The 136628-nt window shown below is 41.9% G+C and overlaps 4 protein-coding genes across 12 annotated transcripts; 2 read left to right on the top strand and 2 right to left on the bottom strand.

Moving 5' to 3' along the window:
• Positions 1–28394: 28394 nt before the first annotated feature.
• On the bottom strand, positions 28395–37000 carry ESM1 (endothelial cell specific molecule 1). The gene is made up of 3 exons (XM_006139542.4): positions 36373–37000; positions 33284–33439; positions 28395–31129 (listed from the first exon to the last, which is right to left on the bottom strand). Exons 1-3 carry the CDS (start codon positions 36671–36673, stop codon positions 31029–31031), a joined length of 558 nt encoding a protein of 185 aa, XP_006139604.1. The 5' UTR covers positions 36674–37000; the 3' UTR covers positions 28395–31028.
• Positions 37001–65986: 28986 nt separating this feature from the next.
• On the top strand, positions 65987–78881 carry LOC102462891 (granzyme A). Its single transcript, XM_006139572.4, has 5 exons — positions 65987–66057; positions 66886–67024; positions 69115–69253; positions 72962–73234; positions 78151–78881. The coding sequence occupies exons 1-5, from the start codon at positions 65997–65999 to the stop codon at positions 78328–78330; spliced, it is 792 nt and encodes a 263-aa protein (XP_006139634.1). The 5' UTR covers positions 65987–65996; the 3' UTR covers positions 78331–78881.
• Positions 78882–79097: 216 nt separating this feature from the next.
• CDC20B (cell division cycle 20B) lies at positions 79098–135647 on the bottom strand. 8 transcript variants are annotated; one of them, XM_075932466.1, is made up of 13 exons: positions 135303–135645; positions 134864–134935; positions 116516–116741; positions 114003–114133; positions 107852–107951; positions 103726–103755; positions 103072–103191; positions 101391–101587; positions 100671–100765; positions 97289–97517; positions 92088–92213; positions 91232–91349; positions 79098–80205 (listed from the first exon to the last, which is right to left on the bottom strand). In XM_075932466.1, exons 1-13 carry the CDS (start codon positions 135363–135365, stop codon positions 80126–80128), a joined length of 1587 nt encoding a protein of 528 aa, XP_075788581.1. In that variant the 5' UTR covers positions 135366–135645; the 3' UTR covers positions 79098–80125. The 8 variants fall into 8 exon arrangements, with proteins under 8 accessions (XP_075788581.1, XP_025035460.2, XP_075788580.1 ...); XM_025179675.2 differs by lacking the exon at positions 79098–80205 and adding an exon at positions 80218–80404; XM_075932464.1 differs by lacking the exon at positions 79098–80205 and adding an exon at positions 84193–85505 and having other exon boundaries at positions 135303–135647.
• Positions 120009–125639, top strand: GPX8 (glutathione peroxidase 8 (putative)). Of its 2 annotated transcripts, XM_006139544.4 has the most exons (3): positions 120012–120268; positions 120915–121176; positions 124880–125639. In XM_006139544.4, exons 1-3 carry the CDS (start codon positions 120059–120061, stop codon positions 125041–125043), a joined length of 636 nt encoding a protein of 211 aa, XP_006139606.2. In that variant the 5' UTR covers positions 120012–120058; the 3' UTR covers positions 125044–125639. The 2 variants fall into 2 exon arrangements, with proteins under 2 accessions (XP_014437247.2, XP_006139606.2); XM_014581761.3 differs by lacking the exon at positions 120915–121176 and having other exon boundaries at positions 120009–120268.
• Positions 135648–136628: the final 981 nt, after the last annotated feature.

Genomic DNA, 136628 nt, shown 5'->3' with positions numbered 1-136628 from the left:
TCTTATTAAAAGATCTGTTACAAATATCATACTGTAGGGAAGTACACACACACACACACACACACACACACACACAATTTCTCTCTTTACACTGAAGACAAATAGCAATATAGATAGGAAACTTAACAGGAACATAATAGAAAAACTGGAGTGATTTAAAATAAGGGAAGTCTTCAATATTTCTATGAGAAGTTTAACCTGAAAGAAATGGGTAAGTTACAACTAGTGAAGAGCTTGCTAGTTTAGGTTCACAGGGTTATTAGCAAACATGAAGGATACGTTTGGTTCATTAGGTTTCCCAGGACTTTTCACTTCAGACCTGTTTGGACCCAAACATAACAGAAGTGAACATCAATGTAACATTGGCATTTTCTGTTTAGGTTCTATGCACTGCATATGGATTCTCAAAGTTCAGCTTGCCTTCAAGCTTTCTGGAGCTTTGAAAAGGGAAAATAAATAATTGAAAGCAACCAAACTTGGATTCTGAGTTTGGCACATAACTTTCCATCCAGATGAAGTCCCTGTGAGTCATAGGGTACTAAGCATCTCACAGGATCATGTCTGGAGATAAATATTTTACTTTCAGTTTCAGGTCCCAATGAATTTTTGCATGGTGAGTGTCTGGTTTATTTCTGTATTTGAACCTAATTGGCTGAATTTCACATAGTTTTAGCTTTGGTTGTAAAAGGTTCATGCAGCTCTGTTATAATGGAAATGCTGGATGATCTTCAGTCATTGTGGTGTCACGCATGAACTGTTCTATTTAATAACGAGAAGTCACAGCCAACAGGAGACAGGGACTTAACTGACACTGCTCATGTGAAAACACATACTTTGCTTGTTCTGAGTTGTGTAATCGCTATTTATTTAAAGAGATTATAGTAATAACTTGCAGATTTGGGGTTCAATCCTCTGATCTGACCCAGTGAAGTACTTTATTCATGTGCTTAACTTGAAGATCGTGAGAAAACTGATTGACTTCAAGCACTACTCATGGGCTTAAAGTTAAGTACATGCTTAAGCACTTCACTAGATCAGGCCACAGTGCTCAGCTAGTGTAGGAGTGACCCCTTGTACTTTTCAGTGTCTCTCATAGATAGGACGTCACTTACAAGCAAAATCTCATTAGTGTTGCTCCTACAAATATTTATTCTTGCTCCTAATTTTTGTTCTGCAGCATTTTGCAGATGTTCATGCCAATGTTGTTTTACAATAATTTTGGCTTAGAGTATCATGTGTTAAACTTTTCCTCTCCTCACAAAGCAAACAAATGAAAAAGAGAAACAGAAAAGCCTTTATCTGTTGATCATTATTATTTTGTCAAAAGTAAATAGTTACCAATTGTTATAATAACCACAAATCACTTGTGAATATTACCAGCATAACATTTTGGAGAAACTGGGGAACCTACTACATGGGTTTAAGTTTTAAAATATTTTATGTGCTTATTTAAAAGTTAACAGAACTTGGTTTTAATGTGGAAAGTTACTAGTTAACCTACAATTAATCTACAACATATGAGTTATTCTTTAGATTCCATGTAAAGTGAATCCAGAATGCCATCTCCAGAAGGACGTAGTACTATACCAAGTCCAAACTGCCAGTGACCTAATGCTGTTTGGAAGCTATGTTTAAGAGAAAATAGCTACATGGCTGTTCAAAATGGGTATCCAGGTTACATTGTTTGTTGCTTACTCACACAATCCCTGCTGAGTTATTTGATTTTGCTTCCATGCTGGACTCCTGACGTTTCATCCAATAAAAGCCAATTAAGTGAATCCCAGATGGAGATTTTGAAATACATTCTGGCTGTGAAGGCACATCATCATTCTTGACATAGAAGTTTGTGACAGACAGAGACAAGTTTTGTCTCCATAAAGAACTATAACAACCAGAACTTAAAACAATAAGATAACAAAACTCATTATTGAAGTTCACGCGTATGTCCCTTGAACACTTAGTAAGGATGCTCAATGGCTCCACGCAGTTAGGAGAAGGTGGAGAACACTGGTTCTGAGCCACATTTCAGCTCCTCTGCACAGGTGCAGTGGTTTCATAGGGACCACCAAGCCAGCTGAGGATCAAATAGATGCACTCTTACCTCCAGCAAATTCTCCCTAGCTCCTAACATGCCCTCTATATGAGACAGTCAGGTGAGGGAGAACAGGTGACATAAAGCCAGGTCTGCACCAGGCTAAACCCTTTGCATCAGTAGGAATCTATGGCTAGCTCTTTAAGGAAAATATTTGGTTGCCTGATGCTGTGTCATTAGCCATCTGAGGATGTGACCTAGGGTTTCTCCACTGTCTGTGTTCCTTCTCCTATAGTTGAGACTAGAGTGGTAGCCTGGGCGTGTTCAGTATGACTGCCAAGATAAGAATATATATATATTTTAGCAGGAGGTGGGATTTTGCCTTTGGCTTATTTTCATCTATTTACATGGCTCCTTGTATTACATTCACCGAGAGCCCAATCTTGCAAGCTGCTGACCACCTCCTGGTAAGAGATCAGCACCAAACTTCACTATCTTCACTGGGAATTAATGGCACTGGGTACTTGGGAAGTGCTAAGCACCTTGATGTTTCAGGACTGAAAGCTCCACCAGGCAGGTATCAAATTGCCTTTATTGATTGATGCCTTGGGATTTGAGCACCCCAAAAATGTGCAAAGCACCTCACAAAACAAACTGAAGGAGAGGTCCAGATGAGTCTCTCACTTACACTAATGTAAAAATAGAGTAATCTCTGTACAATAGATGGCATCACTCTGGAGTAAAACTGGTATGTGAAATGAAAAGTCAGATCTGTAATGCTTGCCCTGCAGCATAAGACAAATTGAGGCTCATAAATAGAAGAGGGAGGGGGTCCCAGAAAAGAAGGAGGAAAGCTGAAGAACATAGGTAACAGTGACATGCAGGCATATGCTCAGATTGAGGATTCCTTTATTTCCTCCCCCCAGAGTTATATTGGGGAGGGAGTAATTTCTCCACACCCAGCCAATGCCATTCACAGCAGACAGCATAGCTCTTCATATTACGATTGCCCTCTCCTTTCTTGCCTGTTTTGATCAGCAGTACAAATATTAATGCAGTGGTAGATTACTGCATGGGCCCATGCTCTGTGTCCTGGGGATCCCAGCAAATCTGGGACCCCCAGAAATGTTTCCCCCTCATGCAGCTCCAGGGCTGGAGAAGTTCTCACTCCCTGCTTCACTGGGGGCACAGAGCTTCTCTGGTCTAAGGGCAACAGCAGGGGATGGGGAAAAGGGGCAGTATGGGCAGGGCTGGGTGCGGAATGGGGAAGGGGCCACAGAAGGAAGGGGCAAATTAGGGCAGGGCCATGGGCAGGATAAGGACAGAGCTACAGGTAGAAGGGATGGAGGAGGGCCAAAGTTCTGGAACTGGGCAACCTCCCAACCCCACTTGCTCCAGCCTAGGGCTCCAGGAGACCTTTATACACCACTGAGTTAATGTTGACATTTAAATTATGGTAATCCGATTTAGGAGTTAACACCACACTCTAAGGCTGTGCCCAGACTCAGGGTTTTTTTCGAAAAAAGTAGCCTTTTTTCGAAAAAACTTCACCTGCGTCTAGACTACAGCTGCGTTCTTTCGAAATTAAATCGAAAGAAGGTGGCTTTTCTTTCGATGGCGGTAAACCTCATTGCACGAGGAAGAACGCCTTTTTCGACGGCGATCCGTCGAAAATAAGTGAGTGTGGACGCGGGGAGGCCATTTTTTCGAAAATAATGGCCTCCAGGAAAAAGCCCTGGTGGACAATCTGGGGCATGCCTTGCATGTCTCTGGTTCCTGTCTGCAGCCATTTGTTAAAGGGACAGGCACCCTTACAGCCACTTGTGGCAGCAAAGCAGCCAGAGCACACGGCTAGTTAAGTGCAGCATGTCCCAGCCCCAAGACCCTCCTGGCCCTTCTAGAGACCCTTCTGGGGACCCAACCAGGGGCTCCAAACGCCGGGCACCATCATGGTCTGGGCCAGAGCTCAAGACCCTTCACGAGCTCTGGGGAGAGGCGGAGGCCTTACAAGCCCTAAAAAGCAGGCGGCAAAATGCGGACATTTATGGCCGCATAGCAGAGGCCCTGGCCCAGAAAGGACACTACCCCCGCACCCAGGACCAGGTGCGCTCCAAAGTTAAGGAGCTGCGCCAAGGATATGTGAAGGCCAGGGAGGATAGCTCCCGTTCTGGGGCAACCCTCCACTCCTGCCCTTATTATACTGAGCTGGATCAGATCCTGGGTGGTGGTAAAGCATGCACACCACGGCGTCTCGTGCATTCAGGCTTGGCAGACCCTGTGGTGGACGCGCCAGAGCAGGACCCAGAGCAGTCTGGAGATGGGGACATGGTGCCAGAGGAGGACAGTGAGGAGATGGTGACCCTCACCCTGGAGCCAGTCACACAGACCCCAGAGGCCTCCCAGGTGTCATCTGATGCCGGAGATGAAGCAGCAGGTGAGTGCAGTGAGGTTGTGTAACACCTGGGAGGGGGGGGGTGCACAGTGGGTGATGCACAAGGGAAACCTGTCATGCTCAGGCTGATGCCCAGGTCACACACGGTGTTACCTTCAGAATGTCTGATTCCCCTGTCTCAAGAAGAGGGCATACCATTTTGGACAGCTGTTGCACACATGACTGATGGTGATAGAAATGTAGCCATGTTACTCTGATCTGAGGAAGTGGGTCTGGGCCACGAAAGCTCATCCCCTAATAAACCATCCTGTTAGTATTTTAAGTGCCACATAGTCCAGTTTTTTATGACTGATTGTGTCTTCCTCTTTTCCTCCACAGCCGGACCAGCCATGCAAGAGGGCCGCAGCACCCCAGCCCCACCTCCATCTCGGGGACATGGGAGCCGCAGACACAAGCGTGTGTATGCGGACATCCTGAGGCAGCATGTGGAGGCTGTGCAGGAGCTCAACACCATCCTGAGAGAGAGGGTGAAGGCAGAGGATCGGTGGCATGACCGGCTGATGGTGGAGCTGGTTCAGCAGCGCATGTCCCTGTGTGCCAGTCTCAGGGAGGTCTGCAGCTTGCCTGCTCCTGTGCCTGGTCCTGCTCCTCCAGCACCCCATGACCCCGCCCCACCAAACCCACCTTCCACAGCAGCATCCCTTTCCCCCCTTGGACCTCCCTCTCCCCCAGCCCCCCCCCCAGTTCCCCAGCCCCTCTCTCCCCCTGGCCCTCCTCTCCCCCAGGCCTCCCAGTCCCAAGAGCACCTACCCGCTGTTATCCAGCCAACCGACAGGCGCACCACCCGATCCCGTCGCCATGGTGGACCCCGAACACGAGGGCCAAGCAGGAGACTAAGATCAGGCAAGCACCGTGCAACCTGATCCCCTTCCCCCCTCCAGGTTTCAAGTCCCCTTCCCCCCTCCAGGTTTCAAGCACCCCCATCACACCAGTTAAATGACAAGGAATGTGTTAAACAAAATGTTTATTGTACATAGTTTGGCATGAAAGTATATTTTCTACATCAAAAATGAACAAAAGCTTTTTTATGTTTGCAACAGTAATACTATTTTCCAGTGAGTGATATTTAAAAAAATAAAACAGAACTTATTCTTTTGAGACAAACCCTGGTGTTTATTATTTCTCCAAACAGTGTCAGGAGATGGGTTGTGGAGGGAAGCTTCTATTGGGCCAAGGCCCAGTCCACAGGCAGAAGCCCCTCAGTAGAGTCAGTGGCCTCCAATTGAGAATTGCTCCCGTAGGGCCTCCCGTATGCAAACAGCAGACCGGTGAGCCTGGCGGATAGCAGCTGTCCGGGGCTGGGCAAAGTGCCTCTCCTGACCATCAGCAACTGTACCCCACCCTGGTAGGAAGGCCTCCCCTTTCCTCTCCACCAGGTTATGGAGAACGCAACACGCAGCCACCACCTCAGGGATGTTGCACTCCCCCATGTCTAGCCATGTGAGCAAGCACCGGAATCTCCCTTTTAAACGTCCGAACGCACATTCCACCTGGTTGCGAGCCCAGTTAAGGTGAGCATTAAACTGCTCCTTGCTCGCATCCAGGTGGCCGGTGTAGGGCTTCCTGAGCCACGGCATCAGGGGGTAGGCGGCATCAGCCACTATGCACACCGGCACATGCACATCCCCAACCGCAAAGTTGTGACGCAGGAAAAATGTTCCTGCCTGAAGCCTCCGGTAGAGGTACGAGTTCCTGAAGATGAGGGCATCGTGTGCCCGCCCTGGCCAACACAAATGTCAGAAAACTGGCCACGATGGTCGACCAGGGTCTGGAGGACCATAAAAAAGTAGCCCTTTCTGTTAATGAATTGGGCTGCCCGATGGGGCGGTGCACAGATTGGAATGTGTGTCCCATTGAGCACTCCTCCACAATTCGGGAAGCCAAGGGCAGCAAAGCCGGCCATGACGCTGTCCAGATCTGCTAGACAGACGAGCCTGTTCAGCAGCTCCGAATTGATGGCCCTCACCACCTGCAGAAAGAGACAGACAACAAAATGTTAGAAGGGGTGCCTTATCTCTTAGGAGGATAACCCACCACCCACCTTCCCTCTCAAACACCCCGGGAATCCCCTCCTCAGAACTCCCCCCCCAACAATTCAGGGTGAGTGGAGGAGCTCCTTCCCACTCTTACTCCACTTTGCCCTTCCTGACAGTCTCCCTTCCCCCCACCCCAAACTGTGACTATCCCCAGACAATGACTTACCTCCATCAAGATGGATCCAACAGTAGACCTTCCCACTCCAAATTGGTGTCCCACGGAGCGGTATCTGTCGGGGGTTGCCAGCTTCCAGAGGGCAATGGCGACCCTCTTTTCCATGGGGATAGCGGGCCGCAGGTGGGTGTCTTGCCGTTGCAGAGCAGGGGCGAGCCAGGTACACAGCTCCTGGAAAGTGGTCTTTTGCATCCAGAAGTTGCGTAGCCACTCTTGGTCATCCCAGAGCTCCATCACGAGCCAGTCCCACCAGTCAGAGCTGGTGTCAAGCCTCCAAACACGCCTGTCCACAAAGAAGTTTGGCGGCAAGGGCAGTGTGGCTGCATGATGGACGATCCCTTCGTACCTCTGGTCTGGGTCCAGATGGGGAAGTAGCCTCATGACTGTGTCATGCAGATGCAGCAACACTTGCAGTATGATGGCGTGGGGCCATCACCTGCCCAGGGGCAGCTCTGGCTCCATGCCGAAAACAGAAAAACCTCCAAACAAAAAACCTGCTGGGGTGTCCCAGGAAGCTGGGCACTCCAAACCAGCACTGCAATGCCTTGCTTACCTCCTAGAGGGACAGCAAAGGCAGCTGCAGAAGCAGAGCAACGGGTGTTCAGGAGCGTCCCTTTAACCACATGTCTCTGAAAAGGGCAGGCAGCAGCACCCGGAAGGAAATGCTGCCCCCATGCCCTGGCAGAAGCGGTTCCGGGTGGCTTTTCATTTCGAAAGAGCGTCCAGCAGTCAGGACGCTCTTTTTCGAAAAAGCGGATCGATTTTCCGATCCGCGTATTGTAGTCTAGACGTGTTTTTTCAAAAGAGGCTTTTTCGAAAGATACTTTCGAAAAAGCCTCTTTCGAAAGAGGCTTGCAGTTTAGACATAGCCTAACTGGGAGAAGATCATACTACACTGATTCCTTGTTTCCGGCTGTTTGCAGTCAGATGTATTGATTTATTCACATCAGGAAAGTTATTTTCACAGCTGTAAAGGCTGAAGTCTTTTTGTTTAAATAGAAACTTGTCTTCTGGAGCAAAAGATGGCAGATTTAACAAATAATTGTGAGTTTCCAAGTTCCCAAAAACCTTTTTAATTTGAACTCTGTCTTTAAATGTACACGCCCCTTTCACAAGCTTGGCTTGCAGAAGTGAGTTTTCAGGAGAGATTTGGAAGCAATGAGAGAGCAAGGTTAGGGTACAATAGCTATATCTGCTACTGCCTGACTGTTGAGTCAGGAGTGGGAGAAAGAAACAAAGAGATATCCCAGCAGGCATAGTTTGTGGAATGTGGGTGGCAGGTAAGTACAAAGGTCAGAGAGAGGGCTGCACAAAGAGGAGGGTGGGGTGTAGGTCTAGAAAGGCAAAGATACAGAGTTTCACCTTGATGAGCAAGACAGGGACAGGAATGAAGTGGTTGCTGGGATTAGCTGGCCTACCATTTTTTCCCCTAAATCTTGTGTGGACATGAATATGAATTCTATGACTCAGACTCCTCTTCAGAATTTTTAAATTTAGGAATGGGCCCATTTTGTCTTGAGAAGAATAATCCTAAAATACTCTACAACTCTAACACGTTTATTTCTAATACTAAAACTTGTAAGACAGAAAAAAAAGGTTATTTTTTAAAAATTATGTATCATCTTAATAAATCCAACAGAAAAGGTTATAATGTAAGTGGGCATACTATGAGTTTTCTACTAGTTGATTTTGTTTTAAAGGGAGTTTTTAAATATACTTTATTATGAATAGACTATCTCTCAAATAGAATCTTAAACTGAGTAATTTATTTCAATCATGAGGACAGAATAGTGCGGCTGATTAAAACATTTCAAAGCACATACATAAATTAATAGAATATCTCCCAAATAGAAACTTAAACTGAGTAATTTATTTCAATAATGAGGACAAAATAGTGCCCCCAATGAAAACATTACAAAGCATGTACAGTAAGTAAATCAGAAAGAAAAATATTTACCTTTCATGAAGGCATAATGGTGGAGAAAAAAGAGGCCTTTTCAGCTACTCCTTGGAAATTTGGCACCAGCACCTTCCTGAGGGCCCAGTTTTTCATTCCTCACTCAGGCCGTGTCCAGACTCAGGGGTTTTTTCGGGAAAAGTAGCCTTTTCCCGAAAAAACTTCCCCTGCGTCCAGACTCAAGCCGCGTTCTTTCGAAATTATTTCGAAAGAACGCGGCTTTTCTTTCGATGGCGGTAAACCTCAATTTACGAGGAAGAACGCCTTCTTTCGAAAGTTCCTCTTTCGAAAGAAGGCGTTCTTCAATGTAAAGAGGCCGTCTTCGAAAGAGAGCATCCAGACTCGCTGGGTGCTCTTTTTCGAAAAAGCGGATTTCTCTTTCGAAAGATCCGCCTGCAGTCTAGACGCGATCTTTTGAAAGAGGCTCTTTCGAAAGATGCTTTCGAAAGAGCCTCTTTCGAAAGAAGCCTGCAGTCTAGACATAGCCTCAGAGACAATCTTCCATTGGCTTCCATGGAAATTTAATTGACTAAGCATTGTGGGAACGGCGCCATTTTGCATTGGGAAGAATAATCCTGAATATGTAAATATGTAGGTTTAAATTTTCAAGAATGACAAAGTTTGGGTGCCATTGAGAGATGCCACCCTAAGGGGTTCTTATTTTTTAGAATGCTGAGCCCTAGGAATATGAGGCCCTTTCCAGGAATCTCAAGTGTGGTGTCCAAAGTCACTTTTGAAAATATGGACTGTGTTATTCAACAAAGGTAAACAAATGAATGGGGAATGGCTGTAGGAAAGACTGAGCATGACAGTTAAAACCAGATTATAAATGAATGACCACACCAGGGTCATGTCTGAGTTCACATTCTTGGAAAGAGATATCTATTCTACGCCTCCGTCAATGAACAATTGTTCCCTGCATCATATTCTGCAATGCTTTGTCAGACATATTAAATTACCAAGCGGATCATGCCCCCATCTTCTCCCCATGGCAATGTGTGTGTCCGAGTTTCTGTCATTAATCAATAATGAATTATAATTAAGGGAGGCAGTGTTGCCTAATAGATAGAGTATCGGACCAAGATTTAGGAGTCCTGATTTTATTCCCTGTTATACCACTGCTCATCTGAGTGACCTTAAGCTAGGGCTGTTAAATATCAGTTAATTGAATGGACGATTAACCTCATGAATTCTTATTGGTTACTCGACTATTCTATAGTCCTCGGGGGCAGGGGCAGGAACTGTATCAGAGGCAGCAGTGTGAGGTGCCAGGCAGGAACTGGTCCACAAGGGGAGCCAGTTTAAAAACCAGCTCCCCCTCACGGAACAGCTGCTGCAGCCCTGTGCTGCTGCCTCTGATACAGAAGCAGCAGCGTGGGGTGGAAGCAGCCCCTGTCTAGGGGGGCAGTCTGAGCTCCCAGACTGGGTGTGAGCTGGAACTGAGCCGGGCTGTCTGCCCACCCATCTCCTAATACACTTTGAATGCAGAGCCACCACAGGAGTAGGTACTGGACCCGGTGCAAGCTGCTGACCAGCCTGCTAAAAAATGTTCTGTCAGGACGGGGGGAAATGCATGTAGTCTATAGCATTAACCGATAAACTTTTGCTTATTGATTGATCAGTTACTCGACTACACTATTACATCCCTACCATGAACTAGTCATGTCACCTTGTCATACCTCAATTTCACCATTTGAACTGGGGAAAATGTAACATGTCTTGTGATCTATGGATGAAAATCCTATATAAGAGCTAGGTGTTGTGATCTTGTACCAGTGATGGAGAGGATGCAGTCATTTCACCTCTAGTTAACTGTAGGTGAATCTCAAACACTACTTTAGAATCTGTAATTTCCTTTTCTGTATGAATTATTGTATATTTTGAATAATTGAAGGAAATGGACCCTTAACAGAAAATGTATGACTATAATATTAGTAAAAAAAATTAAATTTGATTAAGAAAATTAAACATTACTGGGAGGGTGACAGAGAGAGGGGATGCAAAATGCAAAAATGTAAGGAGCAAGATATAGATCTGGCTTACATAAACTCAGTCAAATGAGACATGCCTTTGGCTTCTTAAGTAATTTAAACTACATCTCGGAAAAACAGTTGAGAGAGGAAAGATGAGAAGATCTTTTTATAATAAAAATTAGAAAAAAATATAGGCAGGATGAATCAAATTAGTGGTAGAGAGACTGTATTTATTTTTAAACAAGAGAAAGGCAAGAAAAGGAAACTAAAGAAGTCCCTTTGGCTTTATAACAAGTTACAGGCCACCCATAAAGATATATTTTAAACTAATTTGATTCTTTTTGTGGGGAGCTCTTTCCTTTTGTTTTCTTGAGTTATACCATGCATAATTATATCAGTGTGCACTCATCTGAATCATGCAACACACAGTCACTCCATTTTTCTTAAAGAACTAGGGGCCTCATCCAGGACTCCAGTCCAGAATATGCTTATTGAAATCAATGAGATAATTCTTATACTTAAAATAAGCCACATGTCTAGGTTCCTGGTTGAATTGAGGCCTCCAATGTAGATGTCCTGCAGGACAGTCATAAGTCTATCTTCCAAAGTTTCCTTTTGAGCCCTGGTGTAAGTAATATCCCAGGGATAGGGCTGAAAGAGCATATGGGAGCAGGGAAGCCCTCAGCCAGGTCAGTAACCTGAGCAAGGTGTGTGTGTGGGGAAACCCCATGCTCCTGTAAGAAGCGGAGCCTGAAGAGGAAGGGTTGAAGCCAAGGGCAGCCAGCCCACAGCACTGCCCAGACTGCAGCCCCCCAGCATGCCCAGGCAGTCCTAAGAGCCACTCAGAGGATATTGTTTGGTGCTCTAGTAGTGATTTACAGGGCTCAGGGCTCTGCTGGAGCCCTGGGCCTCTTTGAATCACCAGGCCCCAGGGAAATTTCCCTCTTTGCTCCCCAAAGTTGGAAAGCTGGTGTGGAAGCAGGGGTCCAGCATACACCACTGCAGCAAATCCAGATAGAGAGAAATGGTGATCCAGTAGTTAGGATACTTATGTAGAACTTAAAATCCAGGTTCAAACCCTTGTTCTTTCACAGCTTTCCTGTGTGATGTTGGGCAAGTCACCTGGCCTTTCAAGTCACCTGGCCTGCTTCCCAGAGATGTTATGAGGATAAAGTTTGTGAATAGTTCACATAATGATGACTGGACCATATATACATGCCTTAGATAGATCTCCCTATAGTTTCTTTGAGATTCTAAGTGCAACGTAAGCATAAAACACTATTTTTTTTAAATGCTAGGATTGCAGGTAGCTATTTTTTGTGCCTAGTTGCAAGCATAACCTGTTGAACTCTAAATGCTTCTGACTCCTTCTTCATTAAGGATTCTATTTATAGAACTTTGGCTGCATTCCACTTGAAGGTCATATTGTTTATGCAGAATGAGCATTGTGCTCTTTCTAAAGAAAGAACACATTTTCAATCAATAAAAAAACAGTCTTTTCCCAGCACAAGGGTCCATAATTCTAAAGAAAGAGAATGGCTGAAAAACATTCATAATAATAATACCAAGATCTCTCTATATATACACATATATATTAGAGTGTGTTAATCTGTCTGTGCATCTGTTTGTCCATTTGTTCAAGAACTCCTCTTAATCGTAAGCGCTAGGACCACCAAATTTGGTATGCAGTTTCCTCATACCATAACTTAAACCAAGGTCAAGGTTTGGTTGTGCCTCAAAAATGGGACATGCCAGGAATGTGACAGTTTTCCATAACATGAAAGGGAAGAGGCAGAGAGGAGAGACATGATACTGAGAGTTGCCAGTAGGGACAGATGCAGCACCAAGAGAGCAGCCAGCAGGGTGAGAGCTCCGCTGTCTTGACTGCCTGCACATCCCTTGACCAAAACCTGGAGCCTGCCCCCTCCCCCATGGAAAGCCTGCAGACCATGGGAGAGGAGGCGCTGAAGGAGGAGCAACCCCCAGAGCCTGTCCTCTCCTCAGACAACCCGCAGGCCATGGGGTGGGGGAGTACTGGAGGGAGAGGCCAATGAAGGAGGGGGCTCTGGAGGGAAGGAAGCCCCTGGAGCCTGTTCTCCCCTACACAGCCTGCAGGCCACGGTGGGGAAGCTGCAGGGGGAAGCAGCCCTGGAACCTGGTCCCTCCCCAGGTAGCCTGCAGACCATAGGGGGCAGGGAACTGGAGGCCAAGGGCAGCCTATGGAGCCTTGACTCCCCAGATAGCCTGAAGGCTGCAAGGGAGCCATTGGGGAAGCAGATCTTGAACCCCCAGATAGCCATAGGGGGGAGGGGTTGCTGCAGTAAGGGGTAGCCCCCCAGAGCCACGCCCCTCCCCCCTGAATAGCCTTCAGACCGTGGGAAAGGGAAATAGAGGAACAGTTTGGAGTCTTTGGAGAACTGGGCCAAAGCCTCCAAGGTGACATGGAGGAGCAGACTGAGGAGCAGGTTGTATCTGTGTAAAAGTACATCCTGCACAAGCTCTTCCCTTTCTAGTACATAGTAGTCACCATGGCAAAGACCCCATGTATGCTGCCTCTGAGCTGATAAATGGTGCTGACAGCAGTAACTTCATCACTTGTCTTCCTAAGGGTAAGCAGCCAAAGCTGAGCAAGTTCTTTAAGGGGAGCTGATAGAGGAAACATGCTCCTTAACACTCTCTCTTTGCTGGTGTAGCCATATTAAGTTTTTTTATGTTGATCCTGGATATCATCAGAATTGCTAACTCCAAACATGCAGAATTCAGGAGTCAGGCCCCTAAACTCATGAGATTGGCTTTAAAATTATGAGATTTTTAATATGGTAAATTTTGCATTCTTGTTCTTTGCATTCTGGCTTTTGAGCCTTTTAATTCATTGCTTGCAAGCTTTTCTCTGCAATCAAGAGGGCTAGAAACTTAGGCTACATCTAAACTGCAGTGCTTTTCTGGGATGCCATGTCGAAGGAATGTGACCGCTTTTCTGATTTTTTTTTCAAAAATGCTAACGCGGTCTTTCGACATCCCCGTAAACCTTGTTCTACCAGGCATAACGGGTGTGTCAAAAGAGCAGGTTTTTCTAAAATTTGGCACTGTGTATACATGCCAAATTTCAGAAAATCTTTTGAAAGAAAATTGGAAAAAGAGACACAATTTGCATACCACAAATTGCACATCTTTTTCCAAATTAACTCTGCAGTCTAGACGTAGCCTTACTGAGAAAAGAAGAGTTGAAATTCTCTAGGAGTCACCTGAATCCATGAGCTGGAGCTGTAAGAAAAACACCCAATAATATAAGTTTTGTGACAAAATTGTAAGAGTTGGCATCACTACTTATTCTGTAAACATGGTACATAAATATACACAAAACCGTGAAAAGGCATATGACGTATGCCTGTTCATATCTTGAAATTAATAGAAGTTGGGAGCCTAAATAACTTACAAATTAGATAGCAGGAATGGAAACGCACATAACCCTGTAGGGGAACATTTTAACCTCTCCAGACATTAAGTAATGGATTTAAAAATAACCATTTTTCTACCAAGGAATTTTATCACTTGATTATAGAGGGAGACAGCTGAACTGAAGTTCATTTACAAGTTCAACACTACCAACTTAATATACTCCAAAGGCAATTCCCCTGCCTTTGATATTGACATCCTCACCCAAATGCTGTGAATGGAACACATCTACCCTTACTTAATTAGCTTCATTAACACTTGTCCTCCAATTGATAAGTAACTTCCTTTACTGCTATATATGCCACAGACTTTGTAATTTCCACTCCTACTCATCTGATGAAGTGTATTTAACCCATGAAAGTTCATGACCTAATACATGTGTTAGTCTCTAGGGCTGCATCTAGACTGGCATGATTTTGCGGCAATACTTTTAACAGAAAAGTTTTTCCATTAAAAGTATTTCCGCAAAAGAGCATCTAGATTGACACGGATACTTTTGCACAAAAAGTGCTATTTTAGCCATCGGGCTTTCTTGCGCAAAAAATTAAGGTGCCTGTCTACACTGGCCCTCTTGCGCAAGTATTCTTGCGCAAGAGGGCTTATCCCTGAGCGGGAGTGTCAAAGTATTTGCGCAAGAAACACTGAATTCTTACATTAGAATGTCAGTGCTCTTGCGCAAATTCAAGCAGTCAGTGTATACAGCTGGCAAGTTTTTGTGCAAAAGCAATCACTTTTGCACAAAATCTTGCCAGTCTAGATGCACCCTAAGGTACCACCAGACTGCTCATTGTTTTTACAAGTATTTAATGTATATTCACTATATGGGCCTTGGTGTTTTACTATCATTCTTATCTTGAAGTTTCTGTTTTGAAATAGTTTCATGAATATCCTGTTAAATGCTGACCATTTTGCATTGCACAGCTGCTGGAATGCAAACCAGAATTCCTCTGGTTTCTCCAACTGAGAAATTACTAGTCATGCCAAATTTTAGATATGTCTTCTCTTTGGATTCATTTCATGTATATGGAGCCTTATGATGTTAAAAAGTTAAAAGCTGTAAAGCTAAATTTACAAACACTATTAGAGAGACAAGGTGGGTGAGGTAATACCTTTTATTGGACCAACATCTGTTGGTGAAAGGGACAAACTTCCAAGCTAAGCAGAGCTCCAAAAGCACTGCAAAAGCCACAGGTGGAAAATTGTTTAGCATAGGTAGTTAGTGTATATTCTAAGGCAGTGTTTCTCAACCAGTGGTACAGAGAGAAGTCTGGGGGGGCGGGGTACACGAGAGAAGTCTGGGGGAGTATATGACAGAAGTCTGGGGGGGGTACGTCATCACAACTGAAATTTGGAGAAAACTGAATTTTTGTTTTAAGTTTTACAACACTTTATTATTTTTGTACTTTTTACACCCAAAAATTTTATTGCCCGCCTGACTACTTGCATGTTATCAATCAGCAAACCTCGGTCAAATCCGTGAACTCCTTCAGTCCCACAGCTGTATTACATTAGATGGAGATATGAAATTGACCGAGTGGTGATGAGTGGTCTGTTATTGGCAAACTTCATTAATCTTTGGCATGCCTTGCTACTCAGTAGCATCAGTAAGTGCCAGCATACATAGCAGACAGACATAAACCGTCCAATATTACAGTTGTTGCTATCTGAAGTAAGTGATAAAATTGCTATTAATACAATTTTAGTTTAGTTTTTTGTAATTACAACTGAAGGGTTTAAAATGGATCTATTTCTTGTGAAAACAAAGAATAAAACTGCAGATTTGGAAGAAGGTAGTACACAGGAAACTGTGTCAGAAACATTTGAGGCAGGAAAACCTGTAGTGAAAAAACCACTCACCAGTGGTGGAAGTGGAAATTTTTCTGAGATAAGAAAAACATACAGTTACAATTCTGAATATCTTAAATTTAGGTTTACTACAAATGGAAAGGTACCCCCTTTACCACTTTGTGTGATTTGCTGTGAAACTTTATCTATCCACTGTATGAAACAGTCTCTGTTGAAACGACATCTTAATACAAAGCATCCTACATTAAAAGATAAATCAATTGATTATTTTACAAGAAAATGTGAAGGTACCAATATATCTAGTGCTATATAAACAGTTTGCTTTACAACTTAACGCATCAACAGATATTTCCAATTGCGCACAATTAATGGTGTTTGTCAGATACATTGACGATGAAGCTGAAAAAGGAATAAGCGAGGAAATATACTGCTGTAAAGAATTTGACACTAAAACAACAGGGGAAGAAATATTTAACTTGTAAAATTAACAGATTTTGAAACATGGTTTATCATGGGAGTGCTGCATATCTGTGTGTGCGGACGGAGCAGCAGCAATGGTAGGTCGACAAAATGGTCTTATTGTTCGATTAAAAACTATAAACTCTTCAATAAAATGGACTCATTGTATCATTCACAGAGGAGCATTGGCTTCAAAACAGCTGAATGAGGATTTAAACTCTGTGCTAGAGATTGTAGTGAAGACAGTTAACCTCATAACATCGCTGGCTCTAACTGCACGTCTTTTTCGTTCGCTATGCTGTGATATGGGATCTGAACATATTACTGTATTACTTCATTCCAATATTTGATGGTTGTCACGTGGAAGATTGTACAACCATCTATTTGAGCTAAAGGCTGAAGTTGCAGTTTTTCTCACAGAAATCAAATCCGAGTTAGTACAATATTTTCAAGATGAATTATGGATTTGCAGATTAGCCTACCTTTGTCACATATTTGATAAAATCAATAACTTGAACCTACAGTTACAAGGTTTTAATACAAATATCTTAATCTTGCACAATAAAGTACAAGCATTCAAGAAAAATTTAGGATTCTGGAAAAATAATGCTTTATCTGGAAATTTTGTGTCATTTCAATATCTTCTAAAAATTTTGTGTGGAAAGTGAAATTATTTTGGATGAACATGTCAAAACATCAATAAAGGAACATTTGACAAATTTGGAATCAAGTTTTGAATGATATTTTCCGGGCTTTGATGAAGCTGAACACAGGCAGAAGCTTTGGATTTTGAATCCATTTGATGACAATGCTATTGAGAAAGCATGGATTTCAGAAGAAATGAAGGAGCAATTTTTTGAGCTTTCTACTGATAGTTTACTAAAGATGCAAGGCATGGGACTTGGTGACGTTCCTGTCTTCTGGCAGAAAATTAAAGGTGACTATAAACAATGGAGTAACATGGCTCTCACAGAACTCCTCCCAGTCATATCAACCTATTTATGTGAGGCAAGTTTTTTGGCTATGACTGAATTAAAAACTAAATTAAGAAATAGTATGTCTCCAGAAAATGATTGAATTTGTGGCCCTCAGCAGTTTGAAACCTAGGTCTGAACATTTGATTTCTTCCAAAAAAGCTCAAATTTCACATTAAATTAATTATATTTTTTTCTTTCAATTGTATTTATCACTGTTCATTAATGTTTGAATAAAAATGTATACATATGTGTGTATGTATATGTTGGAATTAAAAATTTGACTTATTTTATGTTCATCTAATTTTTTTTATTTATCCTTTTCGCATAGTCATAAGTCCGATGGCAAGTTTATTGCTTATAGGCAATTTCTTCCATCCAACCAGTTACAATTAAGTTGTTTAAACAAATGCGTTACAATGGTAGAAAAACAATGTGTCTGAAAATTGTAGGTACTGGAGGTACTTGTAATTTTTTTAAAGGGGTACTTTATCAAAAAAATAGAGAAACAGTGTTCTAAGGGACCATTCAAGGTGGAATGATCCATTAACACCTCAGGAGTCATAGAACAAAAAGAAAAGAGGGGGAAGGGTGTCAGTGGGTTCCAGGCTATAACTACTACTAAATAGTACTAGTGAACCAAGAACTCAAACAGTGCCAAGATCAACATCAGTTCCTAAAGCTAGAGAACATTGTTTGGGTTTCCTTTGGGAAAAAAGCTCCAAATTCTTGAAATATGTTATATAAGAAAGAGTAGTTATATAAAGGCGTTAAAGGGAAGTTGCACAGGAAGTGAATGGAAGCCCAAAATAAAAAGCAGGAATAGAAAACTAAAAATAAGAATCAGGAAAATGTGACTCAGCTGCAAATGCTCTCGAATTCTTCTTTGGTTTTGTATCTGTTTTTTGAGGGGAGGGAGGAAGTATTTTTGGTTTTTTGGTTTGTGTTTTTTTTTCAGGAACACACTAATATTGTGCTTGGATTTCAATGGCATTCCAGTTCATTATTTGTTCAAAAATAGATGTTTCTTTTATAGTAAGGTAGAATATTTTCAAATAATACTAATTTGATTTCATTCATCCCAGCTTATTACACACAAAAAAAAACATTTCCCATGGGCTTGCAGAAGGCAAATTTTTATGAATGACATGTTTCAAAACTAAACAAAAATCAAAGCTCTCTGGAATAATGCAGTTAGTGCTGAGCATTAATGAAATTGGGAATCTAAATAAAATTAAATGTTGCCATCTATTTAGGATTCATTTATATGTAATAACTGAATGGCAAAGAGCAAGCCAAAAATTAATCTGAGTTGTGGATATCATAGGATTCCAATGTATTTAATAAGCTCACTAAGGAAAGGGAGAATATGATACAAATAATTTTTTTTAAAAACCCTCTCTGTTTAGCTGTATACTGAAATTTGTATTTACTGTAGACCCTTCAATGTGCTCTGAAAATCCATATGCAATTGTATTACCATTACAGATAAAGGGTTATGAAATTATTTATATTCTAGACTTTATAGAGCCAAATTCCGGGTGATGTTCATGACCATGTGCACACAGGATAGGCCTTGTTCACAGAGTAAAAGTATTCCACCACAATCCTCCTTCCCTGGAAACCAGCTCAGAGGCTGTTCTGCAGGTCTTTTGCAGGTATTAAATAAGGGGAAATATGGAGGGATGTTCTAGTATTTAAACATGAGCTCTGGTTCTTTTAGTATTTAGTACCTGACCAGAGCCTCAGACAACTCCATTCTATGCCTGGCAAGAATAAATTATGCAGGTGAGTTGTGCAGTTTTGTGGTTGTCCAGAATACAGCAGCAGTTTTGCCTATTTCGAGAGGAAAACAAAGATAGACGTAATTTAGCCAACAATGCATATATATAATCTTTAAGATAATACTGTAGCTTTTATGCTATTTTAGTACTTTCTCCTTTTATTTCCAAAGGCTTCCCTCAGACACATTGATAGACAAAAATGCAAAGCAAACCACATTGGAAAATGTCAAACTGAAGACAATATTGCACTCTGTCAAGCGACGAGTTTCAACCTGTAAAATTCCTGTTTTCATCGGACACAACAACAAAAACAGGAAATATTTACCATTACTAACTTCACAGGTGTCAGGAAATACTTTCAAAGCACTGTGACAACCTAAATAGATCCATTTAAATAGCTATCAAGAAGGCACGCAGTTGCTCATAAATGTATTTTTGTTAAAAATGTGTTCTTTGGTATGTTTTCCTTAACATATGTTCCCCAAGAGCCTACAACAGTGTGTTTACACAATAATTCTGATTATGGAGATTAGAAAATAATATGTCTCACAAAACTTGTATTAATATATTTATGCATTTCCAAGATAATTTTTTTAAAAGTCTCCGTAAGTCTGTCTGTACTGTTAAAGCTGAGAAAATTATTTATCGGGCAAGTCTGTCTATACTGAAAGGATATCTACTGTACTCTATGTGGATAGTGGACACAATATGCCAATACATTTCAGGCTTTACTGTTCTTCTAGCTATGCATTTTATAGTCACATATAAGACAAGTAGCATATACTATCTCTGGATAAAGGATGCAGTATTATACAATCTATAATATCAGGTATATGTATATGACATATTTGAATGCAAAAATGTTTACAATAAATTGCATATTCTTAAAAACATCAATATCCATTTGAAGAAGATCCCAAGCAATCAAAAACTTTAGATTCTAATCTGGCTAAATTCTATTCAAGCAAGTGGTCCCTATATAATAGTGTATGGATAAACTGCTAGCAAGTGTCGGATATCATATTTTCTGTGACATTACACCTTAATATATTAAAACAATTGGACCACTCACATAAGTAAGATTTAATTTAATTAGGCCCCTTTGCTTTAAAGCAGTGGTATCCAAACTTTTTACACCCAAGATCACTTTTTAAATGTCAGAACAAGCCAAGAACTACCATCCCATCCTTCCCCTAAAGCCCCACCCCTTCCATGAAGCCCCTCCCTCTCTATTCTCCTCCTCTCCATCACTTGCTATCCCCAATCCTTATACTGCTGCTTTTTTTTCAAATTCTTCCCACAAAGGAGGGAAGCCCTGGCACGCCCCTCCTCCAAGGCCGACTCCTGCCTACCGCACAGCAGGGAAGCCCTGGTGCGTGCCTCCTCCAGGGATGACTCCCTCCTCCCACAGAGGAGGGAAGCCCTGGCGTGCACCTCCTCTGGGGACTCCTCCCCTCCGCCCCAAGTTTCCGGCATGCCACAGACCTAGGGGAGAGGAGCAGCCAGTGCACTACCGGACCCCCCGGAAGTGGTGTGCAGTTGCAGGACTTCTGTTCACCCCGTAGGAAGCCGGCACTACCTCCATTGTCACTGGAGTAGGTAGTGGGGATTCTTGGGAGTGAGGGAAAAAGGGGGGAACCGAATGCCTCGCAATCGACTGGTCGAGCCTATCAATGGGTTGGTGACCACGGCTTTAAAGTGCATATGAAGATATAAGTAGATAGATTCAATTATTTGTATCCATATAGTTTACATTTATAGAAGAATGTAAATGGTAAAGCTTTTTAAATATTAAAATATGGCATTAAGAATCCCTGTTTGCTGATGGATCAGCTACTTTGATGATAATGACACATCACCACGTAGGGCCGTGTCCAGACTCAGGGGTTTTTTCGGGAAAAGTAGCCTTTTCCCGAAAAAACTTCCCCTGCGTCCAGACTCAAGCCGCGTTCTTTCGAAATTATTTCGAAAGAATGCGGCTTTTCTTTCGATGGCGGTAAACCTCGTTTCACGAGGAAGAACGCCTTCCTTCGAAAGTTCCTCTTTCGAAGGAAGGCGTTCTTCAATGTAAAGAGGCCGTCTTCGAAAGAGAGCATCCAGACTCGCTGGGTGCTCTCTTTCAAAAAAGCGGATTTTTCTTTTGAAAGATCCGCCTGCAGTCTAGACGTGATCTTTCGAAAGATGCTCTTTCGAAAGATGCTTTCGAAAGAGCATCTTTCGAAAGAAGCCTGCAGTCTAGACATAGCCTAGGAGTCTGAATTTCCAATAACATTCTTAGCCACATTAATGCTGATATATGAATATTGACATCAGCAGGGCTCAACAAACAATGTAATCTACTCGCCCGTGGTGAGTAGATTACACCCCGGAAGAGCTGGCGCAGAACGATCTGTGCATGCGCAGAGCGCAGAACCGTGTGGCTGGCGAGCAGGGCTCGCTGCTGCTCGGCGAGCCCTGGACATCAGTAAAGAATTACAATTCTATACATTAAACAAGAAGAAAGATAATCATATAAAATAGCATGCCAACCTTTTATATTTTAGGAGAGAAAAGAATTCAGGACTGAAGTTCTGATCAAGTGAGAAGGAAAGAGAAGCTGACAAGAAGCAGAAGAAATCAATACCATAGGGCTTAATAGGAATTAAACTGATGTCAAATACTATCCCAGTCTGGATATGTCTACACAGCAACGTTTTTCTGGAATAAAGGCTGTTATTCCCGAAAAACAATTCTTGTGTCCATACTACTATCACAATCTTTCAATAAAAAGTTGAAAGAATGGAGGGGTTTTTCTGACGGCAGTAAACCTCTTTCTACAAGGAAGAACGCCTTTTCCAAAAAACCTTTTTCGGAAAAAGACGTGTGGATGTGGAAGAGGGAGTTCTTTCAAAAAAAGAGGCCTCCAGGAAATAACATAGGTGCCCTAGTGGCAAACTCCATCCAAACTAACCAGAACTCTATAGCTCCTGTCTCCTGCCAGCTCTTAAAGCTGCAGGCACTTCGTACAAGCCTTGTGTCAGGAAGCCGGCCCAGAGAGCTGCATCTCATTGCATGGCTCTAACTGCCACCCTACTTTGGACCCATAGCCCAGATACAAACCCCCTGAGACCTCCCCTGGCCCTCACAGGGAGCATGACCAAGGCTCCCAGAACCCAGCCAAGGGCCAGAAAAAATGTGTGTCATCATGGTCCAGGGTGGAGATTCTGTCCCTCCTGGAGATGTGGGATGAGGAAGACACCCTACAGGATCTCTGCTCCCGGCGACGCAACGTGGACATATAAGGCCAGATGGCCAAGGCTCTGGCTGCAAGAGATAATCAACCCCACACCCTGGAACAAGTCAGGAGCAAGGTGAGAGAGCTCCAGCAGGTCTATGCCAGGGCAAGGGAGCGCAGCTCTCGCTCCAGGGCAGACCCCACTCCTGCCCCTATTACAATGAGCTCCACCAAATCCTGGGGGGTGCTGCAGCCCTTGGGTCTAGAGACACCCATTGTCACCCACCCGGGCTCCCTGGCAAGGAGGCAAAGGAGGACAAGCTGTAGGAGGAGGAAGAGATGGCCAGCACATTCACCCTCACCCTTGAGCCAGTACCAAAGGGCCTGGATAGCTCCCAGACATCTTCTGACGGCAGGGAGAGATCTTCAGGTGAATGCTCTCAGTTTTTCACACACACAGGGTGGGCAGGCAGGCGCAGAGGGGATGGGGTGTGATCGTCGCTCAGCCTTCTTAGCCTGGACATCGTGTTGCACTCCGTGCACGTGGAAGCATGTGCAGCACCAGTCTTTGCCATGTGGCCTCAAGAGGCATTCCCAGAGCATCCCCGGCCTCCTGCTCACAGGCTCTGGGGAAGCCATACACATGTCTGATCCCTGTGTGGGATGCCCTCTCACCACAAGCCACCCCTGAAAGCAGGCTGAACACAAGAGCAAACACACAGCTGCACACAGACCAAGGTGTGCCGCACACGGCACATGGGCATGCCTGCATGCACAAGGCCCCACCCGCTCCCGCGGACAGCACTGCCAAGTGCAGGTGTGTGTGCAGCCCTCATGGAAGGCCAGGCTGCTCTAGGCCCTTCTCCTGCCTATGGGATCCCAGTGTGGATGGACACTTCCCTTGCCTGCTTGTCCATGGGATGGGGGGAAGCAGGAAGCATGGTCCCCTGGGCACCTCATGGCCCCTGGGTGGCAGGGTCTTCTGTGCAGGCCACACATGGCCCTGCTCCCGGGACATAACTGTCCTCTGGCCTGTGGACTGGTGCTCACTGCTCACAGAGGAGGGCAAAGACTCAGAGACAGTGTCTGCATGGATGACTGACCGCCTCTCCCTCCTTATTCCCCACAGCCAAACCAGCCATCACTGAGGGACAATCACCACCAGCCAAGGCAGCTGCCTGACCCCAGGGGAGCCACAAGAGCCAGAGAGTCCAGGAGAACCTGATGAGACAGCATGTGGCTGTCCTCTGGGACCTGCAACAGACCCTGGCCAGAAGGTCCAGGATGATGCTAAGTGGCAGAACCAAATGTGGGCTCAGCTAGTGCAGCAGGGCAGAAACATGTGTGCTACCGTCTGTGAAATGATGGCACACCCGGCTCCTGTCCCTGCTCCTTCCCTCCCTGCCATTCCTGACCCCACTCCAGCTCCCCCTGCTGCCCCTGTTGTCCCAGGCCCCACCCATCCCTGAGGTCACCAAGGTTCCCAGTCCCTGGGCAGCACTTCTAGCTGCACCATGCATCACTCCCAGCCCTGAGCCGCCTCCCACCTCTGACCCGATCCAGGTTCAGAATCCCCTTCATTACTTTTATTATGAAAAAAAATACAGTTCTTTGTTTTCAACACAAAACTGGTGTATTTATTGACTCTACAAGGAAGGGGGGAAAGGAGAGGTTGCTGTAGGAAAGGCATAGTAGGGGCAAGGCACAGGCCCCCTAGTGGGGAGGCCCTGAAGAGAGTTACTGGAGTCCAAAAACTCTCCCTCAGGCCCTCCTGGATGCACACCCCCACCTGATGTACCTGACAGTTTGCAGCTGTGTGCAGCTGCTCGAAGGCCTTCCCTTCCGGCCAGCTTCTGCCCCCTCCCCAGTAGGAAGACCTCTCCCTTGCTCTCCACAATGTTGTGGAGACTACAACATGAATACAACATTGAACTACCATTACTCTCGTGGAACGAGGTGTACCGGTAGTTTGAATTAGAGAGCCTAATTCGAACTACCTACTCCATGCCGCGTGTAGCCGCGGGCACGGAGTCCGCACTAAGGGGGATTTAAAAATGGCGGCGCCTGTCAAGATGCAAATGAAGCCCGGGATATTTAAATCCCAGGCTTCATTTGCAACTTCGAATGCCTACATTATCCACCCTAGTTCGAACTAGGGTGGCAGTGTAGACATACCCTTAGGGAAGTGAAAGGCAGGGTGGAAGACAGGTAGCAATGCTGGCAACATTAGCAGCCTCCAAAAAGGCATCTCTAACATGTAGGGCTCTGGCCTCACCCCATTTGCACATCTGGATAACTGCAGCAATGCGGAGTCCCATACTCACATTTATACCAGTAGAAGGGACAGTTGCTGCAGTGTTCCCTAGAGTCCAGGTGGTATTATACTTTTCAGTGGTCCAATGCCTAAATCCATTCTGCCAAGCAGAGTACTTTTTCCAACTACAGTAGACTTCCAATAATCCAGAACCTATGGGACCTAGGTGGTGCTGGATTATCAAATATGCCGGACTATCAGGAGGTACTATAAGCTGGTTATATATATACTGTATACATTATATACTGTATATAAAGTGTTCTTAACTCTTTTTATTGTACATACTATATACAGTATACTGTAATGTTTTCAGTTTTTTAAGCCTTTTTTACCCTTTTTGCTCAGTTCAGCTGCTGCCGCTGTTACCTTGTGACTCATTTTTTGCAAAAGCTCACTCACTAGGCTCTTGCCATTTTGATGCCGGACTATCAGGAGTGCCGGACTATTGGATGCCGGACTATTGGAGTTTTACTGTACCCGGCACACCACTGCTTCACAAGGACTATAACTTTGAGGGGTTCAACCTATTAGTCAGTTTCAGCAAAAACAAGGAGTCCTGTGGCACCTTAAAGACTAACCTAGGGTATGTCTACACTACCCCGCTAGTTCAAACTAGCGGGGTAATGTAGGCATACCGCACTTGCAAATGAAGCCCGGGATTTGAATTTCCCGGGCTTCATTTGCATAAGCGGGGAGCCGTCATTTTTAAAACCCCGCTGGTTCGAACCCCATGCAGCGTGGCTACACGGGGCACGAACTAGGTAGTTCGAACTAGGCTTCCTAGTTCGAACTACCATTACTCCTCGTGAAATGAGGAGTAACGGTAGTTCGAACTAGGAAGCCTAGTTCAAACTACCTAGTTCGTGCCCCGTGTAGCCGCGCTGCACGGGGTTCGAACCAGCGGGGTTTTAAAAATGGTGGCTCCCCGCTTATGCAAATGAAGCCCGGGAAATTCAAATCTCGGGCTTCATTTGCAAGTGCGGTATGCCTACATTACCCCGCTAGTTCAAACTAGGAGGGTAGTGTAGACATACCCCTATTTATTTGGGCATAAGCTTTTGTGGACTGGAATTCAATTTGTCAGATGCATGAAATGAAAACTTCAGTTTGGCAAGTATATACACACATGCAAAGACAGTTGTGTTACATTACTATGCAAAGGACCATACATGCTTCTTTTGTTTTAGTTCATTGGTAATTTGCTTGCTTAGTATTAATTGACATTACAAGTTTTCTTATTTAGCGCAATTTGAAAAAATTACTGATTTCCTGCTACTTGTAGTGATTACAGTCAAATTTGAAGAAATGACCTGTAATATTGATCTAATTCTTTGTTTAGTTTGGGTTTTAGTTTTATTCTTTAATTTATGTCCTCCAGGATTTTAGTTTTAGTAGTTCCATAATCCATTCTAGGAATAGACCCAAACATGTAGCAGTCAGAAGGATATGAAATTTTCTTTTATACAAAATAATAATCCCAAAATTGTTCATTTGCTTCATTTAATTAAATACTGGTAGTTTATGTAGCATCCAGCTTAATCCCCAAAAAGATAATACTGACTGCCAAAGAGAAGGAAACTCTTAAGACCCTATTGTCCCTTCTTTATGGATCCTGCATATAATTCAGGTTTGTCTGATACCACTTTTGTGTTTTTTACTATAACATAGGTATAAAAGGAACTCAGTATTTTTCTGTCAGTAGGTAACCAATGTGTTCTTTTAAGAGCACAACAGTTATTTACTGCTATGTTTTAAAATGTGTTAGTAAATCTGTAGCTCACATGGCATGAATTAGAAGTCAACATAACAGTATGCCAGATGGTAATATCTCCAATTTTGCAGTGAATTTTCTCAGGCAACAAAATTTGGGTCAAGCACATAATTCAAGGGAAAATCTAAACTGGGTGTGATCTAGCCTGCCAAAGGCTGTCTCTACATTCACCTTTTGGCTTTAAATTCTCCACTGTTACTACCACTGATGCAGCTTCATTGGTGGTAGTTTGTGATGTTGTGCTGATGTCTAACTCTCAAGGTTTAGGCAGCATGTTGGTAGAAGTGGTAGCCATTGCATGGGTCTGCACTAGCTTTTGGTACAGTTGCTTCCTCCTATATAGACCCATTGCCTTCAGTGAAAATATATTTGAAAATGGTGGCGGCAGTGTTTGTTCAATATCACAAAGTCACGTTGAAATCAATATTAGATGTTGACGATTAGGCCTTGTCTACACTTATCGGCAGATTGGCACTCTAGAGATTGATCTCCCAGGACTTGATCCCACTAACTCAACCACTGATCACACTCCATTGACTCTGGTACTCCAATGGAGTGAAAAGAGTAGGGGGAATCATGGTAAATCAAACTAAGGTACTGTTACCTATCAGCTTTGTGTTCTTGGGGAGCCAGAGTATAGTCACCAATCAGCTCTATGTTCTTGGGGTGCCAGAGCATAATACTCATGAACAGAGCTCGACAAAAAATGTTATCTACTCGCCCGTGGCAAGTAGATTACACCCCGGAAGAGCCAGCGCAGAGTGATCTGCGCATGCGCAGAGCGCAGAACCGTGCGGCTGACGAGCGAGGCTCACCACCGCTCAGCGAGCCCTCCTCATGAAAGACCCCCCCGTCCCCATGGCGTCTGCTTGAAGAAAAGACAAAGCAATGAAAAGGCAGAGGAAGACACACCTAAACCCCTCTGGGCAAGGGTGATAGAATTAAGGAAACACCTCTAGCCTCATCTGCATGGAAGATAGAACAAACTGATATCTACATTAGCATACAGAATGGAGAACATCATTTCCAAAGCAAGAACCGCACTGAACTATGAGATACAGAAAGTAGAAAAGTGAGAAATATCTGCTCCAGATACTAATGAACTCATGCCTACTCTTAGCCTGTACCTAAGTTCAAGATACCTATATTGCCCAAAATTCCTGTGGGGTTTGCTCATCAGGTAGGTTACTACCAGAATGGTTGTGGTGTGAAAGTGGAGCTAGGGAAGTGCTGAACCTGGGGGCACATGAGGGTGGCAGCTTAAAGTGCTGTTTAACCCATCCCACTGAGTCCAAGGGCACATGAGGGACACAGCTTGGCATTGCTGTGCAACCCAGCCTACTGAGCCCCGAGACATATAAAGGGTCAACTTGTGAGTGCTGATTAACTGGTCCTATCAGACATGCTGTTAGTGAATGTGAGTATCTGTGTGTTTGTCTGATTCTTGGGTGGAAGAACCCAGTTCTGGGGAACATAGTTCCTGCAGGAGAGCTCCATTAGAAAGGAATTAGCAGTAGAGAGAAGTAAAGCTGCATATGAGAGCACAAGTAATACAAGCAGCACACTGATAGCACCCGCTTAAGTATAACCCTTATACATGAGCATACCCCAGAGTAACAGACAAATCTAGTAACAGTACGTTGACTCCAGCTACACTATTCACATAGCTCGAGTTGCATACCTTAGTTCGACATTGCCCCCTAGTGTAGACCTGGCCTTAGTTTATGGGGTTTCTTGTAAGTAGAGCTGTGGGGAAATTGCAAGCAATTTCATATATTTGACAAAAAAATGAGAGAGAAACCTTTATATTTACAAACTCCTCTCTCTGCCTATTTTCTAACCAGACTTAGACCCTCTCAGAGTTGAGATAACCTGTGTAGATCAGGGAGCAGAATTTTGGACCTAATATGCAGTGTGTATTTGCTGCACCTGTACTAGCTGTGATCTCACTATTGTCAATTTTACAAACTGACTCATGGACAGAGAGAAAAGATGGTTTTCTAGAGGATTTATTGAACAATAATAAACATATACTTTTTTTAAAAAAAAACAGCTTCTTAGATTTACATTCAAGAACCCATAATGTCATTCCTGACACTGTAGGAAATAACAAAAAAAAGTATGTAAATATTTAAGACATTTAAATAACGTTCTCTGGACCAATAAAAAATATGGGTCTCTGGCCCTGTTCCCATTGAAGTCAATTGTCACTGACATCAGTAGCTGCAGGATCAACCCTTGTGCTTGTAAATGTTTCACACCAATAGAGCATTTTACAGAGGTGCTGTCTGTGCCACTGTCATCATGACAGTGACAGCACTTGTTAAAATCCCTACTTCAATCATAACAGCCTGTTGCATGCTAGCCGTGGTTTGTCGTTTCTTCTGATTGTTGTAACTGCAGAGTTAAATTAACCATTTTAAATTTGTAGACATTCCCTGTTGTGACATAATTTTTGTTCTTTTAGGTCCTAATCCAAAATCCATTGTAGTCAATGGAAAGATTTGGATAAACTTTAATTGATCAGTCTCTAATAACACTGAAATTATTTTGGTTTTCTTTTGTTGGGTTCTTTTACATTTGTTTTTAGACCCCGCACCAAATTGTTACCACTAAGGTCTGCATCCTCTCCTACTGAAGTTAATAACAAAACTACTAATGATTTCAATGGAAACCATATTGGGTTTCCAATGAGACCAATTTATTTTATGAGCCAGATCCTCATATATGTAAGTCAAGGTAGCTCCTTTAACTTAAATGGAACTACATTAGTTTACTCTATCTAAGGATCTGGCCTGAGCCCAAGTCCCAATGCCTCCCACTGGGGTGGAGCTCAGGGTTAGACTTCACCCTCAGGTCCCAGAAAATCTAATGCTGATCCTTGCAACCTAATACAATGGGGATACAATCCACTTCAAGGTCCTAATGCCAAATTTGAGAACTTCTGGCTTAAACTAATTAGTTTATTCTAACTAACAATCTGGCTTAGTTTTTTAATTAAAACTGCAAAGCAATTGATTTTTATAAATGGGCTTCTGCACATGAGCAGTATTAGCTATTATATAAGTAGGTTTTAATGTGTGCCTATGTAAACATTATGATGTTTTATGCCATATCAATACATAGCCAAATAAGGACCGAGTGAAGAATTAGCAACTCCTACCACTCCCTAAGGCAGTGGTGGACAACCTCAAGGACCATGTGTGGCCCATCAGGGTCATCTAAGTGCAGGCACAAGACATTTTGCTGATGTCAACCAGCAGGCACCGTCCCCTCCCAGCTCACAGTGGATGCAGTTTGCTGTTCCAGGCTAATGAGAACCATGGGGGAAGCACCTGCAGGCTAAGGGGCTGCAGGAATGTTCTGGCTGCTGTTTCCTGCTGCTTCCATTGGCCAGGAACAGTGAATCATGGCCACTGGGAAGTGCAGGGGGCAGTGCCAGTGGATGGTCAATGTCAGCCAAATGTTTTGAGGCCCACAATCAGATTACCTTGATTGTCAACATGCAGTCCCCCGGCCAAAGCAGCTTCCCACCACTGCTTTATAGAGATGAAGGAGATGAAGAATTGGGCACTGAGGTATCCTAGTGTGTCTACATTCTCTGATTCATTCCAGTTCATTGGGCAGAAACATGTGTTATCTATAATGCATATTTATGCTGATTCTGCAGTACTCCTTCAGGGCCTCTACAGGCTACTGAACACAAAAGCCACCTTTTGGAATATACTTTAACTCCATATGTGTTTTTACATAGTATCAGGTAAGTAATTCACATTGTATACGTTTAAGTGTTGAATTTAAAGCAGTGGCGTTCATATTTCATTGCACCATGACCCCACTTCTGACAACAAAATTACTGCATGACCTAGGAGGAGGCACCCGAACCCCACCTCCCTGTGTAGGAGGGGAGGGATCCAAGTCCAAGCCCCAATGCCCCAGACAGGGGTGGAGCTCAGGTTTAGACTAATGCTGGTCCTTACAACCTATTCAAATGAGGGTGCAATCCACTTTGATGTCCCAACCCCTAGTTTGAGAATCTTTGGCTTAAACTAATGTTTACATCTCGTTAGTTGTCACGAAACTAACAAAAGCCAGAATATTCAAAGTTAAGGTTGAGTTAGTGAATTTGCACCATGATGCCATTTACATTAGTATTATTCTTGTTGGTGTGAGTCAAGGACATCAGTTTGTAGCTTTGCATTTCCAAGCTTTTGTCAATATGTGTCACCCTGACACTGGCTTTGTATTAGCAGCTTTTACTTACAAAAAACATCCACTGAATTCAATGGGAGTTTCCTTGCATGGGGACTGCAGGAATGGGCCCTTAAACATTGTTCAAATGCTGGCAGGTGGGTAGGCACTGGTTTTCAATATTACTGTACATTCAGCAATCCACAATACATTTTAGTGTTCAAATATTTATCAAAACAAATATCAAAAATCATGTAAACTGTACAGTCTATTTTGTAAGTAAACATGTTTTCTGATGATGCACAGAATCACAATTGGTCTTTAGAGGTTACATTTTCATATGCTATAGTTATATTTCATTTTTAAAGTGTGTTGTTGCATATTCAATAATATGTGAGACATGTGGGCATTTGAAAGTCCTGCAAATGTAAGTATCAGCGAGGATTTAACCATTTCATTACTGGAGAGCTTTTTACTTTCTCTTTGACAAATTCTTCCTTTACAGAATTACCATCCCCAGATGCCATGTCAGTCTCTGAAAGTTAAAAAAAAAGTGAATCTCACATAAGTTGGATGAAATACAATGTTCTTACACATCTACATCTTTAGGCTGGAAAATATTTTTTTTAAATCTCTGACTGATAATCCATGTTATCAGTCTGTCTCTTTGCTGCCAGAGTCATCTAGTTACATCATTTCCCCAGAACTATAGCCTGTAAGTCACGGCTACTCAACACGTGACCCATGGGCCACATACAGCCCGTGGCCTGTTTGTTTGCAGACTGTGGTGAGGTTTGCATTTAAACAGGGCTCAACACCTGGCCCAGGGGTGGGATCCTTTGAACCTGGCCTCCACTGGGAACACATTCCACAACAGTGAGGCCTCTCCCAGATGGGGTGAGCATTGAAAGACGCAAGCGGACGGGCTGGCTAGAACAGACTGGTACAGGGTGTTGGTGTTTCTAGCCCCCAGGAAGGAGGTGCTGGGAGAGCCGGGGTATTGTGGGAAGTGCTGGCTGCTTAGCTTTGTGGGTAGAGCCTAAGAGGTGCTGACTGGCTCATGTTGGCCACGTTTGAGTCCAGCACCACAGCTTAAGACTTAATCTTTGTATTCATGCCCATCAGTGTGAAAGAAGCTATTTGCACATATTTGCATATATATTTGGATGTATATGCAACCACACTTAAGTTGCAGTCCTCTGCCTATGCTGTGAATATCATTGTGCCCCCTGGGGCTTCCAAAGTTGAGTAGCCCTGCTGTAAGTAGTGTGGTCTAAGAGTGTAAACTTAGGACAAAGAACTAGGGGTATGTCTACACTACAAGACAAATTAAAATACTCAACTTCAGCTACGTTCATTGCATAGCTGAAGTCAAAGTAGCTTAACTCGACTTTTGGTGATGTCTACACTGCAGAAAGTCAATGGGAGATCACTCTTCCTTCGACTTCCCTTACTCTTCATGAAAGCAGGGTTACTGGCATTGATAGGCATGCTCCTCTCACTTTGGATCAGCTGTCTTACCTAGATCACTAATTTGAACCCTGGACGATCGACAGTGGCAGCTTCAATCTTCCTCTGTAGTGTAAACATACCCTAGGAGAACTAGGTTCAATTCTCATCTCTGTCCTAGACTTCCTGTGTAAGCATGGGCAAGTTGCTTAATCACTCTGCACCTTGATAATAACAACTTGGACTAGATAATCAGCTGATGAAAATATGTGAATTTATACTGGTCACATTAGCTGGGGATTTGGCCCACAGTGAGTGTCTACCTGGATTGTGAAGACTCAAATTAATATTAAGCAAAGTTCTTTGACATCCTCATATGAACTACTATGAAATAGGTTACTGTCATTAATTGATCTGTCTCAAGTGATGAGTAAATCTAGAGTTTTGGAAATCTGGTTGAAAACCTGGACTCATTAAAGCCAATGATAAAACTCCCATTTACTTCAGACTTTGGATCTGTAAAATATTTTGATCAAAGATTGGTGGGAAACAGACCTGGAAAGTTCATGAGAACGGGATATCTGAAAGATACGACTCTCCTTCCTCCCTTAACTACACTCATATATATGCCTACTAAATCTTTAAAACTTTGGAAATATCTGATGTAAGTAGGTTTAATTAAATATATAATTTTTAAACATAGGTAGAATAAATGTCTATTACTATTTAAAAAGTCATTTTCAATTTTCAATCTTAGTTACTGTATTACGTCAAAGTACTGTGATCTGTAGTGATGAGCAACTAAGTTAATTTGATTCAAAAAAGCAATTTGCTGTAGAATTAAAGACCCTGAAGTTTACTAAAGCCTGGTCTTCACTGGAGAAAAAGGTGATTGTATTACCATGTGTTACCTACTGTAGTTTTCACATGTTAGCTGATGAGGTAAACCAGGTCTATACCTACCATCAGTAATTTTCCTTAAATTGATCATAGATGCTAAAACTAAAAGATGCCTTTTCCAAATTAGGATTTTAATACATTTTATCATATGTTATACCCTTTTACCTAATATGGATGCACCTATAGGTTATTCTTTATCTATAACAAGTTGAGAAAAACATTACTGTGAGCTCTCCACGGGGAAATTGTATTATTAGTTATTTGCACAGCAGCATCACTGTACACATACACAGTATAAAATGGTAGAACAATTAAACTGAAGTGCCCCATCAAGTGTTACCTGTGTGTAAAATTAATTTTCTTCTGTTTGGTGGCTTTGCAGCAGAAAGTTGGAAAAATGGGAACTTCAAACACTTTCCAGTTACTCTGTCACATATGCCAGACTGGCAATTGCAAGTTTTTCTGCATTCCATTCCATAGGTACCATAAGAACACTCTGAAAGAAGACAAATTCAAAAGTCTTATGTACCAAAGTAATTCCAAAAGGTGCAGTTCCTATTCTATACTGGTTCCTTCATTGCGCTCCTCACTGTAGTATTTGAACATCTTCTAGTAGTGGTCTGCTATTAGTTTTCTTAATATCTTGTCTGCATATGTTCTTAAAAGTAATTTCAGCATTTTGAAATGCCAACTTTTGTTTCAGACCATCTCCACTTATTATTGATTATGATTATTCTTTATTTTCTATTATACATCTTTCATCTTCAATAGAATGTGCAATAAATACAATTTTATCCTGATTAACTTTTCCCTGTAGCATGTGTAGCATTATATTGCAAATTAAAGGCAATGTAAATGTTGAGCATAAATATGCAATTAAACTAGATGTAGAGTTAAACATATATGCAGTATCTTATGTTTTCCTTATTCCAATTCATACAATTTCCATTATCAGTGGGAATGCTTCAGAATTTCTTAAACTTATAGTCCAGGCTCAATATTAATTTACATACATTCATAATTAATTTCCAGTCTCTGATGAGTCTGTATTCAGGACAACAGAACCTTCTTATCAGCCTCCACTGAAGCTGCCATATCCTGCCCTAAGGAGCTATCCAGCATGGTAAATGTATTCATCAATCTTGAGTGCCTATAACCCACAGGAAAACCCAGCATCAAGTGCAGTGAAGAATGTGAACATCCTATTTTGTTGAAAAGCTCACACTCAGGGTATGTCTACACTAGCTCGTTAGTTTGAGCTAGGTAGAGTAATGAGGGCAAGCGGAGTTGCAAATGAAGCCTGGGATTTAAATATCCTAGGCTTCATTTGCATGTTCCCAGGCACTGCCATTTTTAAATCCCCCTTATTCCAAACTCCATACCCGCGGCTACACGCGGCACGGAGTAGGTAGTTCGAATTAAAGATCCTAATGAGGATCCATGAGGAGTAACGGTAGTTCGAATTAGGATCTTTAATTCAAACTACCTACTCTGTGCCGCGTGTAGCCACGGGCACGGAGTTCGGACTAAAGGGGATTTTAAAATGGCGGTGCCCGGGAACATGCAAATGAAGCCCAGGATATTTAAATCCCGGGCTTCATTTGCAACTCCACTTGCCCTCATTACCCTACCTAGCTCGAACTAACGAGCTAGTGTAGACGTACCCTCATTTGGGAAGGCTTCTTTAACAGCATGTATCTGCTTCCCTTGTGCCAGCCAACAAAGAGCCACTTGCCTGAGAGCAGAACATTCACGTCTGAAGAAGTACTGGACATTTTAAAGGAATCTCAACCCAAAACTTTGAATCTGACTTGAGCCCTTCCTGCCTTGAGAAAAATAGCCATGAGTAACTGGTGCATTCAGACACAGAATCTTCCTTTTCTCTTTCAAACAGGCAGTAGTCTGAAATTCATCCTGAGTCCTCTCTTTGAGCTACTTTCATTAGTACGGTATTTGTCCCCAAGAAATATCAAAGTGAGTATTCATTGAGGGGAAAAGATGAGATTACTCAATCTAGACAGCTGCTCTAGGGTTCTGATTTGAAATTATACAAGAAATAAGTAGCAATGTAAAGATCCCAAATTATGAATATTTAAAGTCAAACATTTTATTGTGAAATTGAGAGATAGGCTAACTCTGTCTAGACCTTTAACTACATTTGAAGAATTCACCCAGGAACAAGCTGGAACAAAAGGCTTAACTTGTAAGATATATAAAATTTTTGTTGGAAAAGTTGTTAAGAAAATAATCCAGGTGAAAAGATAGGTGAGGGATTTGGACAAAGAAATTGATTTGGATGAGTGGGTCTTTATGTGGGACAAGGGATGTGTGTCTTCATTAGGAGTAGCTCAGAATTTTTTTATAAATTACCACATCAATGACATTTTACTACAATTAATATCCATCATATTTTTGCTACAACAGAGATGCTCTGTTTGATGGAAAAAAGGGTAAAGTGCATCTGGTGGTTACTGAACAGGAACACAGGTGTCTTGACCTGTGACACACATGTAGCAGTTAAAACAATTAAAACAACAATAAAACACCACCAAAAATGAACATTTCACAGCACACAATTCTCATCTACGGGAGAGGATGAAGGAAAGAATAAACACATGTGACAGATGTTAGGCATATTGCTTAATGCACTCCTAGAAGGTGCTGAGATACTGCAGTGATGGGGGAGGTATAGAAGTTTATATAGACTAGAAATAGAATATAATAATAAATGCACACAAATCCATATAGGAATACTGTATGACTTCATTGTTTTTTAAAGGACTGAGAAATGGGAGTAATTTCTTCTGTTAACAGTTAAAATTTTATGCATAATAAAAGCCTAATCCTGCTGCCCTATGTCAAACATCATAAAAATATTTAAAGGACAGTTTATAGCAATAGTGCAAAGCCTTAATCCTCTGGACTGCTTATTCTAATTTGGTATTAAATTAGTAAGTGTAACAGTAGCATATATTGATATAACATTTTTCACCTAAGGATCTAAGAACTTTACAAAACTTGATTAATACTTTGAAATCTCAGACTAGTGATTTAACCTCAGATTACCAGTTTGTAAAAAAGTGAGTAAATGATGCAGTTTAGGACTGAACCCAGGAATCCTGAATCCTGTGTTATATTATAAGCATAAAAAGTCTATCTGCTAGCAGTACTCATGTCAGCCAAGTTTCAATCCACCAAAATATTTCTTCACAATCCAATCTACAGAGATTGAATTTCACTTTTAATACTCTTAAACAGCGGAAATAAAAGCTCTTTTAATTTGAGAGGATATTTTTTCACTCTCCTCTTTCCAAAGGATAATATTATTGTTTGAAATGAAAAATCCCACTTTTAAATTGTAACTTTCTACAAGCAGGAGGCCAGCAGTAAATTTAGGCAGTAGACAAATGTAAGTGAATATTGTTTTACCTTTGCAGATACCAAATTCATCACCAAAGTCATCCTCTTCTGTGTAAAACTGGCACTTCAGCCCAGGCCCACATTTGACACCATCCATCCCTGAGACAGTGCGGTAGCAGGTCTCCCCCAGGGCTGCTGCACAGACTCTGCAACACCCACAGTCATCAAGCACGGTTCGCTTACAACGCAACGTACTTTTACACACATTACTGTCACAAGGTTCAGGGCAATCTACTGCATATTTTGCACTCCAAGCAGTTCCGATGTGCACCGGTACCAGGAGGATGGTGAAAAACAGGAAGCTCTTCATGTCTTACAGTGATAAACGCTCAGTTCCAAAGAGCAGGTTTAGTGTGCAGCCTGGTGGTTTTGTGCAGAGGAAAGCAGCAATACGGAATCCAAAGTAGTAGCTGCACATCAGCCTATACGTGTATGAGCTTTATACAGTGTGTTGCCCACATGCTTTGCCGTCGTCAATTTCCTCAGTCCGATAGTGCTGTCCTCCTGCCAGCCTCCCTTGTTTTAGTTTATAAAATCCAGGATGAAGGTTGGATTAGCACTCTGCTGCCATCCAGGAATTGAAAAGCCTGAGCTGATGTAATCTGTTATGTTTAGTTGGTTGTTTTGCATGAGGACTAAAAACGCTCTCACATCCGTCTCAAGTGCTCAAGGACGTCTGCCAAAAACAAAAACAAACAAAAAAATGAAGTAGGTTACATACCTTCTTTAGGACAGGAATTGTTCTGATGCTGGCCATATCACTTACAGAACAGCTTTGTCCTACAAATAGAGTTCATGAGGCCAGGTGAAAAATCATGTCCAACTGTATCAGTGCTAAAGGAAGCTTATTTTTAAAAGTAAGTCCTTGCTTTCTCCTCAGTGAGTTATTGGCTACTTCAAAGTAGACAATGTGATTACACCATGTAGCTAACATAAGAACAAAAATATGTGAGTTATTCTTTTGTTGTTTTGCACAGAACAGATACTCATAAAAACAAAAGATGAGTTTCATCAATATTTAGTTACATAGATTCATTCATTAAAAAACTAATGCTAAAACTACTAAATGAGGTAGACGGAAATCAGTAGGTCTCTCCCTAGAAACGTCAGAAAATCATAAATTTAATTTCCACTAACCAAAATGTCACACAGGAAAGCCAGTTCTTCACCATCATTGTGTACACAGGCTCAAATTGATTCTTTTCTCACATACTCTAATTTCACATTGATCTCATTTCATCGTCTTAAGCAGTGTTAATCCTTAGTTCCACCACGATAACTGATAGAAGAAGGCCCAAAGACCTTACGCCTCCCTCAGTTTCAGGTTCATTCCAACTGCCAAAGCCATGACAAGAAATGGCAAACAGGCCAGTGACTCAGTAAAACAGACGAGTCAGAAGAGGAAAACTTTCTGATGCAAAGGAAAAGGAAAAACCACCAAAAGAGTTAAAAATCGACATCATCACTAAACTAATCTCTAAGGCCCAAATCCTGCTGCCATCAAAGTTAATGGGAACAGGATCACAAACCTCAAATCTGTATGTGGTGATCTATCCTTCTAAGTCATTAATCTTGCCTTCTCTAAAATAAACATAGAGCAACATGTGGATATGGGTATATAACAAAGATTCCCAAACCAAGACACTCCACTACGAATACTTCTCCTCCCTGGAGAGATGTGAGAGAACAAACCCATGACAGCTGTTAGTCATATTGTAAAAGGTTCACAGATACTGCAGTGATGTGTACTATATGGAATAGAATAGAAAGCTTCAATGCCCACATTTCTGGATATTTTGTAACTTTGTGGTGGTTAAGAAAAAAACTTCAAATGGGGAATGCTTCAACTTATTAAGCAGAGGAGACTTAGGGTACGTCTAGACTACAGGGTTTTGTCGACAGATACTGTCAACAAAGCTTCTGTCGACAAAGAGCGTCTAGACTACATTCAGTTCTGTCAACAAAGCAAGCTGCTTTGTCGACAAAACCCCATAGTCTAGACACAACCCTACATGCAATAACACCTTCTGTCGACAGAACTCTGTCGACAGAAGGTGTTATGCCTCGTAAAATGAGGTTTACCAGCGTCGACAAAACTGCTGAGTTCTGTCGACGTTATGTCGACAGAACTCAGCGATAGTGTAGACGCAGGTATAGTTTTGTCGACAAAAGTCCACTTTTGATGACAAAACTCTGTAGTCTAGACACACCCTTATAAAATTGAAGGGAGATAGGTCTTGTTATGGAGAAGAATAGCTCTTACAGTGGAAGAATCTGAGTTCTAAACAAGGATATGCAAAGTGATTCAGATAAAATAAGGACATTCCCCTGTCACATAAACTTTCACTGAGATTTCACCCCCTTTCTTTTGAGGCTCAGAAAGATTTGAGAAAGAAAATAAAAGATTTGAGAAAAGAAAGAGATTACCTTCTCTTTTCATTACTATCCACTTTGTTCATCTTTGCTCTTCCAGCTTTCAAACAGGACTACAGCTGAATATGTCAAGAGGATACAATTTTTGCCTCAACCAGAAGCAAGGAGTACTAGGAATCTTCTAAGAAAGCTTGTTCTTGTAAAATTGTCTGTACATTTTTAGAAACCCCCCAAAGGCTAAGCTATGTTAAGATGGGAGGGGGGCATCCATATCCCCTTTCTGCATTTTAGGGAGCAAACCTACATTGGCAAGGACATGGGATAGAGAACGGAATATGTTTTTCCTGTCTCTGATGATGCGCTGAATCTTTTAACATTCTGCACCTGACTTTTTCATATTTGAATGTTGCTGTTCATTTTTAACATGCTAGGAAGTAGAAAGATAACATATTTTAAGAATGATATAGTGAGAATATGTATATCACATGCTCAAGAAGAGATTACACTTGTAGTGAGTGGCTTCAGACAGAACATAAAGGTTTTACACAAAGATAGCAAGATTTGAACTTGTGATGTGTCTGTCTTGCAGGTTTCACAATAACATAAAACAGAAGTGCCATTTACAAGTGCCAATTGATGTTTCTTTAAACACACTAGCTCAGGTCTGTGTCACCAGTAGATTTAGGACAGCAAATGTCTCATTTAAGAGCAAGTCCATAAGCATCAGGGCTAAAATCTTTGCTAATGTAATTTGGCAACTCCACTGATTGCAATGGAGCTGCACCAGTTTACAACAGCAAAGAATTTGGCCTTCTGAATCAACTCCAGGAAAGGAAGAGCTCAAGTAGGGAAATGAGTAGTGCAAGTTACAGCCACAGAGATATGGGATGGGGGAAGTGCAAGACAGAGTGAACAGAAAAACTGGAAATAAACACACTGTCCCTGATTCAAGAAAAGGAGAGATCGTGCCATATTGCAAATGTTTGTTTTGCCAAAGGAAAGCACCAGGATTTCTGTGAAGGTTCTCCTGCCTTCTAGGAACTCACAAAAATTTTCTAGAGACCTAAGAGTACATCACTAATAAACCTCCCTCCCCATTCCAAATGTGACACCCATAACTCTCTAATAAACAAGTTATCATTCCAGGAATAAAGCACAAGTTTAACCATATGCAGTCAGGAGTCTTGTGTTTATTTGTATACAATTAATTTTGTGTGGGCCTAATACTCTCCTTTTATCCATAAAATATTGTCACCCCAATTACTATAGCACCTTTCATCTGAGTATGTCACTGTAATTTTCCAACATCAATGTATTGAACTACAGGCAGTCCCTGGGTTACATGGATCCAACTTACATCGGATCCCTACTTACAAACGGGGTGAGGCAACCCTGCACTAGTTGCTTCCCCCCAGCAGACCAGGGAGACGTGAAGCTAGTGCCCCCCCCCCCCCCCCCCAGCAGACCAGGGAGACACAGAGCGGCTTTTCTCAGCAGACACCTCAGCTTGAGAATAAAGGACTGAGGGAAGTGAGGCGTGGGAGAATAAAACTGAGCTCCGGAGAAATGTTTGGCTAGAGTTTCCCCTACAATATGTACCAGTTCCGACTTACATACAAATTCAACTTAAGAACAAACCTACAGTTCCTATCTTGTACGTAACCCGGGGACTGCCTGTAAACAGTATCTCTCTGAGGTGAATACTGTAGGCATTGCTAACTCAATTATACAGATGGGTAAAGGAGATACGGAAGCATTGTATGAATTGTCCAAGTCACTGGTGGAGCCAAAATCAGCCCCCCAAAATCCTGAGTATTGTTTCCTAACTCTCTTCACAAGGCCATGTAACCTGGCAGAATACAGTAATAGAAGAGAAGGCAGAAAGATATAAATTGTGTGTGTTCATTCGCAGCTGTTACTACGACTACTACTACTAGATAGGACACAGTTAAAGTTCTTTTTTGTAAATAGCTATAGGAAGTACTCATGTAAAACACTGAACAATAAAAGGATGAAAGATTTCTTGCACTTTTGGGTTTCCTCAAGCAAAATGTCCCAGAGAGATGATAAATCAAAAATTACACACAGATGTGGAAGGAAAAAGAAATTGTAAAAGTGAGCTGCACTCTCCCATAGCAACAAGCCAATATTATTTGGAATAGAATGGAACTGGTATTCTGCACTTATAGTCAGGAGCCAAAATAAATTTATAACAATATATCAAGAATTACATATATGGAAGAAAATAGTATTAACAAATACAGAACTAATATATGTAAGAAACAATGGAGAAAATAATGAAAAAGATAGGAAAAATACACTGGTTGTGAGTTACTAAACTGTCCACTGATTAAGCAGTGAAATAAATAAGTCCCTGCAGTTTTAATAGTTGCTTCCTTGTTTTTATCCTATGAATCTACTAGGTATTTTATTTCTATTGATCTGTGCCCAGTTATTAGAGGCTAGATTTTGCAAACTCTGGGTCAAAATCTTTGTTGTAAACTGGTGCTATGGAAGTCAAAGAAGTTACCTAGTTTATAGCAGCTGAGAATCATAGAATCCCAGGGCTGGAAGAGACCTCAGGAGGTCGAGTCCAGCCCTCTGCCCAAAGCAGGCCCCACCCTAACTAAATCATTTAGCCAGGACTTTGTCAAGTCGGGACTTAAACACCTCTGGAGATGAAGATTCCACCACCTCCCTATGTAACCCATTCCAGTACTTCATCACCCTCCTAGTGAAATAGTTTTTCCTAATATCCACCTAGACCTCCTTCATTGTAATGTGAGACCATTGCTCCTTGTTCTGCCATCCATCACTACTGAGAACAGCCTCTCTCCATCCTCTTTGGAATCTCCCTTCAGGCAGTTGAAGGCTGCTATCAAATCCCCCCTCACTCTTCTCTTCTGTAGACTAAATAAGCCCAAATCCCTCAGCCTCTCCTCGTAGGTCATGTGCTCCATCCCCCTAATCATTTTGGTTGCCCTCCACTGGACCCTCTCCAATGCGTCCACATCCTTTCCAAAATTGGGGAGGGGGGCAGAACTGGATGCAATACTCCAGATGAGGCATCACCAGAGCCAAATAAAGGGGAATAATCATTTCTCTAGATCTGCTGGCAATGCTCCTCCTAATATACCCAAATATGCCATTAACCTTCTTGGCTACAAGGTTACACTGTTGACTCATATCCAGCTTCTCATCCACTGTAACCCCCAGGCTCTTTTCTGCTGAACTGCTACTTAACCAGTCAATCCCCAGCCAGTAACAATGCTTGGGATTCTTCTGTCCCAAGTGCAGGGCTCAGAACAGAGCTCTACACTTGTCCTTGTTGAACCTCATCAGATTTCTTTTGGCCCAGTCCTTCAATTAAGAATGCTATGTCTTAAATGGAATCACTCATATCATTTAAAGGAGGAAGGGTTTTTAGGATCAGACCCCAATGCATTATAATAGCTATAACTGTAAGTAGTTTATAGTACATTTTTTCCATACATGCCAGCTGGCAGACACCATAGCTATACCAGCAGATATAACTGTTATCTTCTTCTGGAAGAAAAAAAACACTATTACAAGACCCAGCATTCAAATCCTGCATTTGTATTTGTGTGTGCAAATGCAACTTTGGGACTTGCACATAGAGGTAAGTAGATAATACCTTTTCAGATGACCATGTTCTGAAGTAAATGCAGGATTTGGAGAGGGTGGAGCTTGCACAAGGTCATTTTTGTGAATACTTCAGGTATACTTCCCACTGATTGATCATTATGAAGCAGTGGAAATGGATTCTTCACTGTACAAAATAGTCACAGCTCTAGGGTATTCAATTAGGCCAGAGCTGAGGATCCTTACTTGGCCTTTTATTATGCTCTCACTTAGACATTATACTATTATACTCTTAATTTCAATAAGGAATTGAGTCAGATCATTAGCATTTTGTCTATTGTGTTTACTCAGTACTTTGGCTATGTTAAGTTTTATACAAGTATTAAGTATTATCATCAGTTCAGATATATGAAAATCACTATTGTTCATTTCCAATGAGTAGTCCGTAAGCTAAACATATTTTAATGTGCATTCCAGAACTAGCCAATCCTTCCTCAGGCTTCCTTTACAAAAAAAGCCTTAAGCACAATGCTATAAAACAAGCAAGATTCAAAGGAAACCCACAAAAGGAAGCCAAGCTGCAAAGTCCAAAATAAGAAGTCAGAAATAGGAAGCAAAAGATAAAAATCAGGAAAGTGTGGTAATTACAAGGACTCCCTTTTGTATTATTTCTTTTCTTGTATCTTTTCAGTGAATTACTTATTGCCCTTTGTTCCATATAATGCAGTGGCTCAATTTTTCTTTTCATAAAAATAGATGGTTTGGGACACTTCCTACTTGCTGCAAGCAGAGTAAATAATTGTAAATGCATATACTTCCTCTTTAGGCAGACTAAATAGCTTGATGTTAAGGAAATAGCTCTATAGTTCCTATATAAATCACTGCTGATGATAGTTTATTTGCAATTAATGACAGGGATTGGCAATTATAGTCATTTTAAGAAATGATAGTGTTCTAAGTCAGAAAAACATTAAAATTATACCTGCACATAATTCTTCATTGATTCATAGAATTTAAGGCCATAAGTGATTGTAGTGATGATCTAATCTGACCTGTATAATGCAAGTAACTGGACTTCCAAGAAATAATTCCTATTTCACATCCAATAGCCGTGATGGAAGTAATACATATATATTAGAAAAACATCCAATTTTGATTTTAAAACCTCCAGTGATGACAAATTCCCCACAAGATTTGGTAAGCTGTTTCAATAGTTAACTGTATTCACTACATATGATGGACAGGGAGTTAGTTACAGCTAGAAAATATTAGGTAAATCAGGGGCAGATTCTCAGTTATGTTAAGGCTTCTTTTCACCACTTGATGTCCATTTATGCTGCCAAAGCAATGCAAAGAGTCCTCAGCCCAACTCAAAATTAGTCCTAAAATGTTTAGTGACAGAGTTGTGAAAGACATATATTTTCCTTTTTGCTTCTAACAGCTATTTGAAACACTTATAACTTTTCTCTCTTCTTGAAGGAGATTTATTATTCAAGGAGATTTATTATTCAGAATAAGGATGTTAAGTATCAGTTAATTGCTTAGCCGAGTAGTCGATGGACTTTCCCTCTACTACTCAACTAATCGATAGGCACTTCCACATTCCCAGAGTCCTGCTGGGGCTCTTGTACATTTCAAAGGAAGAATGAGGAACTTTGTGTGCAGCCCGGGGCCAGCGGGAAGTCCTGCTGACTATTGGCTGCACACAGCGTGCCAGCTTTGAAATGCACAAGAGACCCCAGTGAGGGCTCTTGTGCATTTCAATGTAGCAGTGCAGCATGAAGCCTGGAGTCAGCGGGGGACTCAGAGTCCCCCACTGAACCTCTGGCTCTATGCCGTGCTGCCGATTGAAATGCCACATGGAGCATGGGATCAGCTGGGGACACCCCAGCTAATCCTGAGTTCCGCAGAAATGCCGCACTGGAGCCCAGCTGACCCTGTCAAGAGGCCTATAGAACCCTGTTCTACATTCTTTGTCCTCCACCTCACACATTACATGGACAGCCCAGATAGTTTTGCATCTTGGGTAATGTTTCTGCATACACTGTGAGTGAAATCTCACCCATTGGAGTCAATGGCCGTTTTCCCACTAACTTCGATGGGTCAGAATTTTATCCTATATCTTCAGCATGTTATGACACATGAGCGTGTTATGATGATAAATATATGAGACAATTATCTAGCCTTGAAAGATTTTTACTGAAAGTATTAGAAATAAAGGAATCAAAGCCAATTAAAGTCTTTTTTCAGTATTTATTCAAAGTAGGGAGGTCAAATTATTAAAAAATAATTAGGATTAATTGCAGTGTTACACAATAATAGAATACCATTTATTTAAATATTTTGGATGTTTTCTACATTTTCAAATATATTGATTTTAATTTCAGCACAGGATACAAAATGTGCAGTGCCTATTTAATATTTTACTATACAAAACAAAAGAAAGAATATTTTTCAATTCACCTAATACAAGTACTGTATAAATCCATATTACACTCACATCTTGAATACTGCATACAGACATGGTCACCTCATCTCAAAACAGATAGTTTAGCATTGGAAAAGTTCACTAAAGGGCAACAAACCAATTAGGGGTTTGGAACAGCTGCCATATGAAGAGAGATTAAAAAGACTGGGACTTTTCATCTTAGAAAAGAGGAGACTAAGGGTATGTCTACACTAGCTCGTTAATTCAAGCTAGGTAGGCAAATCAGGCAACTGGAGTTGCAAATGAAGCCCGGGATTTAAATATCCCGGGCTTTATTTGCATGTTTCTGTCCAGCCGCCATTTTTAAATCCCCCTTAGTTCGAACAAACTGCCCGTGGCTACACGCAGCAGTTTAAAGTTAATCCGAACTAAGTCCTTAGTTTGGATTAACTGTTACATCTCATTCCACGAGGAGTAACAGTTAATCTGAACTAAGGATTTAGTTCGGATTAACTTTAAACTGCCGCGTGTAGCCGCAGGCAGTTTGTTCGAACTAGGGGGGATTTAAAAAATGGCAGCCAGACAGGAACATGAAAATAAAGCCCAGGATATTTAAATCCCGGACTTCATTTGCAACTCTGGTTGCCTGCTTTGCCTACCTAGCTCGAATTAATGAGCTAGTGTAGACATACCCTAAGGGGGGAAATGATAGAAGTCTATAAAATCATGCCTGGTATGGAGAAAGGGAATAAGGAAAAGTTATTTACTTGTTCCCATAACATAAGAACTCACCAAATGGGTCACCAAATGAAATTAATAGGTAGCAGGTTTAAAACAAACAAAAAGAAGTACTTCTTCATGCAACACACAATCAACCTGTGAAACTCCTGGCCAGTGGATGATATAAAGGCCAGGACTTTAACAAGTTTCAAAAATCAGCTAGATAAATTCATGGAGGATAGGTCCATCTAGCTATTAACCAGAATGGGTAGGAATGGTGTCCCTAGACTCTGTTTGTCAGAGGCTACGAATGGGTGACAAGGAAGAGATCACTTGATGATTACCTGTTCTGTTCATTCCCTCTAGGGGCACTTAATATTGGCCACTTTTCAGAAGACGTTCTTATGTTCTTATGTACTATTATTGTTTACTTGCATTGTAGTATTGTGACCAGATGCCAGATCAGCATTAGCATTCCATTGTTCTAAGATCATAGTCAGATTTGTTTAACAAGGCCAATAGTACACTTAGCACTCCAGTATGGAGAGGATACATGCCCTTAAGATTTACAATAGAAAGTGAACCGCACAGCAGTACCATCGATGGCATCATAAATTCACATTCCAACTTTGTGGCTGCTGAAGGAGTAGAATATAAATATAATTCCTGTCTTAAAATTATTCTTTTTGTGTAACACATTTTGCATGTAACAGAACATCAGTGAAAGGTTTGGGACTGTCTGCACCACAGGCTGCTGACTTTTATTATAACCCCTCCCGCCTGCCTGCTCCTGAAGGAAGTGGAAGTTGCATTCTCCCGGCAAATGGGGGGTGCCAAACACATGGGCATTATGTGATTCCCTGCCCTGCACCCCACGCTCAGACCCTCCTCCTCTTCCCCGCCCCCCCCCCCCCCCCACCTGCTTCTAAGTGAAGGGAAAGTTGCTCTTTCCCAGTAAACCAGGGGTGCCGAACACACAGGCACCACATTAGCCCCTTCCCTGCCTCCACATCCAGATCCCCTTCTCCTATGTGCCTTCCCCCTCCCACCTGCTCACTCCTGGGGGAAGGAAGTTGCACTCTCCCAACTGACTGGTAGCTGTCTGGTGTTGCAGGTTTCCACAGGGGAATTGACACTCCTCCACTAGCAGAGCGGGTCTCATTCTGGTATTCCTATGCCTCAGATTGGGGAAAACAATTTGCAAACTTCCATGAAAGTTGCATATGGAAGTTTTGTAGCCACTGCTGATCATCCCATACGTGCATCACAATGCAGTCTGGTACTTGTCTAATGGAACCAGAACTTGCATTCCACAGTGTACCGGGGACTGAATGCCAGTGGCATTTGCCATTCTCTCAACTCAAGTGCTTTGCAGAAGAGCATGTTTGTGGACTCCTGAGATTCATCCTCCTTACTGCAGACCCTGGATATGCTCTAGACATACTCCAGCATTAGGCACACCAAGGGTAACATCATTATCATAATGCTTTGATGCTCAACAGGATCCATGATGGGTTCCATGCTTTCACTGCTATGGCATCTGCACAGACAAAAGGTTGCTCTCTAGCAGAGGGGGAGAGAGATGAGTGCTTTACGAGATGTGATGACATGTTTTCAGCATGCACTGGAAACATAACCCAGATTGCAAAGGGGTGCAGACTCTGTGGGGTAGCTACTCACAGTGCATCACTCTCTAAGTTGATGATAGCCACCCTACTGGGGACATGCTACTTTGAACTACATCAAATTATTGCACACAGTAGGGACATGAACTTTCAACTTTAAAAAAATCAGGTGCTAAAAAGTCTACCATAATAAATTTGACCTTATCTCAGAGTGTAGACATGGCCTTAGACACATTTACTACATCAAGAGTTCCAGCAAAGCTTTGAAGTGAACACTTCTCTGAAGCAAAATAGGATTCTGACTGGTACAACTGACACTAACTGAAGTGAACAGAATGAGGAGGAAAGAGTTCTAACATTTTTCTGTGGTGTCTGTCTTTAGCTATTCTTTTTGTAAGTACAGGGTGAATATTACCTTGCTACCAAAGCACCTTAGTATTATTGAAATGAGAGTTTTGTGAGGGCATGTTAGTAGAGCAAAAATGAATCAGTTTATATGGTGAAGATTCTCTCTTTACAAAGAAAAGAAAAAAGAAAGAATGCCAACCCCAGAAATAAATACTAAAAATTTGTTGTTACTTGTTTGTATATGTCAACCATACTGACAGCCTGTTACAGAACCAGTTAAAAGAATCTCACAGTTTCATTTTGAAGTAGCTGAAGATTAGTACTGTTTCTGGTTGACTTTCATTAAAATAGTTAAGAAATATTATTTTCATTCCTCTTTCCATTTCAAGTGTACAAGACTTGATACAGCTTTGAGATTTACAGGGTATGATGCATTAAGTGACAAACTGTTGATTGCACTTTAATGAGCAGTAGGTGATTTAATAAGATCTGCAACTACATATGCCAAAATATCTTGGATCATGAAGGAGCTATTAGTAACCAATTACAATTTATTAAAGAAAGAAAAAGAGGTTGTTAGCAAATATTACTAAGTCCAAGATTCTCTGCAACAGACGGTTGTGGTGTGTCATAAACATACTGAAATGGAAACATCTGAAGTGCCTGTAAACTGTACAAGGTGAAGATAAATGATAGAAACTGGTAAATCCTCAAGGAATCCATTCTGAAGCACTTGGAAGAGGGGAATGTGAACAGGAATAGTCAACATGGATTCACCAAGCGCAAGTCATGCCTGACCAATCTGATTAGCTTCTATGATGAGGTAACTGGCTCTGTGGACATGGGGAAGTTGGTGGATGTGATATACCTTGACTTTAGCAAAGCTTTTGATACAGTCTGCCACAATATTCTTGCCAGCAAGTTAAGGAAATATGGATTGGATAAATGGACTGTAAGGTGGATAGAAAGTTGGCTAGATTGTCGGGCCAAACAGGTAATGATCAATGGCTCAATGTCAAGTTGGCAGTTGGTTTCAAGCAGAATGCCCCATGGATCAGTTCTGGGCCAGTTTTGTTCAACATTGTTATTAATGACCTGGATGAGGGGAAGGATTGCACTCTCAGCAAATTTTCAGATGACACTAAGCTAGGGGGAGAAGTAGATACATTTGGAGAACAGATATAGAGTCCAGTGTGACCGAGGCAGATTAGAGAATTGGGCCAAAAGAAATCTGATTAGGTTCAACAAGGACAAGTGAAGAGTCCTGCACTTGGGATGGAAGAATCCCAAACATTGTTACAGGCTGGGGATTGGCTGGCTGTAGCAATTCAGCAGAAGAGGACCTGAGAACTACTGTGGATGAGAAGCTAGATATGAGTCAACAGTGTGCCCTTGTAAACAAGAAGGCTAATGTCATATTAGGGTACATTAGGAGAAGCATTTCCAGCAGATCTAGAGAAGTTATTATTCCCCTTTATTCTGTACTGGTGAGGTCACATCTGTAGTATTGCGTCCAGTTCTGGGCCCCCACTACAGAAAGGATGTAGACGCATTGGAGAGGGTCCAGTGGAGGGCAACCAAAATGATTAGGGGGCTGGAGCACATGACTTTCAAGGTGAGGCTGAGGGGATTTGGGCTTATTTAGTCTACAGAAGAGAAGAGTGAGGGGGGATTTTATAGCAGCCTTCAGCTTCCTGAAGGGAGGTTCCAAAGAGGATGGAGAGAGGCTGTTGTCAGTAGTGATGGTTGGCAAAACAAGGAGCAATGGTTGGATATTAGGAAAAACTATATTACCAGGAGGGTGGTGAAGCACTGGAATGAGTTACCTAGGGTGGTGGTGGAATCTCTGTCTTTAGAGGTTTTTAAGTCTCGGCTTGACAAAACCCTGGCTGGGATGATTTAGTTGGGATTGGTCCTGCTTTGGGCAGGGGGCTGGACTCAATGACCTCCTGAGGTCTCTGCCAGCCCTATGGTTCTATGATAAACCATGAATTAGAGATACAATGTCCATGATAAAATTACTTGATTTGATTTGTTTGTATGTGGTCAATTGTTTTGTGAACCGTTCAAAAATCAAAAGAGCATTTTCAGTTTCTTTTAGTCCTTCTGTTACATATCCAGAAACATTATCTTGTGTTTGCATTGAACTTGGTTCTGAAAACACCTCTTATTGATATCAAATTGCATTACCAAAAAGAAAGACTCCTTAGAGAGCTCTTTTACAGACTAGAGGATCTGTAGTTGTAAGATTAAACAAGGAATTTAACTAAAAATTACAGATAGGATCCATAATCAAAATATATCACTACACTTTTTGGAAACAACATTTGTCGACAATAAATGTAACAAGGTCTCTATTAAGTACTAAAAGTTTGTTTTTGAAGAGTACATATTATACATGCACTGAATTGGTTTTACAGAGGAATTAAATATAACACATTAATCTTTGGTGCCCAGAAAGTGAAATTTGGAAACTTGTATTGCAATACACACAAGTGAACTAACCTAAGTAGTTTAAGGAAATTAAGTAGTGATTAGTATTTGTATCTTATCACAATGTCTGAGTTACCCATGCCCTCTACTGGATGGAATGTCAGAGTGGCAGAGATCATAAATGTGTATAATCTCAGTATACTCCAAAATAGGAATATATGGCAAATTACAATTCAGACAATATTCTTGGAATGTATTTCCTAAGTACTTATCACTTTCAGACACTATCAAGGTCTTCAGTTAAATATTTATGGTGACTGACAAAGGCATAAACCAACAAGAGACTATCCTCCACTGTAAACTCTGGATCTGAATCTTCCTGAAGTTCAGAGGTATTCTAGTGTGGCTCTCGTCTCTAAAACCAACAGAGAAATTTCAGACATAGATGCAGTGAGTGGGTAAGAGACACGAGTATCACAAAAATTGACAAGTAACTTTACTCTTCCCTAAGGTGGAAGTTTTCAGAAGTTTTCCATTTTACTCCTTGTGTGTACACTCTTAATAGATCTCCACTCTGCATTCTTTTAGTTCTTTGTACATTATCAACACTACACACACAGCTGTATGAGCAGGGGAAAACTGTGTCGTTGAATACCCACTACCCATGTGGCTAGGGCATTCATCTTTGATGTGAAAGTCTCAGGTCTGAATCCCACATATGTCTGATTTGGACCATGGATGTGAAGCCAGATCTCCCCCATCCCAGGGTGCCCAAACAATTGAACAATTGGCTAAAATGGGGCAAGAAGAGGATGATCTATTTTAGGCAACTAACTCCAGGAGAGAACCTATGGATTAAAATCTTGACCACAGGGAAGCACCTCCCTCCAGCCTGGTAGTCAAGCCCCTTTGGCCCTGATCAGTGGGAGGTAGGCACTTTTGTACCTTTGAGGATCTGGGCCTAAGTCCTGTCCTTTCCTGTATTTCACTCCTGGCTAGCTTACGGGATCTTTGCTCAGCATGCTGACTTCTAAGAATTCCTTAGACACCTAATTCTCCACATGTGTTGTATGGCTGAGCTTTCATGAATAAAAGAAAATAGCCATTAAAAATATATCTACTCTGCCTTGTAAATTCACTTGATAAGCATTTCTCTTAGAAAATCTGGTTTCCCCTCTATCATACGACACGCTGCTATTTTTTTTATGGTTTCTGTTGTGGGTTTTCCTCTCAATTATTCTAACATTTGCTACCTAAGATGCCACGACGGCTTTTCTGATGAAGTGATTCCCCATCCTGTCACATGGCATTTTCTATAACTTTGATATCTTCTTTGGACTTGGGTACTGCTACAACAAACTGGTTTCGGTTTGCTTTGCCATTCAGCTGCGGGGGCTGGGAGAGAAAAAAAATGCAGAGTCATACAGAGAGGAAAGAAAATGTAGCCATTCCTTTTTAACTGGCATTTAGACTCTAAAAATATTTTCCCTTCTAATGATACTCTTCACGTATCTTAAAGAAAAATTCTGATTTTAATGACACCAGTGAAAATCCAGAGGAATTCCACTGCGGTCAAAAGGCTACTCCAGATCTACAGCAGGGAAAATGAGTTCAGGATCTGGTCTTTGGTCTAGAATTTGGTCTAGAAGGACATAAAGACAATGCAATGTGCCTCTTAGAAACTTGTGAAAAGAAAAAGCCCAGAATGATCATCAGATACTACGAAATAGATGTACATAGGGGAAAGTCAGGTCTAACTTGACACTCCAGAGGGACAAAATATTTCTTAGAGCTGTAGTAGAAGATGATCAGGGTTCTGAAATCTGAAAAGTGCAAAAAGATTTGAATGGTTCAAATTTCACAAGTTTTCTATCTTTATCTGACAAAACTTATTCTTCATCACAGGCCTGCATAAGCCTATCAGATTTTCAAATGGAAAAGTAACAAAAACACTGACATAACCTCACTCAGATTGTTAGTAGTGAAAACAAAGATTTGATGATGTTGCTGAAAGGAAATTCAGTGTTCCAAATACAATTACCATACCATGATCTCATTTGAATAGGGATTTATTATTTGTAGTAGATTGATGGAACGAATGCTCAGTTAAACTGCTCTGGCCAGGTAGCCTCACATGAACAATGCAATAAACCTAATGTATGTGCCATAAAGTGTGGCTTCATGTAGAAATTTCCAAACGCACAATGTATGTGTGTTGGAAATAATCTAATACAGCAATAAATGTGTTAGTCTTTAAAGTGCCACGTTACTGCTTCTTGTTTTAACTTCATCAGTGTATGCCTCTACAGTGAGCACACTAAATGTGAACATATTAAGGAGGCTTCTGCTATAGTGGTTTCCCTGGTTCTATGTAAAAGGAAGAGACAAGATGCCAAAAGTGCTCCACTAACTGCAGAACTGTCAATAACTTCCCACCCAAGAATTCTTTTCTTTTGATCCATTTTGTAATACTACTCCAGCTGTACAAATATCTATAGTTTATTCCTCCACTAGCTGGTAAGGGCCACACTCAAAGACAGTTAAACTGTTTCCCCGGAAAAAAAACAACTCAGGCTTGTTTAGAACATAATGTATCGCTAGTTGAGTTTGGCAGTTGGCAGCTTCAGGGCGTAAGCAGGGAGCAGTACTTTCCCAGCAGCAAGTACCTGATCTGTGGCTTTCTTTTCATGGTTTCTAATTTGCATGTGTTGCCATCTGTCAAACAGTCAGTGGAATCATTGTACAATTGTTTTCCTTTTGGGGTGATGACTAGTTCTGCTCAATCCTCAGAATGTCACTACCATATTACTATGTTAATAATATTTGAGGGTTAACAATTCTCAAATGCTATCTGGCTATTTTTTTCCATGTAACTCAACACAGTTTTTTCAAGGCCCTACATTTTCTTTCATGGGGTCTCACTCATTTTAAAACCTGCTTTTTAGTCATCCACAAAAACCATGTCCTGGTGAATCACAAGGGAGATATTAAACTTAGTCTAATTAGGAGGACATCTTTCCCAGGAACATTAGATTAGCCCTGGAACAACCAGACCAGTTCTGAACATCTTGGTCCCTCTTTTTCCTGCCTACAGATTCTTCTTCGCTCATCAAAAAAACCCCTGATTTTTGTTTAGTCCTATGTAATGGATGCCGTTCTCCTGTTACCCACTCTTGATGAACAGAACCAGGAATAGAGTGTTCCGTGACATGGCTAAGCTTTCAAAATAATGTTTTCTTTAAATCAGATGAACAGCCAAAATGATCATCTGCAAAATTCTCATTACTGGTATACTGTTACAATTAGCAGAATGCCTTAAGGAGCATTATGTCATTTTCCTTGGAAGAACAATTAAATTGGGGACTGGAAAAGTAGCACATTACCTTAAATATCGGCTCTTCTTTTTCAGCTGTGGATGATGCAAGAACAATTTTAACTTCTGCCTTTCTTAATCTGTATCTCAAACAAAATACAGTAAGAGAAACATCTCTCAAGAAACAGAGCCATGTCACATTTTCATTAACTCCGTTTTAGAAGGAATGATTTTTAAAAGTTAATATATATTTAAAATGTATCCCTTACATAATAAATATATCCATTTTATGCAAAATGATACTTGGATATACCGTAAGCTTTTCAGTAGATTTTTATCTGCCTTTCCATATAAAATGGACAAGTATAAATAATCCTTTATTTGAAAACATGAGAAGGGAGTTATTTCCATATTAGTTGGTATACTAGTATATATGGGAACATAGAAATTGCCATACTGAGTCTGACCAATACTCCATATAATCCAATATACTATCTCCAACAGTGGCCAGCAACCAATACCACAGAAAAAGCAGCAGCAAAAGAATATGCAGTAGAAGGTAATGGAATAAGCTTTCCATAGATAAAGTTTCTTACTAGCCCCAATTAGTAACAGTTTGGATTGCACCTGGAAGTATAGAAACTTATGTTCCTTGGATTTGATTGTTAGGTCTTTGCTCTCTGAGACTCTTTCTACTTTGCATGGGCTACTTTGCCACTTGGGCTGTGTCTAGACTACATGCCTCTGTCGGCAGAGGCATGTAGATTAGACACATAGGCAAAGTCAAATGAAGCCGCGATTTAAATGATCGTGGCTTCATTTAAATTTACATGGCTGCCACGCTGAGCCAACAAACAGCTGATCAGCTGTTTGTCGGCTCAGCGCGGCAGCCATGTAAATTTAAATGAAGCCGCGATCATTTAAATCGCGGCTTCATTTGACTTTGCCAAAACAACAAATCTACATGGCTCCATCGATGGAGCCATGTAGTTTAGATGTACCCTTGGAGTAAGGTCCATAGGTAAGCACAGTGGTATTATTAATTTTTACATTAAAACTTATATTCTTTCAATTGATTTTGTGTATTTCACCTCCAGACCCCTACCTCATTACATATTAGATAGTTTATTTATGGCATGGTGAAGACTCTGTAGAACCAAAAATAAAAGTACTCTTTGTTCCCACAGAAAGCCTTCACTAAGACAATTTATTTTCATTCATTTGTGGAAGTTGCCAGGTAGGGTGTCTACATAGCAGAGTTATTTTGGAATAACAACCCTTATTCTGAAATAATGTTATGTACGATGTACACAAGAAGCCTGTTATTTCAAAAAAATTCAAAATAATGGGTTTCTTACCCCAACTTCCTGTAAACCTTGTTGAACAAGGATTAAGGAAATCAGCAGAATAGTGATTTAGTTCAAAATAAGTGCTGTGTAGACAGCGCCAAATTTCAAAATAAACTACACAATCTGTGTAGGTCAAATTGTGTAGCTTATTTTGAGGTATGCGCTACTGTGTAGACATACCCTTAGACAGCACTAGAACCTGAAATCTTCTATTGATCTACAAAACACACACAGCAAAAGCAATAGTGATGAAGGTTCTCACACAATTTCATTGCTCGTTCTCTCTCCTCCCTTATCCCTGTGGTGTCTTAATTTCTTCTTTGTTCTCACCTTGTCAAAAATAATAAATAATACTACTGAACTCTGACTTCTGGATCTGCAAAATAGTTATATGTCCATTCATTCTCAGGCCTATCTGCTACATGTTATCTGTTACTGCCAATTTTGTGGTGGCTTTTGTAATAAGAAGCTCTTCTTTTCCAGTAAAAGTTAGATTGACTCCTACGGGGGGCTACTCAACACTTGGTACCTTTTCTTTCGGGCTCATCTAAGGATTATCTCACCTGTTACCTACACAGATTTCTCTGTCATTCACACACTCTAGGGATACACACCCTTACCCAATTCCTAGGGCTCAGGGCATAACTTCCTGCAGGGGTTTTTTTCCACTGAAAGAAACTTACACAGTAATATCCTTATTCTCTCTCTCTATTTATTAACAATTAACAAGCAAGAAGAATGCACATGCTAAGCATACAGTGTCTTGCTCACCAATCCTGATCAACGCAAGCAAACTTCCCCTGTCAGCCAAGCAAGGTCAGTCTCATGTGGTTGCTGCATATCATGGTCGTGCAAAGGAGTTCTGGCAGCTCTGGTCTTAGATTGGGTCTTGGAGGTGACCAAGGCTTTCCTGCTTCTTTCTGTTTCTTTCTTCCTTTTTCCCTTTCCTCCCCCTTTTCCTTTCCTGCTGGTCTCCTTCTCAGACCCTAGTTTATATAGTGAAACTCGAGTCCTGCTTAGCTATACCTTAACCAATTATTTTGGTTAGTGAAATTAAACTAATCATAAGATACTGTAACAGAATTACCTAACCAATCATACCCCACCCTTTATACCTAGCAAAATTATACAGCAGACAGACGCAATTAAAACCCAGACAGAGATCACACAAACAATAGGAAAATGAGGACCATAATAATAGAATGAGGATTCCACAACTTCAACTATTGATAAACAGTTTCTTGCTAAACAAAATGATGTTGAACTAAGTTAAACTAAGTTTTCTTTACCCATCTTGAGATCTATTTCTTTATCTGGTGACAGTGGGTGCCATTAGGACAGGGTCTCCTTAACAGCCTGCAATTTAGATGGAATGTGTGTATGTGACTCCCAGCTTTACAGCTAATGGCTGCTGCAATTCAATCTGGCTGCAGAGGAAGATTTTAGGCTTTCCAATATGACTATGGAAAAACCATATTGTTATACGCCATCTGCCTGATATCACCCCCTTAAGTTACTCATCCTGTTTTCTCTCTGGAGTCAGGTTACTCCCTCTTCATTGCCCACCCCCTTCATCAAGGGCACCATTTCAGATTCAGGGAGGGGTAACCTGTGTGCATGCCACTATAGTGCAGGGGAAGAGAGTGAGGACATGAGGGTGGCAGAGTGAGCACAGTGGCTTCAGGAGTGTTACTGAGCATGCTCAATACAAGCCAAGCAGTAAAATAGACACATTACTGTTGTATATTGGGTTGTAGATATAGATCTTGTTGTTATGGTAACTGAGTAGGTCACTGGGGTCAGCCCAGCTAGTCTGGGCTTGTTCTGGTGAGTTCTGTGTTATGCAATAAAATGGACACTTGCACCTACTCCAGCTCTCTGCCTTTCCACTGATTTCTTCCTATACTCTGAAACTCCCCATGACATAACAATTACCTCTTTCCAGGGACTATGAAGGCATTTGAAAACTTTAAGCAATTAGCTGGCAAGAGCACTGTACCTAATTCCTATATAAATGAAAGAAAATTAAATAAATATTAGATCCACTCACCTGTAATTCTAACATAACCTGACATATTGCAGCCAGTCACCTAACAGACACTGCTTAGGCTTAAAATTCTAATGTATATTCTTTCTTAGTTATTACTTCATACATGTTACTGAGGCAAAACTCCAGTTGGCTCCAGTAGAGGTGTTAACAGCGGAGCAAGTGAAGATGTCAGAAGTGGCCCCTTCTTATTCTACAATGTGCACAAAGTCTTCTGGAGGCAACACTCTGGCCACTATACATGTTTTTCTTTCAGACCTAAGATAGTCTTCCAGAAGTGAAAGAATTGTATGGCCGCCACCAACCCATTGCACCACTTAAGGAATTTAATTCTGCATTGGGATAGATTCTGCCATTACACTGTCCTTAGCAGGGAGCTGCTGCTGTGGCTGAGGAAGAAGTGTCCTTTCCCCAGCCTGGCAGCTCCGTGTGTGGAGCCCTGTGCCCCTGTCTGGGTGGGGCTGATTAAGCAGCTGTGGGGCCATGCTGCTTAATGTATGCAATGCAGTCTTGGAATTTAAAAAAAAATTAAACATAATGTAAAGGTTCTAGATTAGCTACTTATTGACAAAAATGCTGATTTTTTTTACTAAAAAAGAAGTATAGTGCTCAAGTCTTCTTTATCAGCATAACTGCATAGCATATATTATTAATTCTTCACTCACACACTGTAAAAGGCATCTTAAATTATACTTTGTCTAGGGTGCCACTCTCAAAACCCAGGATTTTTTAATTAGAGATCTTCTACATTAGTTAAGTTGCCTTTTTTGTATATCAGCTACGAAAGGCCAAGAATGTGGAAATACTATGTGTCTCCAATGATTTCAATATAGTCCTCTGAAATAAAACAGAAAAAGCATAACCATGTTACTTATGCACAATTCATGCTAAGAAGTTATGTGTATTTATCCTGGGAAGTCTGCTAACATCTCAGAGGTAGAGTAGCAACTGTTTCAGAGACCAGTAAAACCAACACCTATCTCACCATGACAGGTGCCATTTCCTGGTGTGTACAATGGCTGTAAGTTATGATATACGATCTTTGATACATAACTACCTGCTACAGGAAGGTGTGGTTTGGTTGCATTATTTTAAGAAGCTGATTGTTTCCGAGCATCTCCCTCTCTTGTAGTTTCTCATTAGAGTGCTCAAAGATGAGGTCAATGACTCTGCATTACCCTTACAGCTGTTTCATGGTATTATTTAAAATCAGCCCACTTCATGAAGCATAGAATCATAGAGCTGGAAGAGACCTCAGAAGGTCATCAAGTCCAGCCCCCTGTCCAAGGCAGGACCAATCCCTTGCATCTTTTACTGAGCTTAGTAACTTAATCTAATGCAGTGGCTTTCAACCTTTTTTCATTTGCCCACCCCTTTGGAAATCTTAGACATAGTTAGATTCCCAGGAGTCTGTAGGCCATAGGTTGAAAATCACTGTTCTATAGTAATGACAACTTTTGCAGACCGTTTAAGATATACTCTTAGGATCTGCAGGGGTCCACAGATCACAGGTTAAAAACCATTGATGTAATGAGAACTCCTGCAACTTCTAATTCACACATTACTTTAGATGGAATAGAAGAGGTGAGCCAATTCCCATACCTTGGCAGTAAGATGCAAGCAAATGGGGAAATCTGGACGGAAGTAATGTTACCGAATGGCAAGGTGATGGCAGCTGCATTAACCAAATATTAACCCGGTGATCAAAAATATACAATTTTAAGAACAAAGAATCTTCAACTCAACGGTTTTCCCCAGCTTAACACATGGATATGAAACCTTGGATATGCAAAGATTCTGACACAGACATATAACTACTGACAATAGCAAACATGTCAGAAAAAATACTAGATAATAAATGATTGTATAACAAATGTCAGAGGTAAATAACACTTTGTCTCTAAAGTTATCCAGAAAAGAAGGTGAAAATATTTGGGACTGACATAAATATTGCAATATCTTTCAGAGCCATTGTATTAAATTTATGGATGATTTCTGTAAGATTGTGTTACTGCAACTCCTCCAGAAAACAGTAGGGGTGATCCAGGTGAAGTTCCTCTTGGCTAGGTCTAGACTACGGGGCTTTATCGGAAAAAGTGACGCAAATTGCGCTCTGCAATTTGCATAGCTTTTTCTGATAGCTTTTCCAGAAGAGCCTTTCCGCCATTTGGCCCAGTCTAGATGGGGCCAAATGGCAGAAAAGCCTCCTCTTTCGGCGGAGCCCTTATGCCTCATGAAACAAGGTATACAGGGCTCCCCGAAAGAGCACGTTTGCTCTTCCATGAAAAAAAGGGGAAGAGCAAATGCATTCCTTGGATGCAGCAGGGGTTTTGATGTATACCAGAGGTATTCCACAAAAACCTCATAGTCTAGACATAGCTTTACCAGTACTGGAATCCATGACTACATGAATTGCCATAAATGCCAACAGGAGAAAAATAAAAGAAAAAGCATACCAAAACTGGTTCACAGAGGGTTGAGATTTTGGGGGACGGGGGAGGGAAAGAATAACAAAAAGAGAAAAGAGCAGGAATTAGGAATCAGCAGTTGTTGACCCTGTATGAGCTGGAACTTAATTTCTCTATTAGTGATCTGAAGCAATTAGAAGTGGTAAGTCATGCTGCTCTCAACTGATCTGAGGCAAGATGGGGTTCCTCGTATGGAGGTCATCATTCAGTCCTTTGTTCAGAGCTTTAGCTTGTAGAAATGTTACTCCAGAGGTAAGAAGTGGGATTAAAGATGCAGCTGCCCTTTCTATTCCTTTTTCCATGTGGCTGGTGGTACTTATGTTTCAAACACAAGCTTCACAGCACATGGGCACAGAAAAGCCTTAGAATGTTGTTCACAAGCACACTGCTACATGCCTTACTGAGTCATAAAGTGTAATCTCTGGCTTCTTTCAGGGGGTTTATTGTACAGTTGATGGCCATGATAGGCCATCAAACAGGGTAGGCAGTGCTGATGCCAATCTGTCTAGGGTGTCACCCAGAAATACAGCACAAGTTCGGAAATTCAGATATACTATTCATATCAACAAAGATTATACAAATACATCATCACGATTATCATACTTGGCAATTTATAACATTTACACAAATACCTCACATGGCATATCTGATCAGATTCCTTGCCATTTTATAATATTGGTATCAATGATATAATAAAGTGCCTTACATATTTCATACAGCATTACAACTCCTTCATACTGGGGTCTGGAAAGCTTCCTCCTCCTGCTGGGGACTGAGGAGATGGTATCGGAGTGTACAACTATTCCTTTGGGAAAGGCAGAAAATGTGAATCAAATTCCCCCAGTGGAGTCAGGGGACTTGAGACAAGCAGCTGGAGGTACCAGCCAGAATATTAATTGAGTAGCGAACAGTGAGAAATAGGATCACAAAGTAATGGATACCTTAGACAACAAGGAAAACAGGAAAATGTCTTCCTCCAATCTGGTGGTGCAATGATCTGTGAAAATGTAAAGGACAATGAAGGGGGGGGGAGAAATGTTGCTCACCTTGACTCAGTGTATAGAGAACAAAAGGCTTAGTCACATGGATCCCATGGCCCTGATCCCTAAGGAGGTGGGAAAAAGGAAGGAATTTACTATGTGAAATGTTGTAATCTAAAATAATAAAAGGTACTGGCTGTCATACCACCTTGTGGATTCCCTTTAGACTTCTACCCACTTCTTTATGAGTGATGGGCAGGTATTGCCACCATATGCAGTATCTGGAATCTCCATCATTGGAGATTTTTTAAGAGCTGGTTAGGCAAACATCTGTCAGTGGTGATCTAAATAATACTTAGTCCTGTCATGAGAGCAGGGGACTGACTGAACTAAATGATCTCTCAAGGTCTCTTCCAGTCCTACAGTTTTATTATTCTAAGGCAAGTATCGCATTGGGCAGCTGGAGAATATACAAAAAAAAATGTATTACTTAAGAATTCCTCAGTTAAACATTAGCCAGAAAGGGAAAATCTATGGAACTTAACACTGAGGCTGCATCTAGACTGGAAAGATTTTGCGCAAAAGCGGCCACTTTTGCGCAAAATCTTGCCGCCTGTACAAAATCAGTGGTTCTTGTGCAAATACTTTGATGCTCCCACTCAGGGGTAAGCCTTCTTGCGCAAGTATTCTTGCACAAGAGGGCCAGTGTAGACAGGCAAGTTATTTTCTTGCGCAAGAAAGCCCGATGGCTAAAATGGCCATCAGAGCTTTCTTGCGCAAGAGAGCGTCTACACTGGCATGGATGCTTTTGCACAAAAGACATCTTTTGTCTTTTGTGCAAAAGCATCCGTGCCAGTGTAGACGCTGTCTTGCGCAAATACTTAACGTAAAAACCTTTCCGTTAAAAGTATTTGCGCAAAATCATGCCAGTCTAGACGCAGCCTGAGTCTGTGCAAAGGGCAGCTCCAGATAGAAAGGGATGGCACAATTAAGTCCTAAGTAGTGTCTGATGCTGAAGGAAAGATTAAGATTCAGATAGAGAAACCCTATAGTACAAAGGCATCATATTCATACAAATAGCTAATGGAGGTCAGAATCAATAGTCACAGGTGTAACAAAACCACTGCACTGTTAAAGCAAGCCTACCAGTTAGAGGTATGAATCTATATTTCAGACTACCTCTGTTTCCACTGAACTTGGGTCTGTCATCTGCTAAACCACTACAAACGGTCTAACCTTAGTGTGAAGAATGTAGAAAACCTACAATGATGTTAAAACACCAACAAAGGGAAATTGAAATATAAGCCCTCCAACACTATGTACTACTCATTTTTAATAATGACTTAGGGAACCGCAATTCTGCTGAAAGAGGTTTCAGTACTAAAATGTTTTTCCTATTACAGCAAGAATAGACAATTATTACTAGCTATGGTCCATTTTTAAAATATACACATCTGTGCATTCAATATCAGCATGTCTTGAATGGGTAAGTGAGGATGCAAGTTCTGTGCATGAGAGAGTGGGGGGGGCACTTGTTTTTGCACTGCATTGTAGGCACAGTTTAATACAGCTTCCCTAACCTCCCATTCACCAGAAGGAAGCTTCCAGGAAGTGTGTCCTGGGGGAAGAACAATGACAGGACAAACAGATCCATTTTTGGTTCCACTTGTTCCCCACACACTGAAGGAAGGAAAAGGGCTGCACACATTCCTTACTTGTTCTCCACACATGGGATCTGGCAGGGAGGCTGCGGGCTTTCTCCCCACACAGGAAGCCAGGAATTCCAATATTACAGGGGGCCATATAGCTGTAGCACCAGCGCTGGCTTCCTGCTGCAGGGGGAGGGCTGAGTTGGGGCTCCAAAAGAGATATATCTGGTTTCTAGTGAGCCACATTTAGCTCTGTGGAAAGGTCCTGGCCCAGGTCCCTTGCCATGGGACTCCTTCTTGGGTCACAAATCAACCAGAGAGCCTTTCTAGTGCAGTCACCCCTGCCTTTTATTGTCAGTGCCAATTTCCCACCACCTTCTATTAATTGAGGGTATGTCTACACTACAGCACTAATTCGAACTAACTTAATTCGAACTAGAACTCCTTGCCACAGGAGGCTGTGAAGGGTAGAACTATAACAGAGTTTAAAGAGAAGTTAGATAACTTCATGGAGGTTGGGTCCATGGAGTGCTATTAGCCAGGGGGTAGGAGTGGTGTCCCTGGCCTCTGTTTATGGAAGGCTGGAGATGGATGGAACAAGACAAATGGCTTGGTCATTGTCTTCAGTCCATCCCCTTCGGGGTATCTGGTGTTGGCCGCTGTCAGCAGACAGGCTACTGGGCTAGATGGACCTTTGGTCTGACCCGGTATGGCCATTCTTATGTTCTTATGTTCTAAGCTCAGGGCTCAGGGTTGGGGAGTCTCACTGGACCAACTTGATTTTCATGTAAACCTGCTCCTGGGTTCGCATGTCGCCTTTGGTGGCCAGGCTGGCAGCTATCCACCTTAGACGGCCGCTTTCCTGTGGCTAGTGCGGAGATTGTGGACGTTGGAGGCCTCCCCCCAAACGTCGATGAGATCCATGATCTCCGCACTAGACCAAGCAGGCGCCCGCCTCTTGCGGCCCATGGCAGGCTCCTGGGAACCGCCAGCCTGGTCCTGGGAAGAGGTGGAGGGCTGGGTGGCAGTGGGTGGCTGGCTTGTGCTGTGCCAGGTGCAGGGTCTTCTGGCTGGGTGCTGGCAGGCTTGCAACTGGTACAAGCACTGTAGCCAGACCGTGCCCCTTTAAGCGCTCCGCGGCCGGGGGGGCAGAAGAGTTTCCCTGGTTTGGCCCAGAGTGGCTACCAGGGCAACCTGGTAAGGGCTAGCCTCCAACTAGTTCAAATTAAGTGGCTACACAGCCCTTAATTCGAACTACTTAGTTTGAACTAGGTGTTACTCCTCGTAGAAAGAGGTTTACCTAGTTTGAATTAAGCGCTCCGCTAGTTCGATTTAAATTCGAACTAGCAGTTGTATGTGTATCCCCTATTAAAGTTAATTCAAACTAATGGCTGTTAGTTCAAATTAACTTTGTAGTGTAGACATACCTAGAGCTTTTGTTCACAGCAAACTCAGCCAGCTGCTCCTTCTGGTTTAGGGACGCACACAGTTACATCCTGGCTCCTCACTCCTCCCCTTTCACTGCTGATTTGGCTGCCTTCTATAGCCCTCTGGCTAATAAGGCCCACAGCTGCTTCCATTAGCCCTTCAGGCATGGGCTTGCTCAGCTGGCTTCCATTTGGCCTTTTCAGCCAGGCTGTAGTGACAGAGCTCTGACTTAGCCAGCAGTCTGTGTCAGCTCACAAACTACAGGTTGCTGACCCTTGATCTAGAGCTATGAGAGCTGGAATTAGGAGTGCAAGGGGTGTAACATGCCCTAGCTTGAAGTGATTTCCACTATATACAGGACTTACAGTTTGGTTCAATGGTTCTCAGCACCTCCACTATACAAATTTGTTCCAGCACCTTTGTCTAGACCATCCCTGACAGGTATTGTCTAACCTACTCTTAAAAATCTCTGTGACGAGGCTGCGGAGACCGCTGGCACTGCCGCCGCCGCCGGCCCCACCGCAATCCCCAAGCCCCGCATTACCCCAAGCCCCACAGCAGCTTTAAGTGGGGGTGAGGAGGCTGCAGAGACCACTGCCACCACTGCCACCACCGCGACCCTCGAGCCCTGCACCACAATAAGCCCCGTGGTGGCTTTGGGCGGGGAGGCCATAGCTGCACGGCGGACGTGCGCCACCTGCTCCGGGGCTGCCCCACAGAGCCAGGCCGGGACGCCGGATAACGTCAGGGGAGGCTCTGGGAGCGACCGAGCATCAGAGGGAGGCGTGGGATATAAGGAAGGCCCAGAGAGGACAGAGGGGGAAGGAAGAGGAAGAGCGCATGGAGAGACGGAGAGGAGCGTGCAAGGAAGAGGAGGAGTGCAAGGAGGAGGCAGGGTGCCACAAACAGGAGCAAGGGTCACAGAAGGCAACGTGAAGGCGCTGGGGAGCCGGATCTGAAGGAAGGACCGGACGGAGGAGAGGAAGCAACCCAGGACTGAGCAGGGGAACCCAAAGGTCACTCAAGGGTTGGTGAGTTAAGGCTGCAGCCCCATCAACCGGGCGGGGAATCTTCTCCCTGCCTTTAGGGTCCTAGGTCGGGACCTGGAGAGGGGGAGGGCCCAGGTTTCCGCCCCTCCTTCCCCGTCAGATAACCCCACAGACACGACATGGGAATAGCAAACACCTGGTAAGCCTGGACGTTGGGAACACGATAGACCAAGGACAGAGGGGGAAAAAAGGGACCTTATAAACTGGGGCGGTGAAGGGAGGGACACGCAGTGGGTGAGGGGAGACCGGCATAGTCACCTTACCCTGATGATGATATGGCCGGAGGCCTGAGGGGAAGATTGATGAAGATTCCACCAAATCCCTAGGCAGTTTATTTCAGTGCTTAACTACCCTGAAAAGAATTTTTTCCCCCAATATCTAACCTAAACCACCCTAAGCCCTTTGCTTCTTGTCCAAATCTCAGAGGTTAAGGAGAGCCTAGATTATTTTCTTTGTTATCTTTCCAGGTACTGAAGTTAAGCTGACTGGTGTGTAATTCCCCCAGTTTTCCTTATTTCGCTTTTTATAAATTGGCATCTATTTGGCCTTTTCCAGTCCCATGGGATCTGTTTTCCATGACTTTTAAAAGAGAATTGCACAATAAAACATAAGATAGTGGTATCAAAGAAACTGAGCAAAACAAAAAGGATTCAAAAGATTTCTCAATTCCTTTTGGTAAAGGGACAGTGAAGAAGCTCAAATATCAGATTAAGAGCAACAAAAAAATGCCAGAAATCATAGTCTGAATGGGCTTTTACTGTTCCTATAATCTAAATTCTTAGGCATACTCTGTACATTCAGAACAGTTCAGAAAAATCAACATAAGAAAATTTTGCTCACACGTGCTAGTTAATATGAAGATGCAGTTGTTACTTACTACTCAACAGGTTTTTTTAAAACAGCCTCTGTTCTCAGTTAAGCATATTCCTTGTTAAATAAGATACAGATGAAATAAAATACTTTTTAGCAATTTCCTGGTATATTTAATCTTCATATCTTCTTACTTTCCTAACACATTTTAGTCTTTTTTTCTTTCTCCATCTCCACACCGATTCAAGACCAGCTGTACTCTGCCTTAGCAGGAGTGATTATACTGCATAAGCTCAAGCCTTAGAATAATTGTAGGGAGCAAATTATGTTTTCAAGAAATATTCAAGCCTAAACCAATGAGCATATTGCACTTTAGCGAGATATTTTAAATACGAAGAAACTGAGATTCAGTGGGCTTGCCAGGTTAAGTGACTTTTCCAAGGACGTACAGCTTGGTCTACACTAAGGAGTTACTTTGAAATAACTCTCCTTATTTTGAAATAAAAAGCAGAGCATCCACACTACCAACCCCGTTATTTCAAATACGGCTGTTTATTTTGAAATAATAATTCCCGTTTTCCACAAGGAATAATGCTTATTTCAAAATAGTTATTTCAGGAGTTATTATTGCAAAATAAATTATTTTGAAATAATTTCCTAGTGTAGACATGCCCACAATGAGCTAATATTAGGGCTGGGATTTAACCTCAGAGGTAGAGCTGTTCAGAATTGTTTTAAACAAACATTTTTTGTCAGCTAATGCCAATTTACAGAATTCTGAACTTGTTTTCTGGACAGTCCTATTCAAGGGCTTCTAGTCTGATGCCTCATCAACTACATGATACAGGCAATATTCCTAGAAATGACACCATCTTCATGACATCAATAAATTATTCTGTGAGTGTGGGAGGGGGGGCATTTATAGGATGTCAGATGACCTTAAACCCACATCCTTTTTTGTTTTCAGTATATATTGGACACTTATTATAGAAGATCACACTGCAGCAATAATGGGGCTTTTGTTCATTTTGTCTGCTTCTGCTACCATTTTCCTCTTGGTGATTCCTAGAGGTAAGTGCTGCTTTTATCCACTGTCATTGTAGTTCATGACGTGTAGAGCAGGATGTAACTAGATATATTCTAATAATGAAGTTATCAGTAAGTAAGAGAAAGAAAATATTTTTATTTTATTTCTATTGATAGTAAAAGTTAGGCCTTATGATACATCTAAAATACTATATGAAGGGAAAATCTCTACCTGGAGTCTAAAAGAGTTGTATTGACCTTGCCTGCATCCCCTTCTCATAAGATGGGTATTTATGCAGCAGTCAGAAAATTCTGAAAATGAAACTGCAGTTGGCATAAATCTCTTTATTTCCAACCTTTTTTGAAAAAAATGTTAATTTAATGTTTTATCTGATTTATCTGATGAATTATATATCTACTTTTGTCAGAATACACTTATAAATATACTTTTCACATTTTTACACAGTGGCAGATGCAGAATTCTTTGATATAATAAAAGCCATTGAAACTAGCAGTGGAAACAACTGCAGTTCAAGCAAGTAATGTTGCCTACAAGACCATTAGTATTTTAGGGTGGGATTTTCAAAGTCACTCAGCATTGTCCTAACTCTGTTCCCATTGAACTCAGTGGAAGCATATATGGTCTTGAATGTGGAAATACTTAATCCCCTCCATATATAGCCTATATATGCCATATGTGTGTAGGCTAACAGACCAGTTTTGAAAATTCCACCCCAAGTACAGCTACATCCAGCACTGTAAGTCTGTATATATTTATATGCTTTTTATTGTATTATTAGCCTAACCCATTCTCTATGAATGGATTTTTTTATATTATATATTATCCAAACTCTGGTTTATTTTCATTTTTAGATTCATGTGTGGATATCATTGGAGGGGTTGAAGTGATTCCACATTCAAGACCATATATGGCCTTAATCAAATGGAATGAATATTGTGGAGGAGCTTTGATCAAAGAAAATTGGGTATTAACTGCAGCCCATTGTAAAATGTAAGTTATTCTAAGGATTTATAGCTCATGGAATGTTCTGACTTATTCAATAGCACACTAAATAATACACAATGTGAACCAAAGCTAATGCTTGAAGATACTGTAGAAATGTAAATCTAGCATGCTTTAGAGATTGCAATAACAAATAAAAGGTTCCATCTAGTTGAGTATTCTATCATAATGAACAATTATGCAATAACATACCTTTGAGGGAAAGTTCTTTCATCTCCAGACAATTAGCTTCTCTCTTGAGGCATGAAAATTAATATCTCTTATATATTTTGTATACCTAGTGTAATTGGGATCGTAATCTTATTATTACATTTTAGCATTTACATTGGCAACCAAGTACAGTAACTGGGCTCTCTGTTTCAGTGTTTTGTGAATAATTATGGCCATAACAAGGTGCTCTAACCTTAAATCTATAGGCAAAGAGATTACATTTACCCCTGTTCGGACACAAGCATAGACTACTGGCAGTTAACTTATGAGAAATACTTAATGACCATTTTTTAATTCAATCATAATTCTGCTAAACAAAGTACAAAACAGTCCAAAATAGCTCCCATGAAAGTGGAAAGAAATTTGTGTCATTTTACTGTAGAAGATTAATGCAGTTCATTACCTGAAGATACACTAAATAAAATAGCTTTTTTATTTATGTGTTAATATATATATGTATTATTTTCTTTATTAAATAACTTTATGATATAGCAACAAAATAAACAAATGAAGATGAACCTTTCAGCAAAGGGTGGCCTTAATAACTTAGTTTGTGAGTCCACTTTTCTCCTGACTGACAGACCCCAAGGTGCAAATAGCTAACTATCCAAATAAATTACCTGACCCATCCAGGTCTGGTTATGAGATTTAAAATGTTATTCCACCTTTTATCCCCTCAAGAGAGTAAGAGTTGCCACTAAGCTAGACCACACACAATCTATGCTGGCAAGTTGTCCAATCCCAATGAAGTATTGGATCCCACAATTCAAAGAGAGAAATATTAATTAGTATGGTTGCAGCCCAAGCAGGTATTTAGCTTCTTGTAAAGACTACATGCAACCCAAAGACTACATTGTAACCCCACAGTTACAATATTAGCATATAGGAACCTATGGAAAACAAAAATCATTCTAGCTGTACCTGAACAAAGAGAACATGCAAAAGCTAGCTTACATAACGAAGTTCAGTCAGCAGTTAACCACCCACATAGAAAGGACCATTTCCCCATAGCCTTGCACCCAGTGCATGAATGGGTGGAATGGCAAATCTTGCTGAGGTTGGAATAAACTTTAAATGTCCTCCAGCTCTCCCAGCTCAAATTAAATGCATGTGCAACGTCCTTCTGTGTGATCACACTATACTTTAAAGCCACTAGAGCAATTAGTGGTATGATTTGATATAAACCTGATCTTTGATTAGCTGAGAAGAATATGGAACCCTGAGCATCCATTTCAGGAACCTCCAGCAAGCACAGATGAGTAATCCAGACCTCCATTGTCCAGTGAGTCTGTGAGAAGGCAGGACAGTCAAGAGGGGGAGGGGAAACTGAGCTGAATTAGATATGGACAGAGGAGACAGTACTGAGATCCTGATCAGAAATATTTCAGAAGTTTGGGAATCAGATTCAAGGCCAAAGCAATGATGCAGTTCAGATTTCAGATAAAATTGCATACAGATTTCATAAGCTTATCTGAAGTGGCAGAAATCACACACTGTCAGTTCCTGTAAGATTTCTGTCCTCAGAATACCTGTTCTCATCAAATTTCTGATGTGTACAAACTGGAAACTGAAAATAGATTTCGTCTTCTTTTGTGTCAATCCCAGATCCAAAATTGTAGGGACAGAGTTATATCCTGAAATCTGAAGCCCCTCCAAGATTCTGCAAAATCAGTATAGGTACTGACATATCTACATCAGTTTAGCTAATTGTACTGTTTATAATTATAAATTATTAATAAGAATATGCTGTTTATTATTATTTTATTAATTATCATTTGTACCTTTGGCATAAGAGATTGATCACTACTGAATATATGTATAATTTTGAATGAGGAACACAGTTAATTATGTTATTCTTCGTTTTTCAGTGATAAAGGCAAAGTTCTTCTTGGAGCTCATTCAATTTCAGAGAAAGAGGAAGAACAACAGACTTTTAAAATTTCAAGAGCAGTTCGCTACCCATGCTATAATGAACAAGAAAAAGAAAATGATATTATGCTTTTGAAGGTACAAAATTTTTTATTAAAAATAATTTTAAGAAAATGCAACTCTCTGTCCTGAGAGATTTGATGCCACTCTCCACCCTAGAAAGACTCAAGATAAAATATTTAGTTATACAATATTTCTGATTTATTGATCTGTTTTTCATTCACTCATTTGTCATTTTATACTTTCCCAAACTCCCTGTTCAGTCTTTTGAATTCTTATAAGGAGCATTGACTGTAGAAAAATATTTTTGTGCACATAACTGCCTATACATGACACCTGAATAGGTTAAATACATATTGTGCAAAGTATTGTATAATTTAATGTTATGAGGAGTGTTGTTAGTCAATTCTATTGTGCCATTTAATATTTTTTAATCTTTTTAAGCTATACATTAGTTTTTAAAATTTCCAATGACATTTACATTGCTTTGTCGAACACTTGAAAATTAGGAAAAGCTCAACTTACAGTTACCTGGCGGTATACCCTTGCACTGAATGAGGCAGGGATTAAGTGGAAAATTATAGTATATCATCCTACAATTTAAAAATGACATGATAATGAAATGCATGAGCAACTGTAAATCTGTCATTTCCTAAATTTCATAGAATCATAGAACACTAGAACTGGAATGGACCTCGAAAGGTCATCGAGTCCAGTCCCTTGTCCTCATGGTAGGACCCTATACCATGACCATCCCTGATAGATGTCTATCTAACCTGCTCTTAAATATTTCCAGAGATTGAGATCCCACAACCTTCCTAGGCAACTTATTCCAGTTAGGAAGTTTTTCCTAATGTCCAACCTAAACTTCCCTTGCGGCAGTTTAAGCCCATTGCTTCTTGTCCTATCCTCAGATGCTAAGAAGAACAATTTTTCTCCCTCCGTGTTGTGACACCCTTTTAGATACCTGAAAACTGTTATCATATCCCCCAAGAGCTTGACTTTGCAATCTAAATAACACTCTATTAATGTAGGTTTGTCTTTGGGGGGTGAGGAGTCTGCATAGTGTTCTAGGATTTTTTTAAAGAAAAAAAGCAAAAATACATTCTGTTATATTCAGCTACAAAAGGTCCTTTGTTGTGCATTCATAGAGTTAACCCCCTGAATCCTGAACATTGTAGTATAGTTTTCTGCTACGTTAGCTAGAGGACTAACTATTGGCTGGCTGAAGAAAAGGCTACTATTCCAGAGGACAGCAACGAACCACTAAGGACTTTTTCTAGGTCTACAGGGTAGTCACCAAGACTAGCCTAATTCTCTCTCTTCTGCCCCACTCTAGGGAGATACAGGAGTTCCAACCTTATGGACTCCTCTGGGAATAAGCCGCTGGGGCTATGTACTAGGTTCAGGGCCAGAGAATGCGAGTTGAACCCAGCCCTTTTCTTTTTCCTTTCCCCATCAGGTGCTCTGATATCACCTAAGGTACAACTGGTTGGAAAATAAAGTGGGTGGTTCCATGGAAAATTTCAACAAAACCTTTTTTTGTCTGTTTTACTCTGAATTCTCTATGACATTTTTTAATTTTGGGCAATTTTTTTCAGTCAAAAAACAAAGTATTTCAATTCAAATTGTATTCCCTCATGACAGTTCTAGTTCACTGGGTTTGCGTTCCCATTTGCCTCTATTAGGCTAGCTCTCTGGCCAGACTATATTTCTGACAGCTTCATAAAATTTAAGACTAGAAGGAACCATCATGATCATCTAGTCTTCCCTCCAGGACATTGCAAGCCACAGAATCTTACCTAGCCCTCCTGTAATGGACCCCTAACTTTAGACTGAGTTTCTGAAGTTCTCAAATAATGATTTAAAGATTTCAAGTTGTGGAGAATCCACATTTTACATCAGTTTAAACGCACAGGTGACCTAGGCCTCATGCTGAAGAATAAGGCAAAAGCAAAAAAAACCACACACCCACACAAAACTACTATGTTCTCTGCCAAATTTACTCAGCAGAAAGTTCCTCCCGAACACCAAATATGGTGATCAATTAGACTCTGAGCATGGGGGCATGACCTACCATCCAGACACCTGGAAAAAAATTCTCGGTAGTAACTCAAAGTCCTCCCCTTCCAGTGTCCCATCATTGGCCATTGGAAATATTTCCTATTAGCAGTTGTAGATCAACTTTATGCCATTGTGGGCATTTTCATATCACCGTCCCCTCCATAAATTTCTCAAGCTCAGTCTTGAAGCCGGTTAGGTTTTTTCCTCCTGGTACTCCTCTCTGAAGGCTGTTCCAGGACTTCATGCCTCTGATGGTTAGAAACTTTCATCTAATTTCAAGCCCAAACTTATCAATGCTATTTATATCCATTATATCCATTTGTTCTTGTGCCATGTCACTTAACTCTTCCCATCCAGCCCACCCCAGTATTTATTCCTCTGGTGCATTTATAGAAAGCAGTCCTGTCTCCCTTTAGCCTTCTTTTAGGTTAGCTGAGCAAGCCAAGCTCTTTGAGTCACATAAGATAGGTTTTCCATTCCTCTGATCATCCCTAGCAGCCCTTCTCTGCACCTGTTCCAATATGAATTAATCTTTCTTAAACATGGGTGACTAAAATTCTACAGTGTTCCAGATGAAGTCTGATCAGTGCCTGGTATAGTGTTACTAACAGTTAATAGTTTCTTGTCTCTCTTGGAAATACTTCACATGCTACATCCTAAGACTGCACTAGTCTTTCCAGGACTGCATCATATTGGCAGCTCATAGTCATCCTGTAATCAATCAGTACACTCTAGTCTTTTTTCTCCTCCATTATTTCCAACTCATAAAACCCCATCTTATAGCAAATAATTATGTTGTTAGACCCTAAGTGCATGACCATGGATTTTACACTATTAAAATTTCATCCCATTTCTATTACTCCAGTTTTCAAAGTGTCCATATCTTTTTGCATGATATTCCAGGACACTTCCATATTGGCAAAACCTCCCAATTTTCTGTCATTTGCAAATTTTGTTAGCACATTCCCACTCTTTGAACCAAGATCATTCATAAAAATGTAAAATAAGATTGGTTCCAAGACCAATCCCTGAAGATCTCCACTAGTAATTTCTCTCTAGCCTGTCCGTTCACCTTTCAGTATGACCCATTGTAGTCTCTCCTTTAACCAACTTTCTTTTCTTATATTAATCCCTATAGTCTACAGTTTAACTGATAATTTCCCTTGTAGAATTGTTTCTAAGGTCTTCCTGAAATCCAGGTACATTAGATTTACTACATTTCCTTTAAACAATTAGTTATAATCTCAAAGAAGGAGATCAAGCAGGTCTGGCCCAACCTACCTTTTGTAAAACTATCCTTCATTTTATCCCAATTACCACTTACCTCTAAGTTCTTAACTACTTTCTCTTTCAAAATGTGTTCTAAGACCTTGCAAATAGTTGTGATAAAACTAACTGGCCTGTAGTTTCCCAGATTATTTTTTCCTTTTTCTTAAAATATGTCTAGCAATATGTTTTTCTAGAGAACATAAAACAGAGAAGGGAAATTATGATTTTGCATAGCATCTCATCAAAAGCTGAAAGGCGTTTCATAGGGCAAATGAAAGGCACTTCTCTAGCTCCAGGGTATTTTGCTGTTGACTATCCAAGGTATGATAGCTTCTCAAAAAAAAAAGGTTGCAGAAATACTTCATAGTCATAATGGAGAATGCTGAGCAACTTAAAGATAGGGGTTACTACCAGTTCTCCCTGAAATAATCATATATTTTTATTTTCCAATAGCTGCAAAAGAGAGCTAAAATTAATAAAGCTGTGAAAACCATTAAGCTACCAAACACAGACACTGATCCCAAACCAGGAACAATGTGCCAAGTAGCAGGATGGGGAATAATTAAGAATGGACAACGTAAGCCTTCTAATATCCTAAGGGCAGTCAATATCACTATCATCGACAGAAGAATCTGCAATGATCAGAATCACTATAATTATAATCCTATTATAACAAAGAACATGGTGTGTGCTGGCGATAAGAATGGTGGAAGAGACTCATGTACTGTAAGTAGATATACTTTACACAAGTCAAGTGATAAAACAAATTTCAGACATAGCAAGTGGTAATACCGATCCATAAACAATCATATTTTTAAAATGTTTAAATATTTAAGTGTAGTGCTTGGGAGAAGCCGGTGGTTGTGGTAGGTACCAATGACATAGGAAAGGGTAGGCCAAATTTAGGCTGCTAGGAAAGAGACTGAAATCCAGGACCTCTATGGTGGCATTCTCAGAAATGCTTCCAGTTCCACGCTCAGGGCCAGGTAGGCAGGCGGAGCTTCAGAGTCTCAATGCGTGGATGAGACGATGGTGTAGGGCAGAGGGGTTTAGATTTATTAGGAACTGGGAACACTTTTGGGAGAGGGGGGGCCTATACAGGAAGGATGGGCTCCATCTAAACCAGGGTGGAACCAGACTGCTGGCACTAAACATTAAAAAGGCTGTAGAGCAGTTTTTAAACTAAGAGATGGGGGAAAGCCGATTGGTGCGGAGATGCACGTAAATCGGAGGGAGACTTCTCTTAGAGGACAATCCATTGATAGAGATTCTCTAAGCTGTAGTCAGAAAGAGAGGAGGGGAGAGGACAAACCATGGGCCAGAGCAGACAAACAACCGCATACAAAGGAATCCAATGCATCAGGGAAGGGCAGACAAATAAGCAGTGGCAAATTTTTAAAGTGCTTGTACACAAATGCTAGGAGTCTGACTAATAAGATGGGTGAACTAGAGTACCTCATATTAAATGAGGAGATTGACATAATAGGCATCACCGAAACCTGGTGGAATGAGGAAAATCTGTGGGACACAATCATACTGGGATATAAAATATATAGAAAGGATAGAGCAGGCCGGGTGGGTGGCGGAGTGGCACTGTATGTGAAAGATAATGTAGAATCAAATGATATAAAAATATTAAGTGAATCAACATGTTCAATAGACTCGCTATGGATAGTAATTCCATGCTCCAAAAATAAAAAATTAGCAGTAGGGATATATTACCGACCACCTGACCAGGACAGCGATACTGACATTGAAATGCTAAGGGAGATTAGAGAGGCTACCAAAATAAAGAACTCTGTAATAATGGGGGATTTTAATTACCCCCATATTGACTGGATCCATGTCACCTCAGGAGGAGAAGCGGAGATAAAATTTCTCAATGGCTTAAATGACTGCTTCTTAGAGCAGCTGGTTCAGGAACCCACAAGGGGAGAGGCAATTCTTGATTTAGTCCTGAGTGGAGTGCAGGATCAGGTCCAGGATACTGTTACAGGACCGCTTGGGAATAGTGACCATAATATAATAACATTCAACATTCCTGTGGTGGGAAGAACACCTCAGCAGTCCAGCACCCTGGCATTTAATTTCAAAAAGGGGAATTACACAAAAATGAGGAGGTTTGTTAAACAGAAATTAAAAGGCACAGTGACTAGAGCCAAATCCCTGAAAGCTGCATGGAAACTTCTTAAAGACACCATAATAGAGGCCCGACTTAAATGTATACCCCAAATTAAAAAGCATAGCAAGAGACCTAAAAAAGAGTCACCGTGGCTTAACCACCATGTAAAAGAAGCAGTGAGGGACAAAAAGGTATCTTTTAAGAAGTGGAAATCCAATCCTAGTGAGATAAATAGAAAAGAACATAAACACTGTCAAATCAAGTGTAAAAATGTAGTAAGAAAAGCAAAAAAAGATTTTGAGGAACAGCTAGCCAAAAACTCAAAAAGAAATAACAAAATGTTTTTTAAGTACATTAGAAGCAGGAAGCCTGCTAAAAAACCTGTGGGTCTCCTAGATGATCAAGCTATAAAAGGAGCAATCAAGAACGATAAAGCCATTGCAGAGAAACTAAATGATTTCTTTGCTTCAGTCTTCACGGATGAGGACGTTGGGGAGATTCCTGAATCTGCACCATCCTTTGTGGGTGATGAATCTGAGGAACTGTCCCGGATTGAAGTGTTATTAGAGGAGGTTTTGGAACAAATAGAAAAACTTAATGTTAACAAATCTCCGGGACCGGATGGCATTCATCCAAAGGTTCTAAAAGAACTAAAATGGGAAATTGCTGAGCTATTATTTGTGGTTTGTAACCTATCCTTTAAATCGGCTTCCGTACCTAATGACTGGAAGGTAGCCAACGTGACACCAATATTTAAAAAGGGCTGTAGAGGCGATCCTGGCAATTACAGACCGGTAAGTCTAACTTCAGTTCCGGGCAAATTAGTCGAAACAATAGTAAAGAATAAAATTGTGAAGCATGTAGAAGAACATAATTTGTTGGACAAAAGTCAACATGGTTTCTGAAAAGGGAAATCCTGTCTTACTAATCTGTCTTACTAATCTTTAAATGTCCGCTAGTGCGGACTCCGTGCCGCGCGGCTACACGCGGCACGGACTAGGTAGTTCGGACTAGGCTTCCTAGTCCGAACTACCGTTACTCCTCGTGAAACATTTCACGAGGAGTAACAGTAGTTACCGTGTCGCGCGGCTACGCACTAGCGGACATTTAAAAATGGCGGCGCCCGGCTTTATGCAAATGAAGCCCGGGAAATTCAAATCCCGGGCTTCATTTGCAACTCCGGTTGCCTACATTACCACCCTAGTTCGAACTAGGTAGTGGTAGTGTAGACATACCCTTAGAGTTCTTTGAAGGGGTTAACAAACATGCGGACAAAGGGGATCCAGTAGATATAGTATACTTAGATTTTCAGAAAGCCTTTGACAAGGTCCCTCACCAAAGGCTCTTGTGTAAATTACATGGCCATGGGATAAGAGGGAAGGTCCTTTCTTGGATTGAGAACTGGTTAAAAGACAGGAAACAAAGGGTAGGAATAAATGGTACATTTTCAGATTGGAGAGGGGTAACTAGTGGTGTACCCCAAGGGTCAGTCCTGGGACCAATCCTTTTCAACTTATTCATAAATGATCTGGAGAAAGGGGTAAGCAGTGAGGTAGTAAAGTTTGCAGATGATACCAAACTGTTTAGGATGGTCAAGACAGAAGCAGACTGTGAGGGACTCCAAGAAGATCACACCAAACTGAGTGATTGGGCAACAAAATGGCAAATGAAATTTAATGTGGATAAGTGTAAAGTAATGCACATCGGGAAAAATAACCCCAACTATGTGTACAGTATGATGGGGGCTAATTTGGCTACGACAAATCAGGAAAGAGATCTTGGAGTTATCGTGGACAGTTCTCTGAAAACTTCCATGCAGTGTGCAGCGGCGGTCAAAAAGGCAAATAGGATGCTAGGAATTATTCACCTTCCTTTCCTCCCCCATCCCTGCATCTCCCTTCTGTTCTGAAATGTGATTTGTCCTTTTCATATGTGTTCACTTTTTTTAATTGCATCCTTTGGTATATATGGCTGTGACTATTTTCTTCTACTATTTGATCTGAGGAAGTGGGTCTGGCCCACGAAAGCTCATCATCTAATAAACCATCTTGTTAGTCTTTAAAGTGCTAAATAGTCCTGTATTTTGTTTTAGGAATTATTAGGAAAGGGATAGAAAATAAGACACAGAATATCTTACTGCGCCTATATAAAACTATGGTACGCCCACATCTTGAATACTGTGTACAGATGTGGTCTCCTCACCTCAAAAAAGATATTTGGGCCTTGGAAAGGGTTCAGAAAAAGGCAACTAAAATGATTAGGGGTTTGGAACGGGTCCCATATGAGGAGAGGTTAAAGCGACTGGGACTTTTCAGTTTAGAAAAGAGGAGACTGAGGGGGACTATGATAGAGGTTTATAAAATCATGAGTGGTGTGGAGAGGGCTAAATAAAAGTTATTTATTAGTTCCCTAAATAGAAGAACTAGAGGACACCAAATGAAATTAATGGGGAGCAGGTTTAAAACTAATAAAAGAAAATTCTTCTTCACACAGCGTGTAGTCAACCTGTGGAACTCCTTGCCAGAGGAGGCTGTGAAGGCTAGGACTATAATAGAGTTTAAAAAGAAGCTAGATAATTTCATGGAGGTTAGGTCCACAAAAGGCTATTAGCCAGGGGATAAAATGGTGTCCTTGGCCTCTGTCTGTAAGAGGCTGGAGAGGGATGGCAGGAGACAAATCGCTTGATCATTGTCTTCGGTCCACCCTCTCTGGGGCACCTGGTGCTGGCCATTGTCAGTAGACAGGATACTGGGCTAGATGGACCTTTGGTCTGACCCAGTACGGCCATTCTTATGTTCTTATGTCAGGTTAAATATTTAATATTAAATATTATGTCTTTTTTGTTATAAGTGGACTCATCCATCAGCAAATGGAATTTTATAAAAATATTAGTACTCACATTTTCTCGCAGGTAATAAATGAGTTCTCACTGTAGACATCACTCCTATATCTTATGACTAGCCATATAGCTTCTATTAGTAAAAGAAATGGGTTATTGGAAAATCACACCTCTCAACAAATTTGTCTAGTAATATTTTGGTGTGATTTATTGGTGATTTCAAAAGATTTGTCCATTGTCAGAGAAGCTTTTCTGTCCAGCAATAAAGCGTTTAACACACTGTACTATCTGTGTGTTACACCCAAGCAAGTACATTACTAATTTTTTTATTCCACACAGAAGTTTTACTTTTGATTAGATTTAATTTTAATTTCCATACACTTTCTTCATTCAAAGGGTAAAGTTTCCAGTTTGTTTCAGATTACAAAACAATATGTTCATTACTATTAAATTAGATATGGTCTCTATTTAATTCACAAATGAATTGATTGTATTCAAACCTTTTCTTTATTAAAAAATTACAGAATATATATTCTTAGGAATAAACAACAGGAGAATTGATTTCTGAACATTTTCTCAGACCTTGTCTAAAGACACACACATGTACCAGTTTACAAGCTGTCAATTCTAATGTTTTCAAGCTGTCAATTCTAATGTCAAGTTTGTCTTTTTCTTCTTTAGGGGGATTCTGGTGGTCCTTTGATATGTAATGGTGAATTGACAGGCATCACCTCCTTTGGCAAGTTAAAGTGTGGTACTATCCAAGGCCCAGGTGTCTACGCTCGTCTTACAAAGACACATCTCCTCTGGATAAAGAAAACCATAGGGGGGGATTTAGAGACTGAATCAGTCACTGACTGATTTTCTGATGCTCAGTCAATATGATCAGAGTATTACTCAGTAGCTTCATGTACATACTGTGGTTGAAGTTGTAATTTCACTATCAGCCCCCTCAGTGGTTTATAACATTCCCATCAGAATTCAGTTTGGGACACAAATTTCCTATGTATGTTTTTAGCAAAGAAATTGTCTTAATCCTAGGACAAGGTGAGCATAGCATTCTCCTATAACAGTACAGGACCTGTAGTGTCAGACACAGAGGGATTCCATAGATGCTTCATGACTCTAGAACTGAATATTCTTCACCCTTACGAACCACATTTACTAGATCTTTGCACAAGTAATGGGCATTTCAGCTTCAAGGTCCAATCCAATTCCCATAGGACTTAATAGGATTTGGTCTTAACTGTATATTGAAAATAACTACACATAAGATTAGAGTCACTGAGATGCTAGGAATGATCCTAGAATCCTGGAAATATTGGTGATGCCTCTCCTGCCTGTGAAGATCACGATTTATTCCCCACCTTCTGAGGGCCCTTGGAAGGGGGCAATAAAGTCTGGTAGCCTGAGGACATACAGTTTCAAAGACTGCATACTTTACTGGGAAGTTTATTTGAGTATGAGATCTAATAATTTTTGTGTGTATTTCAAAACTTCAATCACTTCATTGCATTATCATATTTTGCATTTAATAAAGAAAAGGGCAATAAAGTTTTTGATCTGAAATATGCAATTCTCTGGAACAACCTGTCTATTGCAGTTATGGTACCATGTGCTGTTTTGAATATGTAACAAGTTTGCAAATGAAATCAGGGTAGATAGTTGATTATAATACACATTATGTTTTTAAAAAATCAGCTGAAAACCCATTGTGAAAAGGTCCACAGGGTGCAAACTGGACTGTGGGACTGCTGAGCCCTCCAAACCCACCAACCTCTCACATTGTGATGTCAAGCTACAAGCCACTGACAGGCACTGAACTAATACAGCCATCCACAAGCAGGGACACACCCAAATGAGTTACATGAATAATTTCCTAGCATCTCATGAACCATCAATAAAGAGAGGCTTCAGTCAGTTCACCCCAGCTCACCAGTCTTGCACCCCAGAACAGCACTGTATTGCACTGATCAGAAGCCAGGTCAGTGTAAACAGGACCGTCTCTAGATTCTGCCCCACCACCTTCTCCCAGCCCACTGTGTTCTGCTTGTCAGCAGCAATGAGAAGTGGAGTGCCCTGCAGCTGGGGCGCTCTGCCTCCTGCTGCCACAGTGAAGCCAAGCACAGTGGGCTGGGAGAGGGTGGTGACCCTGAGTAGGCTGCCTGGTCGCTCTAGCTCTTGCTGTTGTGGTGAATGCAGGAAGGAGCCTGACCCCTGTTGCCACCCCATGCCAGGCCCTCCAATAACACCCCAGGTTGTCCTGGGTCTGGTCCATAGGACAGTTGAGGGGGCCATTGCAGGATCCCCCAAATCACGGGGCATGGAGTGGCTGCCATGAACCATCCTATGAACAGCATGACTCTGAGGATAAACTCATTACCTAGTTTGCTGCTTCTTCATAGGAAAGTGGACATACAACAGCCTTTGTTAACATGAGCTAAGTTTGCCCCAAGCACTTCAACCCTTAACTACAGAAAGATAGATTGTAAGTGATTATAAGTAGCCAGCAAAGCGATCAAAGTTGCTTACCTAAAAAATAAAATAGAAACACAGTCTAACTCTAACAAACTAAGCAAGATTTTAATCAAGTTGGCCGCTGCTCCGCTGGCCAACTTCACTCTGAGCCACTGGCAAGCTCTGCTGCTGGGGTGCTCTAGTCCTGCAACACTGGACCACGGAGGTTGTCGAACCAGGGAGACCTGGACCATAGAGGTTCAATCTGTATAACAAATACTAGCTAATAAAATAGTAAAAAGTCTTATTTAATAAATACAGTATCAGTAGTTGGCTAGATTTCAGTGATGTCTTAGCCATGAACAGATCAGACTTTTCCAACATTTTCAGCAACAGGATTATGATCCAAAATGATGTATTGTCCCGTGCATACTGATATACTCAGCCAGTTCCATAAATATCTTCAGAGTTTTTTTCCCTGCAGTAGGAAACAGATTTATGAGAGAGAAAAGCCTAAATATATCTAGAATAGTGATAGAAATGTAGCCGTGTTAGTCTGTTGTAGCTGAAACAAAATACAGGACTATGTAGCACTTTAAAGACTAACAAGATGGTTTATTAGATGATGAGCTTTCGTGGGCCAGACCCACTTCCTCAGATCTAATAGTGGAAGAAAATTGTCACAACCATATATACCAAAGGATACAGTATATACCAGTATTTATATATAGTATACTCTCCAGCCCCTTAATCATTTTGGTCGCTTTCCAGTGGATCCTCTTCAATGCGTCCACATCCTTTCTGTAGTGGGGGGCCCAGAACTGGACACAATACTACAGATGTGGCCTTACCAGACCCAAATACAGGGGAATAATGACATCTCTGGATCTGCTGGCAATGCTCCTCTTAATGCAACCAACCTAATATGTCATTAGCGATCTTGGCTACAAGGGCACACTGTTGACTCATATCTAGCTTCTCATCCACTGAAATCCCCAGGTCCTTTTCTGCAGAACTGCTACTTAGCCATTCGGTCACTAGCCTGTAACAATACTTGGGATTCTTCCATCCCAAGTGCAGGACTCTACACTTGTCCTTGTTGAACTTCATCAGATTTCTTTTGGCCCAATCCCCTAATCTGTCCAGGTCACTCTGGACCTTATCCCTGCCTTCCAGCATATCTACCTCTCCCCCCAGCTTAGTGTCATCTGTAAACTTGCTGAGGATGCAATCCATCCCCTCATCCAGGTCATTAATAAAGATGTTGAACAAAACCGGTCCAAGAACAGATCCTTGGGGCACTCCACTAGAAACTGACCGCCAACCTGACATTGAGTCGTTGATTACTACTTGATGGGCCTGACAGTCTAGCCAGCATTCTATCCATCTTAGGGTATGTCTACACTACCCTCCTAGTTCGAACTAGGAGGGTAATGTAGGCATACCGCACTGAATGAGGAGTAACGGTAGTTTGGACTAGGACGCCTAGTCCGAACTACCTAGTCCGTGCCGCGTGTAGCCGCGTGGCACGGGGTTCGAACGTGCTAGGATTTAAAAATGGCGGCGCCCGGCTCATGCAAATGAAGCCCGGGAAATTCAAATCCCGGGCTTCATTTGCAAGTGCGGTATGCCTACATTACCCTCCTAGTTCGAATTAGGAGGGTAGTGTAGACAAACCCTTACAGTCCATTTATCCAATCTATATTCCCTTAACTTGCTGGCAAGAATATTGTGGGAGACAATATTAAAAGCTTTGCTAAAGTCAAGGTATATCACATCCACTGACTTTCCCACGTCCACAGAGCCAGTTACCTCATCATAGAAGCTAATCAAATTGGTCAGGCACAACTTGCCCTGGTGAATCCATGTTGACTATTCCTCATCACTTTCCCCTCTTCCAAGTGTTTCAGAATGGATTCCTTGAGGATCCCTTCCATGATTTTTCCGGGGACTGAAGTAAGGCTGACTGGCCTGTAGTTCCCTGGATTGTCCTTCCCTTTTTTAAAGATGGGCACTACATTTGCCTTTTTCCAGTCATCTGGGATCTCTACCGATCTCCACAAGTTTTCAAAGATAATGGCCAAAGGCTCTGCAATGACATTTGCCAACTCCCTCAGGGTATGTCTACACTACCCTCCTAATTCGAAATAGGAGGGTAATGTAGGCATACCACACTTGCAAATGAAGCCCGGGATTTAAATTTCCCGGGCTTCATTTGCATAAGCCGGGCGCCGCCATTTTTAAATCCCGGCTAGTTCGAACCCCGTGCCACGCCGCTACACGCGGCACGGAGTAGCTAGTTCGGATTAGGCTTCTAATCCGAACTAGCTGTACTCCTCGTGGAATGAGGAGTACAGCTAGTTCGGATTAGGAAACCTAATCCAACTAGCTACTCCGTGCCACGTGTAGCCGCGCAGCACGGGGTTTGAACTAGCCGGGATTTAAAAATGGCGGCGCCCGGCTTATGCAAATGAAGCCCGGGAAATTCAAATCCCGGGCTTCATTTGCAAGTGCGGTATGCCTACATTACCCCGCTAGTTCGAACTAGCAGGGTAGTGTAGACATACCCTCTGTATTCTTGGATGCATTAAATCTGGACCCATGGATTTGTGTATGTTTAGCTTTTCTAAATAATTCCTAACTTGTTCTTTCCCCACCAAGGGCTGTCCATCGCCTTCCCATGGGCTACGTCTACATTGGCAAGAGTTTGCGCAAATACTTTTAATGCAAGGCTATGTCTAGACTGGCATGATTTTCTGGAAATGCTTTTAACAGAAAAGTTTTCCATTAAAAGCATTTTCGGAAAAGAGCATCTAGATTGGCACAGACGGTTTCCCGCAAAAAGCGTCCGTGGCTAATCTAGATGCGCTTTTGCACAAAAAAGCCTCGATTGCCATTTTCACGATCGGGGCTTTTTTGTGGAAAACAAATCTCAGCTGTCTACACTGGGTCTTTTGTGCAAATGTTTTGCATAAAAGGGACTTTTGCCCAAACGGGAGCAGCATAGTATTTCCGCAAAAAGCACTGATTTCTTACAGTAGGAAGTCAATGTTTTTGCGGAAATTCAAGCGGCCAGTGTAGACAGCTGGCAAGTTTTTCCGGAAAAGTGACTGATTTTCTGGAAAAACTGGCCAGTCTACACACAGCCCAAGAGTTTTTGCGTTAAAGTATTTGCGCAAGAGAGCGTCTACAGTGGCACGGTTGCTTTTGCACAAGAGATGTGCTTTTGCACAAAAGCATCCATGCCAGTGTAGATGCTCTCTTGCACAAGAAAGCTCCGATGGCCATTTTAGCCATAGGGCTTTCTTGCACAAGAAATTCATGTTGCCTGTCTACACTGGCCTCTTGCGCAAGAACAGTTGCACAAGAGGGCTTTTTTCTGAGCAGGAGCATCATAGTTCTTGTGCAAGAAGCACTGATTTCACACATTAGAACATCAGTGTTTTTGCGCAAGAACTCCCCACCGGTGTGGACAGGCGGCATGTTTTTGTGCAAAAGCAAGTGCTTTTGCGCAAAATCATGCTAATGTAGACACAGCCATACTGCGTTGCCTAGTGCATTAGTCTGGGAGCTGACCTTGTCTGTGAAGACAGAGGCAAAGAAAGCACTGAGTACGTCATCTTTTCTCACATTATCTGTCACTAGGTTACCTCCCTCATCCAGTAAGGGCCCCACATCCTCTCTGATCACCCTCTTATTGCTAACATGCCTGTAGAAACCTTTCTTGTTACCCTTCACATTCCTTGCTAGCTACAATTCCAATTACGCTTTCACCTTCCTGATAACTCCCCTGCATTCTCGAGCAATATACTTATACTCCTCCCTAGTCATCTGTTTAAGTTTCCACTTCTTGTACGCTTCCTTTTTGTGTTTAAGCTCACCAAGGATTTCCCTGGTAAGACAATCTGGTTGCCTACCCTCTCCCCACCCTCAGAAACCTGTCCCCGCTGGCACCCTGTCCCCTGCCCTCCCGGCACCCTATTCCCTCTCCCCACTCTCCAGCCCCGTCTCCCCACTCCCCAGCCTCAGAAACCTGTCCCCACTGGCACCCTGTCTCCTACCCCAGCACCCACTAGCACTCTTCCCCAGTACTATGTCCCCTGCTCCCACCAACACAGTTGGGGCCACATTAGTGAAGCTTGGGGTGGCGGGGTTGGAGGAGGGTTTTTTTTGCATCTCACTTTTGTGGCCCCCCAGCTGACTTTTCTGTGGGTCAGTGACCCCTGACTCAAAACAAGTTCCCTGCTCTTCTCAGAAATAAAGGCAATGCAGAAACTTTTTGTGTTCGACATAGTATTTTATTTGAAAATGAAGCCTGGCCAACAAACCCCAAGTTGGGGCCAAGCCCCCATCTGGCCACAGCATCATAACACTCCTGCACTCCCTTTTCCCCTAGACCCTACATCTGAGCCTATCATACACTGGAACTCCCTGCCCTGAGCCGCTCACATACCCCAACCCAAATTCCTGAACCTTCTCATCCAGAAGTCTGTGGCTTGCTTAGTACCCTAACCCTACATCTGACTCCAATACTGCCTGGCCTGGAGCTGCCTCCCCGAGCCAGCGTTCCCTTATCCACCTCCTCCTGCATCCAGATTTCCTCCCAGAGCTTGCACCTCTCACCCTTTCTCACACTCAAATCCCTCATTCCCACCCCGGAGTCTACACATCCTGTCTCAACCCAGCAAGGGTACAGCTAGACTGCAGGAGTTTTTTGGGATTCCAGAGATATCCCAGAAAAACTCTTCTGTATCTAGGGATGCATTTGTTCTTCCACTTCTTTTAGTGGAAGAGCAAACATGATCTTTCGGTCACCCCTATAGTTCTCTTTCCACAAGGAATAAGGGGGTTTCCAAAAGAAAGGTTTATTCTGACATTTGGTCCAGTCTAGACAGGCCAAATGTTGGAAAAACTTCTTCCTACAGAAGAATTGGGAAAAAAGCAGCAGTATAAGGGTTGGGGATAGCAAGTGATGGAGAAGAGGAGAATAGAGAAGGTGGGGCTTCAAGGAAGGGGCGGGGCCGTAGATCTTGGCTTGTTCTGTCATTTAATAAGTGATCTTGGGTGTAAAAAGATTGGAGACCACTGCTCTAAACTTAACTCATAGACTCTCAAAAGGCTTTTCTCCCTCTATATACTGGAGTCTGAGCAATCATACTGCACTCTTACATAGAATGCAACTCCTCCTTTTCTCCCCTGCCTGTTCTCCCTGAACAGTTTATACCCTTCCATGACAGTGCTCCAGTCATGCAAGTCATCCCACCAAGTCTCCATTATTCCAATCAAATCATAATTCTTTGACTGGGTCAGGGCTTCTAATTCTTCCTGTTTGTTCCCCAGGCTTCTTGTATTTGTGTACAAACATCTTAGATAACCAGTTGATCACCTTACTCTCTCCATTCGAATCAGGAGTCCTCCTTTCTTGCTCGTTCCTCCTTGTGTTTCTTCCTGGTATCCAACTTCCTCACTTACTTCAGGGATTTGATCACCATCCCCCAACAAACCTAGTTTAAAGACCTCACTAGATTTGCAAGCTTGCCTGCAAAGATGCTCTTTCCTCTCTTGGTTAGGTGGGTCATCTGGCAAAGTAAAGGTTGAAGAGATATGCTGGGCTAGAAGAGACATGATAAGCATGCACATAATATGAAGCCTTTTTTCTCTAGGTCAGTGTTTTGAATCTAACCCAGTTTGATTCTAGTGGATAACACTTATTTTAGCTGAATGTTATTTGAAGGCTTCTGTAAGGTTATTGGGGTTTTTTTTTTTTTTGAGGTTTGTTGTTTTTTAAGTTTTTCCAGTTACAGTCTAACTTGGCTACCCCTCTGAAGCTTCTGTAAGGTTAGACTCAGCATCATTCCTAGTGGCTCAGGACTCAGGTAATAAAAAAAACGTAATATCTCTGTCACTGTCTAAAAGTGTTGGGGTTTACAGCAAAAACATTAGTGTGCCCGAATACTAAAATGCCCTCTCATTTTACTGGTAACTAGCACCCATTCCCATCAGATTTCTCCCTCTAGGGAATGGACCATGAAAGTTTATTGGATAGATAGGGAAGAGTGACCATAAGAAGCTAATGATATGTTCCCATCTAACAATGCATAGATTTCCACTTCCTACAGGCTGATGAGGTAGCCAGTAGGAAATGAACCGGCATAATCACATAATGATATAATCATTTAAACATCAAAGAAAACCATCTTGTAGCAGTGAAGGCCTAATGCCCATAAAATAAGGTGATGAAGTCAAGCAAGCAAGTCCCTGGCCTGTTCTTTAGTAGGCATTTCAGTAGATCATACTATAAACTAACTGAATTACTCCATGGGTTTAATTTTTCTAAACTCTTCAGTCAAGGAGCAATCTGAGCATAACCTTTTTATATTTGAGAGAGACCAGGAGAATGCATTCCTTGAGCAGATTATTCAAAAGTTCAAGAGATTGAAATTCATAGACATTTTTTGCACAGAAGTTCTTTATTTTGATCCTTGTTCTACAGTGTTCCATTTATGGCAGAAGCACTAAATCACACCACATCTATGTCACAAAAGGCAGTAAAAAAAACCTTACACTGCCTTTATTAATGTGTTTTAATATATGAACACTTAAGGCAGATGCATTTATTAGTGCATTAATTTAATGTAATCTAATTATTTATTTAAATATCTCTCTTGGTGCCCATGCAGTGATCCTGGAACCAATTCTAGAAATGAAAAATACAACATACATATAGAAAAAGGATTGCCCATCAATATATTCATTTCAGTCTATTTCCACGTCTCAATAGTATTAGCAAAGTGGGAAAATAGATGGGCTTTGCTGTGTGCTCAGAAGCTTAACAAATACTACATCTGATAGCCCAAGGAAAGGAACAAGTTCCCAAAATGTAACACCAATGAAGAAATTAGAATGATCTCTACACTGTACGAAGGAGAAAGGATCAGCCCCACAGCACTGTATTTTCTGAGAATCCTCTTCCCATTTATCAAGCCAAGTATGATCAGATTAAAAACAAATTGCTCTCCACATCCAGTTGGTGAGATTATAATGTTAACACTTCCCAACAAAAAAAGAACAAGGGGAAAATGCCAAAAATAATTAAGAGAAAACAAGCAAATTCACAATTTACTGTTCCTTCAGCTCCCTGCTGCAAATGAGAGTGAGGAAAAATCACTGTTGTGGGCATAAATTTTAAATGATTGATAAATTCAGCTGCAACAGCCATGTTCATACTTCAACAAACTCTGAAGTAATAATTTCCTGTTCTTAGACATCAGCTTTTTTGTAGTTATTTCTAAATGCACCACCAAAGTGTTCTTATTTTCCAACTTGCTTTGAAGTAAGACCACAATGGGTGGCCACTAAAACCAGAGGCTTTGGGGTATATCACACTTATTGCAAATGAGCAACTTTTGATGTACTTGCGACATCTGAGAAAATACAAGTGGTGTCTGCTCTCCAGCCCTAAAGTCAGTTCTTGCGTGATTCATTTCCAGATGCCTTTGCAGCCCCCTTAACGTTGTCTGTCCCGTGTCACCCATTTGGCCACAGCTGAATTTTCCTTTCTGAAAACTGTGGGCTGGCTTTATATTACTCATCTCATCTCCCATCTCCCCAGCTGAATTACGGGAATCATTCTAATATTTTTCAGACAGAAAGGGGTCATGAGTTTCTACACCCACAGAGCTCTCTAACACAAAAAATGTTTCAAGACTTTTTTGGGGAATAGAAGTAGGCCTTTCTTTCATTCTTTTCTCTCTTCAGCCCATTCTGAGTCCATTGCTTCTCCTGCTTTCAAATGAAGGAAGAAGAAGATCAAAAACATTTATGGAGTTGTAAGACTTTAAAATGCTTAGAATGAGAGCTTGTTAATCACTGGGCAAAATCCTGCAGTCTTTATTTAGTTTATGTTAATATTCAGTCCTTATTCAGCCGCGGCTCTCTCCCCCCGAGCACTGGAGAGAGATGAGGGGGAAAGGAAGACAGGCAGGATGAAGAGTGAGATGATGACATCACTCTGTTGTCCCACAGGAAAAATTATTTAAATGGAGAGAGAGATTTTTAAAAAGTGCATAATTGATTAATTATTTAGATATGTCAAAAACTTTTTCAAAATACAGTGCAGTGGGGTTCAATAAAAGACCCCCGAAGTTTTCAAAATCTGAGTTCCTATTTTAAAGTACTGTTTGCACAGCTATTTTTATTGTGCTAGTACAAATCCTACTAACCCAAGTCTGCCAACCAAAGTTTGGAGCAGGAATGGCCAACCCAAGGCTTGCGAGCCGCATGCGGCTCACAAAGAAAAAAATTGCAGCTCCTGACAGAACCAGGACGGAATCTGGATCTGCTCAGGTTAGCTACTCTCACTACCAGGCTGCTGTGAGCCACATGCGCGCTCATGGCCACGCCGTTCTTCTCATGGCCCCCAGTGCACTGCATCATATCCTGCACATGCAGGCTGGGTCACACACAGCGTCACAGCCTGCACGTGCTAGCAGCCAGCCGCTGAGCACAGGCAGTGGCTTCGGGACTCGGGCATAAGGTAGGCGGGGAGAGCTGCCTGGCTCTGGAGAAGGGGAATCGGATCAGGTGGGGGGGCCGTGGTGCGCATGGCGTCCCAGATGCGGCACAGTGGCTCTGACTCCGAGACCCGAGCATAAGGTTAGTGAGGGAGGGGGATTGGGTTACAGCAGGGAGGGAAGGTGTCTGACTTGGGGGAAGGGAAGGGAAGGGAAGGGAAGGGAAGGGAAGGGAAGGGAAGGGAAGGGAAGGGAAGGGAAGGGGGATTGGGTTGCACACGGCGTCCCAGCCTGCTCATGCTCAAAACCAGCCGCTCAGTGCACGTGCCCCAGCGCCTGGAGGATGATGCGCGGCTGTAGCAGTGGTGGTGGCTCCAGGACCCAAGAATTAGGTTAGAGCTGGGGGAGGGGGTTGGGTTGGGAGGGGGGTGTGACTTTTCTGTGGATCAGTGACCCTTGACTCAACAGGTTCCTCACCCCTCTCATAGATAAAGACAAAGCTGAAATATTCTGTGTTCGACATAGTATTTTATTTAAAAATGAAGCCTGGCCAACAAACCCCCAACTGGGGCCAAGCCCCCATCTGGCCGCAGCATCATAACACTCCTGCAGCCTCACCCCCCGGTCCCAAACCTGAGCCTATCATACACTGGAACCCCCTGTCCTGAGCCTCTCACATCCCCAAACTCCTGCACCCCCACATCCTGAGTCTTCTGCCACAACACTCCTACATCATCCACACACTGCAAATCTGTCCTGAGCCCATCATACTCCCAGCCTCCCTGCCCTGAGCCCCTCATACACCACAGCCCAAACTCCTGCACCTTCACAGCCACAAGCCTGCGGCTTGCTCAGCACCCCAACCCTCCACCTGACCCCAACACTCTCCAGCCTGGTGTCCCCTCCCTGAGCCAGCATCCCCTGCTCTACTTCCTCCTGCACCCAAATTCCCTCCCAGAGCTTGCACCTCTCACTCCTTCCCAGTGCTTTTTTTGTGAGCCACAATAGCAGTGGAGACAGCATAAAGAGCCAGGGCAAAGTTGTTGAGCCAAAAAAAAAAAAAAAAAAAAAAGCAGGGCCACGAAGACTGGGGGAAATGTTGTTAACAAAAAGGAAAAAACAAAAAGCAGCTGTGGGACAGTGTACCAGCATTTATTTTCCCGCAGCGTGGTGGGTTTTTTTTTTTTTCTCAACAACTTTTCCCCAACTCTTCACACTGTCTTCACTGCTATTGCCGCTCTTCATCTGGAACAGGTTGGCCACCCCTGGTTTGGAGGCTTGCCTATATGGGCTGTGTAGACATACTCTAAGGTACCACATACTCCTGAGAATTAGCCAATGTAGAATGTTTTCCTAGGCCTATGTCTCAAAACAAGCATTAAGTGAGACTTAATTTGGTACATAGTCCTCATGCTGGCTCTCTGTGCATGTGTGAATGGTACACATGATTACTGGCTTAATGAAAACAAAGTTGATAGACACTACACTTGATCTGAGCCTTCAAGAGACTGGGATTAATCAGAGTTAGAATGTTTTTCATCTATAGCATGGGCGGCATGCGCTTAAGCGCATTCCCTGTGATAATGAAGTAACTGGAATATTGCTTTCTCATTAACTAAAGATGTTATCTCTTTTCCATGTTCCATTTGGAAAGAATTAAGATTTGTTGTATGATTGTCATAGCCAACAACCTTTAATTACTCGCTTTGAAAAAATCAATGCCAAAAAAGTTGCCACATCTAACTAGAATAATTCTCCTAAATTATTTTTGCTTCTGTGCTTGCTTCTCTGTTTTCTTTCACCTGACTAGCCATATTTCCACACACAAGCCAGTCCATCAGCTGCAAGAGAAAAGATCCTGCAATGATCCGGGCTCAGTGCTATGTGTAAGACTCGTCCTTTATGTCCTACAAAACCAAACCACAATAACAAAGGTCAGAGAGATGTTATGATTTTAAAATGAGAACTCTTTGTCATTTTAAAAATTGCCCACTCATAATAAGGTCTGGTGTACTATCACTGCACAACAAGCTGCAGAGCATGGGCTATCTGTTTTGGGCAAGCCTAAGATTTACAGCAGTTTTACAGATTAAGAAAAAGATGAAAGCAATTTTTTTCTCTTATTAGGGACTACGTTTGAACCATCAGGATTTTATAAAGTTCTGCAAGACTTCCCTCTCAAAAAATAATATTTTGCCACTTTGTCCTAAACCTGAACTCTTGATTCACCACTGTAGTCAAAATGAGTGTCTTGATGAGTAGTAATATATCTCACTATTGAAAAACCCATGGCTGGCCTATGTCAGCTAACTCAGGCTCACGAGGCTGAAACTAAGGGATTATTTAATTACTTAGGTTCTGGGACCCCTCAAGAGAAAGGATTCCAGCGCTCAGTTCTACAGCACAAGCCCCAACCTACACACCACAATCAAAGCCCCAACCTACACACCACTACACAACTCCTAAGCTGGAACACGTGAGACCAAGTCAGCAGACACAGGACAGCCAAAAGCATGTAACTGCAGTGTTGACATATTTTTAAGCTGAATATTTCCCCAAAGTTTAATATTAAAGTGGCCCTGTTACTAATATATTTCTACTATTGATTAGTTTTCAGGCTTTACTTCCTTACTGGATTATTAAGCAAGAGTGCAACATGGGTAGTCCTATGCTGAGTGCATGTAAGTAGGAATGAGCTTGTTTTATTTAAGTGTGTCTGTATGTGTAAATACATAGATTATATATATAAAAAGAGAAAGTTCAACTAAGAAGAAAAAAACTGAAATACTTACCATGAAGCTCAGTTGAATTGGTAAGTGTGGGATATTTCCATATTTTCATCTGATTTTTAGGGATACCCTGTCCAGTCATCAATTCATTGGTTTTGGGTAACCACAACAGGGAGCAAATCTATTGTAGTTTAAAAAAATCATTTTAATTTTTAAAAGGATCTACATGAGCTAGTCAACGGTTTTTAGACTGACAATGTTCTTAGCAAATTCTCAAAATGTACAAGTTTTTGAGCAACATTGGAAAAATAGTTACATAGTCATGAGAGGACTATTTGATTTCCCTCAATATTGACTGTTGCCAAGTGCAGCTGCATTATCATCCTTTCTTAAAAGGATGGCATCCTGCCAGATTTAAAAACAGCATCCTCAGCCAAAGCCTCAGCTCATGGAAACTGAAATAGTTCCAGGGAAATCAATGGGGCCATGGCAGTTTATACCAGCTGAGAATCTGAATATTCAACCCACAGAGACTGATTGTTATTCTCTGACTACTCATGCCCACTCTAGTAGTTCTCTTATGCTTCCTGGGAAACCGGCTTCTCTCACATCTTCCTCTCCTCGTTAGGCATTTTGTCAATACCAAAGTTGATCGATAGCACATGGCTTTGGTATGAGACTACTTCACTGTTACCTCCTCTCTGACCAAATTAAAAGTTGTGAGGAAACAGAAGTGATGACTGGGACATGAATTAGCTAATTCTGAGTCCAATGATATAACACAGCTGAGAGTGTAGTTTAAATGAACATATAGGTACGCAGAATCCTGCAGCTACTCTGTACATAGTATTTTGCCAGGAGCTGTACAAGGTGAATGCAGCTCATAGAGCTTAAGTGTAAAGATATTTTACATGTTCACCTGAGATTTTGTGTCTGTGGTTCTGATGATCTTCCCTTTGCTTATGTCCCAGACACGTAAAAATCCATCCTTCATTCCACCTCCTGTGGCAAGGATTTCTGACTGCCATGGACACCAGTCCATAGCCTAAAGGAAAGGAAATAGATAAAGATGCTGTATTAGAAGGTGATTAATTGCAAGTGGGGAATATAATAGATTTTACTTGTAAAATGGATTGGAGAAATGAAGCACAGTCACCCATGACACCTATGGGTCAGAACTCAAGGCGCTTCTGTTCCCTACCCCTATGTGCACAGAGCTCACTCAGCCCACACTGCTTCCAGGGAAATAACAAACATAGACTCCTTCCGCTCCAGCCATGCAACAGGCCCCTTTTGCCAATGCTTCCCTGTGGCTTCACTACTTCCATGTAAGCCCATAAAATTCAGGTTCCCTTGGCTCCAGCTGTTGCTTCTACTTCATGTTTCATAAATTCATATATTTATGGCCAAACAGGTTTATAGCACTTCACTCTATATGACCTATATGCTTCCAGGCTTCTAGGACTTCTTCAGTCTGCTTCTGGTCTACTCCAGAGTTGCAGACTATACCTGGTGGCGTGCCAATAAAACCCAGTTTTCACCCATTTCAGATGCTTGCCATGACCTTTTGCTACTGCTTTTCATTGCAATTTCAGACTATTTTCAAGGATATACATCCCATAAAACCCGGGTCTCCCAACTCCTGTTGCTGCTTTCTGCTACCTCTCCTCTTCCACAGATTTAGGTATTTTTCAGGAAACAGACCATAAAATCTAAGTCCCCCACTTTCAGCCATCAGGTCCTTGATCTTATTACTTGTCCCATTGCAACCATTGTTACCAGATGTCACACCCAGGAAGGAAATCAAGGTTACGAGGGGGAAGAAAACACATTGTTTGTTTGTTTTTTAATTTCCAGGACTGAGAGTTACAATTTGATTCTAATACTTCTCTTCTAGAAGTGTCAGGTTTTGTATTAATTCTTTGATGCTGAACTATTTATTTTGTTACTGTACATTTTATTTTTATTTGGTATCATAGTTAAAATGGAGAAAAAGTATCCAAGAAACCAAAGCACCAGCAACAACTTACTTGTGGTCTAAAATGATTCTCGTTAGGGGAACTGGTGTTCAACATTAACTTTTAGTGCATTTTGGGTAGCAGAAATTAAGAAGGACCATTGGGACAACCCTAAAAGTTTAAAAGACCATGTCCAACAATGGAAGAAATACTGTTGTAGCCAATTATTTTAGTTTATTGTTCATTTCATAGAATCATAGAATCATAGAATTATAGGACTGGAAGGGACCTCGAGAGGTCATCGAGTCCAGCCCCCCGCCCTCAAAGTAGGACCAAGCTCCGTCTACATCATCCCTGACAGATGTCTATCTAACCTGTTCTTAAATATCTCCAGAGAGGGAGATTCCACCACCTCCCTTGGCAATTTATTCCAATATTTGACCACCCTGACAGTTAGGAATTTTTTCCTAATGTCCAATCTAAACCTCCCTTGCTGCACTTTAAGCCCATTACTCCTTGTCCTGTCCTCAGTAACCAAGAAGAACAAATTTTCTCCTTCCTTCTTGTGACACCCTTTTAGATATTTGAAAACCTCTATCATGTCCCCCCTTAATCTTCTTTTTTCCAAACTAAACAAGCCCAGTTCATGAAGCCTGGCTTCATAGGTCATGTTCTCTAAACCTTTAATCATTCTTGTCGCTCTTCTCTGTACCCTTTCCAATTTCTCCACATCTTTCTTGAAATGTGGCGCCCAGAACTGGACACAGTACTCCAGCTGAGGCCTAACTAGTGCAGACTAGAGCGGCAGAATGACTTCACGAGTTTTGCTTACAACACACCTGTTGATACAACCTAGAATCATATTTGCTTTTTTTGCAACAGCATCACACTGTTGACTCATATTCAACTTGTGGTCCACTATGACCTCTAGATCCCTTTCCGCCATGCTCCTTCCTAGACAGTCGCTTCCCATCTTGTATGTATGGAACTGATTGTTCCTTCCTAAGTGGAGCACTTTGCATTTCTCTTTATTAAACTTCATCCTGTTTACCTCTGACCATTTCTCTAACTTGCTAAGGTCATTTTGAATTATGTCCCTATCCTCCAAAGAAGTTGCAACCCCACCCAGTTTGGTATCATCTGCAAACTTAATAAGCGTACTCTCTATCCCAATATCTACATCATTGATGAAGATATTGAACAGTACGGGTCCCAAAACAGACCCTTGCAGAACTCCACTTGTTATCCCTTTCCAGCAGGATTTAGTTAACAACAACTCTCTGACTACGGTTATCCAGCCAATTATGCACCCACCTTATCGTGGCCCTATCTAAGTTATATTTGCCTAGTTTATCAATAAGAATATCATGCGAGACTGTATCAAATGCCTTACTAAAGTCTAGGTATATGACATCCACCGCTTCTCCCTTATCCACAAGGCTCGTTATCCTATCAAAGAAAGCTATCAGATTAGTTTGGCATGACTTGTTCTTCACAAACCCATGCTGGCTATTCCCTATCACTTTATTACCTTCCAAGTGTTTGCATATGATTTCCTTAATTACCTGCTCCATTATCTTCCCTGGGACAGACGTTAAACTGATTGGTCTGTAGTTTCCTGGGTTGTTCTTATTCCCCTTTTTATAGATGGGCACAATATTTGCCCTTTTCCAGTCTTCTGGAATCTCCCCTGTCTGCCATGATTTTTCAAAGATCATAGCTAAAGGCTCAGATACCTCCTCTATCAGCTCCTTGAGTATCCTGGGATGCATTTCATCAGGACCTGGTGACTTGCTGACATCTAACTTTCCTAAGTGATTTTTAACTTGTTCTTTGTGTATCCTATCTTCTAAACTTACCCTCTCTCTGCTTGTATTCACTACGTTAGGCACACCTCCAGACTTCTCGGTGAAGACCGAAACAAAGAAGTCATTAAGCATCTCCACCATTCCCAAGTTTCCTGTTACTGCTTCTCCCTCCTCACTAAGCAGTGGGCCTACCCTGTCCTTGGTCTTCCTCTTGCTTTTAATGTATTTATAAAAGGTCTTCTTGTTTCCCTTTATGCCTGTAGCTAGTTTGATCTCATTTTGTGCCTTTGCCTTTCTAATCTTGCCCTTGCATTCCCGTGTTGCTTGCCTATATTCATCCTTTGTTATTTGTCCTAGTTTCCATTTTTTATATGACTCCTTTTTTATTTTGAGATCATGCAAGATCTCCTTGTTAAGCCAAGCTGGTCTTTTGCCATATTTTCTATCTTTCCTACACAGTGGAATTGTTTGCTTTTGGGCCCTTAACAACGTCCCTTTGAAATACTTCCAACTCTCCTCAGTTGTTTTTCCCTTCAGTCTTGCTTCCCATGGGACCTTACCTACAAGTTCTCTGAGCTTATCAAAATCTGCCTTCCTGAAATCCATTACCTCAATTGTGCTGGTCTCCCTTCTACCTTTCCTTAAGATCATGAACTCTATTATTTCATGATCACTGTCCCCCATACTATCTTCCACTTTCAAGTTCTCAACTAGTTCCTCCCTATTTGTTAAAATCAAATCCAGAACAGCTTCTCCTCTGGTAGCTTTTTCAACCTTCTGAAACAGAAAGTTGTCTCCAATGCAGTTGTGGTTATGATTAACTAATATATAATATATAAAAATTGTATGTTAAGTAGAGTTAAACTGTAGGCTTATAGAAATATAAAATTGATCTATAGTTAAAAGAATAATCATGTATTAGGTATCTAAGTAATTATGGCTGAAACTCAAGGCCTACAGACTGAGGTCTGTAAGATTTTAGCTTAGCCATGCCCAGCCATAAAGATAAAAAATGCTTTGATGTAAACAACGAGAAGTCCTGTGGCATCTTATAGACTAACAGATTTATTGGAGCATAAGCTTTCAGATGAAGTGGGTCTTTGCCCACAAAATCTTATGCTCCAATAAATCTGTTAGTCTAAAGGTGCCACAGGACTTCTAGTTGTTTATGCGGATTCAGACTAACACGCTTTGACGTAAGTGACTGAAGAATAACCTGATGCCCTAGGATTATTGGAAAAGATGTATCAATGGGTAATACTAAGAGTAATTTTTCTTTACAAAATATCCAGTAATCAATTTTCTCATGCATGTCCTAAGCATAGAGTGCACGATGTGCATAAACGCTACGGAGGTATAGTCAGAATTCAGATAGACAAGACAGGACACGTGAAACCCATAACACTATTGTTAAGGATGAGAGTATGACTATATTTGTAACTTGTGCCTAGGTCTGTATAGAATTTCTATATGCTTCAGTAAGTAGCAGAGGTGACTTTCGCTCAGTTAAGCTTGAAACTGTAGCTGCCAGAGCCAAATCCATGCCAAAGCCAAACACATTACAAAACTCACTTTAAATAAAATAAAAGGGTACACTATTTTATCTTGCCGGCCTTTTATTCAGGTCATAGTTTTACTGCATCAGCAACAATACTGCATGTAAATCCATTTAGAAAAGTAGCTATTCTCTATGTTAAATGTGTTATATGTGAAATTACATAATAGAGCATTTTCCCTTTGTACCTTGTGATGGGGCGTCTGCCCCACACTGGCCTAAGAAGAGTTAAATCCAGCTCTGGGAAAGGGCTGAGATGGTGGAGCCCACTAATGAGGCAAATATAGCCAATTAGGACCCAGCTTGGGCTGTATAAATAAGGGCTCTTGGAGGGGCACAGTCTCACACACTCTTGCTCCAGCTGTGAAGCAGGAAGGACCTGGCTACCAATGAAGCTAGAGGCTTCCTGAGATAGAGTAGTGCTGAGGAAAGGCAGGTTGAGCTAGGGAGCTCAAACCAGACAAGCACCCAGGCTGAGGGCCTGAGATAAGGCCTGAGGGCACAAGGGCTGCAGGAAGACATCCAGGGAAGGAGAAGGCAGTAGGTCTATACCTCTTGCCAATGATGAGTGGCATTTCAGACTGCAGTTTGCTCCCAAGACAGGGGCTAGATGACAACTAGCAGTAGGGTCCCTGAGACAAGGTGGGTATAGAGGGCTGGATGTTCCCTGAGGGGGAGGACCCCACAATGTGGGGGCACTACAACAACACCAGCCAGGGGAGCTCCAGGGCTGAATTGAGCTAATTCCCAAGAGACCAGCAGGAGGTGCTGCAGTGGTAAATTGTGCCCTGTTACATACCTTTACTGCTGAAGCTTGGGGTATGGCTTTCAGTGGCTTGCAATGCACTGTCAAACCGGGGTCGTTAGGCCAGATATTCAATAGACCATCACTGGACCCACTTGCCAGCAGCTTACTGTCTGGGGACCATTTCAGGCTGCAAATGCTCTGCTTGCTATGACAAAGAGTCCCTACATGGTGCTGAGCAATCCGAACATCATGATGATGAATTAATCCTAGTCTAGAGCCACTGTGGATAGGAAGAGACATAATCATTTAGCAAGCTAGAGTTCATATGTTTCCACATTCACAAGGCTTCTGTGGTTTCAAAAACAAAACACAACAATGGGGATCATGTATATCCAAATAACAAGGTGATAAAGGGCAAAACAAGCCAGGGTCAAAAGCATATTCAGGTTTAGTGCAATGGATCAGGGATACGTGTATGCTCAACCCAGGTCAGGAAGATTAATTGTTCTTGCACTTACCTGAAGAGATAGTCTAGTGTAGTTACCAATTTCCCCCTATAAACAATTACATTCAATCAATTCCATTATCTCTACGAAAAACACTCCACCATTGTTTCTGTATTGTCAATTGTGGCTTTGCCATGGCTCCCAGCTAAGGGGCAGTAGATAGTTGCATACCTCTAGGAACAGATCAAGAACCCAATGTTGACTCAGAGAGTCACCATCAGGTCACTGGTTTCCCAAAGCTTGCTCCATTTACTTTCCCTGCCATGCTGGCTCTGCTGCACCGACTGGCATTTTGGTGAATAGATTCAAGGCTACACTCAATCTAGAATCCTGATCTAGAACTCTCCCATAAAGTATACTGTCATAGCCACTTCATGCAGAGTTTTTCTTTCAAGGCAGGCTTTTATTCTTAGGTTTTTCATATCCAAGTTAAGTTTCACTTTGGGTACGTCTACACTGCTCGCTTATTTTTGAAATAAGCTATTTCGGAATAGTTGTTCCAAAATAGTTTATTTAGAAATAGCATGTCTACACTGCAGGGAAGCCTCAAAATTACCGTAAATTAGCATATATAACCTGCAGGTTATACACGTTTTTACAACCCCCTTTTTCCCCCGCGGTGTATACATGTCCGTGGGGTATACACGTTTATTTTTACTCACAGAGTTGCGCCTGGCTGCGGCTGAGCAGAGCCTGGGGGCAAGTGCAGCTCTCCTCCCGCAGGCCAGCCAGTGCACCTGCACTGTGCTCTCCATTCCCCCACCCGGAGGAGGGTGAGTTGAGGCTACGCAGCGCCTGGGGGCGAGTGCGGCTCCCCTCCCACGCTCTCCGTTCCCCCTGCTGGCAGCTGGTATGTGCAGTTGTAACCCACACACCTAATGTGGTTACGGAGCAATGCAAGTGGTACCTAGACCACAGCAACAGTTAAGACCAAGAGACCTCTACAGCAGAGGCTAGGAGGCAGTTGGCTTTTAGCTCAGAGGGTAGAGGCTCCTATAGTCAGCTCCTGAAATCCCAGGTTCAGATCCGCCCAGTGGTGGTTACACAATCACTGTGAATTAGCATATAGAACCCATGGGTTATACTCGTCCACAGGTTATCTAGGTCTTTTTTTACACAATCAGGAAAAGCCGTGGGTTATACATGAGTGTGGGTTATACTCGTGTGCCAGTTATATACACTAATTCACAGTAGTCTGAGGCAGGCTTCCCTAATGAAGGCGTGCTATCTCAATTTAGAGCCCCAGGAAGCACCGGGAAGGAATAATTTAGAATGGCCCTGGTGAGGGGCTATTTTGAAATAGCAGCAGTGAAGCATCTATACACACCTTATTTCAAAATAGTTATTTCAGAATAGGCACTATTCCTTGTAGAATAAGGTTAACAGATTTCAGGATAAGCCGTCTGTTATTTCAAAATTATTTCGAAATAGCAGAATGGCTGTGTAGACTCTCACATTGTTATACTGAAATAATGCAACTTATCTCGAAATAATGGTGCAGTGCAGACACACCCTTTTGACTTGTAGCCTCTTATTAACATAAGCACAAAATGAAAGGATTCGTGTAAGATTGAGAATGGGTTTCATTATCCTGTGTTGTACTGACCTGCTAAATTCTTGAAAATAATGAAGCCAGCAAATACCTGAATAAATTCCAACAAGATAGGCCACCACTTTAGCTTAAATATATCATTAGAAAATGGCAGACTTCTGTGTAGTGTGGGTTTGAGGTGATACCTGTTTCAAGATACTTTAAGGGGAATTAGAAGACTCCCAATTTGTTAATATTCTATGGAATAATACTGGCTCAACAGGGCAAACAGTAGTAACACATGTCAGGTCTCATCAGATGGTTAGCAGGGTATATGTCATCAGGCAGAAAGATCTCCTTACACATGTGCAGTAGCATCATGGAGAATTTCCTAAGAAATGATAATCCACGTACTCCTAGATGAATTTCTGTGCTCCATTTTGCACAAAAATTGAGCAAATTGTTAGTGTTGGTTCATGAGGGCATTGTTGAATTTTACTGTCATTTTCTGTTCAGACAGATTTGTAACATATAAGTTTCTGTCTCCTCTGAACTCATATGCAAAGTCAAAGTACAAAGGCAAATTGAAACTAATAAATACTGTGTAAGTAGACTATCCTGGGGAAGGGGGGGATGACACAGGAGATATAGTACAATCAACTGTCACAAAGGTTTGTTGAGTAATGAAAATGAAACGACAAAACTCTCAAAAAATGTGTTCCTGTCCAGAGATAGTAAAAAGTTTAATTTTGAATGTTACTGTAAGATTCAAGGTTCTAAACCAAGTATGAAAGAAACACAGGTTTTATTTCTGTTTTTAATCAAAATTATCAGAATTTCACATGGCTTTGAAATGGAAGTTTTACATAGCATAGAATAGAACTCTAAATATAATTACAGTTTGGGGCAGGTTACTCCTCAGTCCCATTTGAGAAAATGAATTGGGAACATAAGATGAAGCAGACCATAAATCCAAAATGGCAGAGAAAAATAAGTTTGACTTAGCTCAACCACTGTTATGAAATAGTGCTTAGATACAAAGTATTAGGCACTTGGGGGTGAAATTTACCTCTATGCAGAGGGCCAGCAAAAAGCCTAACATTCAATTATGTTTCACTTGAGGCCTCAAAATGGGCCCTAGGTAGTGGATAGGCATTGTGCAGGTATTCTGCCTATGGGTGAATACAAGCTCATGAGACAATATATAGATCAATATCCTGGGTATTATAATAGTGCCTTTAACCATGGTATCTGAGATGACAGATAAGCAGATAACTGAACATTATAGAACATACATTTTTTATCAGGACCAAAGAAATCAACTGATGTCAGTGGGAGCTTTGCCTGAGTAAAAGCTGTGTGACAAAGCATCCTCTGAATATACTAAATTGCTCACCTGCTAAGTATATAATGATTCCAGCTCATGGCTCCCACCACAGAAAGGTGACCAAACATATTTCTCAACCTCTTTTTGGTTTCAATGTCCCATAACTGACAAAACAAAACAATTCTAAAATCAGGTAAAAATTGTTGGGTTTTTTTACTGCCATGTGACTTCAACCATTCAGTTTTGATTTTACATGATACTGGCAATCAAGAGCCCAGTCACACAAAGACTTTAGTTTTGGGCTCTGTGGACAACAGTTTCAGACTTGGATTCCTAAATCACTACTCCCAAAGTCAGTAGGAGCAGCAGCTACTCACTACTTCTGAAAACACAGCCAGTCATTTAGGTGTCTAGATCTAGAAATCCACACTCGGAATATTTTCTTACTTACTCTTTTGATTACTGACTTCCAAGCCTGTAGGGCTGGCTCCCCTGGCTTATCCTCTTTATTTGACAATTTCTGGAGAATTGGGCCATACTAGGAGTTCTATACATATAGGGACAGCAGAATATTGAGGACAAGATCTGCTCAGGAGACATGACAGGAGAATTTTGCCCTGAATCCTAATCGCAAAGTTTCTCCAAATATCTTTCTCCAATAGATATTTTCTGAATTATATATATAATTTACTATTCATAACTGTTTTTATTAATAAAAAGAATCTATGTGGTGTGAATTGTCTTAACTAACAGGGGGAAAAAAGGCTCTGAAAGTAAAGTATCCAGTACTTGCACTTCTCCGTCACTGGTGCCAACTGCAAGGCAAGTTCCCTCTTTTATCCAGGCCACAGAAGAAATATATTTTGAACTGGAATTTAAATTAACTCTTTGAACGCTTTGGTGCAATTCCCCATTCCAAATGTGTGCAGCAGATCCTAGAGCAATGGCAATGAGATTTCCCTGGTTCCAGTCCAGTAAATTTAGATCTACAAGAAAATTACTTAAAATTACTAAAGAATCTCAGCTATGTTAATCTGTAACTTTAAAAACAAGTAGTCCTGTGGCACCTTGGAGACTATCCAAAAAATATAGAATCATGAGCTTTTGTGGGTAAAACCCACTTCATCAGGTGAACTGGAGTAGAAAGAACAGAAACCAAGATAAACAGTAATAGAGATAGAGATAAACAGCAGAAGAAGTACTTGTCAATTTAGGACTGGTGTTAATGGGGCTAATTAAGTGGGTTTGATCCTACCTCCCCTTCTCCCCTCCCGTGTATAGCTTTTGATGTGGAAATGCAGATGTTAAAGGCAGGAGAAATTGGCTTTGTAATGAGCCAACCAGTTAATGTCTGTGTTCAAGCCCAGGGTAAGGGGTATCAAATCTGTAGAAGAATTCCTGTTCTGCAGACTCTCTCCTTTATAGAAGAATGGCTATTTTTAAATCTGTGATTCAGTGACCGGGCAAGTTAAAATGTTCCCCTACAAGTTTATGTGTGTTACCATTTCTGATGTCTGATTTGTGTTCATTTATCCTTTGTCATGGAGACTGTCTGGTTTAGCCAATATACATGGCAGAAGGGCATTGCTGGTACTTGATGTAATAAGGAATCATTTACAGGAATAGGTCTGTACTTAAGCTGTCACCCTCAGAGAGAGTGCAGCTTGAGTGAAATAGGTTTTAATCACCAGGGTAGAATTCCAAAAATCAATTTATGCATCAGCAAAAATTATGCATATTCACAGATATAAGTGAACTAGTTAATGTACATATGAAAAAGTGTTTATGTTTATCCACAAAAAATTACAGTAATAAGTTAGTATTGAAAGTACAAGTTCTAACACTTGCATGTTCATGATTGTTATCATTTTTAAGTGATTGTCCAAGTATTTGTAGTTGCAGAGTACAAGCATATGTGAACACGTGTAATTTTGCATGTGCACTACAGAAAAACAACTAAAGGCCTGGAAGAAAATTTGCCCAAAATGTATATATCAGATGAATAGCAAACTACCTCTCAGAATACAATCAGATTTCAAGTTTTGTCCAAGGGACTGCCCTATAGATAAATTGCTATAAGCCCAAGAATAACCTATTCTACACTTGACTTTATTAAGTGAGGATGGTGGTATTTATCCCCTTTGTAAATGCTTTCAGATTTGCAGATGAAAAGCAGTATATCAGAACTAGGTATTATTATAATTACTACAACTACAGATGTTGACTATAATTTCCAGTATGCAGTCTGCTCCACTTTTGTCCAAACTGCCTGGAATTTCACATTAGGACCTACAATTTCACAGGCTGCTTTCCTGTAAGAAAAATTAGATTAGCCATAGGCTTCACCATAGAACTCCATGGGCCATATTTGGTATAAAGACCACAATTCAGCTAACCATCTTAAGACAAAAGTTCCCACTCTCTGTTAGAAATACAAACTTCCAAGCAATGAAAGAGAATAAAAACTTACAGTAATCATTGCGTAAGCCGGTAATATGAAGCCTAACCTCTGGCTCCAATGGCATGAGAGATTTGATATTAGTGGAAATTCTGTGAGCGGTAAATTCATTATGTATTCCATTCTGGCAGCCTGCAGGTAAAGATTCAAAGTATGTGATTCGTTTATAAAAAATGCCACCAATTCTCATCAAACAATAGCTGTTTTATTTGTGACTCCTACAAAGCTGAGGGTTACCCAGGCATAAATTACCACAGCCCTAAGGGTGCTCTATTTTACTCTGGTTGAGTGGTGGAATTGGCACACACTCAGGCAGGACCAAAATATTAGATACAAATATGAATAAATTCGAGCCTTCACTCTGTTCATCCCCACATAGGGTGTATTTGAGCCATAATAAAGCATTAGTACCATTAAATTCCTTTTCATTTATATTAAAGGCAAGTGTGGAATAATTTTAGCTTTGCCTTTTTCTCCTGCTTTAGTTCTCTGTTAAAAGACCTTTAATATTTGAAGGCTTGTTAGATGCTTCATCAACTCAAAACCCCTAAAGGAAGCAGTAAAGTCATTCTCTAAATAAATGCTGCTATTTGGTTTTAATTTCCCATCAACAGAGCCCTCTTCCCCCCCGCCCAAAACAAAACCACAACAAAAAGTTTTTCATACCATGCCTGCCTTTGATGTATTTGTGCACTCCTTCGGTATACGATGAGGAAGAAGTGAGAACAGAAAAGAAATAGCTGTAAAATGCAAGTATACGCAAGCTTTGTGGTCACTGTTCTTTCTCATGCAAAGACCCCCAGTCTTGCAGAAAAGAGCTATGTAATTAGCAACAAGATTTTATTTTCTTGTTACACTTCAGAAATTATCTTGTAGCAGCATGACAAGCATTCACATCTGTGCACCTTCCTGGAGACATTTTGAAGTCCCCTCTTTGAAAAGCATTTTTGTCAAATCCTTTAAATAAAGAATGACTAAGGAATGTTCCAGGCATTCTATAGAAACTGATTCTCAAGGATAATTAATGCTCAGCTTTCAAATCAGTAATTGTTGACTTTTTCAGGAACAAATCTGTACTATCACATGGCTCTGCATTTTATCCCATAGCTATAAGCTATGTGCTTTTCCACTAGAATCTGTAAGGTATGTCTACACTACAGAGCTTTTTGGAAAAATGGCCATTTTCTGGAAAAAAATTAAATTATGTCCACACTGCAATCGCGTTCTTTCAAAAGAAAATCGAAAGAACAGATGGGTTTTTCCGGCATTGGTATTCCTCTTTCTACAAGAAAGAAGCCTTTTTCTGAAAGAGCTCTTTCAGAAAAAGTTGTATGCGGATGGGGAAGAGAGAGTTCTTTCTGAAGAAGAGGAAAGAGGAAAAAGCAGAGGTGCCCCGGTGGCCACTCCGCCCATAGTAATCACAGTTTAAATGCGAGATAGCATCCATTCAGTGTGGATGCTATCTTTTGAAAAAGCAGAATGCTTTTTCAATGCGCTTTGGCTGTGTGGATGCACTCTTTCAGAAGAAGTTTTTTCAGAAGATCTCTTCTGGAAAAGCTTCTTCCGAAAGAATCTAGATATATAAGTAAAGTGTGATTATGAGAAATGCAAGGTTTGGAGCTATAACTGAGGATTCATCTTTAAGATGCTTTTTTGTTTTCTTAAACTAAGACTAAGCCAATTGCTTCTGCAAGAAGCACAGTACAGAACACCTGGGCAGAGCTCATTTTATGATTAGGTTGTAAATTTCCCCTGTTTAGATGCTGCTTCTAGCGTTTTCGAGAATTAATGGCCCTAGATTTTTAACAGAGAATTTCCTAATCAAAGTGCAATGAGAGGTTGATGTTGTTTAGGATGAGTCTGCTGTTTCTTAAACAACTTTGTTGATGATGCCCTGCTCTGACTCATATTCCTCTCTTCAGGATTTATTGAGCATTCCAACATAACTAAGCAGGTTCAAACAGATGCCATTAAAAGGAAAAATCAAACTGCCCGAGACACTTTTTCTCTCCTCTCAGCATGGAATTTGCTCCCAGAAAGTGACACTTGCATTAGACAGAAGATGAGCAAGAGTCAGCCCTGGGCCAGTGACAACTTGGTCTATGCATAAACATGGTAGGACTTTGAAGTCTGATATCCTGAAGTCCTGCAGAAATCACTTCATAAGGGACATTCCCACATGCTTCAGGAAGCACACAGCACTGAGTTCTAAACCTGGATGGGCCCAGAAAAATTATTTTATGTTATTTTTAGGGATCTGTATGACTCTCTCTCAGGCCAGTATATTTGAACTAATGGCAATTAAAACACCTGGTTTTACTATTTAATAAAATAGTCTTGAAAAGCTCTCTAAATCATTCCTAAAACAGTTTTTCTGGAGTGTATACAGATTATAGTATGGCATGGTCTATTTTAAAGGACGGAATGATCTGCATAGTGCACTTGTGGTTTCTCCTCTCAAAATTAATGTACTTACCCAAAGTGCGTGCTGATAAAACCACATCATTCTAATATATTCCACGTATGAGTGTTTTACATAACAGGGCTACATGAAGCCTCATTGCACCCTTTGGTGTTATTTTATAGACATATTAATAGATTAACACTGACCTACAGTTAGACTTAGGTTCCTAAATCATTTTTCAAAATGGGCCTTCAACCATCTCAATCATTTAGACCCAATAGGAGTTAGGTGCCTAATCTGGGGGGAGGGGGGATTAAGATCTGGGTTTTAGTTTTTGCAAAGCTGAGCAGAGCAACTCCTAGCTACCTTTAAAATCTGGGCCCAAGTGTCTATGTCACTTTTGGAAATGGGATTTAGACACCTTTGAAAAGTTCATGCTAAGTGAATTATTGAAGATGACATAGCAACTGTGATACAGGCATAAAATCCAGTATCCTTGGGTATGTCTACACTACCCTCCTAATTCGAAATAGGAGGGTAATGTAGGCATACCGCAATTGCAAATGAAGCCCGGGATTTGAATTTCCCGGGCTTCATTTGCATAAAGCCGGCCGGCGCTATTTTTAAATGCCGGCAGTTCGAACCCCGTGCCGTGTGGCTACACGCGGCACGGAGTAGCTAGTTCGGATTAGGCTTCCTAATCCGAACTAGCTGTACTCCTCGTGGGGTTCGAACTGCCGGCATTTAAAAATGGCGCCGGCCGGCTTTATGCAAATGAAGCCCGGGAAATTCAAATCCCGGGCTTCATTTGCAATTGCGGTATGCCTACATTACCCTCCTATTTCGAATTAGGAGGGTAGTGTAGACATACCCAAGGATACTTAATCCCCTGTTCTAAACACTCGATGACACCATTATTAATCACCCAGGGCCTGATTTGTTCTCATACCATTGACTTCATTGGAGTTACTCCTTATATACACACCAGAATCACTGAGACTAGAATTAGGTTCTCAAGGGCAGAGTCTCAGAGGTACATAGGGCAGGTAAGCGCCTACCTCCCATTGACTTTCCATGGGAACTGGGCACCTAGCTCTGCTTTATGCCATTAAAAATCTCTCTCCAGTCGACATTGGGCTTAATGCCTAAAGATTTTTGTGTGCTATCAACACACAACAGAGGGAGGAAAGTTCAAGGTATCACTCTGAGAAGGATAAAACTCTGACACTCCGTCTTTCCTCTGCACTTTGATCCAGCAGGCTAAGTATTCACATGTGGCTGCTTAAATTGTGGATTCAAAACTATACATGCATATGCTGGGAGTTCACAAGCCTATATTTTTACAGACTCATGGGTATCCATATCTGTGGGCAATTACCAAAGTTCTGTAATGACATGTACAACTGTGTGGGAGGGGTGGGGTATTCTTCTTCTTCTGCAGCTACAACCCATGTGACCAGGTTTCAAAATTTCTCTCCTGCAGAATACCATAAAGGAGTACCAATATCTGGGGCAGACACCTGCTCACTGCTGTCTACGTAAATGGTACCCTCCATCTAGGGGAGCCGACAGCCATGCCAGGTCCCTGGGAAAGGTGAGAGGGACAACTCCATACTCTTGGAAGGGGAGGGGCCTTGGGTGGAAGAAGTGGGGCCAAGGGCAGCCGGCCCTCAGAACCACTCGGACCACAGCACCCTCCACCTCCAGCACTGAGCAGAGTGTGCCACACGGTGACCCCACTTCTCCAGGCAGCCCCAAGAGCTGTCTAAAGCAGCAATTTGAAGGGTTTGGCGCTCTGGACATTGCTACTGAGGCCTGGGCCCCTTTGAATTACTGGGTTCTGGGGCAGTTGTCTCCTTTATCCCCACCCCGTTCCTCCCGTTGACAGGACTGACTCCATCCCACATCTTTAAGCTTCTATTTTGGGAGCCACTGAAACCAAAATTATTTGACCCTCTAGCTAGTTGAAATTAGTGAAGCAGAAACCACCAAAAGGAGGAAATCTTTCTACCCAGCTAGTCTAAAAGAAATTTTAAAAGATCTTTCTGTAGCTTTGATTCATAACTGAGGGGTTAGCAGCAATGAAACATTCAGCTGATCTGCATGGCTATTTGTATCTGTGCAGTCTGATACAAAGGGGCTGATCTAAAGGCCACTGAAGTCAATGGAATGACTCCCATTGCTTACCAGGGTTTGGATCAAGACCTAACTGTTGAGAACTTGGGGTGAATAGAAATAACTAAACCATCAAGATAAATTAGCATCTTTCATACAAAGAACAACAAGACTCCTATCATAATCAAAGAATCCTCATGGTGCCCAAGTGACACCCTACACTGTCCTTATTGCCACAATATACCACTCGCATTCACTGTTCCCGTACCATACCTTTCCAAACACATTCAGTGTTTCCACAGATCTTTATATCGTCATTTTCTGAGATTCTATATCCATTCTCTTGGAGCATTACCAGCTGCGTGAGACATTTCTACAAATATATTCAAAAGAAAACATTACTGAGAAGGAATTTAGAAGTATCATGCATGACATCATTATGTGCACTTCAATCGTCCCTTCCATTTAAGGGACTAAGGGCGAGCACACCAACAACAATTCAGGGCCCCAGGCCACAACAATCAATGGGCCCCCACACACGCAAGCAGCGTCCATGCAGACATAGTCTACCTGATATTTCGGTGGTGCTGTGCCTGCATTACCTGGTGCCCAGCGAGCTGCTGGCTGTGCTGCTAAGCACACTCTTCCATCATGGGCAATGCTTGCACATGGTCACCACCCTATAGGGTTGCCAACTGTATAATCACATAAACCCAAAGACCCTTTCCTTCTTCTCTGCCCCTCTCCTTCCCTGAGGCCATGCCCCTATCTTGCCCCTTCTCTGAGGCCACACCTTCACTCACTCCATTCCCCCTCTCTCCATCACTGGCTTTCCCCACATGCTCATTTACAGTCACCAGGCTGAGGCAGGGGCTGTAGGGTGTAGGTTCTGGGAGGGAGTTTGCGTGTGCGAGTGTGCAGGTTGTGGGAGGGAGTTTTGATGAGGGTTGTGAGAGAAGCAGGTTCTGGGAGGGAGTTTTGGTGTGGGGGCATGTAGAGTATGGGAGGAAGTTTTGGTGTGGGGTATGAGAAGAACAAGCTCTGGGAGGGAGTTTTGGTGTGGGGGCATGCAGAGTATGGGAGGGAGTTTTGGTGTGAGGTGTGAGAGGAGCGCGTTCTGGGAAGGAGTTTTGGTATAGGGTGTGCGCTCTGGGGCAAGGGTAGGTGTTGGGGTGCAAAAGGGGGTGAGGACTTGGGCTCTGGGAGGAAGTTTGGGTGCAGGAGGGGGTGAGGGGTCAGGCTTTGAGAGAAAGTTTAGGTGTGGGGTGTGGCCTATGAGTTGGGGCATGGGGTAAGGGTGCGGAAGGGAGTCAGGGGGCCAGCACTTACCTCAGGTAGCTCCTGAAAGTTACCTGCACACCCCTCTGGAAGCAGCCCTTAGGCAGGGCACCAGGTGATTCCACATGCAACTGCCTGCAGGCACCAATCCCACAGTTCCAATTGGCTTCAGTTCCCAGCCAATAAGAGCTATGGAGTCAGTGCTTAGGGCAAGTGCAGCATGCAGAGACTTCCCACAGGGATGTGCTGCTGGCCACTTCTGGGAGTGGCGTGGAGCATGGGTGAGCAGGAAATCAGCCTTAACCCTGCTACTCTGCCAGTGGCATCCAGGGACCACTGGGCCCTTTTAAATCATCCAAGTCCTGGGAGCATTGCATCTTTTGACCTCCACCCCGACCCCATCAGCAAGCCTGCTCAACACATTTTACAACCACTTATGAATTAACTCTACCAGTATCCCCATGTTATCATCCCCATTTTAAAGATAAGGGAACTGGGTTCAAAGAGCTTCAGTGACTCGGCTACTGTGACACAGTGGATCTGTACCAAAGAGACTGATATTTTATGCAATCACCAGAATCCAAGCCATAATATCACCACCATCCTCCCTGCATAGAACATCTTCTTATGACCTTAAAGTTCAGATGCTTACCCAAGGCTAGTGAAAACTATCTGAATCTCCTGGTGCTGAAAATCAGAGCTGCTAATCTTGTGGAAATAGGGACTCCCTGCTTTTGAGTCTCAGATATAAACAGAAAAATGCTAAATATGTGATCATTAAAAGTAAGGGGAAAAAGCAAACTATTATTGAAACTTTTTCAGTTTTCAGAAAAGACCTGTTTAGAATTGTGGTCCTGGTTTGGGCAAAGGCTCAGGTCAGTTCTTACTTGATCATAATCTCTTCTGCCATTCCTAACAGTAACATATTTCTTCTTAATATGTGTTGTCAACAAGAGGCCAAAATGCTTATTTATATTGTGTTGAATAGTATTATGACAGCTTCTCTGTGCGTTTGTTATGAGGTCAAAAAAATGTCAGCTTGGACTGTAATATTTTTTTCAGACAGGTGGAAATATAGTTGATGCTTTCAACAACCACTCAAAATTAATAGCATGTTGGTTAAACAATGTTTATGAAATCCAATCACTCCCAATGGACCAAATGTTTTTCTTCTTCTAAATCCTATTTTAATAGTTACAAGAAGTGCCTCACAAACAAATCACGGGGAAAGTAATATTTCTTCTTTGCATATCCCAGAGGCTGTTCTAAACCAGGCCCTCTTTGAGAGGTATTTTATTAATGATTTATACAGACAACTTGGCAAAAAGATCAGATTACTTGGATTTGAAGGTCTCTGAAACTAGTGCAGACATTAATATGGAAAACATACTGTATACATGGGGAAATAACCTTTTGGACCACAAAAGGACCACACATTCACTGGAATAGCCAAGAGACTTCATTCTTGATTTATACTATCCACATATCATACCAGGCCAAATGAACACTATTTATATTAAATGGCTATTCATTACTATACCTGTGAAAAATTATTAGTGCATCTTCCCATGCATTTCTAGTCAGCACTGACTTTGTTTTCTGTTCTTCTTGCAGCAATATATAAAAGACAACCACCCACACTAACTCTCCTTTTCCATGACACCTACAAAAAACTTGACATTAGGCTGCTAGTGTGCTGAGACCAGAGCCAATCATGCTGATCAGCATTGTCTCATTGTTTCCTTTTACTTTCCCATTCACTTATGTGTTTTGTCTTGTCTTATGTCTAGATTGTAAACTCTCTGGGGCTAGAATTATGTTTGTGCTCTGTTTGTACAGTGCTTGCACTTCTGGTTCATGACCGAGGCATGTAGGCACTGCGATAATACAAAAAATAACAACTTCTATGTGTCCTCTTTGTAGGAGACTGTGAGGGCTAGCTCTAGTTTTTTGCTGCCCCGAGCAAAAAAAATGTGGCCGCCCCGGTCACCGAGGCTTGGCCCTGGTCAGGCGCAGGCAGAACTGACCAGACCAGGGCAAGGGCACCCCCTCCCACAAACCTATCCCTGGGGTGATGCGGCGAGGGGAAGAGTAGCTAGGGCAGTGGCACAGGCACTGGGGGTGATTTGGCATGGGGAAGGGTAGGGCAGCAGCACAGGCACTGAGGGGTGATGTGGCAAGGGGAAGGGTAGCTAGGGCAGCAGCAAAGCAGTGACACAGGAACTGGCATGTGGGGGGCACCGGGTGCTAGCGGGGGGCTGACGTGCGGCCAGGGCAGAGCAGGGACACCCATCCCCAGCGCCGCGAGCTGGGGAGAAAGATGGGGCACTTACCCGCCCCAGCACGGGAATGCATAAGCCATTGGCGAGGGGGAGCATGGGGACACCCAGCGACTGCCCAGACGCCCAGGAGGCCATGCTGAGCTGCATCCCCATAAACAAGTTCATCCATGCCAGGCAACTGTCTCTAAGCCCTGCCCTCCGCCTCCTTTGCCGTCGTAATGACCCACAAAGCGTGGCAGGCTTTATGGCTGGGAGCCACGTGCCCTGTGGGAAGGGGCTGCCACCGCAAACAGGTTCCTGGCTAGTGAAGCCGCAGACCTCCCGCCCAAGCGGAGCGAGTCTGGGCAGCTCCACAGCGGGTAGTGGCATCTCTTGCGGCCCTTTAAAATCGGCAGGGCGGGGCGGGCATTGCCCCGCGTGGCTGCTTACCTGAAAATGCCACCCCTGGAAATGTGCCGCCCCAAGCATGTGCTTGATTTGCTGGTGCCTAGAGCCGGCCCTGGAGACTGCTGTGTGGTTCAGAGAATGGGCTACTGGAATAAGAGTCAGGTCCTGTGGGCTCTAGTTTAAGCTCCAATACTGATTGGCAGTGTGATTCTAAGCAAGTAATTTCACCTTCCTATGCATTAGAGATCCATTTGTAAAATGAAGAGAATGATGTTTACCCACATTTGAAAAGTGATTTAAGATCTAAACATGGAAAGTGCTACACATGGAGCATTTTATACAATAAAAGATACACGTTTTTACTATATTTCTCCATATGGATGGATCAAACAAAATTGCTGGAGTCACATAGTTTGTAAATTTTGAATGCTAAATCCATTTCCAAATCAGTGGCCTCTATGCCAGGAGTCATGAAAAACATCAAAGCCCTCAAAATGTGTTATATTCAGAATGGGTACCTCTGTTTAGACAACTGAGAGACAGCTTTCATGGATCATGCTTCTTAAACGATAATAAGAGCATAGCCTTCCCACTAAATCTGATGCATTCATGGGGAGGGCAAGTAATTAAGGATACCCATCAGCAGCTTGCCAGATCAGTTATCTAGTACCTACCCAGTTGCTTACATGGTGAGACTGACACACTATGCATGTTATAATTAAACATTTATGGTTTATTAATGTTAATTATATGACATTAACATCATTATTCTTTACTGCTATTATTCAAATGTATTATTATAAGATGAATTTATTATTATTATAAGATGAACACAACCCTGGAGCACTTTCCGGTCCCCCAATGCCAAACCATAGGTATGTACTGCCTCAGTTTCCCTTAATGGACTTTAATTAAGTTCATCATGGCTTTTATGTACTATACAGTGCCCTGTCAGGGCTCTTATTTATTTAACCAAAGGTAAAGAAGACACACAAGCAAGTCTTCATTCCAAACATCCTTGACAGTTTGCCAAGTTAGTCTTAATCTAAATGTGCCCACCTGGATCTATCATTCTCCTCTGTCCAGACTCCTTACTAGTGCGGTCTTCAAGACCCAGAACCTACTCTGGAGTCAAGCCTCTAGCCATGACCTAAAGAAAGCTCCTCCTTTGGGCTCAGGATCACCCAGCAATCATGCTACCACAACTCTTCCAGGTTGCCACGGGATTCTTTTTAAGGTAGATGTCCTGGGAAATCTGTAAGGGTGCTCAAGACACACAGGGAGCTGCCTAGTTTTATAGTCTCTTTATTTTTGTTCCTCAGAGGTGGCAACACTAATTAGGTGTCTTTTTTGATGAACTCTCGAAACAGCTCCCTGAGAAACCCCTCTCCTCCGGAGCTTCTTGTGTTCCAAGAACCTTTTGAATGAGCCTCATGATCCTTACTAGACCCAGATGTTTCTTAACTAATTAACTACCACCCTAGGCAACTAATTACTCATTGGTGGATCTTCTTTAGCGTATTCTCCTTCAAAGAGCCTGTCGCAGGTTAGCTGGGTTCCTGACCACTTCAGAAAGCCAATTACCTGTAACATTATTGACCCTGTATTTGGTTCTGTACAAGCCAAAGGAAGAGGCTGTTGCTCTAGCCCCTTCCTATAGAGCTCCACTTCATTTCCCTGCAGCTTTTGCTGCTGTGGGGAGTACAGAAAGGCCTAATTGCTGTTGCTGCCCTGCTCTAGCCCCCACACCCCAGTAACCCATGAAACGGTGTCCCTCAGAGGACTGGGTGCAGTGCGGGAGAGCCGGTGGCAAGAAGGGACAGGATTTGGGGAATGCAAACTTCCAGCTGGATTGTGAATATGCTCTGGCCCTAAGTGAAGGTAAAAAAACAGGAAGCAAGGACAATAGAGGGTGCAGTTGAGGTGTAATAAGACACCATGCACTTTCTTGGGAGTGTAATTCACACATCTTTTGGGTTATAACTACTTAATTGTTATAAGTACTTACTTGGATAATGAAAATAAGTTTTGGTTTCATTTTTAGTTTACAAGAGAATAGTCTGGAGATACGCAGTGTAGTTGTACTGTGTCAAGACAAGATGAGTGAGCAACAATATTTCAAGCAACAAAGAGCTGAGGAAGTGCTCTATCTAGTTCAATAGTTTGTCTCTTTCATCAATAGAATTTGGTCCCATACAAGATATTACTTCACCTATCTTGTCTCTCTACAGTCTGGAGAAGAAGAGACATATAAATATAAGTCAACCACAAGTGACAAAGCAATTTTAATTACACTTATGTAGAAGGCTGCTCTGGATCCAGCTGTTCTGGTCACTATTTTACATGTTAGAAAGTTAGAAAAATGAGCAGGAGAGTCTGGAAAGAAGACAAGGTAACAAAATATACTAACAATGCCAATATCAGAAAAGAGTTTAATATAAATCCTTCCAGCACATATGCATTGTTACAGTGCTCACCTGCTCCTTTGCAATTTCAGCTCTCCTTTTATTTTTAACTTGTAAATAAGTTGTCTCATGACAGCTGGCTGTGGCATTAGTAATGATATCAGGTTCCTTGGTAGAATTTTTGATGGGCACGTGAAAGAATACTGAAAAAAAGGATTGATATATTTCCTTTAAGAAATACAAGTATTTTTGCCCGATGCTTGTATTGTTCCTTGCCATTGTCAAGCAGATTCTTTGGTAACACTAATCCTGAGGGTTGGCCTGATACTTTGTCAGTAGGACAATGCACTATTAGGGTGCATCTACACTGCACACATAGCTCGAAATAAGCTATGCAATTTGAGCTATGCAAATCACGTAGCTTATTTCAAGTCAATTTCAAAATAGCTTATTTTGAAATTTAGCACTGTCTACACAGCACTTATTTCGAAATAAATTGCTATTCCAAAATGTCCTTACTTCTTGTGGAATGAGGTTTTATGGGATGTCAGAGCCTGTTATAGCCTATCAAGCCTGTTATATTTCAAAATAATGGGGGCACTCAAAAGATGCGGAATAGCTATTTCAGAATACCTCTGGTATCCCAAAATAGCGCGACAGTGTAAACATAGACTCACAGACAGAATTCATAGTTTACATCGATAGCTCAATCCCAAGATTTTGTTTAAGGGTTTGTGAGCCAGAGACTAGCGAATTTAGGATCACACTCTTGAAAAACTGTGACATTCCATTCAATAGAGGAAAGTGGCACCTATTGCAAGTGACAACCCACCCTCTATTTTTAGAAGCAATCTTTATTACATCTAATGATTTTCATCCTGAATCAGGCATATATGGCTCTCACTTTGTCCCATAACTCAGACAACTGTGTGAATGCCATGAGTGAAGGACTTCCCCATTTATCCTCAGTACTGCTGCATATAGAAACCAAATCTCAGGCAACCCAGAAGAGACAGGGAAACTGTGTCCCCTTTTCATGGTTGTTCTTTCAATGAGCCAACACTGAGCTTGGCTGGCCCACACAGCATCAAGTTCTTAGTTAAAGCTACCATAGGCATAGCCAGTTCACTGCTTGCTTCTGCATAGTTCCTCTCTGTCAACATATAAAAGGACAGACGCAAGCTTGGGTCTCCTCCCAAGTCCACACAATCTCCCAGATGCCAGAGTTAGGCCAAGCCAACCTAAGCACAGGAAGTAGAGGTGTGAGGATTGCTGCACACCCTCACCTTTTAGACAGGCTGCTGGCCCCAAGTCCTGCTCCCCTGCCACTTCGCATAAAAGCCGGAGATGCTTCCTGTGCCTATGCCCTGCTACCAGCCTTCCACCCACATTCCACACTAAATCAATCACCTCATCTGAGGCTCAGGTCCTGGCTGCTGGCCCCATACCCAGGGCCCAGTGCCAGAGCCCAGCCCCACTCTCAGGGTTTGCCCCACTACTAGCCCTACAATCAGGGCTCTACTCTGGGTCCCCAAGCCCACTCTCTGGCCATTGGCCCCATGCCTGGGGGTCTGTGCCTGCCCCCCTGCCTCCTCTCCCAAGATGTGGGGTCCATGCTGCTGCTCCCTGCCTAGGTCTCTGCTCCTAACCCCACGCCCATCCCCAGCTGTGACCTTCCTCCCTTACCTTTGTCCAGGTCCCCCCCCTCCTTCCCAGAGACAGACCCCTGCTCCCAATCTCAGCAAGGGAGGGGAACAGAGGAGTGGAAGGGAGCTTCCAACACCTCCACCACTAAAAATCTTCCAGTGTCACTGCAAACCAGGCCAGATCTGACAAATGAGTGAACCTATAACTTACAGTGAGGGAGTATCACTCCGCCAAGAAACTAGCAGCATTCCAGGCAATCTCGGCTGATGTAAAACCACCTGTTATAAACTTGCGCTCCTTAGAGTGCTCAGCCGCTAGCTACCTGTCAGGACCAGGACCCAAAGTGGTCCTTCACTGAAAGCAGCTTGTCTGGATACAAGGATATGGCTCTCTTTCCCCTTTGCCTTCCCTGAGGTCACCTTTTCCTTCATTACCAGCAAGTCATGCATGCCCTGTCTATCCTCGCTTATACATTCCACAGGATGAGCTCATGGGTCTGATTCTCCTCTCACACCAGTTTAACAGCAATGTAATTCCATTAAGATGAATTGGGTCCTGTACTTTTATTTTCTGTCTAAAGCACCTACACACCTAAGCTACTATATACAAGTGAAACGACTTTGCATTCTGCTGTGATACTGGGCATGCTTTTCCCAGAGCTGAGGAAAAGCTCTGTGTGGCTCAAAAGTTTGTCTCTCTCACCAGCAGAAGTTGGTCCAATAGAATATATTACCTCACCCACCTTGCCCCTCTAAAAACGATACTTATCCACTAGGAACTGGACTGAAATCAACACACATCTCACATGGGACACTGAACCCAGCCCTTTTTGTCATTATCAGAATTGCCTGGCTGTAGGCCTAGAAGGGGGTGTAGAGCCTCTAGTGAATCTCCAGAGTGATCCAGTCCCCATACTGTTCTTCCGGCTGCTGACTGACCTGGGATTGTTGAGATCTTCTCAGGAGTCCTTACTTGTACTGATCCATCAGCTGGAAAGAGATTAATAGGCTGACACTCTGTGAAAGTTTGCTCGGCCTGACTTCTTGTGTGTGTCTGCTGCCACCTTGTGATGATAGGGCTACTAGCAACAGGAATGTTGGAAGTCAGTTTCTTCACAATGCAACTTTTAAATCGTGAATAGGTAGGCTTTGCTGAATCAGGTGTCTATTTAAAAGAAAAACAGATAATTTTGCTGCAATAATTATGTAACAGGAAGGTTAAATGGTTATTAAGCCCATGAATTCTCAAACAATCCAAATAACTAGGATCACTGACAAGGGGGAGGAGCAAATGGGGCATTTGCCCTGAGATTCAAAGGGCAAGAGCCCCAGGCCTCTTTAAATTGCCGTGGGAGCACCCAAGCACCGCTCCACACAGCTCTGAGGGCTGGGAGGGACGTGCCATAGTCTGGGCAGTGCTAAGGGGCACGGAACTGAGCCCCCCAACTTGCCCTGGGACCCATGGTGGTTGTTGGCCCACTGACTGACAGGAGATTTTGTTTCTTAATATAGAGTTGGCAGCTTATATTAGTTTATATATCGTTAGAAGAAACCTTTTGCTGTTAATGCATATGGGCAATCTTGCCTCCCAGCATGTAGCCCACGTAACTGCTGGGGGTGCAGGGCATATCTAGGAGCTGCCTGGAAAGAAGTTTCCTCCCCACAATCTGCAAGTCTGCAGAGTAACAGCACAGCTATTGTGTGAACACAACTGCAGCCTCTGCAGTGCCGGAGCGTCTGCTCTGTGAAGAGGAATGGTTCATGGGTCCAGGTGGTCACAAAATCAAGTGTCCTGTCCCTGCTGCTCCTCCCTCGACCCTTCTTAGAACTCCTAAGGCTATTAGCATTTGAGTGGATCTCAATGCCACTGCTATCTGGATCCTCCAAGTCCACCTTAAAGGAGCAAGATTCTTCCCAAAGGAGAACACAGCACCCCAGTACCCCTGGATACAATTCCAAAGCCATAAGAATATAAAACATACAGCTGACATCCAGATCAGGAGAAAACCATTGGGCGTGCAAAGAGGAGACCAAAGAAGCCACATCTAATGAAGCAGTAGTGATGGATAATTTCAATGTCTTGTATATAAATTAGTCACTTCAAAACAGGTTTAGAGACACCATTTTTTGACACCTTAAATTAATGGTTTATGGATCTGTGACACGGCAAACTAGGTGCCAGTTCCCCAGGCTGCTGCTTGCTCCTTTCCACCCTCTCCTATGAAACCTGAAGGCCCCTCCTGTCCAGGTAGATGGACTTGAGGAAGAGGTCAAGAGGAGCAAGCAGCAAGTGAGGGAACCTCAAAGGATGATGCAGGGAGACCTGGGTGGATAACGATTGGGGGCAAGAGCAGACAGAAGAAAGCAGTGGACCCAGGAAGCCTTGGGAGAAGGGACAGAGTAGGAGAAAGGCCTTGGGGCATAGCACAGGCACGGTTACAGGGTCACACCAGTGTTTCCACATATACAAACACACACTTCTTGGGAGGCAGCTTTCAAAGGCAGCAAGCCAGCACACATCCAAAGGGAGGTACACCATACCTAGCATTTCTTGCCCTTTTGGGGAGATTGTATCTATAGTGCTTGGACTCTTGAAGGCAAGTTTTTCTAGGCATAAGCAAAAGATCTCCAGTGTTTGCCCTGGGTTAGCCCTAAGAAACATATAGGCTGCGTCTAGACTGGCAAGATTTTGAAAGCCCCTAGTTCGAAATACCTGTTAAACCGCCTTGCAGGAGGAATAACAGGTAGTTCAAACTAGGGCTTTAATTCGAACTACCGGGTCCCTGCCGCGTGTAGACATGGGCAGTTAGTCCGGACTTGTAAATTTCAAAAAATGGCGACCAGCCGGGAAAATGCAAATCAAGCAGGGAATAATTAAATCCCGGGCTTGATTTGCAACTTCGAATGCCTACAATAGCCTCCCTAGTTCGAACTAGGGGGCTAGTGTAGACATACCCATACTAAGTATCAGGCAGGTGTTTGTTCGAGGTATAACTATCATTGACCCACTAAGTAATAGCAACTACAACATAATTAAGTTTAGCACCTTTATGGGGAAGTTAGCACTCAGCTATTTAAATTCTAGCATGCAGATATGTAACTTTTAGCAGCAACATTTTTAAAAGTAATTATGCTAGTTGCAAAGCACCTGAAATAAGAAAATTAAAATCCTTAAACTCTGCATAGAAGCTACAGAGCTTGAGAAGATACGTATAGCACTAAACTCAATAAACAAAAAGAAAAAAAAGCATGATGAAATGGCACAGTATGGAGGCTTTCCAAGTCAAACAAGTATTTTTCAAAAAGGGAAGTGTAGCCCAAATAAAATGATTATATAACACAGAGACACTGAGCCCACTGACAAGGGAGAATGAAGTCTGCTGTAAAGCCTTAGCTGAGAGCGAATGGCTTTTATCTTGTGCGGTAGAAGCACCTGACTTTAGCATCTAAGTTCGTAGGTTCATTCCCACCTGCCAATGACCAGGGTCTGTCAGCTTTACAAATAGATACCTGCACTGTATGTGTACACAGTGTCCTTAGATTCTTATATAGTATCTGAGCACCTCACAAACATTAACATAGTTAGCCTCACAACATCCTGGCAAGGTAGGATAAAACTATTACCCCTATCTCACAGATGGGGACCTAAAGCACATACAAGCTAAGTGATTTGCTCAGCTTTACACAAATGGTCTGTGATAAGTCATGGAATTAAACCAGAGTCACTCAGGTTCTGAGCTAGCACCCATAACCTCAGTGGTTCCCAACCTTTTCAATCATACAGACCCTTTTCATTCAATAGGCCTGATCCTTATTTTTAAACTCTCCATGGATCCCCTGCAGTACCATTGTGGACCACCAAGGGTCCATGGACCACAGGTTGGGAACTATGCTCTGGGTCACCTTTCCTCTCTGAATCTATTTCCTTGGATCAGTTATGTGGAACTATTTTTAATGTAATTAGCACCATTTTAATTTATCTGTATCTCACTAAGAGGCATTTATGCATATTATCAAACTAGTGTTTCATACTGGTGTTTTATGTATGGGGGAAGCAGCCTTAACTTTTAAACCCTGAACATTTCTCCTAATAAACTTAAAAAACAACAAATGGTCTGGTAGCACTTAATAGACTAGTAAAACATGTAGACGGTATCATGAGCTTTCGTGGGCACAGCCCACTTCTTCAGATGACCGGAGGCAGGGGACTGGACTCAATGACCTCTCGAGGTCCCTTGCAGTCCTAGTATTCTATGATTCTATACCATCTACACATTTTACTAGTCTATTAAGTGCTACCAGACCATTTGTTGTTTTTTAAATTTATCCCGTACAGACTAAGTCCTCTGCCCCCTGAAATTTCTCCTAATGTTGAGGCAGGATGAGCAGCTACAATGGTCTGTGTAGAGCAGCTGCAGGTTTCATGTTTCAGCTCCTCCTCACATTCCAGGCCTGCTGAAGCTGCCCTCAAAATTCTCCAAAATGGAGCCTCTGCCTCTCACAACTTTTCCTTTAAAATGTTCATTGCCCAAAGCAAGGGTGTTTGTCATTTTCCTGTCGATGGTTTTGTGTACAGCGATGCTCTGCCTGTTGCAACTCAAGTTCTTAAAACCTAAAATCAAAGATTTTTATTCTTTTGAAGTGAAGGATTCCAGAGGGAGGATCGTTTCTTTGGAGAAGTACAGAGGCAAAGTAAGTTGGATGATCAAAGCACTATTTCTTTGTTTACAAAATCTTTAGAGAACAACCAATATATTCAGTTTATATATGGTAAAAATATTATAGCATTATGGGGAGATAGAGATATTTACTAAATTCCCTATTCCATCAGTGTTTGGAACTAAGCTACCAATACAGATGAACTGTAACTTGCTATATTAAGTTTAGTGAAAATAAATCATGTAAAATGGTCATTCGATATGATTTGTTATTATAACTGAAATGCTCTAACAATGGAACTAATGTATTTTAATCACAATAGCTAAGAACATCAGCTCATTGCAATTATACTTAAGAGGTTGATCTAAAATATAAAATGCAAGACTATTTATTACGCACAAACCTTAAGCTGTCTGATTTTGCATGTGTGCTTTTAAAACAAAACCGTAATTTAAAAAATTTGATCCTTTTTCAAGGATCTAAGAATTTTTATTAAAAGAATGTCACTTAAACAGTACCAGCTTTCAGCTTCTGATATTCTTACTATATTTAATGAGATAATGCTCAGATGGTTACAAACAGAAGAGATTATGCTATTGGAAGTTATATCTTTAAGACTTAAAATAATTTAGAAACTTGCAGTTTCTTTCTAAATGTTCTACCTTATATTTCTCTGAAGGTGTCTTTGGTTGTAAACGTGGCCAGTTACTGCCAGCACACAGACAAAAACTACATCGCACTGCAAGAATTACACAGAGAGTTTGGTCCATCCCACTTCACTGTTCTGGCCTTTCCGTGCAATCAGTTTGGAGAATCGGAGCCTGGCTCAAGCCAGGAAATAGAATCTTTTGCCAAGGGAAACTATGGAGCAACTTTCCCTATTTTCTACAAAATTAAGATTCTAGGATCTGAAACAGAACCTGCATTTAAATTTCTGATAGGTAAATATTTGCCTATTATATATTATGTTGCATATAAATGCTATAGTTTTTTTTCCATTTATATTGTATTGGTTTATTTACCCCAAAATAGGGGGAGAACACAAAAAGGGCAGAAGAACAGAAAAGTAAAAGAATAGGAGGAAAGGTGGGAGACGGATCAGGGACAGAAGACATCTTAGTTTCCATCTGCTAGGAATTAATTAAAGGCATCTAACACATTAAACCAAATATTTTCAAATTTATATGAGATTATTCCTCTCCAAAATGTTACCTGTTCTTTACAATATTATTTTTAAAGCAAGCTTGTAATAATTTAATTGTTATCTATTTTATCATAATTACAAAATATTGTATTTGAAAAGTTGTTCAAAACACTGTATCAACTACAGCCACTCTTATAAGGCTGTGTCTACACAACAGTGTTATTTTGGAATAACAGCCATTATTTTGACATAAAGTGAGCGTCTACACAGCAATTCCGTTATTTGGAAATAATTTTGTTATAACGGATGGCTTATTTCAAAATCTGTAAACCTCATTCCATGAGGAATAACTCTTATTCCAAATGAGCTATTTCGGAATAGCAGTAGTGTGTACGCTTCACTGCTGCTATTTTGAAATAGCTCCTCCCCAGGGCAATTCAAATTAATTACTCCCCAGTGCCTCCTGGGGCTCTAATTTGAGGTAGCTCATCCACATTAGAGAAGCCTGCCTCAGACTAATATTGAGGCTTCCCTGTAGTGTATTCCCCTGTAGTGCAGTATTCCCTGACGTGCTATTTCAAAATAAGCTGTTTTGGAAAAAAAATTCTGAAATAGCTTATTTTGAAATAAACGTGCTGTGTAGACATACCCTTAGAGACTTAATAGAGAAGTATCATAGTTATTGTCTTATATTTCTTAATATTTCAACAGTTAATGCACACACATATAGATCAGCATATTCCCTTCTTACCAGTCATATATATCTTATTGACTTCGATCTTGTCTATACTACCAGTGCCATCGATGTATTTCAACTATACAAATAGCATAGCTGCAGTCAATATATTCACTGCAGAGTCTTATGTGCGGTAAGGTTGGCGGGGGCTGCTCTCCTATCAACGCTGACTTCTCTTCTTGTTTTGGTGGAGTACCAACGTTGATGGGCACACATTCAGAGATTAATTTATCATGTCTAAGCAGAAGCGATAAATCGATGGCCAGTGGATGGATTGCTGCAGCATCAATCCACTGCATAGTGTAGACAAGGCCTTAGATGCAAGATATGCATGAACACCGGAAAATAATCACTGGTTTACATTAACTCATTTTGTAAACTTTGGGGTCCAATCTGCAAAACCTACTCACACTAGGGATGTTAGAGATCATGTAATTGAATAGTAGTATAACCGCATGAAATCTTAGCAGTTACACAACTATTTGATAGTCCCCAGAGGTGGGGCCAGCAGCTAGTGCAGTACCAGCCCCACTCACAGGGAGGCTCCTCCCACCCTGCACTGTTGCCTCACTATCAGAGGCAACAGTGCAGGGTGGAAGATGAGAGCTGGTCTTCAAGGGGAGCCAGTTTACAAACCAGACCCCCGTGTAGCCCGGCTGTCTGCTGCCCTGTGCTGCTGCCTTTCAGATAGAGGCAGCAGCCTGGGATGGGAGGGGAGAGCCCTCCCCAGGAGTGGGACTGGGATCGCACTAGCTGCTTGCCCCACCTGCGGGGACTATCAAACAGTCATGTAACCACTAAGATTTCATGCTGAGATCTTAGACTTTCCACAGACAGGAGCCCAGCCACTGTGAACAGCTGCTTCATTGCAGCCTCCCTTGCCCCTTCCCTGCGTGCTGCTGCCTCTAATAGAGGCAGCAGCACAAGGGGGCATAGGTGGCACCAGGAAGCTAGTGCTGGGGGGAACCACCTTTTAAGCCAGCTCTCCCAACACCAGCTCCTCCCTGCCCGTCTTCACTGCCTCTGTAGGACACAGCACAGGTGGGGCCAGGTGGATCTACGGAACTATGAGAGGCAGCAGTGTGGGGGTGGGAAGGGCAGGTGGATCCAGTGCTTGTGGGTGGCTCCTCATGGGCTCTGGCTCCTGCTCCCTCCTTGCTGCCTCTGATACAGATAGTCAACAAGATTAACCAATAAGACTCGGCTTATCAATTAATCGTGTAGTTGTCTACACATTGACATCCCTAACTCATACACCTTTTCCTTATTCACATGAAGAGCTACTCATGGAACTTCTCACATGCGCAGGAGTTTGTACAGATGGGCCCTGTATTTTCACAAAAAGGAATGAGACTGTGTTTACTTCAGGTTTAAATCAATGCTCACATAAGCCAATTGAAAGACTCCCACTGACTTCAGTGTGCTTTGGATCAGGTCTTTGGTTCCCACTGAACTTCTGTATAACAGAGGAAGGAGGGACAAGTTATTAGGGAACTAGCCCATAACTTGGGACAGCTATGTGCAATTCTATGCTCTTCCACAGCTTTTCTCTGTGACTTTGAGTAAGTCACCTACTCTCAGCTCCTCATCTGGGAAACAGAGATAGTGATAATGGGGGCCAGCTAAGTACTTTTAAAGAAGACGTGGTTCAAAAGTCACTTGCCATATCACTAGCAAAACAAGATACTGCAGATTTTGTAAATCTTTTCACTGGTCTGAATTTCAAACTTTTCTTTTCACCTAAGTAAAAACACTGGATCAAATTCTGCACTAGTTTATATTCCTTTCAATCCTAATATCTTCACAGCTATGTTTGTGCATTATGATTTGGAGACAAGGGAAGCATTTGACTTCAGTTACATTACAGACAGTATAAATTAGTGAAGAAATATGTCCCATTAGCTATATTAAATTAACACTTATCCATGTCCATGGTAGGAGAGTGATACTACAGTCACTATTTTGGTTCTAAAGTGCATGATACCTTGTTTGACATAGACATAAAATCAGTTTGTTTGCTATTTATATATTTTTAAGTATTTTATGAAAGTCATCCTTTCCCTTTCTGCTGTTCCCTATCTCACCCAAATTTACAGTTTAACTTCTGCCCAAAGAGGATGATATTTTTATTCTCTTATATATTTGATATTTTCTGGTTCAAATTCTCACCCACATTGGGACAACTTTTCACTACTCCACCAGCTAATTCTGACTATACAACTAGCATATCCAGCCCCTGAGCAATTGTACTAGTGCAAGGAAGATTCTCCTGCAGCACTGAAATGGTGCTGAGGCTCCTATTAAGTGCTCAATTTGTAATGAAACAGGTGATGGGGTTCAAACAATTAGGTGCCAGGCAGGGCTGAAACAATTGTTTTGTTTTTACTTTTATACGCGATGCAGGAAGACCAGAGATACTGAAGCTATAAACTGCCAAGACTAGAGGTGCTTTAGCAAGCCCTGGCATAAATGAAGCACTTTTCTTAGGCATTTCTCTCTTTGATTGCAATGTAACAGCCAAAGGGGGGCGTGGCCAGTGCAATGGGGTTGTGCTGAGGACACTGCTAAGTCTCCAGGAAGCAGAGGAGCGTATTTGGTTCTTACATTGCTTCAAAAAGAAGGGGGGGTGGGAACCACCCAAAAGTCCAGATCTAGAGACTTATCACAGAATGGGAGTTTCTTTCTCTCAAAAGATTGTTAAAGAATAGCTGCTCTGTATAACAGTATTTGAGGCCATTAAAAGTATCTGGTGCCTTTTCTGCAGATTCTTCAAAGAAAGAGCCTAGGTGGAATTTCTGGAAGTATCTTGTCAGTCCAGAAGGTAAAGTTGTAAAATTTTGGAGACCTGAAGAGCCCATAGAAAACATCAAGCCAGAAGTAGCATCCCTGATCAGGCAGATCATCATGAAAAAGAAAGAAGATCTCTGAAAAGACCATTCAGTCTGTGAATTCATTTTACCACGTGTATAGACAATCTTAATACATTCCTGTTAAATGATGATAGAAGCTAGACCATCAAGTGTTTTAATTTCTCTTTGGTTTTAATGGTAATAAGTGGGAATAATTACTAATTATTTAAGGGACCATTCCTGCGACATGCTGAGTGAATGAGAGTTGTAAAGAACTCAACACTTTGCAGGATCAGGTCTTTCATTTGGCATAAAGTTACTAATGTTCTCTGTAAGCTCCCGCTGCTGCCAACAATGTCAGCACCATGAAGATGCTTAAAAAAGAAGACAGAGGATTTCTGTTATTATGAAGTTGAAATTTATCAAGTCAAGAGCTTTGTGTTAGGGACTTTTTTCTAGTTGATTGCCATATATCAAACTTCTGTGAATGAATTACTTTGATGCCATTGTATCAATCCAGAAGCATCAAACTAAAGAAGTTAAAATTAAATGCTTTGCAACGTTGACAGAGAAAAGTTGATGAATTGTGAAAATTACAAACTAAGTGTTAAACAAATTGTAAATAGATATTTCTATGAAGATTGTTTATTAAAAAAGAGAAAAATAACAAAATGGTTCCCGGCCTACATTGTGTGTATTTGAATATATTTCACAAAATGTTCTGTGACGTTGTGCCATCATACACACTCAGAGCATTCTAGAGAAGCTAATGCTAAAGTAATGGAAAGATCAGCCTCTATTGTATTTGGAAGTACACAAACCTAGATTGCTAAGCTTTGTGAAAAAGCAGCAGACAGCTTGGGGTTCATCAGATATCATGTTTGTATTTTACAGACTGAGATAAAGAAGAAAACATAACTAGAATACTATAGTAAATATTAAGAGCAGATACACTATAATAAATCTTGAAGAGCTAAAGTGCAGTGATGAATAAGAATGGCTAGTTATGAACAGCATTCTCAAACCAAAGTTAGTATTCCCATTTTCTCACTATTTTCAGGGGCAGGGTATGTGAAAGAACACAAGAACTGCCTTTCTGGGTCAGATCAAAGGTCTTGCTAGCCTAATAGCCTGTGTTCCGACAGTGGCCAATGCCAAGTGTCCCTAAGGGAATGAAAAGGTTATCATAAAATAATCCATCCCCTTTAAGGATCTTGAAGCTGAATATGACTGGAGGCTGTGGCTTCTGTGAGGAGCCCCCTGGCCAAAAGAAGGCATTACTCCTAATCCTACTGCTGTAAGAGTCTATGAATGTAGGCACCAGAGTACAGTCTGACTGGGTGAAGTTGAGATTGGTGTCCCTTGTAAACATTCTTTGGAAAAAGATGGTGTGATCCTGCTCCCACTGAAGTCAATAGGGGTACGTCTACTCTATGGGACAAAGTCGAATTAAGATATGCAACTTCAGCTACATGAACTGCGTAGCTGAAGTTGAAATAGCTTAATTTGGCTTTTGGCACTGTCTACACAGCAGGAAGTAGAAAGAAGGACACTCTTCCTTCAACTTCCCTTACTCCTTATGAAAGCAGGGCTACTAGCATCGACTGGAGTGCCTTCTCACTTCGAATTAGCTGTCTTAACTAGACCACTAATTCAAACCCTAGAAGATTGACAGCAGCAGCTTTGATCTTCCTTTGTAGCGTAGATATACCCTAGGGCTATGTCTACACTCGCGGCTTCTTGCACGAGTAATATGCAAATGAGGCTAAGCGTGGAATATCACCAAGCCTCATTTGCATACCTAATGAGCCACCATTTTTTTCAGAAGAGGCTCTTGCGCAAGAAGGAGTGTCTACACTGCCCCTTCTTGTGCGAGAAAAACCCTCTTGCATAATGCCGTTACACCTATTACTTTTCAGGAAGAACACAGCTCTGAGGGTGGATTCTAATCTTACAGAGAATATGTATGAGGCAAATTGTGCCACGTATCATTTGTAATCTACACAAAGATGCTGGGTGGCGAGAGGGGGTAGATGAGTAAGAATGTGCATATGGAGACTTTATCTAACAGTCACTAATCTGACTAGAACAGTGGTTCCCAAACTTTTCGGCATCACGCCCCCTTTTTGATTTTTGAGAATCCCTCACACCCACCCCCCACAATAACAGCAAAACATGTTGAGCAAAAAAAATAAAAGGAACTGACCAGGCCAAAAAATAAAAATAGCAGCAAAACTTAGGGAGGGGTGTTGACGGGGGGGTGGCTGGGTCACCTCGCACCCCGCCCCAAAATTTCTTCACGCCCACCCCCAGGGGGGCATGCCCCCCAGTCTGGGAATCCATGGGCTAAAAGTTCCATCCAGTCCTGTCCTGATAGTGACAGGAGCGGACATGGTGACAGAGACGATTGCCCCTGTCTAGCTCAGGTGGCATGAGGCTTGGCAGCCCATTCAATTAGTAGTACCCCTACCATATCTCGGCACCATGTGCGACTTAAAAGGGAGAAAAGCCAGAAGTGCACAAGAGTGACTGGGAAGAAACATAGACCGATGGGTCCTTTGTGCCGGGCTGGATGAGAAACACACCCAGGCTATGTCTAGACTGCAAGCCTCTTTCGAAAGAGGCTTTTTCGAAAGATACTTTCGAAAAAGCCTCTTTCGAAAAAGAGCATCTAGACTGCAAGCGGAACTTTCAAAAAAGCAAGCTGCTTTTTCGAAAGAGAGCACCCAGGCAGTCTGGATGCTCTCTTTCGAAAAACCCCTGTTTGCATTCAAGAACGCCTTTTTTCGAAAGAGCACTTTCGAAAAAAGGCGTTCTTCCTCGTGGAATTAGGTTTACCGCTGTCGAAAGAAAAGCCGCATTCTTTCGATTTAATTTCGAAAGAACGTGGCTGCAGTCTAGACACAGGTGAAGTATTTTTGAAAAAAGGCTACTTTTTTCGAAAAAACCCTGAGTCTGGACACAGCCCCAGGGGAGAGCAAGGAGTGTCTCCAATGGGAAACCAGAAGAAAAGCAGGGGCAGCTGGTAGGTCTCTTTCAGCAAAAACTCAAGGAAGGAGACAGAAGCCAGTCAGAGAGCCAGCATTTACCTGGGAGACAAGGGGAAGCAGAAAGTGTGAGTCTATGGACCCTTGGTAGGGAAGAGTGCAATAGGTGTCTGTGCACTGACAGCACCTGCAAGTACCCCCCGCCCCCATGGGAGCTGTGAGGATGGTGCTGGGGTTGGAGGCAGTACAGAGATACCCGCTCCCCCACTCCCTAATAGGGCGTGCGTGCAGAGACATGCTTGCTTGAGAAGCCAGTCACTTTGAGCAGTGTGTGGGGCTTCAGCAAACAGGCAGCCTGCCTGAGTGCCCCTCGGGGGTGCAGGGCATTAGCAGACCGGAGGGTCATGGTAGGCCAGATTCAAATGTTGGAAGGCTGGTAGGGTTGCCAGATGGTTTCAACAAAAATACCGGACACACTTGACATTACATCACAATCTACATTACATTTCATTTACAAAATACCGGAAATTTATATTTTCTCATTTATATTTGTTCAATTTGTTTCCCAAACAGAAAGCTCAAATACTGGACTGTCCAGTTCAAAACCGGACACCTGGCAACCCTAAAGTCTGGATCTGGCCCACGGGCCGTATTTTGCCCACTCCTGAGCTATGGTGAGAGGGCTGTATAGGAACCCTAAAATCAAAGTGAGGAAGCAATGTGGTGAGCCCTATTATAGTGGGAAAAGAAATATTTATAGGCCCAAGTGTAAGGTCTATGTACATGGGCATCCACAAAGGGGTGTGGTTAAAGGTGATTTAATTGAAAGGCTAAGTCACCAAAGCAGCCCAGACAGCACTGGAGGCTGAGTGGAGTCACGGAAAACCAAACGATAATTGAGGCATACCTGCTGCAATGCCTCACTATGACATGAAGAGTGATTTTTCTAATTCTGGATACCTAAATGCTTCTACAAAATGTGTGTGTACAAAGCATACAACTACACTCAAATAACAACAACCTGCTTTACATGTGCAGATCCACAGTTGAGTGTTCAAATGGGGGTTCTCTGAACGCAAAAGGTGGATACAAAAATGTTATGGGCACAATTCAGTGAAAACATTTTGAAAATCTGTGCCAGTCTTGTTATCATTTCAGAGTCATGCAGCTCATTATATGAACTGAATTGGCAGTCTCAGTCCAGTTTCCAAATAAAACATGAAAGCAGGCCCACCAACAGGGAGGGAGCAAAGGAGGCAATTGGCCCGGGATCGGATGATTCAAATGGTCCTGGGACTACAGCTGCCTCTGCCATAGTAACAAATTCATTTCAACCAACCTAACTTGAGTTTGAGCATCTCACCAACTCTCTGTTGAATTTTCTGACCACCAAAGACCAATAAAAGTAGCACCAAGCAAAACCAAACAATTCCAGAACTGAGTTTCTGGTTCTCTTAGGAATATTTTTGGTATCATCTTTGAATGTTTCAAGCTTATAAAGTTACATCATGTAATACTGTAAGAAATGCACATTTTCATATGAGACACAAACCTAAAACATGAAAGCAATATTCCTTTGTGCAAGTAGACCCTTTAAAGTCAATGTGATTATCCTTTTAAGTAAAATTTTGTAGTATCAGACCCAAACATATTAACTCCTAGGCTATGTCTAGACTGCAGGCTTCTTTCGAAAGAGGCTCTTTCGAAAGCATCTTTCGAAAGAGCCTCTTTCGAAAGATCGCGTCTAGACTGCAGGCGGATCTTTCGAAAGAGAAATCCGCTTTTTCGAAAGAGAGCACCCAGCGAGTCTGGATGCTCTCTTTCGAAGACGGCCTCTTTACATTGAAGAACGCCTTCTTTCGAAAGAGGAACTTTCGAAAGAAGGCGTTCTTCCTCGTAAATTGAGGTTTACCGCCATAGAAAGAAAAGCCGCGTTCTTTCGAAATAATTTCGAAAGAACGCGGCTTGAGTCTGGACGCAGGGGAAGTTTTTTCGGGAAAAGGCTACTTTTCCCGAAAAAACCCCTGAGTCTGGACACGGCCCTAATGTCAAACAAACTACAATGTCTACAGGATAGAGCCTGGTATAATTTGACTAAGCCTCACTAAAATCAATGGAGATATGCCAACACACATTTAAATCTACTGAAGATCTGGCCCACTGTCTTTACAGAGAGAGGTTTATAATAATCTATTTGTCAAAACACTGATGCAAGGGCATGTGCTAATGTGGAAGTGTATTTAGTTGCTGGTATGTAAGCAACAGCTAACTAACAATACACTGCCTAATCAGTACACACAAAAACTTAGTTCTGTTATGGCCCTTAATGCTGCAAATTCTTCACACATAATATGCACATGCTACCTTCACTGAGAGGTCTTCACTTGGAGAGTTTGCAAGAATGTGTTACCAGGCTTCTCTATCTAATATAAAGAAATGGTCTGTTTTTCATCTTGCAAATAAGAGCTGCCTAGATAATAAATATAAGACATAGATTTCACACAATGAATACCAGCACTTATATACCAGAGTAATAGATGTCTTAAGCCAATATTGAAAAACTCCTATCGAGAAACAAATTTTATTTATTTTAGAAATAATTTTAATTATCTAGGCTAGGAACCAGTGGGATCTGAAAAGTTTCAGAATCTAATAGAAATGTACTCATCAAGGCAGTTAACATATGGATGGGGAAAATTAAACAATATTCAGTAGGAGGCTAATACTTCTTGCAAAGAAATAATGCAGAAAACATGAATCAGTATTTTAAAATGTTAGCTTTGAGCCTATGTCCTTACCATATACATACTCTAAAATCATATAGTAAGTCAATTGTTGCATTTCTTTACTTAGTTAAAATGGTTACATCTTACTATGAAACAATATAAAGTTAGAAGTTACTAAGACAAATTAGATGTCTTCAAGTCACCAAGACCTGATGAAATGCATCCAAAAATACTCAAGGAGCTGACTGAGGAAATATCTGAGCCACTGGTGATTATCTTTGAAATGTAATAGAAGAGGAAAGAAATTCCAGTGCCCATCTTTAAAAAGGGAAATAATGTCAACCTGGGGAATTACAGATCAGCCAATTTAACTTATGTACCTGGAAAGATAATGAAGCAAATAATTAAGCAATTAATTTGCAAAAGTTTGAAGATAATGAGGTGATAAGTAATATTCAGCATGGACTTATCATAAACAAATTGTGTTAAACCAACCTGCTAGCTTTCTTTGACAGGATAACATGCCTAGGTGGAATAAAGTGTGTGCAAAGTTGGTTGGAAAACCAGTCACAAAGTCTATGTCTCCACTGCAGTCCTATTTTGGGATACCGAAAGTATCCCAAAATAGCTCTTCTGTGTCTTTTGAGCATGCCAGTCATTTTGAAATATAATGGGCTCTCTATTCTGACATCCCTGTAAACCTCATTCCACAAGGAGTAAGGGACATTTCAGAAAAGCTATTTATCTTGAAATAAATGCTATGTAGACAGCACCAAATTTCAAAATAAGCTATTTTGAAATTGACTTGAAATAAGCTATGCAATTTGCTATTTCAAGCTACCGGTGCAGTGTAGACACACCCAGAGAGCAGTTATCAGTGGCTGGAAGGATATAAAAATAGGGGCCAACAGGGATTAGTTTTGGGTTCTATTCAGTATCTTCATTAATGGCTTAGATAACTGCATAGAGAGTATACTCATAGGCTACGTCTACACTGCAGGCTTCTTGTGCAAGAACTGTTTTGCACAAGAATTCTTGTGCAAAAGGTCTTCCACAAAAGCGCGTCCACACTGCCATGTGCTTTTGTGCAAGAAATGTGCTTTTGCGCAAGAACGTCCATGGCAGTGTGGATGCTCTCTTGCGCAAGAAAGCTCTGATGGCCATTTTAGCCATAGGGGTTTCTTGCGCAAGAAAATCATGTTGCCTGTCTACACTGCCTTCTTGTGGAAGAGCTCTTGTGCAAGAGGGCTTATTCCTTAAGAGGAGAGGAATAACTCTTCTGGAAGAAGCCCTGTTTTCCGATGCTGTACTGTAAATGTACTTGCGCAAGAACGCGCGTGCAGTGTAGACACACGGCAAGTTTTTGTGCAAGAACAGCTGTTCTTGAGCAAAAAGCCTGCGGTGTAGACAGCTATAAAGTTTGTGGGCTATACCACGTTGGAAAGGGTTGCAAATGCTTTAAAGGATAGGATTAAAATTCAAAATGATCTGGACAAACTGGAGGAATGGTCTGAAGTAAATAGGAGGAAATTCAACAGGGGTACGTCTTCACAGCACGGCTAAAGTCGAGTTCAGTACACAACTTCAGCTACATCAATTGCATTGCTTAAGTCAAAATAGATTAACTCGGCTTTAGGCACAGTCTACACAGCAGGAAGTTGAAGGAAGAACACTCTTCCCTGTTTCAGAATAATGTCACTTATGTTAATAATGTCTTATGTTATTTCGGAATAACATGAGTTATTCCGAAATAATGCTGCTGTGTAGATGTACCCTAGGAGCAAATTCAATAAGTACTCCATTTAAGAAGGAAAAATGCAAAGTACTCCATTTAAGAAGGAAAAATCAGTTGCACTCATGCAAAATGGGAAATGTCTGTCTAGGAAGCAGTATGGTAGAAAAGGATCTAGAGCAGTGGTCCCCAACCATTAGAGGCTCCCGGGCACCCGGGGGTGGGGACACTCACACAGGGCCGCGCGTCTGGGGGCACACCAGGGGACGGGGATGCCCTTGCACCCGGCACCGGCATGTGCCCCGGGGCCGAGGCCGCCCAAGCGCCGTGTGCCGTGGGCCCGGGGCCGGCGCCGCCGCCCGAGCCACACGCCTGGGGCCGGTACCGGCGCCGCTTGAGCACCATGCGCCCGAGCGCCCGCATTTTTGTACTTTGAATAACTAACGTGTGTGAAACAGTGATAAATGTAAATATTAGTTTCACTATTGTTTGATTGTACACTTTCCAACAGAAAATAAAAAAGAGCCTAGAAGCTGAACTAAGCAAAACTAGTTTTGCTGCTGTTGGATGATCACAGTATGTGGAATAAGATAGCAGCTGTAAGTTAGCTGGTGTCAGATGTTCAACCAGCTAACAATACACTGCCTTCCCAGCACACATGTGTGGTTATCATTAATGTTCTCAAAAGTTTGATGCCATTGCATTAAAATAACAGGGAGCTGGCTCTGCAGCTGGTGACAGTGTAGTAGAGACTGCTAGATCCACACAAAGCAGCCAGCTAACAGTACACTGCCTACCAGACACAGGAAGTCTAAGCAAAGCAATATATTTCCTTTCTCAAGACTCTATGACTGAATTTTACTTATAATAGAAACTTTGCAAACTGGAGGGATGGAAAAGTTAAGGTCCATTCACATAGTCACTCCATTTCCCATCTAATTTGAATATTGCTAACCTCTTCAAAATTAACTCAATATGTATTTCAATCCAAACTGTAAATACTTAAATGCAATAAATATCAAGGGCAAGATACTGTCCTTTTTTGGAGGCATTTTAGCTCAGACTCTGATTCAGCAAGACAATTAAGCAAGTGACTAATTTTAAGCTTGTGAGTAGTATAATTGATTTCAATGAGATTTGTACCAAGCCCTTAAAGAGCAAAAATTGATGTTGCACATAAAAAGTCACCTTCATTATGTTTAATAACTATAAGTTTGGATCTTAGGACTCATAGGGGCAGTGAGCTGTATGGTTGGTACTGAAGTCAGAACCAAAAAGGTTGCATGTATGTAAATAAGTACAGACTGTGAGCCTCTTTCTTTGCTTTTCAAAACTGGGCTCTTTTTCCACTCAAAAAGAATTGTATTTTGCAATACTCCGGAATGTTCAATAAAAAAATATATATGAGCAATTACTTGTCCAGTTGCCATGGCTAGGCAACAGCTAGATGACTTAATTGGTTAATTCACATCTGTCTCCCATCACATTCCACAAGAGGGTGCCATTTCCATGACTTCTGTGATGCTTTTGAATGCAACAATGTGGAGTGCACTTAGCAACTGTTCATATACAAAGTTTTCAACAGCCAGCTAGCAGTGCACTGCCAAACTGTCACATGCTTGTGCTCAATCAGTGCTTCTTGGCCATTTGCTTTGTCCCACAGCTAGCTCTATAGCTTAGCTATTGTTCAGCATGTTCAATCTAGCACTGTGATCAACAGTACTGCATGTATGAATGTTAATAAAGTACTATACTCGCATGTTGGTGTTGAATATACTTCTGTACTACGTTCGGTTTTTAATGCATCATGCTTATCTTCTGCTCCAAAATGTCCAGTCGAGGAGTCTCCTTTTACATTACCCCAAACTCTAAGAATGTCTGAATCTCATTTAGGATTCTACTAGTGACTCACCAGATTTACACTGTAATCTTTTGAGGCAAGGACTGTCTGTGTTTTGAATCGAACTTTACCTAGAACACTGCTGGTGATTATTAAATAATAAACTGTATGTTTACATCTATCTGTTATGTTTTCACTCTTTATTGTTTCTTCTATTCCTTACCATGCAACTACACAACTATGTACCAGATTACTTATGATGTTGCCTGGATAGGCAACTACCAACATTCCTATAGCCCCTTCAGCCAGATCAAGTAACTTTTATTCGGTAATCAGCCCCATAATCCTATGAAGAAAGAATCCTAGGATCTACTTTGAAGTTCTCATTATATCACTGCCACTTTGCCACTAAAGTAGCTTCTATACATTTTCCAATAGTTTCACATGGTGCATTTAAACTAGCTTCATGAGTAGTGTTTAGGGTTAATAACCACAGGGAAAAAATCTTAAAATGTTATTTTTGTCTTCAAAATTATATAGATTTTCTGCTTTTTTTGTCCTTTCCTCCTTGCCCCTAAAAATATACAAAGGAGAATTTTTGTATATGTACTTACCTTAGTGAGCTTCTGTAAACTTTGTTTTCTGATTTGCTTAAGCTCTTTCCCAAGTGTTTTCATTACTTTCTCCTTTTAAAAAAACACAAAAGTACAAATAATGCTATTACATTTTCAGGTATCATCTAGCCAATAACAATTTTTATATCCTGTCTAAATCACTGGTCTAATTAAATCAGATGTTTCTGGAAGATCAAGTCCTTAAGTCCTTCCCCCTTTTGAAGCAAAATTATTTATGTGTTGTGGGCCCTTTTCTGCACTCTTGCTAAGATAAAACTCTCAGCTGACTTCATGAGTTCTTCCTAAATAAAGGAAGCATATGATCTTTATGACTTTTTCCACAATTGTACTATTTAACTGGGAGAAGATAAATTACTTGACTTTACTCTAGCAAAGCACTGGTGAGTTAGAATAAAAAGAAACAAGGAATGACATTTACCCACAACATGTCTTCATCAGTCTTGACCTTCCTAGAAGCAGATCTTTCTAATTTCCACTCCATCTCTGAAGTTAAGCTCCGGTCACGATTATCTAAATTAAAAATACTTATTTATAACGTAGCTATATTGATGTGCATTGTGCGAATAAATACCACCCATTTTTTATACCAGTGTCCTGGGCCATTCTGACTTTTTGTCTCTACTCAAGGAGAAAGTGATGAGCTAGATTGCCCCTAACTGCCACCCTCCTTATTTATACTCCCCTTGATCCCCTTAGCTCTTCTGCGCCTCCTGCCCGCCCTATATGCTGCCCTCTATGAGCTCCCTTAGCCCTTGTCCACCCCAGCGCCTCTCCTCTAGGCTCCCCGCCCTTTCTCCCCACTCTCACCCGCCCTGCCCCGATGAGGTCTCCCAGAGGGACCGACTTGCCATTTAAAGAGACCGCACGCGCGGCAGGCGAAGCGGGAATCCCCTGCCCTGGCAGCTGATTGGCCGCCAGGCGCCGTGACTGGAGGGGATTCCCTTCTTTGGAAGGCTGGGGCGCGGAACGCGGGCTGGCGGCGGGGCTGTCCGCTCCCTCCCCTCTCCCTCCCTGGAGGCTCCAGCTCGCGGGCCCGCGGCGGCTGGGCGGCTGGAGCCTCCGCATTGTTTGCAGCAAGGCGGAGCGCGCGGAGCTGCTGGCAGCAGCGCCAAGGCTCGCGGGGGTCCCTCGGCTGCCACCGATGGCGGGCAAAGACGCGGGGCTCGGCTCGCCAGGCCCTCTAACGGGCTCGGCAGAGCCGCCCTGCCCCCATCCGAGCCTGCTGCCGCCCCACCGCAGCCCGAGGCACTAGCTGAGTAGCAAGAGATGGGGGACTGGCAGCGATCTTGGCTGAATCTCTGGAGCCTGCAGGCGAACGCCATTCGCTGTCTTTCCTCAAACGTTACGTTGGGCTCCTTCTTCCTCCCTTCCCTCCTACCCACATTTCACTTTATACCAAACTTGGGGGGAAGGAGGCGTTTGCAGGCCAGAGAGGAGGAGACTGAGGAAAATGCATGAAATGAAATGAAATGAAATGAACCACCGAAATATGTTATGCCACCTGTTTCCCCTTTGGAAGTGTAAGTCCTGGCCCGTAGGTGCTGGAAGTAGAGTGTGGGATGGGGGGAGGGGAGGTGCTGACTTAAAGTAGTTCCCATTACGTACAGGGTTTACAACAGGGGTGTGGAACCTAAGGTCCAGGATGCACCCCTCAGCTTGGATTTGGCCCCAGAGGCTCAGGACTCCCCTCTCTCCCCATCATTGGTGCCTATCACTATCCTTCTCAGCTGCCAGGTTTTTGTTT

The sequence above is a fragment of the Pelodiscus sinensis genome, chromosome 6 (genome assembly GCF_049634645.1).
Source record: "Pelodiscus sinensis isolate JC-2024 chromosome 6, ASM4963464v1, whole genome shotgun sequence".
Lineage (NCBI taxonomy): Eukaryota > Metazoa > Chordata > Testudines > Trionychidae > Pelodiscus > Pelodiscus sinensis.
This window is presented reverse-complemented; position numbering and strand designations above follow the sequence as displayed.

Coding starts and splice junctions, on each gene's coding strand:
- LOC102462891 (XM_006139572.4), top strand. CDS start 65,997: ATGGGGCTTTTGTTCATTTTGTCTGCTTCTGCTACCATTTTCCTCTTG. Junction 66,058..66,885: donor CCTCTTGGTGATTCCTAGAG/GTAAGTGCTGCT, acceptor TTTCATTTTTAG/ATTCATGTGTGGATATCATT. Junction 69,254..72,961: donor ATGATATTATGCTTTTGAAG/GTACAAAATTTT, acceptor ATTTTCCAATAG/CTGCAAAAGAGAGCTAAAAT.
- CDC20B (XM_075932464.1), bottom strand. CDS start 135,365: ATGGAGTGGAAATTAGAAAGATCTGCTTCTAGGAAGGTCAAGACTGAT. Junction 114,134..116,515: donor GAAGATCTCAACAATCCCAG/GTCAGTCAGCAG, acceptor CCTTTTTTTCAG/TATTCTTTCACGTGCCCATC. Junction 107,952..114,002: donor CTGAAATTGCAAAGGAGCAG/GTGAGCACTGTA, acceptor ATATATTTGTAG/AAATGTCTCACGCAGCTGGT.
- ESM1 (XM_006139542.4), bottom strand. CDS start 36,673: ATGAAGAGCTTCCTGTTTTTCACCATCCTCCTGGTACCGGTGCACATC. Junction 33,440..36,372: donor TGAATTTGGTATCTGCAAAG/GTAAAACAATAT, acceptor GTCTTCTTTCAG/AGTGTTCTTATGGTACCTAT. Junction 31,130..33,283: donor AAAATTAATTTTACACACAG/GTAACACTTGAT, acceptor TTTAACTTTCAG/AGACTGACATGGCATCTGGG.
- GPX8 (XM_006139544.4), top strand. CDS start 120,059: ATGGAGCCTCTGCCTCTCACAACTTTTCCTTTAAAATGTTCATTGCCC. Junction 120,269..120,914: donor TGGAGAAGTACAGAGGCAAA/GTAAGTTGGATG, acceptor ATTTCTCTGAAG/GTGTCTTTGGTTGTAAACGT. Junction 121,177..124,879: donor TGCATTTAAATTTCTGATAG/GTAAATATTTGC, acceptor CCTTTTCTGCAG/ATTCTTCAAAGAAAGAGCCT.